At 37.5% G+C, this 136501-nt stretch overlaps 6 protein-coding genes across 15 annotated transcripts; 4 read left to right on the forward strand and 2 right to left on the reverse strand.

Moving 5' to 3' along the window:
- The first annotated feature begins 29113 nt into the window (after window positions 1-29113).
- LOC149842065 (uncharacterized) lies at window positions 29114-30337 on the forward strand. The gene is made up of 5 exons (XM_090001272.1): window positions 29114-29314; window positions 29425-29474; window positions 29568-29661; window positions 29900-29943; window positions 30055-30337. The coding sequence occupies exons 1-5, from the start codon at window positions 29257-29259 to the stop codon at window positions 30193-30195; spliced, it is 387 nt and encodes a 128-aa protein (XP_089857398.1). The 5' UTR covers window positions 29114-29256; the 3' UTR covers window positions 30196-30337.
- A 20166-nt stretch (window positions 30338-50503) lies between these two features.
- LOC149842066 (ubiquitin-like domain-containing protein CIP73) lies at window positions 50504-83507 on the forward strand. 10 transcript variants are annotated; one of them, XR_016430753.1, is made up of 15 exons: window positions 50504-50652; window positions 61953-62070; window positions 62176-62283; window positions 74256-74377; window positions 74522-74593; window positions 74773-74934; window positions 75117-75186; window positions 75279-75457; window positions 79638-79802; window positions 79894-79965; window positions 80056-80188; window positions 80258-80729; window positions 82114-82598; window positions 82814-82917; window positions 83009-83507. XR_016430753.1 is itself a non-coding variant. In XM_089998868.1 (15 exons), the coding sequence occupies exons 1-15, from the start codon at window positions 50524-50526 to the stop codon at window positions 83016-83018; spliced, it is 2391 nt and encodes a 796-aa protein (XP_089854994.1). In that variant the 5' UTR covers window positions 50504-50523; the 3' UTR covers window positions 83019-83507. The 10 variants fall into 10 exon arrangements, 8 of the variants coding, with proteins under 8 accessions (XP_089854994.1, XP_089854998.1, XP_089854999.1 ...); XR_016430752.1 differs by having other exon boundaries at window positions 82826-82917; XM_089998868.1 differs by having other exon boundaries at window positions 80258-80719.
- A 3758-nt stretch (window positions 83508-87265) lies between these two features.
- Window positions 87266-91201, reverse strand: LOC149842067 (Pentatricopeptide repeat (PPR) superfamily protein). Its single transcript, XM_089998866.1, has one exon. It carries the CDS (start codon window positions 88945-88947, stop codon window positions 87445-87447), a length of 1503 nt encoding a protein of 500 aa, XP_089854992.1. The 5' UTR covers window positions 88948-91201; the 3' UTR covers window positions 87266-87444.
- On the forward strand, window positions 91181-93376 carry LOC149842068 (RNI-like superfamily protein). Its single transcript, XM_089998865.1, has one exon. The coding sequence runs from the start codon at window positions 91783-91785 to the stop codon at window positions 93184-93186; it is 1404 nt and encodes a 467-aa protein (XP_089854991.1). The 5' UTR covers window positions 91181-91782; the 3' UTR covers window positions 93187-93376.
- A 3128-nt stretch (window positions 93377-96504) lies between these two features.
- Window positions 96505-113287, reverse strand: LOC149842069 (neurochondrin family protein). Its single transcript, XM_089998877.1, has 17 exons — window positions 112995-113287; window positions 112723-112885; window positions 110004-110140; window positions 108114-108217; window positions 107537-107632; window positions 106680-106776; window positions 105664-105784; window positions 105358-105560; window positions 101306-101397; window positions 101186-101241; window positions 99720-99809; window positions 99515-99614; window positions 98122-98229; window positions 97951-98023; window positions 96943-97109; window positions 96783-96840; window positions 96505-96692 (listed from the first exon to the last, which is right to left on the reverse strand). The coding sequence occupies exons 1-17, from the start codon at window positions 113152-113154 to the stop codon at window positions 96610-96612; spliced, it is 1908 nt and encodes a 635-aa protein (XP_089855003.1). The 5' UTR covers window positions 113155-113287; the 3' UTR covers window positions 96505-96609.
- A 16280-nt stretch (window positions 113288-129567) lies between these two features.
- LOC149842070 (uncharacterized) lies at window positions 129568-131733 on the forward strand. Its single transcript, XM_089998878.1, has 2 exons — window positions 129568-129768; window positions 130033-131733. The coding sequence occupies exon 2, from the start codon at window positions 130096-130098 to the stop codon at window positions 131413-131415; it is 1320 nt and encodes a 439-aa protein (XP_089855004.1). The 5' UTR covers window positions 129568-129768; window positions 130033-130095; the 3' UTR covers window positions 131416-131733.
- The last annotated feature ends 4768 nt before the right edge of the window (window positions 131734-136501 follow it).

A 136501-nucleotide genomic window follows, 5' to 3' on the forward strand; every position in this document is an offset into this window, starting at 1 on the left:
TTTTCTCCTCCTCCTCCTTCTCCTTCCTTTCTCTCTGCCTTTTCTCCTCCTCCTCCTTCTGCTTCCTTTCTCTTTGCCTTTTCTCCTCCTCCTTCTCCTTCCTTTCTCTCTCCCTTTTCTCCTTCTGCATCCTTTCTCTCTCCTTTTTCGCACCCTCCTCCTTCTCCTTCCTTTCTCTCTCCTTTATTTCCTCCTCCTTCTGCTTCCTTTCTCTCTCCCTTTTCTCTTCCTCCTCCTTCTCCTTCCTTTCTCTCTCCCTTTTCTCCTCCTCCTCCTTCTGCTTCCTTTCTCTCTGCCTTTTCTCCTCCTCCTTCTCCTTCCTTTCTCTCTCCCTTTTCTCCTCCTCCTCCTTCTGCTTCCTTTCTCTCTGCCTTTTCTCCTCCTTCTCCTTCCTTTCTCTCTCCCTTTTCTCCTCCTGCATCCTTTCTCTCTCCTTTTTCGCATCCTCCTCCTTCTCCTTCCTTTCTCTCTCCTTTATCTCCTCCTTCCTTTCCCTCTGCCTTTTCTCCTCCTCCTTCTGCTTCCTTTGTCTCTCCCTTTTTGCCTCTTCCTCCTGCTTCTTCATTTCCCTTTCCTTTTCTTCCTCCTCCTTCTCCTTCAGTCGCCTTTCTTTCTCCTCGATTTCTTGTTTCCTTCTTTGCAGCAGTTCTTCCACCTGCTTCTTCCTTTCCCTTTCCTTTTCTTCCTCCTTCTCCTTCCGCCGCCTTTCTTTCTCTTGCAGTTGTTGTTTCCTTCTTTCCTGCAATTCTTCCTCCTGCTTCTTCCTTTCTCTTTCCTTCTCTACCTCCTCCTTCATCTCCTTCCGTTGTCTTTCCTTCTTTTCCTCATTCTCCTTCTGCTGCCTTTGCATTTCCTTAGCTTCCTCGAACTCCAACTCCCTCCTTCGCCTTTCCTTTTCTTCCTCAAACTGAGGAATATTCTGTTCCTTCTCTTCCTCCTTATTCATTTGCCTTTGCCTCTCCTCCGCCTCCTTCTGTCGCATTGCTCTACTCTCCAAGTTTCTCCTATGAGCCTCCGCCATCATATTGCTAACATCCCTTTCCCACTTCTCCGCATTCTTCTTCCTCTTTTACCTCGCATGTGCGTCAATCCTCAGCCTTCTTCTCAAATTCTCAGCAATATTTCTTGCCTTTGCCTTCTCTTCGTCATCCTTGTTCTGCATCTTCCGTTCTTCAGAGTTCTTCCTTTGGTCCGCAGCCTCGATATCTGATGGATAATCCTTCGCAAAATACGATTCCAAGGCTTTTTCCCTGTCTTCATCGTTCTCAATCTTAAGTATATTTTGGTATCTTTCAAAAACTTTAGATAGATGGGACTGGCGGATCACTTCTCTAATAGACAACCCATAGAACGACAGGGTATCTCTAATCTGATGAAGCGCAGACATTGCTAACCTGCACAACACAATACACGATCATCATCATTAGAAATCGTCGAAATATTTGGGTTCATAATATAAATCCTTGTATAAGAACCAATCTTCAGATTGAAGAAAGAAAACTTACACGAAACTCACCGAAACGATGGGAATTTGGATATTCCAACTGTAGAGTAAGCAACAGTAACAACTAATACGCAACAGAAGGTGGCAACGATGCTGCGACTGCGCGTAAGACGGAAACAGATGCTCTGGTAAAAAGGAAAGGATGCTCCGGCAACTCGAGATGAAAGCAAAGAATCTCTGGTAGAGTGCTTAGAGCGGAAAAGGATTTTTTTGAACTATTTGTATCATACAACATAACGCTTGCTACATACGCAAACTCTGCGGAACGTTTTCCCGCGATATCGATGGAGGGAAGTTTTGTCATTTTCATGAACCGACGATTCAGTTTTCTAGAAGGAGGGCATTTATGTCCGTCCGAGGAAGAGGAACCGACGATTCAGTTTTCTAGAAGGAGGGCATTTATTTCTGTAAATTTTCAGTGATATCTATTATAATTTCATTCCCCATTTTAACTTCAACGATACATTACAACCACCTGCGGAATGTTTTCCCGCGATATCGATGGAGGGCAGTTTTATCATTTTCACGAACCGACGATTCAGTTTTCTAGAAGGAGGGCATTTATGTCCGTCCGAGGAAGAGGAACCGACGATTCAGTTTTCTAGAAGGAGGGCATTTATTTCTGTAAATTTTCAGCGATATCTATTGTAATTTCATTCTCCATTTTAACTTCAACGATACATTACAACCACCTGCGAAACGTTTTCCCGCGATATCGATGGAGGGCAGTTTTGTCATTTTCACGAACCGACGATTCAGTTTTCTAGAGGGAGGGCATTTATGTCCGTCCGAGGAAGAGGAAGCGAATGGCGGTAAAGGTTACTTGAGTCTTTGCTGCGGCACCAAATTACGATGCAATATGATGGCGACCCACATGGGGATACATGCCGGTCTGCATCTTATACGTGGCGCGGTTTGGAACCCCCGAACATGAGATCTCAGTACCGGCTCTGTAAATAATTCCGCAAATCGCTATAGCGATTTGTAGTGTCTTCCGCAAATCGCTATAGCGATTTGTAGTGTTATTCAGTAAGCAAATCGCTGTAAATTCTGACCCGAATTAGGACCAACTTGTCAGGGCCATATCTCCCTAACCGGAGGTCATATTCCAAATCCGTAAAAAATGGTGTCTTCGTTATTGAGTCTAGTTTATTTTTGTAAATTTTCAGCGATTTCTATTGTCAGTTCATTCCCCATTTTAACTTCAACGATACATTACAACCACAATCATCAAAAGAAAGATTGCCCAAGCCTTGCCGGATTCTGCACTGTTGCTTTAGAAATTGTTGGGGTCCTCTCGAGCGAGCTCTCTAAGCAATGGGAGTCCCATCATTGCCAAATCTTCCAAGGTGATCGTCATCTCTCCCCACGGAAACACAAAGGTGTTGGTCTCCCAACACCATGCTTCAAACAGAGCCCTTATCACATTGGCCTGGCACTTTATGTTCCCTAAGGATGCCTTCAAAGCCCCGTAGATCCCAACCTTGTTCCAACCTCCTCTGAACTTGGGTTCCAGTCGCCAGAACCAGTCGGACAGCCCAGGCAGTGGCCTCATTGAACCTTCTAACCTGCAATTTCCGGACCAATCTGCCATGCCGGACTTGATTTCGGCTTCGAGGGGTGGCATTTCCATCGACGTCTCAAACGCCGCAACCTCCTCTTCTTCTTCCACCTCTCCAACGATTGGCTGCAACAGTTGGGCTTCACCCTTCCAAACAGCTATGCTCATAGCAACATGTCAACGTCCCACTGATAGGCAAAACAACATTTCAAAGGTTATTTATCATAATGCCAGCTTTAGTTGAATCTGTTTTGATTGCAATGTTTGAAGCATCTCTTTCTTGCTTTGATTGTTTGTGTTTGTTGCTTGCTGCTTAAGTGCTTCTCAGTAAGCAGAATCTGGCCCTCATGCTCATCTCAATTGGATTACTGAGATTCCACCAGTAAGATCCGTAGTCCTTCTTGCTGCTAACTCTTTACATTTGCAGGTTGTTTCTTCAAATGATTATAATAATGACAAATATGCGAAGGAGTTCAGTATCAGTGTTTCTAATGCGCTTGCTACTTGTTCTGCTCGGGTTTTGCCAACTCCTCGTATGAGTTGATCATATGTAATTTATTGTTTTGTTCATTATTCTGATCAACTCACACGAGGAGTTGGCAAAACCCGAGCAGGACAAGTAGCAAGCGCATTAGAAACACTGATACTGAACTCCTTCGCATATTTGTCATTATTATAATCATTTGAAGAAACAACCTGCAAATGTAAAGAGTTAGCAGCAAGAAGGACTACGGATCTTACTGGTGGAATCTCAACCCTCTAACTCGCTCTCTCTCCCTTCTATTTATGCTTCTGTGCACATCCATCAGAAGATCCTACATTGCTCCATCAAGCACCGACTGACCTGCACATTGACTGTTGTGGGTCCTTACTGATGAGATGCCTCTAAATTTATTCGACTCTGGGTCCTTACTGCACTTGAAGTTGAGTCGTTGTATTTTTTGTTATTCGGTGGGTGGTGAGGCCCTCCTCTACTCTCTCAAGACTCTTAGCTTGGGCAATCTTTCTTTTGATGATTGTGGTTGTAATGTATCCACAATCATCAAAAGAAAGATTGCCCAAGCTAAGAGTCTTGAGAGAGTAGAGGAGGGCCTCACCACCCACCGAATAACAAAAAATACAACGACTCAACTTCAAGTGCAGTAAGGACCCAGAGTCGAATAAATTTAGAGGCAGCTCATCAGTAAGGACCCACAACAGTCAATGTGCAGGTCAGTCGGTGCTTGATGGAGCAATGTAGGATCTTCTGATGGATGTGCACAGAAGCATAAATAGAAGAGAGAGAGAGCGAGAGAGGGTTGATGAGCCCCCGGACCCCCCTCCTATAAGGGCAAAAGGCCATGAACACGCTGGGAGGAGCCCTCAAACCCCCCTTCTGTAAGTGTAAAAGCTCTGAATCAGACTCCATAACTCTTCAAGTTGAATGATGCTACCCACACTGGGAGGAGCTCTCAGCCCCCCCTTTCTGTAAGGGTAAAAACTCTAAATCAGACTCCACAACTCTTCAAGTTGAATGATGCTACCCACGCTGAGAGAAGCCCCCAGACCCTCCTCCTGTAAGGGTAAAAACTCTGAATCAGGCTCCACAACAGTAAATGTGCAGGTCAGTCGGTGCTTGATGGAGCAATGTATGATCTTCTAATGGATGTGCACAAAAGCAGAAATAGAAGGGAGAGAGAGAGAGTGAAAGTTGAATGATGCTACCCACGCTAGGATGAGCCCCCAAACCCTCCTCCTGTAAGGGTAAAAACTTTGAATCAGGCTCCACAACAGTCAATGTGCAGGTCAGTCGGTGCTTGATGGAGCAATGTATGATCTTCTAATGGATATGCACAGAAACAGAAATAGAAGGGAGAGAGAGAGAGTGAGAGGGTTGATGGCACTGGTTGGAATGTTTGTGAATCATTGCTTTCTTCCATGATGCCTAACGACAGCAGTAATGAAGAGAAGACACTGGAATATTTTGTAACACTGGAACGTTGATAATGGGAGCACTGTTACAGCAGATGGCGCAGGCGAACGTCTCCACTTTAAATGGTTAACATCAAACTTTCTGGAATTTCTGCTTTTTTGTCCTTTTCCCCACCCGTCGTTTCACAACTTTTGAATGGAGGATATTTTTGTCATTTCCTCGAACCGTCATTTCAGGGCAAGAAAAGCAAGTAAGGGTGATTAAGTCTTTGCAACATCACCAGAGTCCGATGCAAAGTTATGTCAACATACACGGGAATACGAGCCCCATGTGCTTGTATACGTGGTGCTCATTCAAAGCCCCGAACACAGACATGGGATTCAGTGAATCATCGGGGGGGGAACATATAACTTGCTTCGCTGTCCTTCATGGAAACAAAAAGTTCAAACATTTCTCTTTTTGGATCTATCAATACTTATTGACCGTGGACCTAGTCAGCGTGTGCAGTGTAAAACTCCATGAATACTTGGGTATTGTGGTTTCCCATTTGGCTTGCGTATTGTGGCAAAGGATGCGCACCCCCCAAGTATCCAACTCTTATCGAGCTCCTTCAGTTTGAAAGCCTTAAGCCGATCCACCTGCAGGTCTGCAGAGCCCTTGTGGACTATCGGATTGATAGCCTCAGGAACACGCCGGAAATTCATAGACATTAGAGGGAGAAAGGCTCTAAAACTGATGAAACTCGCGAGTAACATTCAGAATTCTAAGATTGGCGACTAGGGTGCAAATGGGTCAGATCATGTATTTAGCTGTTCCCGATCGGAACCGCTTGCATCCCTATTGGCAACACATGAGAACAACTGTAAAGATCGACTTGCGACACATTGGCAGAGTCAAGTGGACGACAAGCTACAATAAGCCAACACAAGATTGCAACTTGCATGTCTTAAGCAGGAAGGTATGTATCTACTACCAATCCAACACAGTGTCGGCCTTGATGATGAAAGGAGGAGGGGGCCTTTTTGTTTTACATAAGGGCAGCGGGGATGCAACCTTCAAAGTGGTCCATCTACTGCAAATTATCAGCTGTCACTGATTCAGTTGTTAAAAGGGTAGCCTACATTTTGACACTTGTATGATTGGATCTAATGCTTGGGTGGCTGGATCCATGCAGACAAGATAAGCGTAAGTGTACCACCGTATGGCAGAACCACAATATTGTTAAAGATCAAAGGGTGGTCGTCACCCCTAATGAGAAGATCCAAGCTTTCACGATTCTAAGGAGATTGGCTAGGAACCCAGCTGAACAAAGAAACCAGCCTAAAGTTGATGGTGATAAGGATCCTATCCACGTGAAGAAGGAAATTCCTTGCATAATAAGAAACCCTAATGTAAATAGTCTTTCTAAATTAGCTAGACTTTCCAATGTAATTAAGTGAGGACGTCTTCCTCTCCAAGCTGTAGAGAATCTGATATAAATATAAGACCTCTCTCTTGTCGAGTGTTGAGAGAGAGAGAGGGTTAACTGCATGGAGTTAGATCCATTTGGATCGAACCATGTTAAAAACGTATGAGACAATTTCTTGTTTGCTTGAGTATTGCGCACATCTGATCTTTTTCATCAGTCCAACTCCTCCTTGCTGGCACTACCTATTCCTCACAATTTTCAATATTTTCCGAGTACCAAACTTACTGTCGATAATTATTTTCTATGGGCTTCTCAATTTAAGCCTTTCTTGGCATCTTATGTTCTTGATGGGTCTAAATCCAAACCTGCTGAGTATATTGTCCAAGGTGACAAGAGGGTTCTCAACCGTGATTATTTAGTATGTATCAACATGATCGGCGGCTTTTGCTGAGTTGGATCATATCTTTGCTATCTGAATGGGTGCATGCTCAGGTCGTTGGACTTGAAACATCCATTGATGTATGGAAGGCCTTAGGCTAAACTTATAGCCCACTGAATATGATCGGCAATTTCTGAAGAAGATCATTTACATATATTGAGAGGATTGCCAGCGGAATATGGCTGTTTTAGAGTAACGATTTTTAATTGTTGTGACCACATAACCATGAGTGAGCTGTATAATCTTCTTTTGTCTCGAGGGGCTCATTTAACTAAGCGAGAAAAGAGCAAGCATGAAACAGGTCTTAAGGCCAATTTTGTTCAAAGAAACAATCAAAACCCCTCTCGAGGAAACTTCGGAGTGGGACATGGTGGCCAATATGGTTGATTCAAAGGCCACGGCCATGGTCGGTCTACTAGTAGGACTTTTTACCCGAATCATGGAGGTCATTCTTCTAGTCCTATTGATTTTTCATCTGCTGGTGTAGATACTTTTGACCGAGTCATTCACCAAAACCTAGTATCTTCGGCCCATTTTTAATATCTTTCAGCTTTAATTTTATTTTTTATCTTCAAAAATGATATTTTTAAAGTTTTTTGTCTAAAATATAAAATAAATTAGAGGATTTCAACTTTAAAATAAGACAAAATTCAGGTCAATAAGACATTATAGTAGAAAGTTATGACCAAAACAAGGTGACTTGTTCAATGAAAATCATATTTTTTAAGTAGAACTCACTTTGAGTGCATTTTTATCTTCAAAATAATTGAATTTAGTTTTTACTTAAAAAATAAATTAAAGTAGAGGATGTTAGCTTTCAAATGCACTAGATCGCGTCTCAATCTAACATCTAGATAGAAAGTTATAGCCAAAACAAGTTAACATGTCGAGTCTATTTTAGCCTATCACTAACGACAATCCTGAATTATCATTAGAAACTATTAACGATAATTAAATTACTGTTAGCAAGTCTTGAAATATCGTTAGTGGTTCTCTAATATGTTGTTAGTAGGGTTCAAAAACCATGATTTTTTGTTAGAAAATCCCAATGTGTCGTTAGTACTTTTATAGTGTCATTAACATTGTGTTGTTAGCATCATGCATCGTTAGCATCTCATTTAGTCCAGTTGGTTTGAATTCACTTGTAGAATGAACATAAACATCTAGAAACCTCTTATTTCTGCCCCAAACTCTTGAAAATTTCATACAATGAACCTGACTTATATTTTAGAATTCTAAAAACCTATCATGTTTATCTTCTAATCTCAAAAGCCTTAGCCCATAAGCTAGGTAACCCTGGCCAATAGGAATGAGTTCTACCAATGAATAATCAATAGGATTTTGCCACACCATCAATGGGTAGATCCAGATTTTTAGATCTCAAATCCATAGAATCAAGATCCATATCCAATAAAAAAACTATAAATAGAGACGCCCTCTCCCCGATTCAATATTTAAAACTAAAGTAAGGAAGCCCAATCACATTAAGAGCTTAACCCAACCTGAGTGTCCTCACTTTGTTGAACCTACTTGTCAAATTTAGTTCTAGATCACAAATCTTAAGAATCATTCTTCTAGATTCGAACATTTCTCAGCTTCTGCCCTTCGAAGGTGTTGTCAAATTCATCATTCGTGAGAGTCAATGTCTTAAGAGAGTTACCTAAGCCCATGGTGAGTTCATTTTTTTTATTCTTTTTATTTAATCATTTAAAGTGTGTTCTTCTCTAATTCTTTATATATTTGCTTTTCTTTGTACTTTTTTAGTGATGGTGGTGCCCCACACCATCTACTTCAATTTCCTTTAGAATCCATGTTTGAGGTGTCAGTCACTTGCAAACTAAGGGCCAGTCATTGAAGGTTTGTTCCTGGTGCAACTAATCAATAACTAGCAAAGAAGGAAAGGCGCACAACTTGAAAAGTGGACTATACATCTTTCACTTGTCTCAAAGTTAGATACTATTTTTGAATCTAAATCTTTTCACAATATCTTCATTTTGGTTTTCAAAATTTAGGGATCCACAACTAGATAACAAGTTATTTGTCAATTCTTGGACAAGCCTGGTTACTCTGGCAAAACGTGTTAGCTTCATTGCTAGTGAAAATCAACAAGGTTCTCCTCTTCATGCTATTCATGTTGTTACTAAAGATGATGCTTGGTACCTTGATTTGGGTGCCTGGCATCATGTCTCACCAAATCTAAATACATTGTCCATTTACTCAGACTACCAAGGCAATGATTCACTGAGTAATTAATTAGTTGGTTAATTAGAGTTAGTCGTGTAGCATTGCATTGGTTTATTTAAGTCTTATTTCATTTTTATGTATTGTAGTTAGGTCTTAAATTTATGTCATTTACATTTGCTTTAGATTAATTAGTTTAATTTAGTTAAATTGATTGATGCTTAGCATTGTTATTGTAGTAGATTAGCATAGTTATCAAAGTAGTTATTATTGTTCTTATTCATTGCATAATTAATTCATTTACTTCTTTGTTGTAGATTATATTTTAATTAAGTATTTCTCTGTTTTTAGCAGTAGTGAAGTTGTCGTAATTAATTTTTATGTTTTTAGTTAATCATATAGTCAAGCCAAGTCAAAATAGTAATTTCTGCAGAAGTCGATTTTTTAGTCAACTTTAGGTCATCATTTTATATACTTTTCCAATAAATTTTGACATGACATTTTTTCCACTATTTTCATCAACATGTCTACTGTATTCCTACCAATTTTCATGATTTTTCATGTTGGTTTGGTTAAGTATTTAAGCTGATTTTGAAAATTAGTTTTGCAGAATTTTCTGTTTGACAGCAATGCTGACTAGGGGCAGTTTTGTAACTTCAAAATTCAATTTTTGAGGATTTTGGTAGAATTTTTAAACTCTGTAACTTAGATCTGGTTTCTGAGTGTTTTGAAAATATCTCTGCAAAATTTTACGACCATCTGATTCCGTTTACTTTTTCAAAATTCTGATTTCCCAAAACTTGTCCTGAATTGTCTTGCTGGACTAGCAGTTAGGGTAGTTTAGTAATTTCCTTTAGAACTAGGTTTTAATTTTTAATTCTATTGTTTTTTTTATTCTTTTAATTAGAATAGGTTCTATTATTTTTGTCAGAAGTTAGCAAATTAGTTTAGATTAATTTAGTTAATTATTTATTTAATTACTTAATTGTTCAATTTACTTACTTTGCAGTGTAGTCAGTTAATTAGTTTAGCAATAGTTGCTTATTTTCTTTGTTCTTGTGTTCTTTTTATTGCTATCTTAGTTAGATATCTATGTGTTAACTGTTTCATTAAGTTACGTATTGTTTCGTTAATCTTGTTGTTAGTGTTTAAGTAATTTAGGTGCTAACATTATTATTTAGGTCTGCATGGAATATGCTATTTTGTAGGTTTTTTCACATGCATATAGAGGAGGGCGGGTATTAAAAATTGATTCTTTGACTTCTTCAGCTAACATTGGAGTCTCAGAGTTTAGATTAGGATTTTATTATTTGTTATTTGTGTACTTGTGAACATTGTAATTTTCTTCACTTTTGAGATATTAATAAAGTGAGCAACTCAAGTGAATTATGCATTTGCTTTTTCCTGTTTTGTGAGTTTGACTCGGTCTTACCACTAGTATAAGTTGGTTTCTTATCATTTGGTGTACGGTTTACACGAGTTTTTATTAAAAATATTATTTTAAAAATTGTTTTTATGAAAGTTACACCAGTGTCTAGAAACATCTTTCAAAAATTGAGATTTTTTTGTGGCATTGTTTAAGAGTTTTAATTTTTCTCTCTAAACCTGTCAAAAATCCATACTCAGTCTACCCAAATTAGCCCATTTGATGTTGTCTTGACCTTTCAGTATCATTTCATGATATGGTACCATATTACCACATCCTCTTCTTATTTTAGAGAATGAGGAAATTCCTCAACCCTTTCCTTTAGAGGTCATGCTCCCTATAAGAATTCTCTATTTAAATAATCAGCAAGTAAGTTATTGTCTCCTTTGATATATTCAATATCAAAGTCAAACACAAACAGTTGTTCTTCCAATCTAGCAAAAATTTACTTTGAAACTAGATTTTTGACTACTTTATTAATTATCCTTTTTGCCTGTAACATTTGCAAATTTCTCAAAAAATTTAAATATATAAAAAGAGAATTTTATTGATGATGTTGCAATTATTCTGGCATTTTGTATTATTTATAATAAAGCACCATTTTCTGGTGAATTATATTGGCAATTATTTATAGATTATATTTAATTATCAATTATTTATTATTTACTAATTATTTATTGATGACATTTAATTGGTATTTATTTAATTTAATTGTCATTTAATTATTAAATTTATTAAAGGTTGGATCTAAATTATTATCCAATTATGGGATTTGGAATTTCAAAGTTTTAAAGTAATATTTGGATTTGGATCTGGGAGAGGATAAGAACTTTAACCCACATAGTTTTGGGTTTGAATTGTCCAATTAAAACACACTGGGATCAGATCTTAAACTAATTAGGTTTGGATCTTAGAGGATATCCAAGAGAGTCGACCTACATGGTTTGAGACTGGATTCGCCCTTTCTTTGAGCTTTAGCAACATTTCTAAAGCAGCACTAAAGACCTTTAGCAATGATTCAAAAGTGTCGTTAAAGGTTACAAGTATTTTGTTTTGCATTATTCTACCTATCAGGATGTGCCACATGCATCCATCTGCATCAATGGATTGGGCGATCTCTCTCTCCCCATATATATATATATATATATATATATATATATATATATATATATATATATATATATATATATATATATATATATATATATATATATATATATATCACAATGATGGAAAGCTAAATGAGACATTCAATGCAATATGGGTCAAAATTTTGGCACTTTTTTCACAATTTTAACCTTTTAGATGTGTTCGGCAGAGTTCATTTGTCAGGAATTGACACCTGCTTCATGTTTTTCCAGTGAAAGAAAAGATCTTTAAGCTTTCAAAATTTAGAAAGACCGTTGGGCAGTAGTTTTCAAAATTTAAAAAGATTTTTGGGCGTTGACTTTTCAATCAATATAAAAGCCAACAAATGTGTTGGAATCGGACAATTCAAGAGCTGATCCCTATGAAATCAGGCAAGATCACATCTGTATGGTTAAAATTTAAAAGAAAAACATAAATGACCCAAAAACCCATCTTTCCTATTTAATTTTGTAGGTTCCCATCTCTCTCTCTCTCTCTCTCTCTCTCTCTCTCTCTATATATATATATATATATATATATATATATATATAGAAAGAGAGAGAGAGAGAGAGACAGCATGCACCAAAACCATTTTGGTTTGAGATTTTGACAATGAAAACATAAAATGTCTAAAGTGGGTGACTTTGTCACCATGCTTTTAAGGTTCATTGCATTGTCAACGAACTCTTCATAGTATTCAAGGTCAACGATATGTTGAAGCCAACAGAAAGCTATATATCTCTAATTTCCACGGGCTGTATACATGGAGTTTTACACCAGTGAAAATCAACAAGGTTCTCTTCATGCTTGTCAAACTAGAGATGATGCTTGGTAACTTGATTCAAGTGCCTCACGTCATGTCTCACCAAATCTAAATGCATTATGCCTTTACTCAAACTACTAAGGCATTGATTCAAAGAGAATTGGAATCATCAGATGTTTGAAAATATCTCATATTTATAATTCTGCTTTTACTTTTAGAAGTTTGAAGTTTTCTTTAAATGATATTTTGCATGTGCCTAACATGACTAATAAGTTGCTTTATGTGCAAAGATTCACCCAATGTTTTATGGGATGCATTGTTGTGTGAGGGATGCCAAGATTGGAAATGAGCTTAAAGGTGAAAGCTGAACTTCATTTAGTTGAGTTTTCTAATAGTGATAGTAGTAAGATAGCTTTTATCGATGAAAAAGCTAGTGTCGGTAGATGGCACGATAGACTTTGGATATGCTAGTTTAAAGATTGTTTAGAAAGTTATTGACTGTTTTGTTTTGCCTTATGAAAATATTGATTTGCATATTTGTTTCTTCTTGTTAAATTGGAAATCAACATAAGCAACCATTCCGTAAAAACCCCTTCGGCGAAGTCGCCAGAGGGGATAAACATCAAAAAAATATTTTTAAGGAAATAACGGTTTCCTCAAAGGGGAAACCGTGTTACGAGAGGGGGTGAGGATAAACCTCACCCCCCAAAATCCGCGGAGGGTGAGGCTTATCCTCACCCTGCGTGAGGGCTATAAAAGCCCTCACGTAGCCTCCCTCCACCGCATCTCAACGAGCGGCAGAGGGAGAGACTAAGAGAGAAAGGGAGCGGCAAGGAGTGGGAGGAGGAACTTACAGGATTCCGACGACGGCGATAAGGTAAACCTCCTCTGCCTTCTTCATTTTTCCTCTTCTTTGTTTCTTTTCCGTCAAAGCAAAGAGGGTCGGCAGCCATGGCTGCAAGCGAGTTTCTGGAAAAAAAATAGAGGTACACACACACACACACAGAGAGAGAGAGAGAGCGAAGGTGGCCTGTCAGTCGGCCGACGTCGATGGTCGCCCCCCTGCCACCGAGAGGATAGAGAGGACCGGCTCCGGCGGCCGACCCCTCTCTGTAAAAGAGGAAGGCTTATGGGGAAAGGGGTGATGCCCTTCCTCCCCTCTGTCAGGGTTTTATCAGGGACCGGCTCGGTCCGGGGGCGACCCAGACCGAACCGGGTCGGTCTGGGCACGACCCAAACTGAACCCGACGGTCTGGGTCGCGCCCAGACTCAGCCTTTAAAAAAAAAGAGGGGGGGGGGCGGTTCGGCCAGGGAGCGATCTGGACCGAACCGGTTGGTCCGGGTCGTACCCACACCGAACCGAGATAGAAAAAAACAAGGGGTTCTGGGTGAACCGGTTTTTAGCCGAATCGGGTTAGGTGAGTCTGTTTAGACCAAACCGGTATGAATTAAACCGGTTCGAGTTCGTTTGGATCTGGATTCTGAGTATGAATTTAGGTTGAACTGGACCTGCTCTAGATCCAGATTGACTGGTCAATATCAGTTTGGATCAGTCTCAAACCCATACCAGAATCGGGTTCGGATCTGGACAAGTAGTTCTAAATCCAGTCAGACGGTTTTGGATCCAAATAAGTAATGGATCTAGATCCAAATAGACCAGGTTGTATCCAGATCAAAAATGGATTTGGATCAGATCGTACGAAAGTCTCGTATGGTACTGAAATCCGAAATGTATCAAGATATTCATTTGGATACTCGAGATCCATTTCAGTAAAAGGGTTATAACTTTGCACCCCGAACTCAGAATCGAGTGAGGTTTGGTGCATTGGACTTGTATTGAAAAAGGGAATCCATTGGTTCATGAAATTTAGCCAAATTAGTGATGCAGAAATCGCAGCTTCTTGAGTAACATTCAGGAGGGGTATTTTGGTAATTTGGTAAGAGGTTTTGTGAATTAATTCAAATGTGTTGCTTTAATGACCAGATCATACTGTTAGAGCATCTTGAGACTGACTTTCAGTGAAAGTACAACATTCACACTTGAGGTAAGGGATATTATGAGCAATTCTTAGAAATAAATAAACATTTTTATGTTGCATGTATTTGTAATGTTATAGATATTATGTGATTAGCATGATAGTTTAGAATGAAACCATGACATGCATAAAACTTTCAGGCTTGACATTATGAGTTGATTTATATACATATTTGTGTTGATATGTATGTTAATTATAATATGTCATGCATGATAGAAAGAAATTGAATTGTGATTGCATGTTTATATGATCGTTGAATATCATGCATTGTGATGAGACTAAGTTTAGATTAGAGTCACATTTAATTCATTCATGTTATATGAATGGATATTTAGAGTTCAGCATGCATGACCCCTTAAATCCCGGAAGTGGCGACCTGTGGCAAGGGCTACCTGGTTCGCGATCAGAGTGCAACCACTTTGAAGAGTGGGCCGCCGGTGATTTAACGGTGTAGCGACACTACATCATTGCGTGCTAAGTGAGAGAGGTGTGTGTCCTAATGTCATCATGAGATTAAGAATGAGATTGTTGTGATCAGTCATGACACCACTCGTGAGAGAACGAGTGAACTATGAATTTGAGAATATTGTTCAATGTGTGAACTTAGTTATGATTTAGGATTTCACTTACACTGGTTTGAGACTCTAGAGGACCATGAATGGTTGATAACCATCATGGATAGGATGTAGCATGAACCATACCGAGATTGAGAGCTTGACCTCCCGACTAGATACCGGTAGGGTCCTCATGATGGTTCACTGCAGTGCCTGATGGTCCGGGGACTACTAGGAGTGTATGGTTTATTGTTTAGCCAACATGTAGAATTTGGGTGTTCTACGGGGTTGCTACGCCCATATATGGCTATTACCGGTATAGTCAACCTAGTGATAGATGTGTGAAAGAGAGTATTTGAGAATGATAATGGGGGTAATTAAAATATACAAACACGTGTGGTGTGTCGAGAACTAAACTAAGACTAGGGGCTTTTAGCCCACTACAGTTGTAAGTTAATTATTTATTTACTTATAATTATTTCTTATTGGGTTGTAGACTCACCCCCCATTTTTGTTTAATTACAATTATAGGTTTCAGACATTAGAACAATCAGCATGTGAGCAGTTTTTTCCTTCTTCAGCAGAGTATTGGTATATTTTACTTTCCTTGTCATTGAATAAGATGTATTTGCTTTTCTTTTGTTATGAATGATGAACATTGTAAGGAAAAAGTTGATTATGAAAATAAAATGAAATGTTTTTTTTCAGTCACATTTTCTCTGTGTAAACTTTGTACTCTTTCCCTCTGGGAAGTAATACCAACTGAGCTCGGACTTCTGAGGTCCCAGATCGGGGTGTTACAAAGTGATATCAAAGCCAGGTTTACACAGAAAAAGGGTTCATCATTCATAACAAGATTCAATGACAAAATGTAAGTCTCTGCTCGAATAAGACACGTTAGTGATTAGATTATTGTGTGATTAGGAATGACTAACGAACAATGAAACCATGAAGACCCAAGAGCTTAAGACCCTATTGAGCCTTCCATCGGAGGAAGAGAGGAGTTCATCGCTACAATGACGATGGCCACCGGAGTCATCACAAGCATGACTCAAGTGGTTAGAGATCTGACACCACAGTCTCCTCTGATCTACATCATAATCGGAGATCGACATTCTTACCATCAGAACTACCCCTACACTACCCAGGGGTGACATCCACCACCTTACGAAAAGAGGAATCACCAGTGCAATTGTCAGAGAGCGAGATCTGCACGTGGGCAGATGATGGGCAATTCGTTGGCGGCTCATGGAGGAATCAGGAGAAGAGCATCCCCGAACATAAACCTTATGCCTCAGGGAGGGCCTCATATGACTAGCGCACGGGGATGACATATGTCTCGAGCGAGCTATGCGACTGCCAAGAGTGGGGGAAACCAGATGGTTCCATCTCTATTCCAAGAGTTTTTGTCTGAAGAAACTCGGAGAGCTGCATTTCAAGCAGCCGAAGCAGCTCGACAGGCAGCGAAAGCCAACTGAAGCGACCCAGGGTTTGGGCAACGACGAGCAATTTTGGGGAGTTTGGAAGAGGAAGGCGAGGATGAAGACTCGATTAATGATCCTGACTCACCTACATACACTTCTGCCACACCTACCCACACTTATTTCTCACCAACTTACACTCATGTTTCGCCTCAATATGACCTGAACGCTCCTCCTGAGACTCATCAGCATCAGACTCAAGGGAGTGCAAGGAAAAGACCCTGCTTTGGGTGGATTGAAGAGTGATTAGGATTAGTTAGTTTGCTTAGTAGAGTCGCATTGTTCTTTCTTTTTGCTTGCTAATGATGTTTCTCGTGCGTGTATGAGACTTTTTGAATGAAATAAAATGAATGATTTTATATATATTGCGTGAGATGTGATAAAATCTCGTACGAATCCAATGAACCATGTGATGTTAAGTGATAATTTTTTTGCAGTACAAATGGTCACTCGCAGAAGAACATCTTACCTATCAAAGGACACGGTAGCAGCTAGGCGGGAAAGGAAAGTCATTGGCGGATCGTCGCGAAGGGCACCCTCATCATCCCCTACTACAAATGGGGCACAAGTTCAGAGAAGTCACGCAGCAACGCACACACCGGAAAGATATACTCCACGAGAGGGTAGAGAAAAAAGTATAGAGATTCCACCTGGATCCCCAATGAGTCAAAGTACGAGAATACCGCCAGAATATACTACCAACCGCATATTATATGAGCTCCTGCAAATGACCCGAGCCCAACAAAGTCAACCTCAAACAGTGATTTCTGGTATCACCTCATCAGCAGAGAGGTTGAAGAACATGCACTCTCTGCTCTTCGATGGCACATCTAACAGTGTCGTGGCAGAGAATTGGTTGATGCAAGTCAAGAAGGTATTGGATGCCATCCAATGTCCAGAGGACCAGCGAGTATGGATAGTTGTATCCAATCTGACCAGCGATGCAGAGCACTGGTGGAGGTCCATCAGAGACACCTTGGAGTCGGATACGTACTTGCCTTGGTCCACATTCGTGAGAAGATTTTACAGGCAATTCTTTCTAAAGTGTCAGAGGGTAGAAAAAGAAGAAGAATTCAGAAAGTTGAAGCAGGGTGACATGACGGTCGCCCAATATGCTGCTCGTTTCAACTCTCTCTCTCTCATTTTGCCAAGTCCTTGGTGGCAAACGAGAAAGAGAAGTGCAGGAGGTTCGAGAGGGGTTTGAGGCCTGAAATTTTGAGGTTGGTCGGGCCACAACAAATAAAGAAATACAGTCGGCTCGTAGACTACGCATCCAGGTACGATTTTGGGGAGATGAGAATGAATGAGAAGCCATAAACAAAGGAAAAACCCAAGACTGAAGATAAGGCCCAACACAATGGTGGCAATGTGGTAGAATCTTCTCAAAGGAAGTTTCATTCTAGAGGAAAATTCCAACAGGACAACAAGAGGCAGTACGGAGGACAAACCCCTGGTCAGAACCAGGGTAAGCAAGTTAAGAATATGGGCAATCAACAAGCCAAGCGACAGAAGATCCAGAAGCCAGCCCAGTCAGACAACACTTGTAGGACTTGTGGTGTCTCTAGAGGCACGAGGGTAAATGTGACTTGAGGAACGTGAGATGCTTCAACTGCCAGCAGATGATGGGTCATTATGCCAATGATTACCCACAACCTGATCGAAGAAACAATGCCCCACCAAAGCCAAAGTCAGCAGTACCCAATCGCACTTATGCGACTGCTCTTCAAGAAGCTCTTCCCAACCCTGAAGTAGTTGAAGGTACACTTTCTATTTCTGGTATTCTTGCTCGCGTATTATTCGATTCAGGAGCTACACATAGTTTCACTTCTTCAGCTTTTGGAAAGCGGTTGTCAGTGGCACCTTCTCGATTGAGTGTTTTTTACTTAATAGAGACACCTATAAGAGCAACCACCATTGTGGATACTGTGTATCCTAACTGTGTAGTAAAAATCAAAGATTGTGAGTTGCCTGTGAACTTGTTGCAACTCGACTTCAAAGATATAGACGTTGTTCTGGACATGGATTGGTTGTCGGACCATCATGTCACTATCGATTGTAGAACAAAGTGTGTCAGCTTTCAAATACCCCGTACTTCCACTTTCACATATCAGGGTATTAGGAAACTACCCAAGCCGGCTATCATATCTTGTCTAAAGGCCAATATACATATTAAAAAGGGATGCATGGGATTCCTAGCTTACATGAAAACCGAAGAGAGAGAAGACCTCACAATGTCAGATGTAGACATAGTTCTTGAATATGATGATGTTTTTCCGGAAGGTCTACCAGGTCTCCCTCCTGATCGTGAGATTGAATTTTAAATCGATCTAGTTTCAGGAACAACACCCATTTCGAAGGCTCCCTATCGGATGGGACCTGCAAAACTTAAGGAGCTCAAGGAGCAGCTATAAGAATTATTAGAGAAAGGTTTTATTCGTCCGTCAGTATCTCCTTAGGGTGCTCCGATCCTATTCGTTAAAAAGAAAGACGGATCATTGCACATGTGTATAGACTATCGTCAATTGAACGCAGTAACCATCAAGAATAAATACCCATTACCTATAATTGATGATTTGTTCGATCAACTGCAAGGAGCGGCATGCTTCTCATAGTTAGATTTGAGATCAGGTTATCATCAGCTGAGAATCAATAAAAAAGATGTAGCTAAGACAACATTCAGATCAAGATATGGCCATTATGAATTCTTAGTCATGCCTTTTGGTCTGACTAACGCACGAGTTGTCTTCATGGATATGATTAATACAGTCTTTAGACCCTATTTGGATAAGTTCGTGGTGGTATTTGTCGATGACATCCTCATATACTCTACCTCGAAGGAGCAACATAAAGAACATCTGAGGATAGTTTTGCAGACACTTAGAGAACATCAGCTTTATGCCAAATTCTCTAAGTGTGTTTTTTGGTTGGAACAAGTGTCCTTCCTTGGACATATTATTTCTAAAGACGGGATTATGGTAGACCCTGCAAAGATTGAAGCAGTCACCAATTGGTCTAGACCCAAGAATCTTACTGAGATATGCAGCTTCTTGGGATTAGTTGGGTACTATTGGCGATTTGTAAAAGGATTTTCTTTGTTGGTGGCTCTCATGACAAAGCTCACAAAGAAAGATGTAAAGTTTGACTGGAACGATAAATGTGAGCAGAGTTTTCAGGAGATAAAAAAGCACTTGACCACTGCCCCAGTGATCTAACCTTCTGAATCCGGAGGGTTCACTATTTTATAGCGATGCCTCCCACAAAGAATTGAGTTGTATTCTGATAAAACATGGAAAAGTGATAGCTTATGCATCTCGTCAGCTCAAAACTCATAAAGTCAACTATCCGACACATGATTTGAAGCTAGCAGCAGTGATATTCACCCTTAAGATATGGAGGCATTATCTCTATGGCGATCAATTTGAGGTATTTATCGATCATCAAAGCCTTAAGTATTTATTTTCGCAGAGATATTTGAACTTGAGGCAAAGGAGATTGTTGGAATTTCTGAAAGACTATGATTTTGAGCTGAAGTATCATCCGAGTAAAGCGAATGTAGTCGTTGATGCCCTTAGCCGAAAGACAAGAGCATTGGCCAGACTCGCAGAATGGGAGTTATTTTCCTCGATGGCTCATCAAAAGGCAGAAGCTCAATGCTTACCAAGTCGGTTATTATTCGTGCAAATCACATTGAAGTCAGAATTGTGGGATCAAATTAAGGAAAAACAACCCTTAGATCCAGAATTGGCCCAAATAAGAAAGAAAATTTTAGAAAATAAAGAGTCAGAATTCAAAGTTGATGATCAAGGACTTCTTAGATTTCATCGCAGAGTGTGCATTTCCAAGGATGATCAACTTAGAAATCAAGTATTGAAGAGGCACATCATTCTAGATATGCCATCCAACCTGGCAGCACCAAAATGTATAGAGATCTGAAAGATACTTTTTGGTGGAGTGGTATGAAGAGAGACATTGCTGAGTTTGTTAGCAAATGTCTAGTATGTCAGCAGGTGAAGATTGAGCACCAAAGACCAGGTGGTCTTTTACAACCACTTCTCATACCCGAGTGGAAATGGGCGGATATCTCAATGGACTTAGTTTCGGGGCTTCCAAAGATGAAAATGGGATGGATTCAGTATGGGTGATCGTCGATAGGCTAACTAAGCTCACTTTTTAGCCTGTAAGACAACTCAATCTTGTGACCAATTGGCTCAATTATTTATCAGAGAGATTGTTAGACTCCATGGAGTACCTAATTCAATTGTTTCAGATAGAGACTCAAAGTTCACCTCACGATTATGACAAAGTTTTCAAGAAGCAATAGGAACACAATTAAAAATGAGTACAGCTTTTCACCCTCAGTCAGACAGGCAGTCAGAGTGAACCATTCTTGCCTTAGAAGACATGCTCCGGGCATGTAATTTGGAATACAGTGACTTGTGGAATGATATTTTACCATTGATAGAGTTTGCCTACAATAACAGTTTTCAAGAAAGTATTGGCATAGCTCAGGCATAGCTCCATTTGAGGCATTATATGGTCGACGATGTCAAACTCTCTTGACTTAAGATAAGGTCGGAGAAAGAAGATTGTTAGGGATCGAGATGGTTCAACGGATGGCAGACCAAGTGAGATTCATTCGAGAGCGTCTTCTCACAGCGCAAAGTCGACAGAAGAGTTATGCAGACCAAAGACGTCGTGAGTTAGAATTTGAGCAAGGTGATCACGTATTTTTGAAGATATCACCGTTTAAGGGAGTAATGTGTTTTGGTCAAAGAGGAAAGTTGAATCCCAGTTATATTGGACCCTTTGAGATACTTGCGAGAGTTGGTCAAACAACATACCGTTTAGCCTTACCACCTTCTTTATCTCGAATTCACAATGTGTTCCATGTTTCCATGTTGCGGAAGTATGTGTCAGATCCCTCCCACATATTGAATACAGCCGAGACGGTATTGGATATACAAGATGACTTAAGTATGAGAGAAAAGTCTATAGAAATTTTGGATACGAAAGTACAAAAGCTAAATAACAAAGAGTTATCTCTAGTACTGGTTAGATGGGGTCATCACAGCAATAAGAAGGTTACTTGGGAGCGTGAATCTGATATCCGCGAGCAATTTTTACATTTTTTTTCAGGTAAGATTCGGGACGAATCTTCTTTTAAGGAGGGTAGAATTGTAAAAATACCTCTGATGAAGTCGCCGGAGGGGATAAACATCAAAAAAAAATTAAGGAAATAATGGTTTCCCCAAAGGAGAAACCGCGTTATGAGAGGGGGTGAGGATAAACCTCACTCCCCAAAATCCGCGGAGGGTGAGGCTTATCTTCACCCTGCGTGAGGGCTATAAAAGCCTTCATGCAGCCTCCCTCCACCGCATCTCAACGAGCGACAGAGGGAGAGACTAAGAGAGAAAGGGAGCGATAGGGAGTGGGAGGAGGAACTTACCGGATTCTGGCGACGGTGACAAGGTAAACCTCCTCTGCCTTCTTCATTTTCCCTCTTCTTTGTTTCTTTTCCGTCAAATCAAAGAGGGTCGGCAGCCATGGCTGCCGGCGAGTTTCTGAAGAAAAAAAACAGAGGTACACACACACACACACACACACAAAGAAGGTGGTCTGCCAGCCGGTCGACATCGATGGCCGCCCCCGTGCCATCGAGAGGATAGAGAGGGCCGGCTCCGGCAGTCGGCCCCTCTTTGTAAAAGAGGAAGGCATAGGTGGAAAGGGGTGATGCTCTTCCTCCCCTCTGTTGTGGTTTTATTGGGGACCGGCTCGGTTCGGGGGCGACCCAGACCGAACCGGGTCGGTCTGGGCATGACCCAAACTGAACCCGACGGTCTGGGTCGCGCCCAGACCGAGCCTTTAAAAAAAGGGGGGGGGGGGTCGGCCTAGGAGCGATCCGGACCGAACCGGTCGGTCCGGGTCGCACCCACACCGAACCGAGATAGAAAAAAACAAGGGGTTCTGGGTGAACCGGTTTTTAGCCGAACCGGGTTAGGTGAGTATGTTTAGACCAAACCGGTATGAATTGAACTGATTCGAGTTCGTTTGGATCTGGATTCTGAGTATGAATTTAGGTTGAACTGGACCTGCTCTAGATCCAGATTGACTGGTCAATATCAGTTTGGACCAGTCTCAAACCCATACCAGAATCGGGTCCGGATCTGGACAAGTAGTTCTAAATCCAGTCAGACGGTTTTGGATCCAAATAAGTAATGGATCTAGATCCAAATAGACTAGGTTGTATCCAGATCAAAAATGGATTTGGATCAGATCGTACGAAAGTCTCGTATGGTACCGAAATCCAAAATGTATCAAGATATTCATTTGGATACTCGAGATCCATTTCAATAAAAGGGGCATAACTTTGCACCCCGAACTCAGAATCGAGTGAGGTTTGGTGCGTTGGACTCGTATTGAAAAAGGAAATCCATTGGTTTATGAAATTTAGCCCAATTAGTGATGCAGAAATCATGGTTTCTTGAGTAACATTCAGGAGGGGTATTTTGGTAATTTGGTAAGAGGTTTTGTGAATTAATTTAAATGTGTTGCTTTAATGACCAGATCATACTGTTAGAGCATCTTGAGACTGAATTTTAGTGAAAGTACAACATTCACACTTGAGGTAAGGGATATTATGAGCAATTCTTAGAAATAAATAAACATTTTTATGTTGCATGTATTTGTAATGTTATAGATATTATGTGATTAGTATGATAGTTTAGAATGAAACCATGACATGTATAAAACTTTCATGCTTGACATTATGAGTTGATTTATATACATATTTGTGTTGATATGCATGTTAATTGTAATATGTCATGCATGATAGAAAGAAATTGAATTGTGATTGCATGTTTATATGATCGTTGAATATCATGCATTGTGATGAGACTAAGTTTAGATTAGAGTCACATTTAATTCATTCATGTTATATGAATCGATATTTAGAGTTCAGCATGCATGACCCTTTAAATCCCGGAAGTGACAACCTGTGGCAAGGGCTACCTGGTTCGTGGCCAGAGTGCAGCCACCATAGAGAGTGGGTCGTCGGTGATTTAACGATGTAGAAACACTACATCATTGCGTGCTAAGTGAGAGAGGTGTGTGTCCTAATGTCATCATGAGATTAAGAATGAGATTGTTGTGATCAGTCATGACACCACTCGTGAGAGAATGAGTGAACTATGAATTTGAGAATATTGTTCAATGTGTGAACTTAGTTATGACTTAGGATTTCACTCACACTGGTTTGGGACTCTAGAGGACCATGGATGGTTGATAACCATCATGGATAGGATGTAGCATGAACCATACCGAGATTGAGAGCTTGACGTCCCGGTTAGCTACCGGTGGGGTCCCCATGGTGGTTCACTGCAGTGCCTGGTGGTCCGGGAACTACTGGGAGTGTAGGTTTCAGGCATTAGAACAATCAGCATGTGAGCAATTTTTTCCTTCTTCAGCAGAGCATTGGTATATTTTACTTTCCTTGTCATTGAATAAGATATATTTGCTTTTCTTTTGTTATGAATGATGAACATTGTAAGGAAAAGGTTGATTATGAAAATAAAATGAATTTTTTTTTAGCTACGTTTTCTCTGTGTAAACTTTGTAATTTTTTTCTCTGGGAAGTAATACCAACCGAGCTCGGACTTCTGAGGTCCCAGATCGGGGTGTTACACTTTCGCTGGAGAGTCTTATGATTTTATCGAACCTCTTGGTATTATATTTTCTAATGTGTGGGGGTCAGCTCCTGTCTTGTGTTTTAGTGGTGCTAGGTATTGTGTGGTCTTTGTTGAGAAAATTTTAAAATATATGTAAATTTTCTTGATAGAAAATAACTTTGATGTGCTGAATATTTTTCAAAAATTCAAAGCTGCCTGGATCTCGATTTGGCAAAGTCTCTCCTCAACCGAGTCCGAATTAAGTTACACAATGTTCAATTGTCTTTTGATTCAAACCAAATCCCAAACATTTGAGGATAGCAGATCAGGTGCAATCACATTGCACGCTTTAAGTGTGCAGCTGCACTGATCCTCCCTTCATCTTTTGTTGGGCCTCACAACTGGTATGCAACTGCACTTTAAGTGTGCAACGGCATACCATGCAATTTGATTAGGGGTATCAATAGGTCGGGTTTGACCAAGACCCGACCAGTACCAAACCCTATAGGGTTAGGGTTTGGTGATAAATAAGAAGGCCCCATTAGAACCTGTACCAAACCTTGAAGAGTCTGATCAATATATGAAGCCGGGTATGGTTAATTTGTGAAATTTCATACCAAACCAAGGCCCGACCCGAGTTTCAATCAAGATCTGCAATTTTTCAATATAAAAATATAAAAATATATATATTTGACCGGGTCCTTATAGGATACGGGTATGGTCTGTCTTATGGTGGGTCCGATTAAACTTGGGTCCAGACCCAGTACCATCTTCTCAAATCAGGTTTGGTTCTAATTTCACCTGGTTCTGGTTCTGAACCAAACCCCACCCGTTGACACCCTTAAATGTGATTGCACCAGATCTGTCCTCCATTCAAACAACCTCTTCGCCCCAAAACACCTTGTAAGGCAGGTGATCATGATCAGAGCCCACACCACGATATGGTTCAGAGCTTCAACAAGGCCTCTCTTAATTTTTACGGCATGTTTTCCCTTGTTTTGCCCGATTAACCATCGCCGTCGTCGTTGTTAATGATATTTGTGTGAAACACACAGAACCAGCCAAGAACTACAATTGAGTGTTTTGGTTGAAGAGATGACAGGAACCAGTAAATGTGGAGGTTCAGTCCCAATCGCACCTCGAGGGATCGAGACGTTCACTGCCATGGACCAACCACAGCAGCAGGACCACCACCACTGCTACCGAAAAACGCTCGACGACCAAGAAAACACCAACAGCTAGCGTGCTATACGCTACGGGATTGCAGAAAGTTTTTCTTCCTCTCCCACTCACAACCATTGACTGTCGTTAAGGAGATCATAATGGCCGCTAGACCTTGGACCATTGCAGGGCACTCTCAATGTGGGGAAAGTTACATGATGGGTATGGGTCGGATTCAGGACCGCACCCAACCTATCATGATGTGAGGGCACGGGTGGTTGATCCTGGACAAATGTAGATTAGGGGTGTCAACGGATCGGGTTTGGTGCAGATTCAGGTGTAACCAAATTTTCACTTATGGTATCGGGTCCGGACTCGAGTCTAATCGGGTTCACTATAAGAAAAAATATACCTGATAAACCCATATCTTTTTATCATTTTTACATTGAAAATTTGCCGGCCTTAATTGGAACTCGGGTCGGGTCCGGGTCTGGTATAAAATTTCACAAACTATACCTGGTTCTTTGTATTAATTGGACCTTCAGGTATGGACTCGGGTCTTAATCAGGTCATCTTATTTATCACCATACCCAGACCCTATAGGGTTTGGTTGGGATTGGGTCCAGGTAAACCAGGCCGGTTGACACCCCTAATGTAGATACGCATGCAAACAATTTGGATTTTGGATCACAAAATACATTGGAGAGTTGGATCGAATCCAATCCAAGACAGCTAAAATTTGTAAAAGCCCACATCTTGAATCAGGCCAGTTTGAAACCCTACATATAGAGATTGATATTATGGTGACATTTTGCTTAAAAGAGAAAAAGGATTGGGTTTGGGTTTGGGTTTGGAAATAAATAAAAAGGTCAGATCAAGAATTCGTGTCAGATTCAGCATCTTAGTTAATGAAATTTCATACCAAACCAGATCCACACACGAGTTCTTAATAAAAAATAAAAAATTTGTGTTGCTGGGTAGATAGCAGGTCCGGTTTCAGTATAATTTTCACTATGGTTGCTCTGGTCGGACCCAGCATAGGCACAAAAGTTAAAAACTGCAAAATCTCGCCTGCCAAAAACTCATGAAAAATAAAAATGTTTTGTAAATCTTGCATTTTTTGCCAAAATCTCGGCAATAAAAATATTTTAAAATATAAACACTAAATTGTTATAAATAAATAAAAATAAAAAATATGTAAAGATAAAAAATACATGATTTTTCTAGGATAGATAGCTGATAAAAACATAAATATCATGATTAAAACACAATATTTATATTTATGATGAAAAAATCACTAGAAATTAAAAATATTGCGAGAAATTAAAAAATCATAAAAATTTAAATTTTATATATATATATATATATGAATTTGATTTGAGATATAAAAAAAATTAACAGTTTTCTTTAGACAAAACTCAGAGTACCATATTTAGAGTCAGACCCTATCTATGATATTCAAAATCTGGGATACTGATCTTATCATATATATTGATAAGAGAGCACAAGACTCTGGAAGATCCAATCCAAGGTTGCAGTGCACTGCTCATGATCCAAATCCATCCCATTCAAGCCTCTAATAAATTACAATATAAGTCAAACATGAAATGGGTGATAAACACTTTTCCATGGGGCTGAAATTGAGAATTAGGAAAGGTGTTATTTACCAATGAGGGGCTCCGCTTGTCTGGTAGGAGCATTTAGTGCACGTTCACCTTGTGTTGGGACGTTGCAAGTTCAAATCCCAATGGTATTATTGTATAACTGGTAGGGGTCCACCCAACCCCAGCTTGCCTTTTAAAAGATATGAAAAAGAAAAATTTACAAAAACACACCTAACTTTTGAAACAACACAATTACATGCCTAGTGAACAAAGCAATTCTTAAAAGTTAGGTATGTTTTTGTAATAGTCTGTAAATAAGCTAAAATTAGGTGTATTTTTAAAGTTTTTTCATCAAAAATTATAGAGTGATCAAAATTTGAAAAAGTTCTCTAATTTCCAATGCACTTATGCCTTAATAATTTTTTTTCTCCGATTTATAACATGAAGAAACCACATTTGACACAAAGACATGATCGGCTGCATAAAACTCCGAGACTAGGACCCCCCCCGGTCGCCTCCGGTGTGCCGAGTTTTAGGGTAAAACGTTTCATACACAACACTTACATATGCATTGACAAACCATTAAGGACACGACGGGTGTCATAACTTCTGTGGGCCCACCCCTTCGTGAGAAAGACCTAACCACTTTGGGGGGGGGGGGGGGATTGATGTAAAGTCTGAACATGGGAAAATGCAGTGGTATTCAAAGCAAAAGGACCAGCGAAGAATTTTGGTCCCTAGGGGATGAAACCCTAGAAAGGGTTTTATGAATGTGGGAATGGGATAAGCTGACACCGGAGGAAAGGGGGGAGAGAGGGCATTGTCCCTGTGGGGGTGATAACATCCAAGCAGATGGTCGCCCCCTCATGTTTTCTTGCCTAATAAAGGCCAAGCAACCCTCGTGAAGCGGTTCTGCTGACGTGGCCACCTTGGCCCCACATCAGACGCTGACGTGGGACCAATGTTGTCAGTATCGGAATCAGACCTGTATCATTTGGCCAATGATTCAGATGAGAATCGGTAAGTGAATCGTTTTGAATCAGTCAAAAAATAATTAAAAAATAATACATGTCAATCACACATGTTAAATCCATTAAAATAATATTAAAATTTAATTTTAAGCTATTTTTATATTCAGTAAAAAATAGCCGATTCAGGTGAGTATCATATTGATTTTCTGGCGGTAAGTATCACCCGATTCAGGCTGATAAGCACCGATACTGACAACACTGCGTGGGGGTGGTCGCGCCCTCTGGTCCTTTCAGGGGATTGGCTTTCTTTGTCTTCTTTATAAGTGGAATTTACCGAACTAACCTTCTAATGGGCACCTATGCCTGGATCGGTTCAGACTTTGGACCACGGTTCTGTTTTCGACCGAGTTGAACCATTGTGAATCAAATAGGGCTTGGACATAAAACTCGATATCCTTTGCTTGTTATAATAGGTATGAATGGTTTCTTGATTTAAGTAGCTTAGGTGCGTTTCAATGCTCTGATCTTGAATTTGGATTTGATCCCCTTCTATCGGGCTAGAGCTACATGAATCTCTAGTGAAGCATCAATTACACATTTTTAGGGAGATTTGAGATTTAGTGTTTATTTACATCTACTTTTGGCATAATCCACGTGCCAATTTCAACGCATGGATCTAAGATCTGAGGTATCCACATTGCGCACTCTACATCCATCCCAAACGAGAGATCTTAAATCCGAGGATATCTAAGATCCTCATTTTAATAACTTTTCCCAAATCCACAGATCTCTAGTTAGATGAGAGGGTCCAACTAGAGATCCTATATCTCAAAGGCAAGGATAACTGACTGGTCTGAAATCCATCGATTTTGAGATCCAAGGGAACCAAACACCCCCTTAGACTAAGTGGGCCAATGTGAAGCCAAATCAGGATTTGAGAATCGTTGGTGGACACAAAGTTTGACAACTTGAGATACGGATCCAAACCCATCGCCCTAAGCAGGCAAACCCGGATATCAAGGGTACATATGTAATTTGACAACAAAGACTAGTAGAAAGGTTTGTTCTTTCAAAATTTTGTCTTCATCTCTCTCTCTCTCTCTCTCTCTCTCTCTCTCTCATTGTTCTTTCAATTTTTGTCCCCCCCTCTCTCTAGTTCTTTCAAAATGTTGTCCCCTCGTCTCTCTCCTTGTACCACATTTGTTGGTTGGTCTCTAGAGAGGCTTTTTGACGTGTTAGGGGCCTAAGACCTCTCTCTCTCTCTGCTATATATTTAATGAACCAAGACACTGTCTCTGGCAAGCACCTAGCAGTGTCTTCCGGAAAAAAGAAAATCCCAGCTTTCCTTTTGAAGCCAAAAAACAATTCATCAGGGTTCTTCTGTCCATCTATAATTCCCAAAACAACAAAGTGGGGAAAAAGAGAAGGGAAGGAAGAAAAGCCGTCTTTAGAGATTCCTCCAGATGAAGCCTGCCAAATCAATCATCTTTCTACTGCTTCTCCTCTTCGTAACAGCCCAAGGTACACACAACTGTTCCAAGAAAGGGAAAAAAGCAAATGTGAGAGGTGACTTCTATTCACATATATGTCAAGGATCCTCCTGACATCCCTTCTGTTTCTTCTTTCTACAGGAATACGTCTGAATAATGAGTTGATAGCAGAAACCCCATTGAGAATCCATGTGGGTGCAATCCCTATAGTTCTATTATTGATTTGTTAATTCTTTCCCAATTAATTTTATGGGTTTTTGACTCAAAAGTTTTGTTGGAAACAGGTGAGGAAGGAAAGGAGTTTAATAGAGAACAGAGTTTATGAGAGTAGTAGTCATGGGAGACATGCTCTTCAATGCAGAGGCTCATCATGTTCAGGTGCCAACTCTAGGCCTCTCAAGAAGGTTCGCCAAAGGCTACCAAGCTTGGTTGCTGACTACTCTGGTCCTAAGATACATGACCCAAAGCATCACTAAGTGTGTGCACTGGGATCGATCTGATGACCAACCAATCATTTTTTGCCAGAAAGCAACAACTCACAAAGAGTAGATGTATGCATGAAATAGTAAAGCAAGCAGCAGGGAGGGAATTTAAGTTGTTTTATTTCTTGTTGCAGGAAGAAGTAGAAAACTACTTGCCAACACACCCTCTTCCACCCAGGTGGGTAAACTAATAAAGCATCATCATTTTCAAATTCTTCAGTGTCTATTGTGAGCTAGACCCATCTTTCTCTGCTTCTAATTTTCTTTTTCCTATGTTGGTATCCTGCAGCTTGTGGGTGTGAGAGTTGTGGAAGCTAGGATGAAGGAGGCAAGCCACGAAATAACGTCTTCGGATCAAACCTCTGACATTTTAGATATTGCAGGGATGGACTATTCTTCTGCAAGGAAGAGCACTCCAAATCACAACTGATTCCAAAAAGTAATTGGACACAAAGATGAGTTAGGAAGAAAACTCAAACCATTAACTAAAACGTGCAGCTGCTTTGTCGAGAGGCAAATTTGTACATTAAATTTTATTATATTAGTTTTATTCAATGCAACATAAATTACAATCTCTCTCTCTCTCTCTCTCTCTCTCTCTCTCTCTCTCTCTCTCTCTCTCTCTCTCTCTCTCTCGCTTATATATATATATATATATATATATATATATATATATATATATATATATATATATAGGAAAAACCGTAACGTCGAACGATTGTCGGATGCACCCCTGCATGTTGATTTTGCACAAAAAAAAGAGAATTAGCACGATGGCCACTAATTCTCTGGGCGGAAAATGACTTTTAGTTGCAGTCACGATTTCTGCTAAAAGTGTGTTTCAGTAAAAAAAATGTAAGCTGCTGATCCACGCATGAACAGCGGGGGACCTTTGTCCGATGACAGTGGATGATTTTCTCGTCCACTGTTATGGGCCTCTCTCTCTCTCTCTCTCTCTCTCTCTCTCTCTCTCTCTATATATATATATATATATATATATATATATATATATATATATATATATATATATATATATATATACACACTCTCGATTGTGGTTTGCCAGGTTGGACATGCGATCAAGGTACTGAGGATAGTAAGGGTGATGAGGGCAAGATGACCTACATGGTGCAGGTGCATCAGAGTTGATAATAATGTCGAGTTTGGTCGAAACAATGCCCCCTTTTGCACATTGATATTATAAGGGACATGGTCGAGTTTGGTATTTTTTTTATCCCTAGGTGGAGTAATTTATCGTAATTTTTGCTAGTTGATATTATAAGGGAAGGATGAGATATGTGTATATGTGTGTTAAAATCTAATGTGGTTGTAAACCACCATGTTATATGGTGATACATGAACTTGTTTGCGTAGATATATCCATCAAATATTTTTTTTTTATAGTCAAGCTGGGGTTAAGCAGACCCCTACCAGTTCCTTGATCAAAAGCCATCAAATATCAGACCTAACAATTTACATGTGCTTGTATATAAAACATGGTTTGTTTATTGTATTTCTAGATTTAATCAACTCGAATTGACCAATATATCGGCGTCTCACAATCCATGAAAATAAGGATGGTAAATGGCTTGAACATCCAAAATATCACATTGGAGACAACTTCAATGGATGAAAATGGCAAATCAAACATGATAAATTCAAAGGTTAGTTTTTGCATTTAGAAATTAAATCTATGCATATTAAACGTCTACCACCATAAATTATGGTGATTCAGTACCATAAGTCATAAAGGATAGTAAATTTTCTCACCTTTGGGTTCCTATCCAATGACCCTCCTAGATGTGAGGGAGAAAGAGGTTGTTTTTATTGGTTTCTTATTCTTTTTATGGTGCGATTTTTTATGAACTCCATATATAATAATAATAATAAAGTCTTCTAATGAATTATATATTGAAAACGTGTTTGAAAAAACGGCAGGCCGACTTGGATTTGGGAATGGTGCTCCCAGTAGAGGCAGAGTGGTTGCGAGAGGGAAGGGAAGGTCAGCCTTTTATTGATGTGGGCTCACATGTTCCCTGATGGGCCTACACGTGTGCTGCTGGGCTCATGCAATGGTGTGGTGCAGCGTGAAAGGTGGGGATTGCGTTGTGGGTTGGGTAGAAATTAGAATTCAAGCACATGGGTCGCACGCCGTTTCACATGAGCTCACTATGTTGAATTTCACTGTCAAGGCTGATGGGTGTTGTGTAGAGGGCATCAATTGGCCAAGTGGGTCTCTACGAGTGGCATTCAATGCATGAGACTAGGGTGTCAATGGGTCAGGTTTACCCGGACCCTACCTGTACCAAACCCTATAGGGTCCGGGTATGGTGATAAATAAGAAGATTCGATTAAGACCCAAGTCCACACTCAAAGGTCTGATTAATACATGGATCCCGGTATAGTTTATGAAATTTTATATCAGATCAGTGCCCAGCCCGAGTTCTAATTAAGACAGTAATTTTTCAATGTATAATTAATAAAGATATTATTTTACCGAGTCTGTCTCCGGTCTGGTTCATGTGGTTTTTATCGGGTCAGGGTATGGTTTCTCTTATTATGGGTCTGATTAGACCCGAGTCTGGATACCATACCCGAAAATCGGGGAGTCCTGCCACATATGCGTGTGTGATTTGAGGGTGACAAAGGTGTATGTATAGCGCGAGCAGTTGTGATTTGTAAGAAAAGAATTACATGGTCCATTTTATAAACATTGAGTTGCAAACAAGAAACAAGCTAGGATTCTCTAGTTCCTTTTCTAATTATAGAGTGTTTGGCATTAGTTGCTTTCTTTAGATTTTGTGGTCGCTATTTAGAGTGACAGATTGTGTGGGTGGGTGGGTGTATATCGTAGTCACAAATATCGTTCTCAAAAACTTTTCAGCAGGATTTTGGCAAAAAAAAATCGAGAAAATCTTGAGATAATTTTGGCAAATTTTTAATATGCATATATACTAATAACAACCAATAGAAAAATAAAATCATTATTTTTTAGAGAGATTCCCCTCCCCCACTCGGCCATCAATCATATATATATATATATAGAGAGAGAGAGAGATAGATAGAGAGAGAGAGAGAGATAGAGAGAGAGAGAGAGAGACTAGTTGCATTGGGACTATGAGTTGCAGATGGCCAACAATGGTAACCCTGCCTTAAGCCTTAGGGCGCATTTGTGTAACACGGAAAGCTAGGGCTTTTTGCTGAAATGCACGGCTTTTGATGCATTTTTGTGGGGGCCATAGTAGCAATGCAAACTTGGGATCCCTTTTTTGTGGAAAAGGAGTCCCAAATTCAACATTGGACCCCCTTTCCACGGTAAGGGTGGTTGGACTCATTTTTCGGGGAAGATAGCTCAACAGCAAAAGCTATCATGGAGCTCTATTTCGTGACACAAACACTCCCTTAATGGAAACCTCCTTCAAGCATCGGGACTTGAGAGTTGAAATTGAATGTTGTTTTCTTTTTTGAGTTTTCTTTCCTCCAAGCCTCAAAGATAAGGGCTGGGAATCTTTGTAAATGTAAAGGGTTACATTTTTACGAAACTGAGTTTATAATAAATCTATATAGAAGAAGCTTGGAGAGTGGCCCGCTCTCCATGGCTAAAAAGCAGTACCCCTTCTTCACGAGTAACGCCGCAACACCAAAGCCCTCAAAATGAAAATTTCAGGCTTTAAAATTTCAGTTTTGATTGAAGTCTCTTGAAATGCATTTCATTCAAAAACTCACGAAAAAAAAATGTGGGATTTTCAATACATGGGTTTTTTTTTTCAGTTCTCATAGGGAAAATATATTGTGGTTTTGTACCATGGTGACACCATACGGTGGTACACTCTTGTTTGCATAGTTCTAGTCCCCAAATGGCAAATCTAACTTCATATATGTGTTTAGCATGGTTTATTTAGTATATTAGAAGGTTTTATCATATTTAATGCATATAAGATTTCAGTTTTGAGATGGTAAAAATAAATGGCTCATAATTCATGAAAATAAAGATCGTTTAACAATGGTATAAAATTTTATATTTGAATCAGCTTTAACACAAAAATAATAAATATAATATGCTAAACATGATCTAACAGTTAGATTTTGCTTTTAAAGCTTTGATCTATATATAAATCAAGTGTGTACAGAACCACCTTAGAAGCGAACACTTTTAGACTTTTATTGGCACTATTTTAGCGCCAATAAAAGTCTTTTTAAGCAAAAAAGACACTGAGCGTCCATCAAGGTGAGTGACCTTCATTTGAGCACCTCAAAAATCACATTTTTGTCAAAAAACCTTGATTCAATACACTACAAGAGGGGCAGGGACATCAACCCCTGCCAAAAATAAAAAGAGGGGTAGGGGCATCGACCCCTGCAGAAAATAAAAGAGGGGCAGGGGCCGATGGCCCCTGCTGAACCAAGAAGAAAAAAAAGGGGGGGGGGGAGAGAGAGAGAGAGAAGAGGCCAAAGGCCCCTGCGACTTTTGAAAAGGAGGAAGCAGGGGCCATTGGCCCCTGCCATCCTTAAAAAGAATCGAAGCAGGGGCCAATGGCCCTTGCTGGATTCTTAAAAATGAAGTAGGGGCCAAAGCCCCCTACCGAAATCTCCAAAACAGGCGGAAATGGGAGGGGGGGGGGTCCCAACCCCTTCCGCCGGCCCACTAGGTGATAGAGGGCAGAACGAGAGAGAGAGAGAGAGATGAGGGAAAAGAAGAAGGGAAGGGAGGAGACGTACCTAGGGGAGGAGGTCACCGGCGTCAGCAGACGAGCAAGAGGAAAGGAGAGAGGAGACGAGCAAGAGGGGATGAGAGAAAGGTCGGATGATCAACGAAGTGGTGTCAGCAAAGCTGCTAAAGAGGGAGGCAGTCGTTGAAAGGGGGAGAAAGGAGGGCGAGCAATGGGGCGAGAGAAAGGGCGGGAGTGTGCGATGAATGAAACAGAAAGAGAAAAGAAAGGGGGCTCGCGTTAGGGTTTTACAAGAAATTTAGCGACGAATTAGCGATGGCAAAATTCTGTCACAAACGTTGTCGCAAATTTGCGATGGAGTAGTAACAGAAAAACGATGTCGCTCATCTGTCGCGAAGCTGCAACGAAGTGTGAGACAAAAATTTTTTGTCGCAAATTTGCGACGGTGTTTGAGATAAAATTTTCTGTCGCTAATTCTGCAACTAATTCCAAATTTAGAGACAAATAGTTTTCTCTCGCTAATCCACTGCAATTTTGCAACGGATTATTTTCATCACAAATTTTTGTCGCTAAATAATATTTTTCTTGTAGTGATAGTAGATTCTTAATAAATGGACCATGTTGAATGCATCCATAGGGTTTGAATTAAAAAAAACATAGAAATGTCTAGTTCACGTTGTAGTTCTCATGTGATATATATATATATATATATATATATATATGTGTGTGTGTGTGTGTGTGTGAGTGAGAGAGAGAGAGAGAACCATCATGTAAATCATGATTTTTATGGGTTTTTTATTATTTTCTCTTAAATCCAACCATACAGATGTGATCTACATGTTTTGTTTTATAGGCACACCAACTCTTGAATCATCAAATTATGATGCATAAGCAAGATTTTTTAAGGCTATAAAATTAACAACTTAGAATTTTTATTGAAAATACACAATCCAAAAGTCAATTTCTAGCAAATAAACAATGTACCCATGTCGATCATGTCTGTCAGATTGAAGTAGTTGGGCAGAAAGCGGGCTAGGACCGATGCCCACCCCCTACGCACAGCCCAATTGTAAATTAAGAAAATAAAATATTTTTTTGTCATTTGTTTTTGCACCAAACTACTCATGTAATGCATATGGCAAGTTGCAGCTTGCCATTATAAAAGAAGTCTGAAAACACAGAAATCATACATTGATATGTGTTACATCCTTAACTTTAAAAGAAATAACTAACAATTTGAAGAGTGACAAATCATGCATAATCCTTATCAAATGTTTACAAGTTACTACAAATTTGTGCACAAATACACTTACTTTATTGTAAAGGAGTAGTATATATATATATATATATATATATAAAGTAATGAGTAGCTTATAAACAGTCTTAAATGGTTTCAAAGGGCAAAGATTTCTGTTTTTGCTTAATAGTAACTTAAAATGTATTTTCTATAGCTTATTGGGCAGAAACCATATTTTTTTTAGAGACAGAAACCATATTAAAATGGGGGTAACTAAAAGATGTAAGCCAGGGAAATATTCATAGGTTTTCATGTTTAGATGTGTTTTTAGAGTGTCAGAAAACCAAAAGCCCATATTGCATCCAAACTTGATGAAATGGAAATCACAGTTCTTGGTAAATCAATTTGATATAAAGCATGGTTTTATGGTTTTTAATGAATAGACAATGATGAACACATTTTGTAGGTTAAGACTAAGCAAATAACATATGCAACTGTTTTCATACAAGTATATGACAAACTATTTAGTAGCTGCTCATATCTCTCTCTCTCTCTCTCTGACTTGATTGTTCATTATTCCCTTCTTGCTATGGCCACACCCTCTCCCCATCACAAAAAGAAACATAGCATCTTTTTCAAGATGTATCTCATTACATTTATTATATAACATTTGTAAGGTTAAGTCTTATTTTTACATTGAGCATAAAGGTTTCTAAGTGATTTTTTTGTATAATGCAATTATACTTCATTCCTCCAATTTCCCTTTGGCAGGAAAGCACATTATGTAGGAACACCACTTTACACACTTTCAAATTCTCTGCGAGTACTTTTATGGTGATTTTGTATTCACTATTTAGTATATGGGTCTAAATTTTACGGTCTTATTTGCCCATGACCTATGACTGAATATGCAAGCACCTGTTTTATGCTTGTGTGAGTCCAATTAATGAGACCAACATCATGCAAAGAATAGCAAGGATTGCCAGAAGCAACAAAGAATAACAATAACGAGGCAATTCATTTATTGACATTTCATGCACTCCTATCTTTTGGTATAAACACTAAGATACTCTATTAAATTTCATTAGAATTTCTCTATTTATTTGAGAATTATCTATAATTTCAAATATGTTTTATTTGCAATTGTCCTAATTGAGTTTAAATTTTCTTTTATAGGCATGGGTTGGGCTAGGAATTGAGATGAGCTGCTCATGACTCAGCTTCCATAAAGTCTATTTGAACTTATAAAATAGTTAGGCTCAGCAAGCTGAGCCTGAACAGAGTATTCCGCTTCGACTTAGCTTGTATGGATTCGTTACATAGTAATAAACATAGTTTTTTCTTTTTGAAATGCAGTAATAAACATAGTTTTAGATTAATGTTGTCAGTATCGGTGCAAATCGGCTGATTCGTATAGTATTGGCAAAAATCGATATGAAACTAACCCGAATGGCCGATTTTTTAATGAATATAAAAAATGCTTAAATTAAATTTTTAATATTATTTTAAGGGTTTTAACACGTGTCACATTCTCATTGATTCAGAATATTTTTAAATTATTTTTTAGCCGATTCAAAACAGTTCACTTGAGAATCGGTATTGGCTGATTCACCTGAATCGTTGCCCAAATGATTCGATAGCCGACACAATTTCAACAACATTAATTTTTTACAATGGGGTGTAATGTATGATAAGTGGTTAAAGCCTTTGGCTTGCAAACAATAGGTCGACCGTTTAAATGTTATTGCTTTTAATTTTAAAAGAATGTATTTATTTTGTAAATGAACCACTTTGAGCTTAGTTAAATAGCTTTAGTATTCAAAATATATTACACTCTTTTTGGTAAGCCAACCAGTTCAAGCTTGGCTTGTTAGCTCGGGCTTACCATAAGCTTGAACTCAGCTCAGCTTACCAAAAGGATGAGGCTTGAGTTCCTCAAGCTTCACTCCTTTACCAACTCAAAGCCATGGGGTCTAATGACTTCCTTATCTTAACCTTTTATCACTACAAGGATGACGGTCAATATCAGCGACTTTTTCACCGCTATTGCCCTATTTATTACCGTTGTAGGTCTATAACGATGACAAAAAATGGTCTTCAATTCTTTGCCTCAGTTGAGAAATGACAGTGAAATTTATATGTTGTTAATGTGTGACCCAACATCAGTGAATAATCTTTCCAGAACTGAAAACACTAATAACAGCGACCCACCTTATAATGGCGGCATATCTATAACGGTGATATTTATGTGTTGCCTTTATAGCATGTAATGGAAAGAATTAACTCTTTATAGTTGATAGCGGTGATAAGTAAGTCAGCGTTATAGGTTATGAAGGCGACAATTAAATCACTATTACAACCTATAACGGTGACATAGGGTTAAGGCTGATAATCACGACACAGAAATATCATTGTTATAGGCCTTAAACCTGCAACAATAAATTTTTTATATTAGTTTTAAAATTTTTATATTAATTTTAAATATTTTATATTAGTTTTAAAGTTTTATTTACATTACATTAAACAAAAATGCAAATACAATTCAAATATCCACTTCAAACATACATTAATTCAAATATAAACATACATTATAAACATCAATTCAAATATAAACATACACTGGTGTTTATACATCCTAAAACATGCATTCAAATATAAACATATATTTCTTTAACCTCCTCAAGCATTCATCCTCTCCAACCTCCCTCAACATATATCTATTCAAATATAAACATGCACTTCAAACATCAATTCATATATAAACATACACTAGTGTTTATATATCCTGATCAAATATAAACATACACTTCTCCACCCTCCTCAAACATCCAACCTCTCTAACCCGCTTAAACATCCAACTTCATTTCAAATATAAACATACACTTCTCCAACCTTCTCAAACATTCATCATCTCCAATCTCCTCAAACATTCATCATATCCAACTGTAAAACCTATAAAATTTTTGTAAATTATCTAACAAAACAAAAAAAGTTTTTACTGCAATTTTTGAATTATCAATTGTTCATAATTGAATGAGAATCTGAAATATCAATTCGAGCAAAGTTAAAAGTTTCAAGGAATTTAAAACTTGAAATTTAAGTTTTGTAATTTAAAATCCATTTGAATTTGACTTTTGGGATCTAGATCTAAGATAGATCCAAAATCCATTATTTAAGATGATTGGATCCAATATATGAATTTGAATCGTGAAAAGATCCTAAATCCAAGCATTTAGATCTGGATCTCAAGAGTATCCAAAATCCACTTTGGATTTTGGATAAGGTATGGTTTTGATTCAAATAGAATTGGATCCAATAAGAAATGTAGATTTTAGTTTTAATTAAATAATTAATATTAGATTGTATATTTACTTTAGACTTTACTTAAGATCAACTAATAACCTTAATGATTTTTCATAAAGTAGTCTAAACTATTCAATAAATAGGTGATATGGCATCACCCGAGAAAAGAGGAGGGAGGTCGGGGGTTCGGTGGTGTCTCTCAGGCCTGAGCTGGGAGGACACTTCAGGAGAGGAGGGAGGCAGTCCAACAGATTTGCATAGAGAGAGAGAGAGAGTGAAAGATTTTTTTTTTAAAAATGGCTCGTCGGGCTCTAATTATAGACTCTATAATGACAACATGAGCGTGCCATCGTTATAGATTAAACCCTATAACACCACCATTGGAATGTCACCATTATTGATGTATAACAAGTATATTGCTAACGACAATATATAAAGTTGTTGTTAGAGTAAAACCCTATAAGAATGACATTTATATATCATCGTTATTGATCTTTAACGATGAGATTATCAATCAATAAATACTTTTGTTAAAATATTTTAATGACAATATTTAACGGCCAGATAATGTCGTTGTGAAAAACATATCTTTAATGATGATATATAAAGTTGTTGTTATAGATATGTCTTTAATGACGACATGTATGCAGGGGCAAGGCATTTATAATGCTATCCATCCCGCCATTATTGATGAAGCAATAAAAGAGAGATTCATGGCCGTAGTAGAGTAATAACCATACAAAATTTATGTCATTGCTAGTACCTAGCAAGTAGCGGGAACAAAAAACATGCCATTAGCCATTGGTCAATAGCGATGACTTTTGTTGTCGTCATTAAAGAGTCGCCAAAACAAAAAAAAACTGTAATTTAACCTAAGACATGAGAAAAAGAAACAATGGAATTGTAAACATAAAAAATCTAGCCTATACTAACAAAGTTTATAACCTAAAATAGTACGGGAAATGATTATACTGTAACACTTGAATCAGCAATGCACAACTCAACATCTTCCATTTCTCATACTCTTAGCAAAGACATTCATAATGATTGGCTAAGTTGGAAACTTGAGTGGTTCTTTTCCCCTAACCCTAGAACGTTGTCCCCCCAAACCCTAGAACGTTGTCCAATAAGCTTGACCTACTTATTCGTATAACTAATAATTTCTTATTCTTTCTTTATCGAAATGGATCGACCATCATGAATCGTACATGTGATCAACATCATTGTCATTCCACTAAGAGGAAACTGCTCTACTTCCTCTGAGAATATAAATGTCATAAGATCGAAGCTGACTGTGCTACCCGGTGAGCAGGGGAACCTTAAGTGTTTTACCAATCAGAAGCTTGAAAAGGAAATAAACAAATGATCATGTCTTAAACTAAATATCAAAATATTATCATTTAAATGACGACATAACAAATTTATTATATATAATATTTATGTATATGGACTATTCTCAAGAAAAATGGCCAATTATGTATGTTTTATTTTGCTATTTTTATTATTTTTACATACCATTTGTTAATTTTAATGAATTTATTTTTTTTTGACAAATTAAACTGATAGTAAAACAAGAAAAAAATTAAATTCTTCATGAGAATTTGGCAGTCGTTATTTGTCGTTGCCCAACATGATCATATTCTTCCAAACTGTGATCTCTTGTGAGGACTTGGCAAAAATTTTCAGCCAAGCAATAACCTTTTTTTTTTTTACTTACAAAGAGTCACCCTCAAGATTAGAGACCTAACCGTGGCTTTGCCTGCCATACTTACAGTCACTATTTTGGCATGCAATGTAAAACTTAGTGGACTTACCCTTGCACCCCATGGAGTTGCCACACTTCGGCTTGCGCAAGGGGTGACGCTCATGAGATTTGAACACAGACCATCTGCCTAGCGGCCTAGGTCGCATCCCATTATGTCAAACCCCTTTGGGGCAAGCGATAACCTATATCTCTAATCTCTTTTTTTGCCATGCAATGTAGGCAGGGCCCACATTGGTGGATCAAATGCACGTATCGTTTGGCCCATGTACATTTGCAAGCTTGCCATCTGTTTGGTTTATGGCGACACTTTCCATCTATGTCACAAGGAGACGTGGTAGGGTTTCAAATGGATCAAATCTTGACCCAGTTCCGACCCGACCAAAGTTAATGTGGGTGGATTTAGACAAAAATTATGTTTCATTTAAAGAACGAATCAAATCCAAAACCAATAATCTCAGATTTAGCCGGATCTAGCTCGAAACTGAACAAAGAAAAAAATAAAACCAGGTCTGACCCGACCCAACCAAACCCATCTCCTGCACCTTAGGTGCTGTAAAATGAACTGGAAAGGTGGGCAACATCTGCTATATAATAGATATTAATAAAATCAATCGATGTAAAGTGTAAAAATTATAAGCAAATGGCGCCACTCGTAATTTTCATAAGACAACCTTTGAGCCTAGTTTATTACATGATTGGCACTAGGGATGAAAATGGATCGGATCCGGATCAGCTAAGTATATAGAACGGGTTGGAACAGTCAAAAATCATAAAAGTGGCATACTGTATCCTGTCCGTTTGCATCCCTGTATGGCACCACCAATTGTTTTTTCTAGAGGCAGTATCCTTTGGACTCCAAATCTGGTATCATAAAAGTCAGATCCAGTCCTGAATCTGGAATTCCGTTCGAGTTCTGAGTCAGATCTGAACTTGGAACCAGATTAATTACTATAAAATCAGACCTAGGACTGATTTTCCCTAGGTCCAGCACATATTTGACCCGTTTGCAACCTTAATACTTGGACATCAAGATTCAAGATTTTTTTCAAAAATGGTACAGGAGGACACAAAAAAAAATATTTTTAATAAATAAGCAACTATTTTGATATTTTAATATTTAAAATTGTTTTTTATTAAATAATAAAAATTATTTTAAAATATTAAAATAATGTCCGTATAAATCTGTGTCTAAATCAACATGCATGCCCGTTCGTGTCACCAAGGACATGCGGCCAAAATGACATGTTCCCCTTCCATGGTGACAAATGAATAAAATTGCAACTTAAGTGCCATTAAATTTTCATCAGAAATAAAAGATTTTCATATTCTCTCGTGTTTATCAAGAAAATAAAATAAAAGAGCAATGATAGGGTGCTCCTAGAATGGCAAAATCTTGGGAGTCAAAAAACTCGGGAGATTTTTGAAAATTTTCATAAATCTTGCATTTTTTCAGCAAAATATTGGCAATAAAAAATATTAATTTTTTTTATAAAAAATATAAATAAAACATATTTTAAAAAATATCACGATAAATATCTGCTAAAACCGTAAATATTGCGATATTTGTCACGGTTTGAAAATCTCATGAGAAATTATCGTTTTAAACTTTCAGGCAATTTCTCACGATATTATTGCAAGATTTTTATAAATCTCACGATATTTGTTACAGAGCTCCCAGTCCCACCTAGTAGAAATCCTTTATTTTCATAATTTTGAGTTTTTTTTTTGCTTGTCAAACCTTACAAATATGATCTACATACATTTCTTAGTACAAGACAAGCTGTAAAACATGTACATAAGTTTTTAAAGATCTTCAAAGATCAATGTTTCATAATTTAGTAAAACTTTGTCAATTGAAAAAACATATTTTTATGCCTAGAAATATGGTTCAAGATATGCCGAGAAAGGAGTGCCAGTGTACACAGTATATAGCTTCATCAAACATAATGTATTTTGTCACCGTGAGCATCATAATTTAGAGGATATACATTTTACTAAAACCCTTATTAAACATACCACATAAAATAACATACCATAGATAATACCATAAAAAAGTAGCCTAATTTAATTATAGGTTATACCGGGTATATACTTTTTTACATGGGGTCAGGTAGATTAGCAATTTTAGGTCATATATCCTGATTTAACGTGGGGTCAGGTAATTGCTGGTACAAAGTATATTAGCCTTTTGTTGTATTTAGCTGGGATAAGGCTGATTTGAAGGGACATGGGGTCATGGAGATTAGCCATTTTACGGCATATATTCTGATTTAATGTGGGGTCAGGTAATAGCTTGTATTAAGTATATTAGCCTTTTGTTGTATTTAGTTGGGATAAAGCTGTTTTGAAGGGATGTGGGGTCAGGTAGATTTGCATGGACATGGGATAGGGCAGATTTGCATGGGATAGGGTTTATTTTATGGATATTATAGCAACGAGATAGGGCTTATTTTATGGTTATTATAGCCACTTTGCGATTAATGTATTTTAAACCAAGGATGTCAAGTCTCTCAGAATACTTTGCTATAGCATTTCTTTTAAACCTATAAGTTAACGGCGGGTTTAACAACTGAATACTTTGCTATGGCATTTCAACCAATAATAAATGCCATACAAAATACTTTATAATTGCAAATTGCTATTGCTTTTAGCCTCCCAAGAGGTCATTAGTATTAGTGTAGGGCAAATTATCATGGTAATGGTCATAACTCTTGGATTATAAGCTATTTCTATAACCTCAAGCCATAAAATTTTTAATCGTATTTTCTTTATCATTTTTCATATTCCTTGTATCAATAAAAAAGATTGACAAGAAATTCACCCAAGACAATATCCTCTATCTTTAACTTTCATAGAGTTTATACCCTAATTATCCCTCTGAAGAGTATCATTCTAAAAGGGGTATTTATATACCCACCATAATATCCTTTTCCTCTCTGAAGAGTATCATTTAATGAGGGGCATTTGAGCAAACTATGTTGAACACACAGATGCAACCTACACCCATACTTTCTACTATGTGGTGCAGGTGCACTTTGTGCCCCTATCGTTGCAAATTATAAAATATGTGTAAAAAAGAATGGGAAAAGTATTTAAATAATAAATGATATTTTTATATCGAGGTGTTGATGATGAAAACATAAATACCATGATAAAATCATAAAAATGTAGAAAAATAAAAGCATCCCAATATTTTCTAAGATATCCTGATGTTATGGCTGCATAAAACAGCTGATGCATTTATAAGATTAGAAAATATGTGTAGAAAAATAATAAAATATATAAATATGTAAAAAACTAATGCTATTTTTGTCCCAAGATATTGTCCCAAAGCTATAAATATAGTCGGTACGGTCTCCAGATAAAAATAGCATTTTTTTTACATATATCAAGATAAAATCACAAAAGAAATGGAATGAGATAGATGGATGGTTAAGTCGCAGTATCATAACCGAGGGAGTCTCTGCTTCGAATCCCATGGGGCTTATTAGCTTATTCCCCCAAAGTTGCCTATTAAAAAAACAACAAAGTTGTAAAAGTTTTTGAGCAATAAAAAGATCACACTCTTTTAAAACTATCTCGATATTTTGCCCGTTCCAAACGGCTGACAAAAAAAACATCACGATATTTTCACTATATTTTTAAAAATATCGCTATATTTATCACACCGAGTATCAGATAACCCTTCCCAAAGCAAACGATAGCCAACTCTGAGTGGTCTGGGCGGGCCCCACCGAACCCGAGGTCGGCTTGGAATCTTTGGTGGTGGGTCCCTGGTTCCTGAACACGATCACGGCGGCGTAGAAAGCATTGGAAATCTCTCATACCGCCTGAAACTTCTCAGATTTTTCCTCTCAGTGCCTCTTTTTTGTTCATTTCATCGAAAGAGGCCTGGGTTTGAACTGAAACCAATTGCATCTTTTTGTTTATTTTTTTTTCTGAAGAGGCGTCTTTGGAAGTCTGAAGTTTCCCTTCGTACAATGAGATTTAAAATAATCAAGTATTTAATTATATTTATGTTATTATATCAGTATCAATTACGGAAACCTTGTGGGGGCTGGGACAGAGACAGAGAGGGGTTAAAAGAAAAAATATAAAAAAAGAACCGCTTGAAAAGGAAGAGGGGAAGGGGAGAGGTGGCTTCGTTCGGGAAGGCAGAGAGAGAGAGAGAGAGAGAGAGAGAGAGAGAGAGGAGCTTGGTCTTCACTGTTTCTTGTATTAAACAAAAAGAGGGAGAAGAGGAGAGCCTTGAGGGAGAGAGGGGGAAGACTCTCTCTCTCTCTGCGTTTGGTGCTTCCCGAGGCGCTGTGGATCATCGGAACCCTAACTCCTCTTTCTCAGGCAACTCCTCTCTCTCTCTCTATGATTAGAGAGGGATCTTGATTTCTGTTAGAAGCCCTAATGTGCTGAATTGAAATTTCTTTTCTGTTTTTTTTTTTAAGTTGGTGTATTCATGTTTGTTGTGATTGTGTTGTTTGAATGAATTTGGTTGCTTGATATTAATGAGGTGGGATGTTGCATATTTTTTAAGTTTTTGATCTCATTTGGCTCTTTGCGCGTGATTTATGGTCGAATGTGAAACGTGGATACCAAAGTTGGAGTGAGTGAAGGCGATTGTGCGTAGAGTTCGGGGATGAATGCGTTGGCTCCACATTGCGGATTTTCTTTTCGGTGGTTTTTTTTTCTGGATTTTGGATTTTCTTGAGTTTGGATGTGATTTTGGTTAGGATTGGTCATCAAGAATTTTGTGGATTTGGATTGTTTTTTATGTGTTGAGATGCACGTCGTGGGAAATTCTAGGTGGGCATGGACTTCTGCCCTCTGCCCAACATGGTGATCGGGTAGTTTGTGGAGTTGTTGAAATCAAATGGTATTTATTGGTTTTTGTGAAACTTGAAGTTTGTAGGCATAGGGAGTCAAGGACTGGTGATATTATTTCATCCAATGTTCGTGTGGTCTCTGTATCATGAGGCAATTAGGATAGCAACAAATATTTTTTGAGATGAAGATGGTAAACAACTACGGTAGTGGTTTGTCCTCATACGTGTTACATAAAGTAGAAACTGAAATTGCAAAACTAGAAACATGGATTAATAGCCTGTGGAAGTTTTCTTGATGGTAAGAGCATATGGAAATGGTACTAACAAAAGTGATTTATGAATGGAGGCAATGCGGAAGAAGTACTTGAGCAAACCAGTTCTTTTTCTATGGGAGAAATTGGATATGCCCACTTATCTACGGGAATGGGATAAGCTGGAAGATCACATGGTGCTTTATAATGTATTATCCCACCGTATGTCTTTTCTGTAGCCAAATGGATATGTTCAAGAAGCCTTCAGTGGTGAGTTGCCATGGAGAAATACCCTAAATGGCACAATCTACCCATCTGTCGACCTGCTTGAAATTTGAAATTGCTCAAAATTTCGAGAATAGTTAATATCACAATTGCTTACATAGCGTTATATGCTTCAAAAAGGGTGTGCTTTGTGACTAGTTTTGTATGGCTTGTGCCTAGGCAGAAATACCTTTTTGCATATATGTATTTTGGTAAGCAAGCAAGGTTCTTGTTCTTCTTCTTCTCCTCCATTTTTTTTCAAAGCTTGCAAGTGGGGTTATTGAATTCCATGCAAATGGTTAACTAATGGTTTTGAGTTTTTTCCTACCAAAGCATTTAATTTTGGGGATTGGGGAAAAAGTAATTTTTGTAATTGATGCAAAAACACATGTCCACATGCAATAAAAATGTGAAACTTGGTACATGTTTTTTATTTTAACTGCTTGTCCACTTATTGATGTTTTCCTGTGTTGTAAAAGATTAGTCATACAAATTTTATATGCATGTTCGGTTATATATATAAATGAATGTAGATGCATTGTGATATTTCACCTAAGCTTTTTAGTCACTTGACTCACTTCTTTCCACAGTTATATGCAATGGTGTCTGATAATTTCATGTTCTCATCTTGATTGCCATATACAAATAACTACATCTCACATCAGCATGACTGGTCTCCATATCTGCCCTTACAGTAGCTTTGGTACTCAACATAGTCAGCTCTTCTGTTTCAATTTTTTTTTCAAAGAAGATGTTGATTCCAACTTTATCCATGTTCTATTATTATTGCCACAAAAATGGGGAAATTGGTCAAAATATGCTGGATGTTATAGAATTACTGGAAAATAACAAGTACTAAAAGTGTCAAAAAATTACCTAATGGAGAGTGTTAAATTGAATAATTTCATCTTTTTCTTGTTTCCTTATTTAGCTAAAGAGTTGTATTCTCATCTTTGATATTGCAATTAGTGTCCAACTCCAACGGCCCTAGTTTTGTCTTGAAGAGTTTGACCAAAGCGGGGAAATGACTGTACCTTTTATGTTACACTTTAATATTAAACTGTCGTCCAAGCAAGGAAAGGAAATGGGAAAAAGAATTAAAAAGAAGAAGAAGAAATTCTAACATTGTATTGATATTCCCATGACATAAAGCTGATTATATCTCATCTTAAATTAAAACACCAATTTTAATAGCATTTATCTTTTTCTTGAAAGCTTTTCACAAACTTCTCAAAGTTTCTTTTTTCCCTCCCTCCTCTTGCATTTACTCTTTTATTTTTTCTATATTCAATACAAAGTCATTGAAATGAAAGTGAAATAGTGTGGTCAGACATAACACTTATTGCTCGATTCAGTATCCAGTTAGAAGGATGGACAAATGGAAAAATATATTAGTCAAAAGAGGTCGAGATAGGCCTAAGAAGACTTGGATGGAGATGATAGGAAAGGATATGAATGCTTTGAACCTCACCGAGGACATGGCATTGGATAGAAATGATTGGAGGAGAAGGATTCATGTGTAGGACCCAAAATGATTTTCTTTTTTGGTTCATATCGCCGACCCCAATTGTTTTGGGATGAAGGCGTAGTTGTTGTTGTTGTTGCTCGATGCAGTATCCAGATGTCATGATTCATCTCAATATCTCATCCTTGCTCTATCAACACCATACATTTTGAACTCAATTTGTTTCATGATGTAGAAAGCTGGTTGATTGAAAGCTTAATTGAGAATATGGTGTGAATTATTTTTAGACACATGATACCAAATTGACTGCTGCTAGGATTCTTACACACATGACATGCATAAATTCTCAATTCTCCTATGTATTCTATTATATAATTGAGTATTTTTAGTATAATCAGTCATTTATCCCTTCTTTGCATGATAGTAATCATATCTTATGTTTTGGATTTATCTTCTTTCCTCAAAATGCTCCAACAGCTTGAGGGAAACTTGAAATCATGGCACATTTCAGTTTATCATAATATTATGATGGTGTCTTCTTGTGAATGTTCCAAATGGAATTTCATTCTTTTCATCTTTTAAGATTTATTGCTTTCTATTTTAAAATTTTGGCAAGTGATTCTGATAATTTCCTAAGAATAGATGCATCTTCAAATTGTTTTTTGAGGAAAAACATTGGTATTATTATTATCATGATGCTTTGATATTGGTCCTTTTGTACATGCAGGCACACAGTATTTTTTTTTTTATATAATGGAAAACCTACTTTATAGGATGCTGGCTTGCATCAAGCAGACAACATAAAACTTTGAGTATGTAGGTCTATGCAGTTACTTCCAGTGATGTGTTCTTACAAGAACATCAAGCAGATTTGAACCACCATAAGGTGGTAAAACGCCATGTGGAAAAGCTTTTTGAAATTTTATTATTTTAACCTCCTTAATGACACATATCAAAGTATACTTTGGTCATTAGGAGAAAAAAAAACTTTAATAAAGAACAAACATATCCAAAGTACCCAGTAAGTAATGGATGAGATGCGATACATCAGCCAATAAACATCACAAGGTCTGTTGGTGATTGGAAGGGCAAAGTTTCTGAGGAGGGGTTCAAACTGACTCCACTTGCCTCTCTTTGTCTTATAGACACTAAAAAGAAAAAAGACTTTCTAAAGCTCCTCCCAATGTGGCTCTTAAGAAAGGTTTAGAAGCTACTTGTTATGCTTTTCAAACAAAGCCCCAGATTCTATATTTGCTAGTTTTGTTTTTCTGTATGAGAACAAATTCAATGTCAGACAGACTTTATGGAAAAGAATGATGTCATTTCTCTTTATGCTCTGTCTTACCACATCAAGAGGGAGGGAGTCTTTCTCTCTCTGTGTGTGTGTGTGTGTGTGTGTTGGGAAGAGGGGGGTTGCGTCAAGTGGGCTGTGAGGAACGGATGTTCTAGAAAACTAAAAGTATTGTGTTTATGTGTACTCTCTCTCATTTTTATTCTTTTCTTTTGTCTGGGTGGGGGGCTGGAACATGTTCCAAATTCAATAGAGTAATTGATGTTAATTATTGAGATTTTTTCTTTAAGCTGTTGTGTTCTTCTTGGTGAGAATCAAATACTTTGCGTAATGAAAACAACAGATTGAAATGAAACTTGAAAAGTTTGCAAACTGTGTACATCAATAATTTTGGTCCAAGTCTGCACCTGTACAGTGTGAAGGAGAGGAGTTGTAAGCATGGTTGGCAAACTTGGCGAGTCAACTCGTGACTCGCCCGAGTTGTTTCGGATCGGGACCTGAGTTAAAAAAGTAGTATAACTTGGTTAGGACCAAACTCGGGTTGACTCGGCCGAGTCTTAACTACTATGTGAATGAAATGTCATTAACTAAAAAATGTTTTGGTAAAAGCATTAAACATGTTTTTCTAAAAATTCAGAACATTAACTAAAAGCATTAAAAACTTTCAATTTTCCAAAGCTAGATTTGAAAATAGAGAGTTACAGAGAGAGAGAGAGAATTAAGTGATAATATTTAATACTAAAATAATGATAATAAATAGACATTTAACCAAAATGAGACTTTTAATGCATCTAATTAACTCATGCAATTATCTATATTTTCTGAATTTTTTATGTTTAGAATATAAATATCATGATTACAATGTGATACTTACGTTTTATCAAGTACATTATGACATTTTGCAAATAACACACTATTTTTCAATTTCAAATAGTGAAAATGGCATTTTTTAATATTTTTAAAATATATTAATATATATAAATTTTTGAAGTTTTTTTATTACTATATATAATAAATCACACCTAATATGTTATTTTTTATTTTTTATCATAAATTACATACTTATTATTTATTTTTAATAATTTAAATAAAAATTCTTGACTCGCCCAAATCACCGAGTTGTATGTGACCGATTCGATACCAAGTCCCGTGAATGCCAACCATGGTTGTAATCATTTTCCATATGTACAGTTGTCCAGCTACAAACAAACATATTGAAGTAAGCTGCCCACTTCAGGGTGCACTCCTTCATATGTTGTTATAGTTATCAAATATCTAGGTTTGTCTCGTCTCCATAACTTGCATATTTCCTCACTGACTCATATATTGACTACCACATGTCAGTTTCCCAATAGTCACTTTGATACAGTTAGTCTAAGGGGAATGTTAACATTAGATATCATCATCATGCCTGGGGTTTGCATCTTTTTTTTCTTATAATCCTTGATATGGTTTAGTTGTATTTGTTCTGTACAAAGAGATGAAAGGGATGAGAGGTGTTCATATACAGTAATCTCTGTTGGTGAGTTAAGGTTTTTATATGCTTCCACTTTTTGAACATGAGCTGAAAACTCTGAAGTGGAGACGATGCTTAAGTTGAGGCATTTGTTTGTGAACTTGGTGATTACTTCATTCTTTTTGCCCCCTGACACTGTACCCATTTACTTCAGGATTAAGTTGCTTGGTAGAAGGATGGGGTCCAACGGGACTGATGAAGTATCAATACCCAGTGGGAAGGAGGCTGATTGCTCAGAAACCACTGTGGAGATCAAGATAAAAACTCTAGATTCTCAGACATATACTTTACGAGTTAATAAATATGTAAGACCATCTTCCTTTCGTTTTTTTTTACATTGAGATTGACAAAAGTATTTTATTGTTATAACTTTTCCGACTGCTGAAACTTTTCATATTGGCAATTTTGTAACACGTAGATGGTATGATGATCAAGAAAAATCTTGGGGCATTAAATGAGTCTTTCTTTCATGTTCGATTGTACTTGCATCTCTTCTTAATGCCATAAATGTTTGTGATGCTGATGTTAATCGTAAGCCTTTGTGCATTTCTTCCAACATGGGCATACCTTAAATGCACAGCCATTTGTGCAGGCTAATATCAAGCAGTAAGCACACATGGTTTTAGGGCAGAGCCCCTCAAAGTTTCCGTTTTGTAATTTTTGCATTTGGTTTTTCTGTTATTTCCCTTAAATTCTACTACGTAATATTTAATCCACAGTCACCATTCTACCCTTCCACAGTCACCATTCTACCCTTTCGTAAATCTACATACCTTTTTGTAGCCCCTCCTCCTTCCTTAACCTCTTCTCCGTTCACCCATTGGCTGCCCGCCTTTACTCCTACCCACTGCAAAATTGAAGGAACCTGCCAGAAATTACCGGCTACATTTTCATCAGGCTCAAACGCCTGAAAGATGAGGAGGTCATTCAGCCAGTTGTTTTTGTCTATGCCTACCTCACCCCCATCTCTCCAAACCCATTCCCTTATACAACACAGTCTCCTAATACCATTTCCCATGCCATTGTTGGCATAATTGTGCTGAGCAAGTCATACTATTTGCACTCATGCTCCAAAATGCCTCTGATTCTGTCGTAGCACAATATCCACCTCATGCAGAGACACAATAAGGTGCTCTACTCTTACATGCTTCCTTAGCTCTTCATAGTTACCTTTATAGGAGGGTCCATCTTGCATGCATCTCCTTTTCTTGGTATTGAGATAAGTATGAGCAGATTCCACCACCATCTATCCCTTAACCTTTCCACTCAACTCTGATAGCTCCCACTTTCTTTATCATCCCAAATTCATAATTCTGATAGATTCTTCTGTTAGAAAGTGACTTTGAATATTTTAGGTTCGATAATGAACCTATACACATGCACATTAAGTGCGAATATACCCACTTAAGGGAACAACACAAGCAAAGTGCTAATACATAAACCCATAAAAGGGATAAATATGACTTAAAGTCATAAGTTGAATATTATTGAAGAAATAGGAAGAAGAGGGTAAAAACCCTATACAATGGAGCATAAGCTCCTCCAAGGAGTGAGGGAATTACAAGGGGGAGACCCCTATTTATAACACAAGAGAGGAGCCACATAGAGGGCTCCCAAAGGAGTCGTTGGGAGCCCCCAACGACTCTTTGGGGAGCCTCCCTAGGTGGCGCACACCACAAAAAAGAGAAAAATAAAAAGGAAAAAATAAAAGGTAAAATTACAAAACATATTTCAAATGGAATATGCGTAAAACTATGAAATGTCTAAACTACCCCTATGCCTATAAATAGAGAAATATATATTATATATATATAATTAGGATAATACATATGCATATATACCATATATGAATATGTATTATCCTTTATATATATAAAATATATATAATATTACAAAGGTTGAATGATACATTTTAACACCCCCCCTCAAACTTTGCGTGGGGGAACGAAAAGATTGAAGAAAGCAGGAAGAAGACTCTTAAGGCTTCAAGAGCCTTCCGTACGAATGCCATTGCAAATGTCTTCCTCCAACGTCTTTAACGATGAGCACCTTCCATGATCTATCCAAGGTACTTCTTTTCCTCTTATCTTCAAGATCCTGATGAACAACAACAAAGAACAAGTAAAAAATATTTTTGCACTTTACTCAAATGGAACATTCCTAACAAGGTGCAAAAATTTATGCATAATAGGATAATTACTTTAGCATGAAAAGAAAAATTTAGAAAACCAAAGTTTCAAAAATCAAATATCATGTTAAAGATTGAGCGGAAACGAATTGCAAGAATGCATAATGCATCCATAAGGTCCAATATTGGACAACCACAACCCCGTAATGGGAAATAACAAAATGGTCCACTAAGGGACACCACAATAAGCCTATGAAGAGACATAAGCTACATATGCTTTATTGAATGAGGGCCTAAAATGCCATAATGAGCATATGCATATACTATCATGAAATGAATTAACACTTAAATAAATTCATTAATGAACATGCTCCAAAGATACTTTAGTCAAAATGAACACGGATGCAAATGTTCAAAAGCATGATGAATATGAACTTCAAGGGGCTTTATAATTTTAACACGCATAGATCAACAATAGAGTTTTTCACATCTTTAGGGAGAAGATCTATGTCAAACAAAGAAGCATGATTTGACTAAATATATTAAAGCATCCACCCAAGATTCAAAAATGAATATCATTTGAGATAAAAAACTCATTTTGCATATCAAATACAAAAGATGCCGAAAAACTGTAAGCACTTCATATATAGATTAAATGCTAAAATATCAATTTGATAAAAAACATATCATGGATATGATTCACTTGTATCTAAAAACACAAGTTATGAATGAAATTTTGCAATTTTCAATAGTAGTTTATCCACTACAAGCAACTACCTCATTAGTCTTCCAAAACCCATAAATCAAGTGTATAAGCTACTAGATCAAGAATATAAATAAAATGTCATTAAAGGCCAAATGACACACACTAAGGTGTGTAAAAATACCTCTTGTCTACATGTAATAATACTTGAAATGAGTGCATCAACGACAAGAACAAGAGAATACACGCCAACATGGACAACAAACATCTCTTGTCTACGTAAAAATACACTCAAGATCAAGTATGTTCAGCTACTAGAACAAGAGTATTAAGCCAACCATGGGCTAAAAACACAATAAATCTCTTGTCTACATAAAATGACACTTGAATTGAGTGAAAGAATCCAACCATGGGCATACAACTCAGCGACTAGAACAAGGACACAAATGCCAACATGGACTAAAGATCACACATCATGGTGTGAATCAATGTGCCTTGTCTACATATGATAACACTCAAGACAAGTGTGTTTAGCTACTAGAACAAGAGAAACCAAGTCAACAAAGGGCTACCAACACACAAAAATGTAATAAAATCCTTGTCTACATATGATGACACTTAGATAAGGGTTATAAAAGGAGAAGACTATTGAGGCAATAAAACTTGTAATGACAAACATATAAATAAAACCTTGAATCAAAAGAACGATATCCTTCAAAAAGAATACCCATAACAACAATATTTTGAAATAAATGTGTGAATATACACACACTAAGAACACTTGTGCACAAAAGCACAAAACACAAATGTGCAAATGCACTCATAAGATCCATAAACAATAAAAGGTTGGGAAATAATCCCCAAAACCTTGATTTTAATATACCTTAAGACATTTTAAGGTTTCAAACATCATATATCCATCACATTTATATATAAATAAGAGCATCCATAAGATCAATGGCCAACATTAAACTAGTGACACACTCATATACCAAATCATTCTAGAGTCCCAAGGTGCCCATAACTCACCTCAACCACCATCTATAATATGGCAAGTGGACAATCTAAAATGACATAACAAAGAGTGACACACTCATAATTAGAGATCATATACCAAATCATTCTAGAGTCTCAAGGTGCCCATAACTCATCTCAACCACCATCTATAATATGGCAAGTGGACAATCTAAAATGTCATAACACAAGGTGCCCATAACTCACCTTAACAACCATCTCTAATATAACAATAAGGCCATAAAAAAAGAATTTGATGCATCATATAACATGTGATGGATAAAAGATAAAATGTCATAAAAAGGCAATGAATTCTTAGGGAAAACAGTTTCCAAATATGTGGTTTTTACAAAGAGGGCCGATTCAAAGGTCCAACATAATTAATCACAACAATATGCCATATAACAATAATGATGCATATATACGAAATTATGTTCAATCATGATCATTATACAAAAAAAACTTTAATAAACACAACATGAAATATTTAAGCTATGTCATGTGTGAGAAAGGATTTGGAATAATCCAAGAAACAAATCAAGCCTTTATAATTTGCAATTATATGTATACCAAGATGCAAAATGACAATAATCTTAAACGTGCAAATTTAGGACAACATGTACTAAGATATTACAGAAGCATTTTAAAAGAAACAATCTTACAAGTCTATTAAGGGATAAAAACAAACACAAGCCCTAAAGAAGGCAATAAGAACATCCCTTTATTGAAAAGAGAGTACTATGTGAAAATGTCTATGATACCATGTGAAATTGTCTACGAAGAGACAATACGCATACAAGCATAAATACTTAAAAAAAAAGAAGTGCACGAAGGCACTCTCACAACACTTGAACACACTACGCAAAAAGCGTATAAATAATAAACATGCAATAATGCATGTATTTCATAAAAAGGAAGCAAGTGCTTGAGACTCTCAAGCTCTAATGCAATTTAAGACAAATAAGACCATATTATGGCCAATGTAGGCATCCTTAGAGATACAATCAAGAGGTTTTTGAAACCTTATGTGAAAAATATAAACAAATACGTTTGCATCATTAGAAGAAAATAAAAAAATAAATGAAATCTTTTATACCAAAGGATGCAATAGATACACTATGCATTCTATATAGTGTGGGAAATTCTTTTAAAAGATCTTTTACAATGGTTCGAACAACCTATTTATCACAAACAATTTTTCAAAAATCCTTTAAATAAACAAAAAACATTGAAACATCTTTAGGAGTTCTCATAAATAGTTATCATTAACAAGAACTACTTATGATTCATAACAAAGATAAAGATGTGAGATTCTTATATAAGAATTATATCAAGATTTTTCAAAAAAACATGCACTAAAATCCATAAGCAAGAGAGGAACTCAAAACAAATTAGACTTTATATGAGTGAAAAGAGTTTTAAACAACGATCATTAATCAAGACATCATATATAATTTTTAAAAGGTAATTTATAGGTCAATCATGAAATACTTATGTAAACATCATAAATCCCACATAATTGAAGACAATTTTGACAACATAAATTACTATTATATGTGATGAGGAATCGATAGCCAAGAATTATATATTTGAACAATAAACAAGTTCACCAAATTTAAAAATAGATATTTTAAAATATACGAACACACGAAATGTGAACGAAAATGATTCAACTATCAAAAAACACTAAATGTGCAAGAAAAATAGTTTCATAATGCATAATATGTTAAGAAAAGAGATACATACCAAAAAACTTCTAAAAAAAGAGAAGAACAATGAATACTTCACCATTTCTTGAGCACCACGCTTTCCGTTGCGCCAAGAGACAACTCCATCGTAACCGGGCTCTGATACCATGTTAGAAAGTGACTTTGAATATTTTAGGTTCGATAATGAACCTATACACGTGCACATTAAGTGCGAATATACCCACTTAAGGGAACAACACAAGCACATCAAGTGTTAATACATAAACCCATAAAAGGGATAAATATGACTTAAAGTCATAAGTTGAATATTATTGAAGAAATAGGAAGAAGAGGGTAAAAACCCTATACAATGAAGCATAAGCTCCTCCAAGGAGCGAAGGAATTACAAGGGGGAGACCCCTATTTATAACACAAGAGAGGAGCCACATAGGGGGCTCCCAAAGGAGTCGTTGGGAACCCCCAATGGTCACATTTGTGACCGTTGGGGGCTCCCCAACGACTCTTTGGGGAGCCTCCCTAGGTGGCGCAAACCACAAAAAAAAGAAAAATAAAAAGGAAAAAATAAAAGGTAAAATTACAAAACATATTCCAAATGGAATATGCGTAAAACTGTGAAATGTCTAAACTACCCCTATGCCTATAAATAGAGAAATATATATTTTATATATATAATTAGGATAATACATATGCATATATGCCATATATGAATATGTATTATCCTTTATATATATAAAATATATATAATATTACAAAGGTTGAATGATACATTTTAACATCTTCTTCAAGTGATAAATCTTCACCGTCAGAAATAGCTTAAGACTAAAGTTACAAAAATAACAGAAGTTGGAAATAGCTGACCCCTTCGACAGTTTTCCATATGACTTCTTGAATTGGTCAAGGCAAGTGGAATACTGATAACTGGTGGGAGGAGGGTTTAGGGAAGGACATGGATTTTTAAGGGTATAATCGTTATTGCGGATTAAAAAATTTAAAAGAACTAACAAAAAAGCCCAAATAAAAAATTACAACAAGGCCACTTTGAGGGGTATGTTCTTTCTTACAAACATTTGTGCATGATATTAGAATGTGCAAATTATTGTAGATTGTAACCCTTCCCTACACACATACATGTGTTACATGGGAATATATTTGCTATAAACGTTTGTATGTATAAGCGATGTAGGATCTCATGGTGCAAGCTGTTTTGACTCAATTCGACCCTGTATATGAGTTCAGCATGGTACATTTGTTAGGGATAAACTCTTGGATTCAGGTTTTTTTGATAAAAAGGTGCTTTTTTGTCTCAACAAGTTTTGATGCATCGATTTTTGCATTGCTAGAAAATCATACTCATACTTTCGCGATCTAGACACTGATCCACACTGAAGGAACCATGTATAACACATTGTTATATTTAGGTTTTCTGAGGTTCCTGCAGAGAGAAAGAAGACAAGAGAAAGGTTTGGGCTGAACTCTCATGATTCCCGATATGGGAAAATCGGGCCTCATTGTGACTATTTATATTCACTTTACACCAAAATATATCTTTACTAAAACACCCTTATTAACACAAAATACAAGAACACTAATAAAGGGTATTTTAGGAACACTATATAATGAAATACAATAGGGAACTAGGAGATGTGAACAGTGACATGAATGATACGACTACTTTCAAACCTCACACTCTAGTACACATTTGTAGGATCAAAAATGCAAAAAAGAAAAGGATTTACAAATTCATTTGTACATACAAATGATTGCAGCATATATATAGATATATATGGACTTATCATGGAAATATATTCTTTGCAAGAGCTAAGGCACTTTTATTATCACATGTCCTGCATGACTTCATTGCAAGCACAATCATTAAGTTTCTGATCCATATCTTGTCAAATATGACCACTGCTAGTGCACTGTATCCTGCTTCAGTATTGGAGCTTGTTACACTTTTTTGTTATGCTTATGTTGGCCGTGGTCAAGACCTATTAGAAACGACAATGTTAATTTCTTTTGTGGCAGTGGTGCTGGCCTACATACAAGACAAATAATGGATCAAAAGACATAAATACCACCAGAAGCATAGAAAAGGCACTAATAGTGCACTATATTTGTCATGGATGTTTACAAAATCCACCTGTGTTTTGGCCAAGCCCAATAGCCATTCTTGATCAATCAAAGAACGACATAAAACACAAATCAAAGATTTTCCCTTTTTTATGACTAATCTTAGGCTTTTTTCATGGTGCTTTTTGATAAATAGAGTCGGTTTTTTACCATTTCCACAAACTTTTGGTATCCTAAATAGAATTTTCCCTTTTATTTATCTACATGGTATGACTAGTCAGCTATTCGCTACTCCCTGCTTATGAATTTTGTCATGGGGGTAAAGAAGTTAGTCCAAGACCATAAAATTAGGTTAGCCACTTGGAACATAGGGTCTTTAACTGGTAAGTTGGTAGAGTTAATAGATGTTATGTGTAGGAGAAAGATTGATATTTTATCTCTACAAGAGACCAAATGGGTAGGTGAGAAGGCAAAAGTGATAAAACTTTGGGGATATAAGATTTGGTATACAAGAATAAATAGAAATAGGAATAGGAATGGAGTAGGGATTGTTATGAGTCGTGAGTTTATAGATAATGTAGTTGAGGTCCGTAGAAAGGGTGATAGGATTTTACTTATTAAATTAGTATTAGGTACGGATATTATTAATATTATTAGTGTTTGTGCACCTCTAGTAGGTTTAGATGATTTCATTAAGCATCAATTTTGGGAAGATTTAGATGGAGTAGTACAAGAAATATCTTATGGTGAAAAGCTTTTCATCAGCAGTGACCTTAATGAACATGTAGGCATTAGTAGGGATGGATTTGAGAGTATCTATGGAGGCTATGGTATAGGAGAAAGAAACGAAAGTGGAGAAATGATTTTAGATTTTGGTTTGTCCTATGATATGATCTTAGCAAACACTTGGTTTAGGAAGAGGGAGTCTCACCTAGTAATATTTAAAAGTGGGGTTAATACGAGTCAGATAGATTTTTTCCTACTTAGAAAGAGAGATAGGGGTTGTTGCATCGATTGTAAGGTTGTACCGGGAGAAAGTGTAGCTACACAACAGAGTCTTAATTTTAGATCTTAGAATTAGACAATGTCGTAAAAGGGATAGACATAGGATAGATCCTAGAATTAAGTGGTGGGCACTAAAAGGAGCTAAACAAAGAATTTTTGTAGAGCAGGTAGTTAAGGAAGCCGATTGGTGTCTCGAAGAGGATTCAGAATCAATGTGGAATAAGATAGCGGGTGACATGAGAAATGTGGCTAAGGAGGTATTGGGTGAGTCTAAAGGTGGTGCACTACTAGGTAAGGATACATCATGGTGGAACAAGGATGTCAAATTAGCTATTAAGGTTAAAAGAGAGTGTTATAGAAATCTAAGTAAGAGTCGTGATAATGAGAATATGGAGAAGTATATGATAGCAAAGAAGGAAGCTAAAAAAGTAGTTCAAAACGCGAGGGATAAGGTATATAAAGAGGTTTATGACAAGTTGAATACCAAAGAGGGCGAGAAGGATATTTATAGACTTGCAAAGATGAGAGATAGGAAATCGAGGGATCTGGGTATGATTAGATGTATCAAAGATGAAACACAAAGGGTTTTAGTCAAAGATGAGGAGATTAAGGAGAGATGGAAAGATTATTTTGATAAGATATTTAATGGAAGTCATGCTCAGGATCTTGGTGACTTGTCCATTCCTTTTCATGAGATGAATCGTGACTTCATGCGCAAGATTCAAAAGAAAGAAATTGCAGAGGCTTTGAAGAAAATGAAATCAAGAAGGGCAGTTGGCCCAGATGGTATACTTATCGATATTTGAAAATGCTTGGGAGAGAAAGGTTTAGAATGGTTGACAAATATTTTTAACAAGATTTGGCGGACAAATAAGATGCCTAATGAGTGGAGGAAGAGTACTTTGGTGTCTCTATATAAGAATAAGGGTGATATACAAGATTGCACAAACTACGGTGGTATAAAACTCATGAGTCATACTATGAAACTTTGGGAGAGGGTGATTGAGTCTAGGTTGAGGAAGGTTGTCATGATATCAGAGAATCAATTTGGTTTTATGCCTGGATGATTTGGAGAAAGCATACGATAGAGTACCTAGGGACGTTCTCTGGTGGACAATGATGAAGAAAGGTGTTTCTCTCAAGTACATTAGTATAATTAAGGATATGTACGAAGGAGTAGTAACCAATGTCCGCACTTGTGGAGGGGTGACAATCAATTTTCCTATAACGGTTGGGTTACATCAAGGATCTGCTTTAAGCCCTTTCCTATTTTCTATAGTGATGGATGAGTTTACGTGATCAATTCAAGAAAATGTGTTGTGGTGTACGTTGTTTGTTGATGATATTGTTTTGATTGATGAGTCTAGAGCTGGGGTTAATGCTAAGTTAGCATTATGGAGACAGACATTGGAAGCAAGATGTTTTAAGTTGAGTAAGAGTAAGACAAAATATATGGAATGTCGGTTTATTAAGCAATAAAGTAGTGATGGGAGTGTAGTGAAGCTTGGTGAGCAAGAAATACCGGTGGATGATTGTTTCAAATATTTGGGATCTATCATTCAAAAGTATGGAGAAATTGATGGAGATGTAAATCATAGGATAAAGGTTGGGTGGATGAAATGAAAAAGTGCAACTGGAGTGTTGTGCGATCGTAGAATGCCATTGCGGTTGAAGGGAAAGTTTTATAGGACGACTATTAGACCCGCTTTACTATATGGTACGGAATGTTGGGCTGCCAAGAGACATCATATTCAAAAAATGAGTGTAGCGGAGATGCGTATGCTTAGATGAATGTATGGAAATACAATAAAAGATAAGATTTAGAACGAGGAGATACGTAAGAAGGTAGGCGTTGCACCCATTGAAAATTAGATGAGAGAGAATCGTTTACGGTGGTTTGGACATATTCGGCGAAGGCCTAATGATGCTTCAGTTAGAAGGATGGAGAAATGGGAAAATATATTAGTTAAAAGAGGTCGGGGTAGGCCTAGGAAGACTTGGATGGAGATGATAGGAAAGGATATGAGTGCTTTGAACCTCACCGAGGACATGGCATTGGATAGAAATGATTGGAGGAGAAGGATTCATGTGGAAGACCGGATTTTCTTTGTTGGTTCATATCGCCGACCCCAATTGTTTTGGGATGAAGTCGTAGTTGTTGTTGTAGAGAATTAAAACTTTTTCTTTACCTGAATTGGAAGATGCAGCTTGTGTTTAATGCAAAAATTGATGTCAAGATTTGGCAATGTGAAGGGGGCAGAACTGGCATCTATTTGGCAATAAGCATGAATGAATTGGTTGATCCTTTGCTTTTCTAATTATGGAACCAATAGAGAAAAGACAATTTGGGCAGGTTGTAAGTCAGGCCTATTTGTCTTTCTCTGCTGGTTCTTTCCTGGTTGTTTAACTGTGTTTTGGAGCAGTCATATCTCCTAGCATGCATGGTATATGTCTGTTATGCTACCGAGTTTTCTTCCTTCTGACAGGTTAGTGTTTATTTTCTGTAGTACTGTGAACTTTAGACACAATGGGAAATTCATTAAGTTTGCAATGAGGAATGTTGAAACCTTTTGTAAACTTGTTATATGTCCTTCGTCAAGCAAGAAATTTATGGGCTTCTTAGCCTGCATTTTTAATTTTAATTCTTGAAATGGCACCTTTCTTTCCGTTACATATGGGTTGTTAGTTGTTACAATCACTGAAGTTTCTAGCGTGCTTTTCATATCACTAGAGTTGAGGTCTGCAAGTCCTTTTGCTAATTTCTGTAAATATTGTCTTCTGAAAAATGTAAATGATGATATGTGGTTGAATTTCATTTTGGGTGCTTAAAAAGAAGTGTGATCTATCTGCTGATGTCAGATTTGTGTGCACTACAATAATGTGATAGACCTTGTAAATTGATTTTGAACCTTGTTCGTTTTGCTCTCTCTCTCTCTCTGGATTACTGAACTGTGTTCTCCCCTTTACATGACATAGATGCCAGTGCCTGCACTGAAAGAACAGATAGCAACCGTAACTGGTGTATTATCAGAACAGCAGCGTCTCATATGCCGTGGGAAAGTTTTGAAGGATGACCAGCTCCTCTCAGCTTATCGTATCCTTTTTTATTATCACATATGATTTAACATGAAGCCTTCTGTTTCTTGGCATTCATTATTTTTTTAGTTTTGTTTACTTTTTGTTCCATAACTCCATTTAGATGTGGAAGATGGTCATACATTGCATCTAGTTGTTCGGCAGCCTTTTCATTCTTCATCAACATCAGGCACAGGTTCAACAGGAACTGAGACATTATCCAATCAATCAGGTTTGTTGTCCTTTATTGCACATTTTTTTTGTCTTTTGTAATTAACTTTACTGTTTACAGTAACTAATTTGCTGCATGTAGCTTTGGGTGTGTGGCTGCTTGGGATGTTTATACTTTTGCATATCTCTCATTATAAGCAACACAACTGAAAATATTGATGATAGAATCTATTATCTTTACCTGTAGATGTTAGTCTTTCTAGTTCGTTTTGATAAATATCACCCTATGTCACAGGGATTTGGCCAACCAGGTGCCGCACCCGCGTCGACGCGACGCGATGCGGGTGCGGCACCCGGTGCGGTCAACCCGACCTTGGGTGCGGTCAACGCACCCAGGGTCATTTATGTCCAACTTTTGGACTTGAAAAAAAAGAGGCCCGCTGAAATGGGCATGACAGCTAGAAAACTTAGGAACTGGTTTGTCAACATGGCGAGTTTCGAGACACAACTCTTCAACTTTCTTTACTGCAACCACATGCCGTAGCCAACTACCAAGGAGTCTCTTCTCCAAATCGTTTCTTTGGGTCAAGCGCAGGCTCAACCTGCGAAGGTGCCTGGTTCAACATGAATCGATTGACAACGGTGAAGAGATCGATTCCTTCTAGCGGCGAGTGCGACTCACCAAGCTTCTTCTGTCTCTTGAGTTGCTTCGTGGTCGAAGGGAAATGATCCTCATCGAAATCTGCAGAGGGGATTGCGGTGGAGAGATACCTCCATCTCTTGGTGAGGATGCTGGTCCTCACCACAACTTTGATGGGGAGTGAATCAGGCAATGCATTGATACTACACCTGGTGGCTTTCTTCATCATTCTCACCTTTTACTGAAGATCTGGCACCTCTCGTAGTTGATGAGAGCTTAACTTTTCATGAAAATCTGGATGGTCTCAGAGAACAACCATACTGTATCCTGAAAATTGAAGAGAGCACAGATGGTTCTGTTAAAATAGAGGGTTCAGGAAGGCAAAAGGGTAATGATGCACATGTTGGCCCGTACAGATTGCAGTCTACCGTACCTTCTTGCAAATATTAAATCAGATTTTGATTTCCTTCGAGATATGCGCTGGGCTGGAGGTTACGTACTACAAAAATTAATACAAAATATCTAAAGCCAATGAGCTGCCAGATTTTGGGGGCAGGATGTAATGATCATGGACAATACAACCTTTCTTCAGGGATGACCAGCTTGGTTACCATTCAAAAGTCGCACAATTACGGAACTAAGAGAGAATAACTAAAAGAGTCGGATGGAAAACCAAGCATATATGTCCTGGCCAGGGGGAAAATGGGGTCTCGCCCCGTTTGGACCGGTGTTCGTATCTTATTTGGTTCTTTTACATGTAATCAGATATCCATCAAATCCTGATAGTTGTCTGATTCAATAGCAAAAAATTAAAACCATATATGCATCCAGCAGTGCTCGATTAAACTATTAAACTCGGCTCAGACCAGTAGAGCTTAATGAAGAAACTCGATTAAGCTTGGTTAATACAGTCTTATAATGATGAATTTTAGCATATATATAATTTTTTTTTTAAATGTACTCATGATAATTGTTTTTTATTTTATTAGTGTTACTGTTAACTGTTAAAACTTCAAAATTATATATATATATATATATATATATATATATATATATATATATTACATTTTTTCCCCTGCCGCACCCCCGCACCCGGGTTTTTTAGAAGTGCCGAATCCCCGCACCCGCACCCGCACCCGCACCCATGTGACATAGATATCACCACTTGGCACTGCACATTCCGATATGTTGCTTTTCTGGGCTGCGTTGCATTTCCAAGTCTACATCCATCATACCTCTGTTACTCTTCTGCTACCAACTCTTGAAGTGTAGACTTCATGATTAGTAAGTTATCATACTACCACAAGGCCACAGGACAGTTGGTTACATCCATCCTACTTGTTGGCTAATTTACAGTCTAAAAAATTGGGTTATTGATGACCTAATCATAACCAAAATGGTTCAAAATTTATGGGCTGTGGGCTATGTCACATGGGTGCGGGTGCGGGTGCAACACGGGTGCGGCACAATTTTAAAATTTTTGGACACGGGGACTCGGCAAAAAAAAAATATATATATATATATTTATAATTTTATTGAGCTTGTTGAAAACATTTATACGGTATTGACTTTTCCTGTTATGTGAGATTTTTGTGATTCATCTTCTCAAAATTTACTAAGTGTGTTAAATAATTTCTAGTTTAAAATATCATGGAGATGGAAGCCTTTTTATTAACTAAAACATTCTTTTCTTTAGGTATTGGATTTCTTCAATAGTCGCATGGATGCACAAAATGTATTTATTTTATTTTATTTTTAAAATGCCACAGTGTGACTGTGCACAGGCACAGTCACAGACTGTGCGACTGTGCACAGTCTGCGACTGTGCACAGTCACAGTCTGTGACTGCAGCACAGTCACAGTCTGTGCCTCTTTTTATATATTTTTTTTTTAAATAAAAAATATAAAAATTTGATTTTTTAGGGACATTTTTGGACTCGGTCAAAGTTGACCGAGTCCAAAATGTAGACGGACTCGGCCTGGACTCGTTGACCGAGCCCGACTCGGTGTTGACCGAGTCCGGGCCGAGTCCGAAGCCGCACCCGAGTCCGCACCCGTGTCGGGACGTGTCGACTCGGGTGCGGCACCTCCTTAGCCGAGTCCGTGTGACATAGGCTGCGGGACATGAGTACTTCCAGCAAGCCCACATCCATGTGTCATTACTGTGCCATTACTGTGTCAACATGGTTACTGGTACTGGGTACTTTTGTGTATGGGCCAATTGAGTTTTGGGCTTTGAACCGACCCATTTTATGATCTGCTCAGCTTCTGGTCAACATGAAAGATCAAAAGTGTCCAATTAACTTTATATTTGTTGATTATTAATTGTTAGTTATCTGTATATATTTGACATGTTTTAGATTTTTAGTTCATCATTGGTAGTCTTATTCAAGGTTGCCAGACTAGGAAGCGGAAGCGGGAAACGATACGGGAAGTGGAAGCGAGAAGCGATGCATTTTAAAATGTATAGGAAGCGGGAAGTAAGGAATAAAAAAAAACAATATAAGAATTGAATGAAAATCAAAATGGAATGCAAATAAAAACAAAAATAAAAGTGATTATTCTTAAATTTCATGATTTTTTAGCGTAAGAATTAAATTTTTAACAAAATCTAAAAATGATGACGCCAATTTAGAGAAAGCACATGGAAGTGAGTGAGAAGCATGAAGGGAAACACATAAAAAACATGAAAAGTAGAGAGAAAACATATAAGAAGAATAGATTAAGCGTGTGGAAAACATAGGAGAAGCGTGGGAGAATCGAGATTCTCATCAAGTTTCGGAAGCTTGGAGTATCGCGCTTTTGAAGCCAGTTTCCGGGAAGCGGGCTTCCCACTTATCTAAAAAGCTTCTGGCAACTCTGGTCTTAGTCATATATAGATGATTTTGTAAGATGCAAGCATGTATGTTTGTGGCCGTACCCCATACTTGCTTTTTCTAAAGATTTCATATTGTACTGTTCATACACGAGTTCTACCCCCTATCTGCACCTGTGTCTATGTAACATAGTTTATGGCTTGACTCAACCTAATTTCCCATATTCCTTCTGGAAATTTCATTCTGTACCATTCATACACGTGTTGTACCCTGTGTCTACACATGTACCTTTGTGGCATAGTTTATGGCTTGACAGCCTTGACTAGATCTAATCAAAGCAGTTAAAACTTGAACGGTTTAAGATCCAGACAAACAATACCCGGTTTAGCATTAACTCCTTGTTATGGCCAAAATGGTTATCTTGTGTTGTGAATTGCATAAATACCCTTTGCATCAATAGAATAGTCAAAGGTGAGCCTTACTATAACGTGAAGTGCTCTTTTGCCCTTGTGCCTGATACAATGGTACAATCAGCCCATTCTTAGCAGTTATAGGTTGTAAACCCAAGATTTCAAGAACCTAGTCAGTAGATGTGCCTTGTGGGATCTTCCTTTAACCAGCAACATCTCCACCTTACTGAACAAGAGGTTACTTTGGAAATTGACAGATGCCATTTTTTTCCCGTGACCTTGTTGAAGTTCATCAGGATGTTGAAGGATTGGTTCTCATTTGTACCATATAAGGTATCCCCATTACTACTGAGTGGGGAATATGACCATACCAGGTTCACCAAAATTAGGCAATTCCCATTCGAAGAATGGTGATTGCAGGTTGAAGGATTTAGGGTATTTTCAAGAAGAGCAGTGCGGTTATTTTGTCTTCTTTTGAATTATGAGGAAACTAGACCAAATTAGGAGTAATGATACTTGGAAGAAGATTGAGAGATATTAGGGCATGGAAATAAGAGCTCTTATGCTTACAAAGTGGGAGGAAGAGATATGCCCTCTAAAGTTGTTTTTGGAAGAATTGACTAGTTGGTTGCAAGCAGTGTCAAAAGTTTAAAAATGGCAATTTATTGGCCATAAATTTTTCGTGAGATTTCAAAAATTTTATTTTCCTTGGGGTTTTAATGGCAAAATCTCGGCAAAAATTGAAAGGGATATTTATAAAAACATACCCAGTTTTTTTTGATAATTCCTTTATCATACCCCAAAACATTGTGAATTCAATTACATCCTTCATTTTTTGGTGGTTAACCAAAACCATACCTGTGATTAGTTTCCAAGGTTGACAGTTCACATTCTCATTTCTAATGTCCATTTTGCCCTTAGTAGTGAAAATTGGCTTTACTCTTCCCAGTTTTCTTCTTTTTTCAATCTACTTTCATTTTTTCATTTTCACACTTCTAGAATACCATGTTTCCCCATCTTTTCCATTCATGCATGCATGAGTCAAGTTCATGGAAGATATGGAAGGCCATGGCCATAGTGGGGACTCTTCAAACCTCCATGACACTTCTTGAATTAGTTATTCTTCCTATGGTTTTGTGGTGCAGAGGGGCATCAGATCTAATTGAAAGTGGCTGAAAAAAGGAGGAAACCTCTTTTTACAGGCTGGGCAATTACCCACTTGAAAATGGTGTTTGTGTTAAAATCCACTCACGAGAACTCATCCAGAATGGTGATTTTGATCAATCAAGCAAGACTACAGATTGGTGGAAGTTTTCTAAACAAATGCAGAGCGAGAGAGAGATATGGAGATGACATTAAAATGGGACAGTAAAAATATTTAATGAGGGTAAAATTGGTATTTTTAAAATTTACCGATTACTATCTATGGTTAAAAGGAGAGTAGTTACCCTAGATATGCATTCGAATAATTAAACATAAACGTAAGTATGCATTTGAATTATAAAAATAAACTGGGTATGTTTTTGTAAATTATCCAAATTAAAAAATGAATAAAAATAAAAGCAATAGTAAAAATACTGTATTTACACAATTAAATTTTGACATGCAAAAACTTATAAAATCTTTTTCCACATAATAAGCATACATTCAACTAAGAATGTAAATGCTACGGATCAAACCAATCCAAACCCATACTTTTTTTTTTGATAAAAGACCCAAAACTAATTAGTTGGGTTTGGTATAAATTTTCAAATCCAATTAGATAATCAGGTCAGATCTGGATATAACACATAAGTGAAATGGTAGACACACGAGACAAAAAATCTCGTGCTAAAGAGTGTGGAGGTTCGAGTCCTCAAGTCATAATATTGAACGTGCTTATTGAATGAGCAATTCAATAACAGATCTCAGATCTAATCAATATTGATATACTCATCATATTTGGATTTTCATACTACTATTACTTAACATTCGATATGATTCTGTTCAGATTTAAACCTAGTGCATGAGCTCCACTGTTTCTGGTGGGACCTGCATAAGAATAGTTAAGTCAAGTTCAACCTGGTTTCTTTTTCCCAAGATACAAACTTGAAAATTGTGGTGAAATTAAAGGTAGAGGTGCCTTTCCAAAACATCGCAACACTAAAAGGGCAACCAAATCCATACTCTTTTGGAAAGAATTAAATAAAAAATAGGAAACCATGTGTAATTAAGGACAGTGCATGGGGTGCACACATTTTGAAACATGTGATGATTAAAAACTTTTAATGACTTAAACTGCCAAATTTGAAAACCTGAGAATTTGACCCGATATCTTGTAATGAGATGGATAAAATCCACTATACATGAAAGATCACAGTTTCAATCAAGTAGAATACTTGATTGAATCACCAAACCACCCACACAAGGGTCTAACAAATTTGATATTTCATAGAAGCACTCAAGAATGAGTTAAGTTTACAATGCCTAAGAAGGCATATTTATAATACAAGAGGAATCACGGGGGGGGGGCAGCCTCATATGGCTGTTGGGGCTGCACCCAACCGGTATATAGAGCTCACAAAAAGTGAAAAAAAAAACAAAAAATAAAAAGGTCAAAAGAAAAACAAAATAAAGTGCAAAAATACAATGTAAAAAATAAAATAAAGTGGGTTGACGCCTATGGAGTAAAAAGACCGAAATACCCTTGATGGGTATTTCGGTTTACAGTGAAATATATATATATATATTCTTATATGTATATGTATATATATATATACATATAAGAATATGTATATTTTAACACTCCCCCTCAAACTCATGGTACAACAACCGAGAGTTTGCCAAGTAGGAAGTGAAATCTGGGTGACAGTAGCGCTTTGGTGAAAAAATCCGCGAGTTGATACTCTGATGGAATATAAGGCAATGTGATAGTCTTCCGTAGAAATTCTTCACAAACGTAGTGGCAATCCATCTCAATGTGTTTCATCCTCATGAAATGTACGATTGCTTGCAATATATACAACGCTCTTGTTGTTACAACACAATTTTGATGGTTTTGCAGTATGAACCCCCAAGTCTTCAAGAAGTTGTCTCAACCATACTAACTCAGAAGTGGTGGTCGCCATGGCACGATACTCGACTTCAATGGCGGAGAAAGACACTTTTTGCTGCTTTTTGCATCACCATGAAATGAGAGTCACCTACAAATATAAATAAACCAGTGGTTGAGCATCTATCATTAACATCTCCTCCCCAATTAGAATAATAATACGCAATGACTTCTAGGGAGGATGATGATAAAAAACTAAGGTTAATAGACTTTTTAATATATCTAACAATTCTCATCATAACGCTCATATGCACTGTAGTGGGAGCATGCTGAAATTGACTAGCAGAATGAATAACATGAGATATATCAGGATGGGTGATAGAAAGATAAGACAAAGCCCCAATCATTTGTCTGTATAGGGCGTTGGATCTTGCAAAGGCTCTCAATCATCTATCTTCATTTTGGCATTTATGACTTTCGGAGTATCGATCAATTTTTCATCCGAGAGTCTTGATCTTTCAATGATCTCAGCTGCATATTTAGTCTGTGACAAAAAATAACCACGATGTGAGTAAGTAACTTCTATTCCAAAAAAATATCGTAAAAAAACAAGATCTGTTATATCAAAGTTAGCTTTAAGCACATCTTTGATATGCTCAACTCTCTGCTTATCATTTCTTGTGATTATCATATCATCTACGTATAGTAGTAGAATCACCATCCCTGCATCAGAAGACTTAACAAACAATACGGTATCAGTAAAACAAGATTTAAAATGAAGTCATGTCATCACCTCACTGAACCTATCATACCAAGCTTTTGGAGCTTGTTTTAAGGCACACAGGGTCTTACGTAATCGGAGAGTTTTCACATGTGTTAAAATCAGGCCAAGTGGTGGATCCATGTACACTTCATCATCCAAGTTACCATTTAAAAATGCATTTTTAATATCCATTTGAAATATAGGTCATTTTCTAATCGATGCTATAACAATGAGAGTTCTAACAGTAGTCATGTGAGCGATTGGGGCAAACGTCTCATCATAGTCTATCACATATTCTTGAGTGTATCCCTTGACCACTAACCTAGCTTTATATCTTTCTAATGTTTCATCGTGTTTGGTATTTACCTTGTACACCCATCTACATCTTATAGTTTTTCTTTCTTTAGGTAATGTTTGGATCTCCCAAGTTTTTGTTCTTTCTAATGCTTCTAACTCATAGTTCATGGCCTTGACCCATTCTTGACGATGTTTAACTTCATGATATGATTGAGGTTCATGATACGAGTGAATAGCCATTAGACAAGATCTATACATTGGTTCAAAGGAATCATATGATACAAATCTACTAGGTGCTTTTGAAATTCTTATGGATTTTCTAAGGTTGGAAGACTTCTTGACTTTGAGAGTATCTTTCTAAAGCACATAGTGGGTGATCTTCAGTACGTCGAGCATAAGTTTGTAAATTATTGTGAGATAGGTCTTCACTTTCAAGACTCCTACTCGCATTCTCATTTACCTCGTGTATGTCTTGGCTCTCATGAGAATTTTCACACTTATCATTAACTATGTCAAAGAGGAACGAATAATCACTACTCTCTTGGATATTTTCTTTGCTAAAACCATTTTCATTTTCAAGAAATGTTACATTTTGAGAAATATACAATTTGTCTCTTTCAATGTCATAACACCTATAAACCTTTTTGGTTTTCGACATAGCCCAAAAACACACAAAGAATGGCTTTAGGAGAGAGATTATCATTTTTGTTGGTAAGAACAAAGCATTTGCACCCAAAGACCCTCAACCTTTTATAATCGGAAGATGTTTTACAAAGTTTTTCAATATGAGAAATATTTTCAATATTTTTTGAAGGCATTTTATTTATCAAATAGACTGTTGTAAGGGCGGCTTTGGCCCAAAAAAACTTTTGGAATATTTCTAAACACTAGAAGTGTTCTAGTGGTCTCAATAATATGTCTATGCTTTCTTTCAGCAAGTCCATTTTGTTGAGGGGTGTATGGACATTATTTTTGATGTATAATCTCATTTAAACCAATATAATTTTCTAATTCTCCATCGGAATCAGTTCTAAAGATTTGAATATTGGTTTTGAATTGATTTTTTATATAGCTATGATTTTTTTAAAATACTCAAATACTTCGGATTTGTGTTTTAAAAAGAATATCCAAGATTATCTACTATAATTGTCTACAAACACAACATAATAGGAAACGCCTCCTTTGGATATGACCGGTGCGTCAAGATTATCTACTATAATCGTCTACAAACACAACATAATAGGAAACACCTCCTTTGGATATGATCGGTGCGAGTCTCCATACATCCGAATGCACTAATTCAAATGGATTCTTAGTTATAAGGTGTCTTTTTTCAAAAGGTAGAGACTTCATTTTGCCAAGAACGCAATCTTCACATACATAATTTTTTTCTTTACAATTTGAAAAAAATGAAAACAATTGTAATTTGGTCACACTAGGATGTCATAGTTTTTTATGCCAAATTTTTATATCTTTATTTTCCACAAAATTACAAGAAATTTGTTTTGGTAATTCGAGATTGTCCATGACATAAAGATCTCCTCTTCTATGGTCTCACCTAATTGACTTCTCAGACTGGAGATCCTGTATTAGACAATCATTAGATGAAAAAACTATTTTACAACCATAGTCCACAATTTGAGAGACCGATAAAAGATTTAAATTTAGTTTTGGTACTAATCTAATATTTGGTATATGAAAGATATGTGTTTTTGATAAATACCAAGACTTTTGATTTTTAAAGATGTGTCATTGGCGGTTGAGACACAAAAATCATTTGAATTTAAACTTGCATTAAGTTAATATGGATTCATTAGGAGTCATATGAAAAGATGCACCAGAGTCTAAGATCCAAGAAGTCTTACCATTGTTGTCGCTTGTAGATATAGCCGCTCCCGAATCAGAAGACGCTTGAGTTTTAAGTATGGGTTGCAATGCCTCCATTAGTTGAGCCAAAGAGAGGGAATCAATGCATTTAGAGTCGTCCACTTCACTTCTTTCAACCGAAGTCACTCTTTTGTCTTCTTTATAATCCCCCTTTTTTCTTTTGGGACAAAAAGATTTGATGTGTTCTGGCTCATAGCAATGATAGCAAATAATTTTTTCGCTTTTTTTAGAATCATGATCACCCCTCTTTTCATAGTTGTTGGGGGTTTCTGTCATTCTCATTTCTTACAAAATGAGGTGGTTTATAACTCTTGGTATGATCTTCAGGCTTTGACATGACAAACACGGATTCTTCATCCTTAGAAGTGGGCGACCTCTTCAATTTATTCTCTTCCATGGTTAATTCTTCAACTGTTTCAACTATGAAAGGGACTCCTCCTCTATGAAGAAGAGCGGATTTAGTCCCTTCAAATTTGGAACTAAGCTCATTTATGAATTGATAGAAATGCTCCGCTTTGATTTGATTTTCACGAAGCTCAACATCTTGTGGACAATGCCACTTTGGCTCAAGAAGAGCCAATTCGTCCAAAAGAAGAAAGTGTGCATTATAATATTCTCTTATGCTCATCTCCCCTTTAGTCATGATCCTCACTTTATTTTGGATGTTACATATATGCACAATATCCTTAAGACTATACATGTCTTTAAGGTATTTTCATGTGTCACTAGCGAAGTCAAATTTCGTCAAGTTAGAGCACTTGTGGATGTCTGCACTATTGATGAGCCATCCAATAATTTTGAAATGACTCATTCTCCATTCCTTCCATTTTTTTTCATATTCGGAAACGACCTTGGTCTTTTTTTCATATTCGGAAACGACCTTGGTCATTTCTTCTCCTTGAAGAGCAATCTCCTTTCCATTCTCAATTTTTGTAAGGATGAGTTTAGGCTCCTTTTCGGTGCCATCAACCAACCCCCAAAGCCCCTTTTCCCAAATTTTATGTTTTATTATTGATGCCCACATGTGTCATTTAGGCGTACGGGAATGGAAACTATCACTTCCCTCTCATTCTCCATTTATGACAAGAGAAAGAGGAAAAGAAAAAAGGAGAATGGAAAGGGAAAAGAATGAGAGAGAATACAATAAAAGACTTTTGGAGACGGTTCGCTTCCCGATGCACCAATCAGAATTTGAATGTATTTTGCCAAGTCCATGGTCCTCCTCTTGATCACGATCTTTTTTCTACCAAATTCCCTTTGGAACACCAAAGCTCTGATACCATGTAATGAGATGGATAAAATCCACTATACATTCTAGATCACGGTTTCTTCTACTTGATTGAATCACCAAACCACCCATACAAGGGTCTAACAAATTTGATATTTCATAGAAGCACTCAAGAATGAGTTAAGTTTACAATGCCTAAGAAGGCATATTTATAATACAAGAGGAGTCACATGGGGGCTACACCCAACAGTCACATTTGTGACCGTTGGGGCAGCTCCAAGAGCTGTCCCTATCACAAAAAGTGAAAAAAAAACAAAAAAGAAAAAGGTCAAAACAAAAACAAAATAAAGTGCAAAAATACAATGTAAAAAATAAAATAAAGTGGGCTGATGCCCATGGAGTAAAAAGACCGAAATACCCATACAGTGAAGTATATACACATATTCTTATATGTATATATATATACATATAAGAATATGTATATTTTAACATATTTTGCATTTTTTTCTTATAAAATATCATGTTTTAAGTAAAAAACAATAATATCATGATATTTTCTAAAAGGTGTGAGATTTAGGCATTTTAAACATCTAACCCTTTTTCCGAACTTTTTTTGTGGTTTAAAAAAAATGCTGATATTTTTCACACTGGTTGCAACGATCCATTATCCATGACTGGAGCTAGGTAGGAAATATTATAGATTGGCCTCACCCTTTTACATCCAGCCACTCACGTTTCAGCTGTTTGATGTCCTTTTGTGTGTGTGCGCATTGTCTTGTATAACTGTTTGTGGTCAATAAGGTGTTCAGTCAGTTTAAGGAGCTTTTCCTTGTGGTGTAGCAGTAGCACATGAAAACTTTTTGTTTTTTTTGTTAGTCTTTACTTATATCACCATTCAGTTAAATAATTAGTTCCAACTCTTGACCAGAAACTCTTGATTATTTTGTCTGATTGTCTGTAGTGGCTGATCCAACAGCAAGCTCCAACCGCAGTCGAGGCAGTGGTGTAGCAGGTAGTAGTGTAGTGCTTGGGACCTTTAACATTTCTGATCGAGGAGGTGCAGCAATGTCAGATGTCAGTCGGGTAAGTTTCAAGGCATATGATTTTCCATCTTTATTTAAAATATGGGGAAAAATATGGGCAACTAAATTTACTTTACTATTTATTGTTTGATTCTATCGTAGTGAATTCTTTATTCTTTGCATGTCTTATTCTTTATGAGTGCAGATTCTTTCAGCTGTTCTCACTTCTGTTGGAATTGTTAACAGTGGAACAAGAAATGAAGAGAACAATGTTAGGGTAATCTACTTTAAATACCTTTTGGGTTTTATGAACTTTAGATGAGTTTGTTGACTATTGACGTTCTGCAACTTCTGAATATGAAGTCATACAAACTTTTATGACTTGAACTCTTTTCTAGAGTCCAGACTGTAGTTGTTTACTTAGTGTCCTTTAATTGTGTCATTGACTCATTGCAGGTCACTGGCCCTGAAAGACATGAAAGAATGTTTGGTGCTACTGTTGTGTCAGACTCACCTCCAATCCAAGCTGACCAAACAGTTTCTATGAGTCAGTCTGATTCCCTGCATGGTGCTTTCCGATTTCCTACGTCTATTTCTTTTGGGCCTTTGCTGCCCCCGGTAAGTCGCATGATATCTATATCTCATAATTATGCTAAGCCGACATGTTGCACCATGTCTATAAGCTATATTCTGGAACTGTAAATACATCTTTCTGCCTTCCTGGTTGTTTATTGCAATATTGCATTTGTTCTTCCTGAATGAAAATTTATGTGCCTTTTTTCTTTACATGAAATTTACAGGTTATTCCTGATTCTTTAACGACCATTACTCAGTATCTGCGCAGCATGAGACAAGAGTTTAGCGTCAGTGGTCAGTGATTTTTTTTTCATGGACTTAGCAATCAGTGAAGCTATGATAATGCATCTGAAATTGAGAAGATTGAAGCATAGTCTTGTCTGCAGGCCGGGAACATGACAACAATGTGGCAGTTGGTGATGTCAACAATTCTGAATTGCACAACCCTGATAGTACATCGCATGCTGGTTTAGCACAAGGTGGTCTCCCGACACCAGCCACGTTGGCTGAAGTTGCGCTATCAACAAGACAGTTTCTCGTTCAACAAGTTGGGGATTGTTTATCCGTAAGTGATATATATTATCCTTTTTCTTTTGATTTAATTCCTTAGTTTCTAGTAATTGATCACACTCTAGTTTTTTTTCTTTTTGAGATATTTTCTTTAAATGTCAAAAAAGCGAGTTTCATCAATTAAAAAAAACTAGTGTTATGGAAAGGTGTCACCACAAATTTAAAGAGGAGTAATAAGAGCAAGTCAGTAAACGTTAGGAGAATGTCATCCCCACCTGCCAAGGACCATTTGGAAAGAGGCCTCTTCAAGGCCACATGGACGTCGCTTAAGATTGACTTCCTGCTTGAATTTGCAGATGAGTAACCATGCCACCAAGTAGCCAAAGGCCACCACGAGTCAAGTTCCACTTCTTTCTGTAATTTGTGTCCTTTTTTAGGAATAATCTCTCTACAAGAATTAATTCTTGGTGTTAAGCCTTTTTGTTTTAGGCACACCATTTGAATGATTCTTGGAGAAAAAGTAATAAGAAAAAAAAAAGGTATTACTGACTTGTTTTCTGAGCATATCAAGAAAGATGGGCTACGTTTTAGCTTGTCATTCAATGTTGTCAATTGTTAATTGTTCATGGAAAATTTCTGTTAAATCAGGGTTTTTGGAGAAAGGGTCCACTTCCTAAGTAACCTTTCTGAGAAAATATGACAATGAGGGCTTGCCGATCAAGGTTTTTCAAGATTTTGCTGTGAATTGATCATCTTGGTCCTTCTAACCTGTGATATTGCATCTGTAAGGAGCAAGAATCATATTGTCAATGCTTGAAATCATTTGCCCAAAATTTGAGTGCTTCATCTTCTGGATGACAGCAACTTGTTATCAATCAATAATTTGTGATTGAGAGGTGAGGTCATAAGTTTGTGTTTCAGCAATCAGGCACGCTATGAGAGTTGGACAAATGTCCATTACTGGTTAGTCTACAAGGCTCGTAGATCCTTCAAATATTCAGTATTTCATCCATTCCTAATGTTTAGTTTTGTGCTATCTAAGAATATATCTAGGATGACCATCCACCCTTTCCATGTCTTATATTCTTTCTTATTACTGGTAAGTTCTTTCCATTGCCAAAGTAAATCTCTATCAATATATTTTACCTTAAGAAGTGGGAGTGAAAAAGCACCACCATTCTGCAACAAATGCTCAATGAATGATTATACTGTTCTATTCCAAGAGCCTCCCTTGTTTGCGGGGTACGCTAACTATATTCCAGTTTGCAGTGTGTTTCCATTTCCGCTCTTTTCACTGAAAAGGGCACCCCCAACCCTTTCTGCCCCTTTTTTCTTTGTTGAGTCATTCGGATTGCATGTGGGGGAACAAGAAGAGTCATACAGCGTAGTTCAATTGGCTAAACAGAAGGATTTTTATCAAGATCACACCCCCTTGCTGATGAAATATGCCTGACTATCACAGGTTCGATTCTTATTTATCTTTCTTTCTACTTCCTCTCACACTTCAAAACTATAGTACCCCAGGTTACAGTTCTAAAATGATTGAATATATTAGAAAAAGAATATCATTAGATCTCATTTAAAAAGAAGGGAAATGGAATGCATTTATTGCCGTTCAGCTTAAACTGGCTGTTGGTTCAAAAGCTTAATGGCTTAGCATGTTTCCCAAGTTTGATGACACTTTCCTGCTATAAATATTAGAGCGGCTACTGCATACTCTCAATGGGCGAAGAGGGTTATGTCAGGTGTGGTCATGTGCTCAAGTTTTGAAACGTTTATTGTTTCTGGGAACTTTTGGCATTTTGAAGTCTAAAGAATATTAACTTAAAACATTTCCTTCAAACACTATTGACAATAATAAATGATAGCATCTTACTAATTGAATTGTGATAATTTAGTTAATGATTTTATATTCATATTTTTCATGATTGTGGACGTGCTATGTATTGAACATGGACATGCCAGGAGAAAGATGTCTAGTCACTTGCATATGTTTTACAGGTTTTTTTTTGGACAAAAGCAATGGAGGAATTCTGCTGATGTTCTATGTTAATTTGCCTTGTTGGAATGTGCCATATGAACCCTTAATTATAGCATTCAAACCTATCACTATTGTCTTTTCTTTTTTGGAAGAATAAAAAATGGCTTTGCTAAAGGGAAGATTGTCTTTTACATGGCTGTAATCTGGGAGTTGTTTGATGCTGCAAGCTTCAGCGTTCATGTCGGAACTATGTTGATTAACATGGTTTAGTGTATATCAGAAGGCGAACTCTAAAAGGCCAAGAAATCTCTGTAACTCTAATGAACTTCAGAAGTATACACAATCAGACACTTGCAGGGTTTAAATGTGGCTGATGCGAAATTGTAACAAAAAATAACATATTGTTTTGCACCATCTGATTAAGCATGTGATGATGATCAGAATGCTTTTCTCAATTTGCTCTTTTCTTCACAAACTTGGCTGATGAAATTTTATGCAACACAGGGAAGTCATACTCTTAATCTTCTGAAGATAAACATGGTCCAATAATGTTAATAGTTCTATTGTTACAACTCTGAAGGAGTCACCTGAGTATGAAACAAATAACAAATACAACAACAACAACTATGCCTTCATCCCAAAAAAGAAAATCATTCTGGGTCTTCCACATGAATCCTTCTCCTGCAATCATTTCTATCCAATGCCATGTCCTTGGTGAGGTTCAAAGCATTCATATCCTTTCCTATCATCTCCATCCAAGTCTTCTTAGGCCTACCCCGACCTCTTTTAACTAATATATTTTCCCATTTCTCCATCCTTCTAACTGGAGCATCATTAGGCCTTCGTCGAATATGTCCAAACCACCGTAAACGATTCTCTCTCATCTTATTTTCAATGGATGCAACGCTTACCTTCTTACGTATCTCCTCATTTTGAATCTTATCTTTTATTGTATTTCCACATATCCATCTAAGCATACGCATCTCCGCTACACTCATTTTTTGAATATGATGTCTCTTGGCAGCCCAACATTCTGTACCGTATAGTAAAGCGGGCCTAATTGTCGTCCTACAAAACTTTCCCTTCAATCGCAATAGCATTCTAAGATCGCACAACACTCCAGTTGCACTTTTCCATTTCTTCCACCCAACCTTTATCCTATGATTTACATCTCCATCAATTTCTCCATACTTTTGAATGATAGATCCCAAATATTTGAAACAGTCATCCATCGGCATTTCTTGCTCATCAAGCTTCACTACACTTCCATCACTACTTCGTTGCTTACTAAACCGACATTCTATATATTTTGTCTTACTCTTACTCAACTTAAAACCTCTTGCTTCCAATGCCTGTCTCCATAATTCTAACTTAGCATTAACCCCAGCTCTAGACTCATCAATCAAAGCAATATCATCAGCAAACAACATACACCATGGAACATTTTCTTGAATTGATCTCGTAAACGCATCCATCACTATAGCAAATAGTTAAAGGCTTAATGCAAATCCTTGATGTAACCCAACCGATATAGGAAAATTGGTTGTCACCCCTCCACAAGTGCAGACATTGGTTACTACTCCTTCGTACATATATTTAATTATACTAATGCACTTGAGAGAAACACCTTTTTTCATCATTGTCCACCAGAGAACATCCCTAGGTACTCTATCGTATGCCTTCTCCAAATCAATAAAAACCATATGCAAATCTTTGTTCCTCTCTCTATATCTCTCAATAAGTTATCTAAGAAGATGTATAGCTTCCATAGTTGATCTTCTAGGCATAAAACCAAATTGATTCTCCGATATCATGACAACCTTCCTCAACCTATACTCAATCACCCTCTCCCAAAGTTTCATAGTATGACTCATGAGTTTATACCATGATTATGAAACAAATAACAAATGTTGTTCTTAATTTGTGTTAAATTTGGTTAGAGTTGGAGGGCTGGAATAGACATTTTCCGAACTCTAGGGACACAATACACTAGATAGTACAAACAGCAACTCTGTTCTCTCCATCAGCAAGAGAGAGTCCTTTCTTGGCATCTCGGTTTCAGTTCATAGATAGGAAAATCTAGATGTGATGTTTATTCGCATCTAGTGGCCATGCATTTTGGTGTAAGAAACAAAGGTTGGTTTCCGTTTTTATATAAAAAAAAAGTACTGTAAGCACATAATGGTATGGATCCATTATGATTATGGAAGTCATGATCTACTATTTAAACATTATTATTGTTTTCTTTCCACAGCAACTTGCAAGACAGTTACAAGAGGAGGCCAGTTTGACCAATCCCATGGCACGCATGGCCCTTCAATCCAGTGCAATGCGTACAGGAGTTTTATTGCAAAATTCAGGGGCTTTATTACTTGAACTTGGACGTGCAACAATGACACTACGCATGGGACAGGCAGCAGTAGAGCCTCTTTCTTCTTCATTTGTGATTATGCTTTGTGATCAGTAGATTACCAGTGCTTCTAGCTGAGACTATTATTCTTATTTAACAGTCTGAAGCAGTAGTAAATGCGGGACCACCAGTTTTCATATCTACAACTGGTCCAAATCCTATGATGGTCCAGGTTCCTTTCATTTTGCACCTCCACATTCCCCATTTTCTCTGCCTGTGCCTGGAATTTGTATGTTGAAGTTTCACTTTGTTTATTGTGCAGAGTCTTCCTTCTGTTCCTGGAAGTGGTTTTGGAACCACCCCCATGGGAATCATGCATCCAGGTCATGCTTTGGCGAGTGGGGCACTTGGTGCTGGTTTGGTTCCTCGAAATATTGATATAAGGATACACACAGGTATTATTCTACTCTAGAAATCATGTTTGTGTGTTTTTCTTGTTTGGTCTTAACAGTTTGAACTGTCAGGATCAAGCAGCAGTGCCGACCGAGGTGAACATGCTGCTGGAAATCAACAAGTTGGGCTGGAAGATCAAGCAAGATCAACTGGTGCAGGAAATTCTGTGCATAACACCCCGTCTGTTTCAGGGCTTCCATCCTTTGCTGCAGAATCGGGTAGAGTTCGTGTGGTGCCTGTTAGAGCAGTAGTTGCTGCTGTCCCTGCTGCAGTCACTCGTCCAGTATCTGATGCATCTAATGGTGGTGCACTTGGTGTATTCTACCCACTTCTTGCAAGGGTTCAGAACTTAGATCCTAGCAATTTGAACGATGCAAGCGGGCCTATACATTCTGGTGATCATCACAGAAACACTGAAAGTGCTCAACCTTCCACACAATCACAAAACTTAGAGTCAGCCCATGATCCTTCTGTGTATGAGAATAATTCTGCCAATCTCTGTTCTAATGGTGCAGCAGCTCAACATCAGGGAGGTAATTCCTGGTATTCATATCTAACTTGGTTTTGATGATCTTCACTCTATGTACTAATGTTAGGTTGTTCATTTCTACTTCCATTCTCTGTTTGATCATTGAATATAGTGCTTGAAACCTGTATGAAGATGTCTCCATAATTCCAACGCCCTGTTCACTATTGTGCATCTGTGGGATTGTTGGTGGTTGGTGGCCTTGTAGTGCATGGACACACACATACATACCTGCAATTTAGGAAAATATTTTGTATTTTGCATCTAAGATGTATAATTAAATTGGGCAACATAGAATTGATTTGAAAAAAGAGTGCATTTAGTTGTGATGTCATGAGTTGGCTTATAAGAACACCAGTATGAAGTATCACTTAGGATTTACATACCTTAAATCATAAGTGGAAGGCTTGTTTACTCTTGTAGGGAAGTGGATGCCTAGTGAAACACTAAAACTATGTTTTTTGAGACGTCGAAGGATACCAGATTTTTATATTAGGGTCACATTTTCAGCCTTAGGTACATATTCCCTAAAATCAAGAACATGATTCATGTCTTGAGCGCGAGTGATTGGGAGCACGCTTTCCTGTAGTACACACTTTCTTTTCTGCTTTTTAGTTTTAATGGATCTGTTAATCGTACACTTATAACAAACAGATGAATGCTCTATGCTGTATGTAAATTTGTAAGACAATGATCTCAATAGTCAATATTAGACTTTATTTTAAAGCAACAGTTGTATGTTCATCTTAATCTTATTGCATATGTGCAAGTGAAATGTGTGTAGTCGAATGAGATAGCTGGATGATTAGATGGACTATCATAACGATGGGCTCTCGGGTTTGAATACCATGGGTGTTATTCGCCAGCTCGCATATTGGAAAAAAAAAAGTGAAAGGTGTGCATCCTATAAATGTATAGATTTCAGAATTAAGTATTATCAACATATATATATAGTCGATTGTAGGTACAATCTAGTTGGAATCTCACGATGCAAGTTGTTTCGACTCGATCTAAACTCGTAGGTGCGTTCAGCATGGTCAATTAAGTGGGAATCCACCTTTGGATTATTTTTTTTAATGAAAATATGGTTTTTCGAGTCAGGAAAAATTGCTGCATATACAACCATCAATTTTTTCATCACCTGAAATAACCTGTGCACATTATATATATATATTCAACAACGTCAGTACATAAATGAGTATATGGTGATTCAATGGATAATTTCTTGCTAGTACATAGATGAGGTGACCTCTATCTCAACGATCAGTGTGGCTCTTAATCATTTCTAGCACTTTTACTTCAATGTGGCTTCTGGTTGTCAGGTCTCGATATGTTTTTGTTCTGCGATTCCTCTTATTGTCATTGATTTCTCCTTTTTGCAATTGCTTATTGATCCTTCAGGTTCGGTTTCCATGTCGAATCATATCCCTCAGGAACCATTGGCAACAGGTCCTACCATGACCCCTGGTGATGCTCAAGCTCGAGCTAATGTTACCTCAGGTGACAGTCAACAGGGATACATGTCACAGGCAGGTAGCAGATTTGGTCAGTTCCTCCATACCATATTCTCCAGGGACCAAATGCATAGTGCCATCGGCATTCCGGGTTTGAGTGTTGGGCAGCAGGAAACAGGCCCAAGAAATGAGCAAACAGGTGAAGCATCAGGGATCCCTCTTGATCCGGGAACCTTTTTGTCTCAAGTATTGCATCAGGTGATTCCGTTTGTACATCAGCGCCTGGCGCAGGAGGCAAGCACCGCTCCACAAGTTTCAGGTGGTTCTCAGGAGACACCAGCAAGTGCGAGTGTTTCTGTTGATATGCAGGCCAATTCTTTATCTGAAAATGTGCAACATGAATCTTCGGGATCCGATCCATTGCTGCCACATGTAAGGAGTATTGCATTTTTCTTTGTTTATCAGTTTGTCTACAGGTGGAACTGTAACTTCCCCAGGTGGATCCAGTCCTTTGTTTATCCAGAAAGGGTTTCTGGATCCAACTGGTTCATGTCTGAACTAACCCTGCAGAATGCATTGCAGGTCGCTCAGGTTCAGGCATATTCATTTTTTTTTCATGACATGTTTTCTGATGTTCTATATTTAAGGAACTTGTACAGGGCGAAAGGAAGAGATCATGTGAAGGTGTGGTTAGTAACTCGCAGGATAGAGATGATCCTGATTCTAGCTCCCCTGATTCTAAGCGTCAAAGGTACTTAACATGACCCCTCACTTAGATTTTTTGTTTATTTGGCTTATATTATGTTGTAATGTGGAGTTCGTGCACTGTTTTTGAGAGACAGGGGTGATTAGGTTGAAGGGTATGTGGTAACAAGTTTGTGTGCGTGCTATAGATGGCTAAATGGATCATTGTATTCAATGCATGTTTGAAGATGCCACCAGCCAAGTATTCAGGCGGTCAAAATGTGTGTTAGGTGACAGGTTATTCTTTTCCTTATTGTTTGATTCATGTAAAGTGACGAGCATACTTCATTGGCCATTCTTCTGCGGACTTCCTAAAGAACGTGAGAGATAGAAACCCCTGTGATGCTGGATTCTTCAGTTATATGAAGCATCAAGAGTTAAAATATAAAGGCAATTTTTTTTCCTTTTTTCTTCATTTTTCTTTTTTAATGATTCTTTTTATTCGCTGTAAATTTTAGCAAGTTGAAGCTTACACGGGATTGATAAACTGCTTAATGCTCCTCCCGTTAGTTTTGATGCTGCTACATTTTCTGCATGATAGATGATTCTATCTTTGATTTCTAATAGACTGCAGAGAGCTACCCTGCGTTGTTTAAATTGTTAAAGTAATGAGCTTGTGCGCATGCATGTATGGAGTATCGTTTACCCTGGAATTCAAGTTTTCAATAGTATTGTTGCAGCATTTAGAGATGTCCAGGTTTTGCTATGGAAGCTACCAACCTAAAGGCCTCTTAGTTATTTTTTTAAAATTAGTTCTCGAGTTGTGATTGGACTCACTACACGCCCTTATTTTGGTTATGTGCAGTGTTTAATTTTTTATGGATATGGACACTCGAAAGGGCAGGCATATATCTTTATGACTTCCAAATATGGATCTTCATATTGATAGTTTGGATTCCCTATGAATCTGGATATGATTATTCTTACATAGGAACTAATAAAGGGTACTTTACATATAGACTGCCGCTCTGGAATTTTCATTTAGCTGCCCCCAATCTCAAGTAGCATGTGATTGATATTACAAATACACCCAAAAGAATTGTCAAAATGCCCGAACCTATTGTCAATCAACTCTGACAACTTCCAGTTATCAAAATACATTGGGGCAACTAAATGCACAAAAATGACAGGAAAGAAATGACTGATTGATGGATTTAATGTCAGAAAACACCAACAAGCGTATCTCAACTCATTAAAAACTACAATTGAATGGCATTTGCATGATAACATCATTCTGTCACAATATTGCAACATAAAATGGAGTCACACTATGACTCATAATATTAGAGTAGGGTTAAACCCTAGTCAGTCACTAGGATCAGAATGGTAACAATCACACAAAGCTATTACAACTACTGGAGCATTATCTTCAGGTCATAACAGGGCAACTGTGAGTACCACATGATGAAAAGACAAGATAGCTGAGTATGTGTAGTGCTTCAAACTTGAGAGCAGAATGCAACAAGGCAAACTGTCTAGCCACTGCTGCCACCTGAAAAATTAGTTAAATTGATCAACAAATCTGCAGGAAAAGAAAGAATTTTCCAGAGAATGGAGAATATTAAAGGAATTCATAGACATTTAATACCCAATCTCTGTCAAAAATACGTAACTCTTTAAAGCTATGTCGCATGAACATTTCAATAGCATGTGCCATACACACCTCGTGTAGATAAAACATGACACTTGGACACCCCAGGAAACTTCATGGATGCAGTCAAACCAGTTTATTTGTTGTTATACACACATACATACAAGTATGCATGCGTGTACGGCCATGTCCCCATTTCCTAGTTTTTGAGAATTGTCATGTCATACCAAGCATATTCCCATTGTGCCCCATTCCTGCATTACGTGGCATATTTTTAAAGATAAAAGTACGCAAGTTTTTTTTTATGTGGAAAATATAGGACATATCAACAACGACATCAATATTACATCTTGAACAAATCATAAATGTCCAAACCATGCATGCCAATTCTTCTGCATTTTGTGGTATAATCATGTGCAAGGGAAGCTTATTGAGTATTATCAATACAACACGCATGGATAGCTCCATTGCTGGAGTACCTGAATAGAATACTTAAACTTTTGAGCATGAAAAAGACTTGGCCAGCAAATAGCAGCCACAATCAGCTGCTAAGACATTCAAAACAAGAATTCAGAAAAATAAAATGGTTGTTTTAGTGACAGAGTGAACTACATTGAATGTGTCAAAAAATTTTGAACTACAATTTAACAAGTTTCAATCCTTACAAGTAAATCCAATTCCAAGTGGGTACCAATAAAACCAACCTAAGTGGTGCAAATTCCAATTTACTAAAAAGTTTATGTTCCAGGCCGTGACACCCAGGTTAGATACGGGTCCAGGTGCAAAGCACTGAACCATTAAATGTAACTGGAAGTATCGAAACAAATGTGAGCTACAATTGCCATATTGATGTAGATCTTCACCACGGAACAGTCTATGAGAATGATTTGAGCTTCAATATTCTCATCACAATACTGGCGGTGGTTGGGATCTTATAGGAGTTGACACAATGCACATGCTTCAGCAAAATTACTTCAAAAAATCTATGCCACCTAACAACATTTTCTTTTGTGGAGGTTGGACTTCTTCTAAGAAAGCTATTAAATGCAAAAGTAATAGATTAACCGAATGTAGAGGGCTAGAACTGCCATTAAACAGTGGCAAGGGTTGACTTTGCTGAGACTTTTTTGTCCCAATGTGTTGCATGACTTGATGGAAAACATTTTATTTCCAGAATGTGATTAATGATGAGGCATGATCTCACAAATCAATTTTGTTTGAGAAATCCATACACACAATACTTGTATTTGTCCCAACCCATACTTGTAAGCATGCATGCACACATGCACATGCACATCCTCCCTGCACGTGTGCAGGCAGGCATGCAGACATGCATTCACATACACAAGTCATTGCAATATAAAAATTGCAATGCTTTTGTGAATATGTCGGCAACTTCGTCTTTATAAGCAACTTTCTCCAAATTGGTAACTCTTTCAAACACTCTCTTTAAAGAAAGCGATGAGCAATTGAGATATGCTTGCTTCTTACATGTGACACGGGATTATTTGCCAAGTTAATAGCACTTTCATTGTCACAACATACAGGAGTTGGGTCTTGGATCTCCATGAACATATCCCAAAGAAGCCTTTTCAACTACATGTATTCTTGAGCTGACATATATTTAGCTTTCATAGATGAAAGCGCAATTTCTAAACAAACTTATCATAGCCGAATCTGTGCTAAAGCAAAATCTTGAAGTAGAGTGCCTTGTATCCAAGTTTCCTCGCCAATCCACATCTGGAAAGGCCTTGAACTCAAAATTTTCATCTTACTCATGAAGCAAACCAAAATTAACAGTAGAATTCACATATTTGAAAGTTCTTTTGGTTGCATCAAGATGGGGCTTTCTTGGAGTTGGAATGAATTGACTAACAATTTCAACTGAATAGCATAAATCCAGTATAGTAATAGTCAAATACAAAAGACTATCAACAAGCATTCAATAATAGATAACATCATCTAACTCATTCTCTTCATTTTTCAGCAATTTCAAGTTTGGTTTCATAGGAGTTGAAGCATATTTTGCATTACTCATTTCGTCGATGTGATCAATATGCTCTTTTGATTGTCTATTTTCTTTTTGTTTCGGTATTTGCTTGATTATCTTTCGGTACGGGGTTTCAATTCCACCAACAACCTCCCTCGTGTATACTTTGTAGGTATGCCTTCATGCATAGCCTTCAATATTGATAATTGGAGTTTGCAAGTTTCTTTACTTCAAACTTATCTCCACCAAAAGAGTCCATAGTAGATTAAGAATAGACCTTGATTTTTCAATATATATATATATATATATATATATATATATATATATATATATATATATATATATATATATATATATATATATATATATATATATATATATTGAAGGTCTTTCTCCACTTCTGTCGCAATTTGGCCTTTTTTTCCTTAGGCCCCAATGCAAGATAAGAAAGTTCATTTTTAATCATTCACTAAGGCATATGCACATACCAACTTTTCAAGTTCCTATCCACCTTTACATGGACCCACTTCACCAACTAAGTTAAGTATTTTAGTTATTTTACTAACCAGAATCGGGAATGGGGCATGGTAGAGTGGAGCCAAAAAAAGCATAAGTCCATCACTGCACTGGTTTTGATTTTAACTTCCATCCCCACCTCCATCCTCATTTCATGTCCTCCGTTTACCCCCAGTCCACTGCCATCCCTCGTACTAACCTTTCCCATGCCTCCGTGACATTTGTTATACATAAATGTATGCTCATACTACCGACATAAATATGTAACTGTTATCTTTACTCCTAAAATCTCTACACAAAACAAATGGACCAAAATGCTCCAAACACGACAAAAATACAAAATTGATCTTTGGCAGACCCCAACATCCTCCACCACCTCCTAACCAGATTGAAACCTCCCTGAGCATCATCTTGCTGTCGACCTGCTTCATCTGATTTCAAGCACAATCATCATCAGATTCTCCGCTGAGGAATTCGGTTCTCAACTCCTTGCGAGGCCTAGAAGAAAGGCCCCTTGCTAACATCTCCTTGTCATACCTCCTTGCCAAATCAATGTTACCTTTCTGTATCAGGGCATCAATCAGCGCATCGTAAGCGAATTGATCTGGTATGACGCCGTGCTCCTCCATCGTCTTCCAGATCTTGAACACAGGCCGGAGGTATCCCCATCCCCCAAACTTTCTGATCAGCATTACATAGGTCTCCATTATCGGGGTACAACCTCTCTCAATCATTTTATCAAGCAGTTGGAGGATCTCCTTCGGCTCAGACATGCTCGAGAAGAAACAATGGTAAGTGATGGCATTCGGCACGAATCCCTTCTTGGGCATCTGATCGAGCAATGCGAGCGCCTGCTTAACCCTCCCGGCGTTGCAGAGAAGCTTCAGGATCGTGTTATACGTCGCGACACTGGGCCGGCACCCCGATTCGAGCATATCCTGAAAGAGATGAACTGATTGATCGACGTCTCCTGCGAGGCCCAGAGCATGAATCGCAGTATTGTAAGCCACAACATCCAAAGAGATCCCTCTCTTCTTCATTTCATCAAACAACTTGACGGCCTTATACGGCTTCCCCGACTTCGCGAGAATGTCCATGTAAATGGTGTAACTGTGAACGTCTGCGTCGATCCCCATCCGCCCCCTCGCCTCCCAGAAGCTTCTGCACTTGCTCCACCAACCCATCTTCAACCAACCACGGAGAAGGATATTGAACGTCTTCGTATCAAGTGGGTGCTCGCAAGTCTCCCCGATCGACAAGTTCTCGGCCTCCAGGACGTGCTTGCGCTCGCAGAGAGCGTCGATGAGATAGGAGAAGCACGTCCGATCCTTCAAACCGAAGTCCTCGGCCCGATGGTACGCATCTACGGCTTCGGACACCATGTGAGCGCAAGAGTACCGATTGAACATCGTCCTGAACGTGGTGTGATTCGGAGGGATACCGTCTCGCTTCATCTTCTGAATCAAGCCCCAAGCGAGATCGAATTCCAGCGCCTTCCCTAGAACATCGATCATCGAGTTGTAGGCCTCTACGTTGTATTGGTAGCCGCGTCTTCTTGAGGCCCAATTGAAGAACGCGTAGGCAAGTTTCCAATCGTTGGTGTGGCTCTTGATCACTTCACAAACTATCTTGTGGTCGATGATGGCATTGTCGAGAGCAGGGATCGAACACCCAATTTCCAAATCCTTGCGGTTGACGCTCCGGAGAGTCTTGATTATCATTTCGGTCATCGGATCCCGATTTTCCGTGAAGTTTCGAGGAGTCGTATTGTGGGTGGCGATCGATTCGTGACGGTTCCTTGATTTCTGAACATGGGTAGAGGAGGGAGAAGTGTGCAAGAGAAGAGCGAGTTGGAAACAAGGAGCGGTACGTCGGAAAATGAAGAAAAGACGACGATGGGTGCTAGAAAAATGGCTGATTGAGGGAATGAACGAACGCATTTTCCGGCTTTCTTCTTTGGATTGACTGCTGGGAAGAGCAGAAAGTGAGAATTCAAACAAAAGAAAAACTCAGGAAACAGAGGAAAAAGCATGGAAACGTGATACAGGTGGAGTCCCTCTCCATGCATAAGGCCGGCAATGTGTGAGGCTGACATGGCGTGTATTTTACCTGTGGGATTGTCACTGAGATTTTTCTAATGCCTTCTTGGTCCGTCGGTGGTGAGCAAGCCCTAGGAACACACACACACACAGAGAGAAGGGAATAATGGGTAATGACGTCTTTTCTGCTCACTACAAAAAAACGACAATTTTGTTTTTGTAAAATTGCAAGTTTTTTTTTTAAATGCCTCACAATTTGTTGAAATCATCCTCGTGTTCAAAATTTTGATTCTAAATTTTTTAATGACATTTTATCATGAACCTCCTGACATTAGCACGTAAGTCTTTTAAAGTTTGCACAAATATGTTGTTAACTTTTAAATATAATTAAAATCATCTAAAAATTTTGCAACATATTTGCACGGAACTTTTAAAGTAATTTTTTTTGGTGATCTTAACCATGTTCGAAGATTTGCAATATATTTGTACAAACATTAAAAGGTTTGCAAAACATATATACGTGAACGTCAAGAGCTTTGCAAGATGTTTGTTTGATTATGAAGAGGTTATATTTGTGCAAGCGTCAAGAGGTTCACGACAAATATTTGTGCAAATATCAAGAGGTTTACACGCTATGGGAAGAGTCACAAAAGTTAAGAATGTCTTAAAAATTTTGAGAAACTGGATGTGAGAAAGATTTGAGAGGCATTTAAAAAAATACATCATCTTACAAGGACAGTACTGTTATTTAAAACAAAAATCGATTAACCCTTAAATTCTACCTTGAATAAATGGCCTTTTCGATTCTGACAACATTGCTTTGTACACAACGTCTGACGCAAGATATTTTGATGAATTTGTTCTCAAATGACCATCACATCTTTCCTTGTAGAACCTTTTGAAAAAAGATAATCTCTCAAAGAGACCTTAGCAGGTCAGGGCACCTCCAACGATAATACCCTGAGAGGTGCTTGAAAACCACAAAACTAGGGATGGAATGCAAATGGATTGAATCAGGATGGAGGTTTTTGCAAATTTTAGCTGTTTTGGATCTCACTTGTCAATGTATTTTAGCTATTTTGGATCTGAACCACTTGCATCCCTACCAAACACCACCATCTTTCTTTGTTTTTTCAGTTGTTCATTTTTGTGCTTTAGTGAAAATTTTCCAATGGTATGGCTTTTCAATTGGTGGGGTCTGCCCTAACCCCAGCTTGCGGCCTTGCCTATCAAAAAGATGATGCCGGTATGGTTATCATTATGATTGGGGAGTGATTTAATATTTTTTATCACAAAAATAAAATCCATATTCTTCTAGGATTACAGCGAATATGATGCCCAATATGATTATCAATTATAATCTATGTAAGGGGCAGTAATTATAAGTACTTTACTCTCTCTTCAAAAAAAAAACACTTCACCCATGGGTTTGACAATGAACTGGATTTTGTCCTCCGACCCAATTAGATTCTTTTTTCTTTATAGGCAAGCTGAGGTTAGGCAGACCACCAATTATACAATCATACCATTGGGTTTTGAACTTGCAACGACTCAATTAGATTCTATTTAGCTGCATTTGGTAAGCCAAAACAATATCGTATTATAAACTGATGCAAATATGATTTTGATTTTTTGCTACCAAATCCAAGAAATATCTTGTATTTGACTGTTTACATGTGAAAAATCAGATCTGGTATGATCTTGTCACCATCGGAATCCAAATCTGAGTTTAAATCCGTTTAGCTAACATCCGATCCTATTAGTCGAGTATAGTATTGGCTACATGGTCCAACCTTTTACATCCCTATTCACCAGTTCTAGAATCGAGAGGAGAATTATTCAAGAAGCACAATAGTTGGGATTAGGTTGAGTAACTTTCATAACATTTTCCAACCAATGCCACAAATATCGTTCTCAGGAAATCTCGGTGAGCAGAATCTCACGATAAATTAATTTCTTAAGAAAAAATTTCAGGAAAATATTGATATAAATAAAATATACAAAAATCTATAATGTATACAACTTTATTGGAAACGTAAAAAATACTAAAATAAGTCTTTTTTAAGAAAGGAATTCAAATGCGACACTTAAAAAATATCAGGGATTAGATTCCAACTTGCATGATGTCGGCTGATTGACACAAAAATCCCCCCCCCCCCCCCCCCCCTCACACACACACACACACACACACACACAAAGATATTTATGCATATCAAATTATTCATGCATAGTGGCCTTCTTTTTATTTTTTCCTCTCAATGCCTTGAACAACCGAAACAAAGCCTCCGTGCACTTAGACCGCGATTTGCAGCAAAAGTTTGTGGATATCCTCTGTTTTCTCCCAGGTACTTCCTTTTTCTTGTTGAGGGCCGAACTCTGCGGTTGGATGCATGTTTCTGCTGATTGCTTTAGATGATGCCCACAAGGTGGTTTCTGCTGATGGCTTTAGATGATGCCCACAAGGTGGTTTCTGCTCTTTCTTTCTCAAAACCACTAGACTCGAGAGAATTTTGCCTTTTGAACCGCTCATCCTTGAAAACTTGATTTTGAGGTCATCTCATTCCCTTCCCACTGTGTTCATCCTTCATCAATTTCCATGTTTGTTAGAACTCATCCATCTTGAGTTTCTGAATCTTCTTGGATCTGTTGCTGGGGTTCTAAAAGGAGGACCAAAACACCCACTTGGGTCGTTATCAGTTTTAGGGAAGAACAAAGGGAGAAGGAATCTAGGTATTGATGGAAGGATTGCCGGATCAATTGGTTTGGGAAATTCTGGGGAGGATTAAGAAAACCCAAGATAGGAATTTTGCTTCCCTTGCATGTAAGCGCCTCTATGAGTTGGAGAGGGAGCAGAGAGAGTTTCTTAGGGTTGGGTGTGGCTTGAACCCTGCTAACTCTGCCTTAACTGCCCTATGTACCCGTTTCAAAAACTTGGCAAGGGTTGAGATTGTCTACTCTGGTTGGATGTCTAAATTGGGGAAGCAACTTGATGATCAGGGTCTTCTGATTTTGTCCCAACTCTGTCCTTCCCTCACTGATCTGACCTTAGGCTTCTGCACCTTCATCACTGATGTGGGTCTGGGCCATTTGGCATCATGCTCAAACCTCAGGGCCTTGAAGTTGAATTTCACACCTGGGATCAGTGGCTGTGGGATCCTGTCGCTGGTTGTTGGGTGCAAGAGCCTTTCCACCCTCCATTTGATCAGGTGCCTGAATATCAGCAGTGTTGAGTGGCTCGAGTACCTCGGCCGGCTCGAGACGCTTCGCGACCTCTCGATCAAGAACTGTAGGGCAATCGGAGAATGGGATCTCGCGAAGTTGGGCGCCGGGTGGAGAAGCTTGAGAAGCTTGCAGTTTGAGGTGGATGCGAATTATCGGTACATGAAAGTTCACGATCGGTTCGCCTTCGATAGGTGGCAGAAGCTATGTGTTCCTTGTGAATCAATGGTGGAGCTCAGCTTGGTGAATTGCCTCATCAGTCCTGATAGAGGCCTTGCTTGTGTGTTGGGGAAATGCAAGGCGCTAGAGAAGCTTCATCTGGATATGTGTGTAGGCATTAGAGATAGCGACTTGATGAGCTTAGCGCAGAAATCAGTTAATCTGAGGTCCATCTCTCTTCGTGTTCCCTCTGATTTCTCGCTTCCAATCTCCATGACCGACCCATCAAGATTGACTGACGAGAGCTTGAAGGCCATTGCTAATAACTGTTCCAAGCTTGAAACTCTTAGGATCTCATTCTCTGATGGAGAATTCCCATCCTTCTCATCATTCACTTTGAGTGGAATTCTATTGGTGATTCATAGGTGCCCAATTCGTGTGCTTGCACTTGATCATGTTTATTCTTTCACCGACTACGGTATGGAAGCTCTCTGTGATGCCCACTTCTTGGAAACTCTGGAGCTGACAAAATGCCAGGAGGTGAGCGATGAAGGATTGCAGCTTATTCAACATTTCCCTCTCTTGAGCAGCCTGAAACTCTCCAAGTGTTTAGGTGCAACTGATTCAGGATTGAAGCCTCTTGTTGGTATACATAAATTAGAATCCTTAATGATTGAAGATTGCCCACAGATCAGTGAGAAAGGTGCTCATGGAATTGCAAGGAATCTGTTCTTTAGGCAAGACTTATCCTGGATGTACTGAAATTCATAACTTCGGGCGACCTGCCTAATCGGCTCCTGTAGGCCAACTAAGTAGAGTAAGAAGTTCAAAGTTGGAAGGTACTGTGTTCCAATCTCTTCTCTGTGGCTCTGTTAATCACTATGGTCTTGTTGATTGGGCTATGCTGTTAACTCTTTCTGGTCTTCATGAAGCTCCATGAGCAAGCTTGCCAATCTTCTGCTTAGTGTGTGTGTGTGTGTGTGTGTGTGTGTGTGTGTGTGTGTGTGTGTGTGTGTATTAGAAAAGCCTTACATGTTTGTACATATGCATGCATTTTGATTCCATCATTTCTTCTGTTAAAACTTCATGTCTTTGTCGGTTGTTTCTTCTTGTGTCAGGTTTGCTGTTTATAGATTGAACAATGATAGAACAAAAGTCCATTAGACTTGAATTTTCCACTGCCTTGGCAAGTTTGCTTTGGTCACAGGTGGGATGGGTAATCACAATTGAGAATCCAAAAGCCGTCACTGTTGGTCACAAGGTCAGTCCTGCGACCAACTTTTACAGGATTCAAGGAGAAGCATTCTCAAGTGAGAATCACAATCACAACTTGCACTTTCTCATGTTTCGCTAAACTTGAGAAAGTGCTGTGATTGTGATTCGCAATCACATGAAGCTGAGAAAATCCAATAATCACAGGGTATCACAAACTCATAAATCTTTGAATCAGATTCTAACTTCAGTTCTCTGACTTTCAAAAGGGAAGAAAAGAGAATGTTATTTGAAAACCAAGACCGAGCGATATGTCAATATAAGAAAGTTGATCACAAGATGTTCTCAACTACTTGAATTCAGCACACTTGCCTACTTGATTGCTCAGGCACAAGAACCCTCAACTACCAAGTGAACACCACATCATGCCCCACTAGTTCATTGTCCAATGGCTTGACTGTGGAGGCTCACTGATTGACAGCCTACATTCCTCAACAAGTATACTGAAAGTAATATTGGCCATCTTTGAGTACCCTTTAATTCAGCGTGGTGGTAAAGGTCCATGATTTTGTTATCTGAGAAATTTGAAAGCCCAAAAGATTGTTGGTTATTTGTGGCTTCAGAAGACAGTTAGGCAAACTAATTTGATTAAAAGTTGTATGACTGCAAAATAGCTGTTCCTCCCATATATGGAAGAGCCGGTCTGAATGTATAATGGCCTTTTCAAACGAGAAGTTACTAATGGCATTTGTTTAGGCCTAAACGAAGAAAAATTAAGCCTTTAAAGACTTTAGTTGGGTTTAACCCTGTCTTAACTGTGATCTCAATCGAGATTTCATGCTTTGGAACAAATCACAAACAAAAGCACCATAAGTCTGAATCGTTTAGATTGGCCCAAGTAGTTTAGGATGGTCTTGATGGGGTACGGCCGGTTCTAAGCACGGCAGTATTGTTAATCTTCTGTCACATTTATAGGATTCTTGCACAGTAAGGTTGGAGAAGGCTGCGAAGCTTGTTGTGGATCACAGACTACACTTTTCTTGTGGTTGAAGTCTCTGAAACTTTCCTCCACCTGCATCTGTAAATCCATTTAAAATTTCAGTATTCTGTGCTCTCATTGCTCCTCCAAAGAAGTGAATGTATAGTACATCAGCTGTTCACTCCAATGATCAGATCTTGGAGCTCCACTCTGACTGTGTTAGGAAGCAAGATGCTAGATTTTGTATGACACCAAAAAATGTGAGTTGGGACAGAATTCTAGTTTTGGAATTCGGTCCACCTAATCCAAACACACCTCTAACCTGTCATTTTCCCTTTCCTCTTGGTCTAATGGGAGTATTAAATATACACAACCGAGTAGACCATGTAGCAAGTTACCAAGTCCTACCTATTGCAAGCTTAGTGTGATGGAAATGAGGACAGACAAAAACTCCCATTCTTTCGAGTTTGGTTGATCTGGATTGGTTAAAACAAGGCTTGAATTGGTGAAGTGGGTGAGCACAGCATCGTATTTCAACTTTATTTTATAGTTGAATTTCGTGCAGTGGCTAGTTCCTCTTTATGGCACTAGCATTGTAGGTTGTAAGTGGGCGAAGAAATCTGATCTGCATTGATTAGACATTATCCAACCTGGTCTTCATGGATTAGTAGGTTACTTTAGCTTTAAAATTTTAATCCAAACTGTAAAATAGGCCAGGTCGAGTCTTTCATTTTAGGACCTGAAACCTATCCACTACTACCAGTTGAGTTTGTCAATCTGCTTAAAGGCTCATTAAGCCTTTTGAAGCCTCTGTTGCCTGAGCCTGTCTTTACCTCGGTTTTCTTTTCAGTCTTGAACAAATCAACTATTAACCTGCAATTGCGTAAGGACCTTGGAGAACATCTCATTGTCCCAAGTAACCCAATCGGATCAATTGTGCGTAGGTTCATCCACATCAACCAAACATATATTAAACAAACTTCAAACTTATACGTGTTGGAAGGGTCTTTTGATTAGGGATGTCAACAGGTCGGATGTAACCCAACATCTGTCCTGAACCTGAATCCGATTAGTCAGATTTGGTAGCCAAATCCAGATCCAACTGAAAATTGGATTCAATACGGTAGAGGTTTGGATTGAAACTTGACCTGATTCATACTAAAACCTGAACCCGGTTAAGTGTAAATATCAGGTTTTAAGCTAGTCAGATCTGGATTCAATTTTAACCTTTTCCATCTGACTCTGAAACCGATTAAGTTGGATTCAGTAATACCTAGATCTGGACATCAATAGAGGAAGTCATCATAGCCAAGAGGCCCAAGACCAAATCGGTTCAAACAAAATCTTAACCAACCATCGTAAGCCAAGACTGAATTGGTTCAAATTAACTCTAGGATCGGTGAGTCCTTTCCCACTTATTTTTTACTTTTAACTCGAGTCAGGCTGGTCCTAATTCCTAAGCCAAGTCCATGGACCACTCATAATCCAACCCTCTTGCTTCACTAAAAACGGCATGACTTTGCAAATGCATCTTTGTAGCGTTGCAATTTTTTTTATTTACTCTGAGAAACCACCCCAGGCACAGAGACCTAGCCGCGCTGGCTCAGCCTGCGTCTCTGTCCATGTCGGAGTTTTAAACTCTGAGAGTTTACCGCATTGCAAATTAGATTCCAAACACTCTTAAAAGTTAATACCTTCCTCCTGAAGAAGAGCGGTTTTCAAGCTCATATTATCAGGAAACTATTCGACATTTATGATTTACCTTTCTCTCTCTTAACTGGTAGAGAACCAAAGTTGTTTAGATAGAACAAAGCCAAACATGAATTTCCGTAACTGAATGCTAGATGCTCTTTGATGATGTCCCTATCTTAAACCTCTAGCACCATAGTTAACGTGCGCATAGACATTGCATTGGATTAATTAAAAACATCTGTTACAAGTCAATCCTGACAGCCTGAAGCGAAAGATAGATATCATACAGGTGGTGGCGCATATCATATTCTCAAATGTTGGAGGCAACCGGATATCTCAACCGCCAGTTTGATATGTGGGAAGCGACTGGCACAGCAAGTGTAACCTGCATGATGGGAATTGATAATTGAGACCTACATACCTCCAAGTCTTGATATAAAAAATGGAAATAATGATGCTAAAATGAGGTTTACACCTTCAGTGACTACTTTACAAAGATCAAGTTCTGATTCCAGAATGCTCCACGCCTTACCCTGGAAGGAAACAGTGGTAGTGTATGAAGTATGAACAATGTATTTGCAGCCCATAAAAGCAGCAGGGGACTGGGCAAATACTTGAGGAACAACTTAAATCACCTGTCTGCACATCTCCAAGCTCCGCACAATAAGCTGAGATATGCTATCATAGATGCATTGGTCGATGCCATGATTTCTTAACAGAGCATCCTCAGATGTTAAAACAAGAACCAAAATGCAGATGCTTGCAGCCAACATGATAATGGAACTGTCATTGTTGTTACCACCTGAAATTAATTAATCAGTACAGTTTCTAAGTCATGCTAAGCCAGCTGCTTGTGAAGCATCTAGAAGATATAAAACTAATCCTACATTAATGAATGCAATGCCATAATATCATTAGTGTCACTGCTACTATATCTCTTAACAGTAAGTTCCATCCAAGTCCCACATACAAACAGGTGCACGAGCAGAAAAAATATAATTTTGAAAGGTCGATGAAATCTCTTTCATATAGAATGTCACAATAGAAACCGCTTTAGACAAGCTTTTATTTTCAAGCAGCCAATTACAAAGTTTTTGAAATATATTATTCTTTTTTCAAGCACAGCATGAAGAGGTTACTGCTCTCTCTATCTGTTAGGCACTCAAGATTCAGTTGAATCTGTACAGAGTCTGAACGAGAAGGGAGCCTAGAGTTACCGGAAGCTTCTTAGATAGATGGGAAGTCATGTCAGTTGCCACGTCATTCTCCTGGGTCCCACCTAGGCCTGAACGGCCCTCAATGCCTGCAGGGAGAGGCGTGTGGTTCCTGGAGCTCGGATCCGCACCATCTTCTTAAATTCGGGTTGTAACACACTCTCTCTCTCTCTCTCTTTGTTTGTTTGCTTGGTGCAGGGCACTAGCACATTTCCAGTAAAAGGTAATTGTAGTAGTAGTGTTAGGGGAATGATGAATGTAGCTTTCAGGATTTAGTGAAACTGCGTGCTATCAAGGGCATGATTTTAGACATGTAGAATCTTGTGCATTCAATAATATAATATAACATTCAAGTTTAATAATTTCACATGGAATTCAATGCAAAAAGGCCATCATTCATGAGTAAGCCAAAATAAAGACACAACGAACCTGCAAGAGCAGCAAATGCTTGCAGAAGGGAAAGAAAATCCACCACATCAAGAGGAATTTGAATGTCCTCAACCTGGAGACAGATATGGCAAACAATAGAACAATTTGATGAACATTGCAGCAGCAGCCAGAGAAAAAGCTCATTAGATAACTAGAGTCAGAACAACCTACCTTCACAAGAATATTTAAGATAGTTTCACAAGCAAAGAATAAAATACCAACGTTGTCCTCAGCTAATTGATTGTTTAGTCTGATAAAGTTTGCAAGAAACTTGATAACCTGAGAGCCAAGAAAAGGGGAGAAAAAGTATATGATCGGCATTGGTAGGATGGTTTCACATACACAGACATAAAATATATAGAGGAGAAGAAAAAATGTGGCAGTTGATATTTTCATGTCATTCATCAGCAAATAGTGAGCACATATAAATTACTACATGTGCACACACTTTATGACTTTTAACCTGATAAGGAAAGCTATTTGCATGGGAATCCTGTAGATATGTTAGAGAGAGAGAGAGAGATTAGGAAAGCCACCTGTATGGGAATCCTATGTAGATGTTAGAGAGAGACTATTTTGGATGGAAGAACATATTAATTTTTAATAAAAATCAACTAAATTATAGGTAATTTTCAAGTTAAAGAGTGTGCATGTGTGTGAGCGCTTGCATGTATGTGATCCTTTAAAAAGATAAAAATACCACCACATCCTATTGTAACAAATCTCGCCAAAGCCATAAAGGATTCGCGTATACAATATCGTGTTTTCTAAAAGTCACCAAACTAAAAGAGATTAACCGGATTCGCCTAACATTAACCAACTCAGATGAATGCCTGCTCAAATTTCAGGTGCAACATGAGGACCACTTGCTAAGGAATTAAAGTACATTTTAGACTTGTTAGGTTTCCATCTATGTCACACGGACTCTTCTAACAGGGCACCGCACCCACGTCGCACCCGCACCCAAGTGGGTGCGACACTTGGACACGGCTTCCTTTGTGTTGGTGAAGTCAACCATTTCTATCCAAAAGTAGATTCAGTTAACCCTAATCAAGTCTATTTTTATCTATATTATATATATATACATAAATGCACACAAATACACAGTGTTAACTTAAAACTGTTAAAAATTATATATATATATATATATATATATATATATATCCTCCCCGCACCCAAGTTTTTTTAAAGTGCCGCATCCGCACCCGCACCTATGTGACATAGGTTTCCATGTTCAACCTACTGCGAACTAAACACTGTTTATCCTATAGAAGGCTCCACATAAGCACTTTAAATGCTTGTCAGATCCTCAAGATAGTGTCAAATAAGCTGAAGTACAAAATTGGCAGCAAGAAAATAAGAACTAGCTACAGGAAAAAGAACAAGGAGAGGCCACATTCACTTGAGAACCAACAACTTCACATCAGCCTTCTTATTGTTTCACAATCCAAATACCGATGTATTTTAAAAAACAATAGTAAAAAGTAAAAGATGATGGTCATAACCACAATTAGAATAATCACAGTAAGTATAGTCAAAGAAATTTCTGTCCAGCGTGCCTCACCAATTTGTGCCCTCCACATGAAACCAGAGTCTTGCAACGTTTACCCTCCATTGTTGTTTGGCACAGCATTGGAAGCAAAAAACAGATCGAGTAGAAGGAACTGGAAAGCAAACAAGGAAAGTTGATACATCAACATGAACCGCAATACAGTGAAGGAATACCTATCAATCACTAATTAAAAAAAACACTTTAAGTCGACAAAAACCTTTCTTCAGCTTCACCTTCAACCAAGAGAATGAAATCCAAAAGCTCTCCGACTCTCTCCTTGAATGCAAAAGGTGTTTCTGCAAGATAGCTATAGCGAATAAAATCAAAGGCTTATCCAAGAATATTACAATAGAAGAATCAATAATACTCAAGGCCATTTATGTTTTACTTTAGACCATTGTAACCCATTATAATGGACTAGCACAAGGCCATTTTAGTTTGTCTCAATTATAAAGAGGTGTCTTTTTATTTAAGTTTATTTTCAATATTTGGCCCTGTTTGGATCTGTTTTTATTTATTGTTTACATACATAAATTAAAGCACATTTTATAAAGAAGAATCTTGCCTTTATTTTAAGTGAATGCTTGGATCACAAATTATTTAAACTAGAATGAAAAAAAAGGACATCAGCATGAGTAGTGATGGTGTCAGTGATGGTGGTGGCTAAAAGGGTGGTGATGACGGAGTTGGTAATGGTGGTTGCTGGTGGTGGTGGAGAAGTGGTGATGTTAATGATGGTGTTGGCAGTGATGGTGGTGCAGTGGAAGAAAATAAGTTGTGAAAAAAAATAGGTCCTCCATTGTTTTTGAAAAAGGGGTGAATACTTATCAATTTTATAAAAGCTCATTAAAAGAAAGAAAGAGATCCAAACACCAAAACTAACTATTTAAAATAAGTATAAATGAGTAAATGACATGAAGTTATTTATAGTCATCCAAACAGGGGTTTAGTTTTGAAGGTTGTTTTATTTCTATTTATTTCCAACAACTCACAATAAATAAAAACAGGAACACACCCACTTTTTTAAAAGAGGGAAGAAGTATTTATTTCAATTTTGTTTCTATTTATTTTCTTATCATTCTTCCCCATCTCTCCCCCTTCCAACCATGTAGTTGGGATTTAATAAAACATCTTGGGAACATCTAGCAACTCTCTTATTTTTGTTTTTGTTTAGATCTAAACATTAATATAATCCAAATAAGTCCTTAGTTTCTTGTGAGTGATGATTCCTCTCTTTTGTGTGCACTTTAAATTTTCAGAAAAACAAATTGGTTATGAAAATTAAAAGAAAGTAGAAAAGCATAAAGATTCTGCATTGAAGACTAAACATAAAAACTTCCTTGATAGAAACTAATTTATTCGAGTACCCTCTCAAAGATTCTCCAATTGCATTCATAATTGAATGCAGCATGTATGAGGACAAGGATTCAATAGCTAACTTTAGAAGGTAGGGGACACCACATAAGATCCACCATTTCCTCATTTCACATAAAAGATTCAGCAAACAGTGGTTAAACACAACATTTGAATGCCACAAAATAAATATTTAAAAAATACATAACGAAAGATTAAAAATTTACTAGATTTTAATCTTCCTAATAATGATCAAAAGATCATAGCTGAACCTGTGGCATAGCTTGGACCACAAAAGAACAGGTTAATAATCAAGCATACTAGGCACACCTTCCAATGATACGTACAGAGGCCAATAGATCATCTCCTTTCATGCATCCATGTTCCTGCAAAAGTCTCCACAGATTCAGTAAACTTGCATACCTAACTACAGTGAGCCAGGAAATATACCTTTGCATCTTGGAGGAAATCAAAAACCAAATTGATGGTCTCTGTAATTCCAGACATTGCCTTGATTAAGGTTCCTTCACTAATGGCACTTCCTGCAGATACTCCAGAAAAAGAAAAAAATATGAACATCATAAGACAACCACAGAATAAGCCTAACATCAACCTGCAAAAGCGATACTGGATAAGAATGCAAAAGCATGGAAATAATGAAGGTAAAAATTCATTAAAATTTCTCAATATATAACAAAAGGTCCAAGATATTTTAGTGTGGTGTATCTTTAGTGCACAGGAACTTTTTTTTGGTGAAAAAGAGAAGCTTAAATTGTAATAAAGAAAAGCCCGACAAGGACTCACTTATACAAACAGATTACAGGCAAGAAAATGAACGTCTTAGTTTTGGGTCATAAAGAAACGATCTAAATTCTACAAACTTCTCTCAGTTCCTAACCAGGATAAGCCAGCATCAACCATTTTATTTTGGCCCAAATTGGGACCTCACTCTGTACAAATAGATGGATCAAGGTTACCAATTTGCACTACTCTTCAAATACCTGCCCATTGCGTTGAAGTCAAATTTCCCGTCATGATTGAAGAACCTACTATTTCCAAATCACATAATACTTTTTGCCCTTTTTTCTGATACCACTAGCCCAAATCAGCGTCCTTAGATCCCTTGCATGATCAAGGTGCTACCTCATATCAAGCCAAAATAGGTTTAAGAGTTGTTGAAAGAATACAGTCTGTGAACAGATGTTGGGTGGGCTCCCTGTCCTTATAGCAGAGGGAACATTGATTTGTTAATTGAAAGCCAGAGTTGTTGTGTGTAGACCGCATCCCTAAGCATCTGCCATGGAAAGAACTTCACTCTAGGGGAAGGGCCCACACTCCATATGGATTTGGTCGGCAAAGGGCAGTTTCTGCTAGGGAAAGATGCATACACCACGCTTTTGTTGAGACATCTGCAATAGCAGATCCTATCCAGGAGTTTTTCCCAACTGATCGTTTCAAGTCATTCAAAACATTCATAAAATATAAACCATACAAGAATTTCATCTTCACGTAATGGTATTCTCAAATCCACCTTCTATCCATATATTTCATCTCAATTATTCGCCATTGGCACAACCTGATGTCTAACCAAATTAAATAGAGATGAGAAATCATCCTTTAAAGAGTGGTTCCCAGCCCAACAATCACCACAAAAGAAGGTTCTCAATTCTCATACCTGAACCTGGATGCACCTTAGATCTCTCGACAAATGGCTGAACCAAGCTACTCTACCTCTTCCAAATGCCTGGTCCAACGGACCATTGATAGTTTTCCATTGCCATGCTCATCCTTCAAAACGATACTTTAGCTTGAGGAGACTGGTTCAACTACCATCATCCCTGCTGATACGCCATAGCCACTTCATCAGCAGTGCCTTGTTCATCAATTCCATGTCTTTAGTACCTAGACGACCTTTGTCCAAACTCCAAAGGCATACGAACCTAGACCGTTGAAAAGCATGTTGGGCAAAAAAATTACTAGAATACAACACAGGTACGATGAAAGCAGTCATCAATGCGACAAGACAAGAAAATTTGTGGTGTAACAATCTATGTTACATGGACACTTCACCTAGGCTGAAGTATTGGTGTCGAACACTTCCCGACACCGACACTCCTGAACACAGCACCGACACGCCGTTTTTAAAATTAGGAGTATCCAAAAATTTGGACACGTGTGTCAAGTGTCCGACACCTTAAAAGATGTCTCGACATGCTGTGTCCAGCGAATGTCATACCCGTGTGTGTCTCAACATGCCGTGTTCAGCGAGTGTCATACCCGTGTCCAGTGTTGGTATCATAGACAGGTGTCCAGCTTTGTCGACACTTAAGAGTATTTTAGAGTTGGAAGATAATTACCTGGGAAGTATCCATCACGCATCAAGCATCCGATACTCTCATTAGTCTTGATGATTTGTTTCGAGTTTTTGCACTCAAAATCTTACGTGTTCATATTACATCATTGACATTTGTGTAAATCATCAAAGATTAGAATGTAATGAGAAAAGAATGTGTATTTTATATTTTATGGTTTAGTTTGCATAATTCACTCTCTCTCATATATATAGTTAGTTAGTTAATTGTGTCCAAGTGTCTAGTTTTTAAGACCCGCCATGTCTAACACTTCTTTCCGTGTCCGACACTGACACCCGTGTCAGTGTCCAAGTAACATAGGTGAAACATAAGGGGAATTTTTCCAGGAAGCGGCAAGAGAAATGAGCAAGAAACAAAAATGAAAGCAATGTAAAAGCAAGATGGAACCATTGTGGAAAATGTCGCAATTTTTATGTCCATATGTAGTATACTAATCTTTTGACAGTTTCTTTTACCTCTTTAGACATGTATATATGGAACCCTTTAAGAGGGTCATACTTGTCCATATTTTGTAGTAACTACGGATAGCACAACCCCGAAAAACAAACTTCACCCAAAATCTATCAGTGTTCCCTCTTATTTTCTCTATATATAAAGCTCTGTCACAGATATTGGCGATATTTTCAAAATAACGTGATACTATCACTGTATTTTCAGCAAAGATATTAGAGGTAAAACATTGCGATATTTTCAAAATAACGCCAATTTGGTCATATTGTGATATTATCATGAGAATATGCAATAGTATCAATTTTTTTGCTGTTTTTATTTATTTTCTACATCTTAAATTTGTTTTTCTTCCTTCCTTTATATTTTTTACTTATTTCTTTTAGTATACATACATTTTATTCTCTAAACATCCTTACTTATTTTTGTTACTTTTATATTTTCTTAATTCTTTAAGACGCAAGATTTTCCTGAGATTCATCACCAAACCTATAATATCGTGAGAGATAGCCTTGCTAAGATATAGCCGATACTAAAATTGGTGACTATGATATAAAGAGAATACAATTAGGCCCTGTTTGGAATCTGGTAGCTGGGATGGAATCATGTGCGTTTATGCATTTGAAGAAGTGGCAGCTGCCAAATCCGTTCTTTAGTGTAAATACAAAGGAGAAAGTGTCTCACTTCCCATCCCAAATGCATAAATGCCCATCCCATCTACCAGATTCCAAACGGGACCACCAAGGTAGTTTGACCAAGATTTTACCTCGGGAACACCAAATGCATAAACGCCCATCCTAGCTACCAGATTCCAAACAGGCCTACCAGATTCCAAACAGGCCCTTAGCTTCATGCACTTAATTTTTTTTCCTTCAGCCATGGTCAACAACATATGTAGAAAAGTTGTTTCCTTTCTACTTGGATTTGCACTTTTCACATGGTTGACAGAATCAGATTACATCATGTCTGCATGCATCTTTGTGTATGGAACTTATCGATATCTCTCTATGCTAACTTATAATGAGGTCAAGGTGATCTAGTACAGTTATATTAAAACACTCATTAGTCAGTTTAGAAGAAAAAAAAAGAACAAGAAATATGATCGACCCATTGAATTAGGTAACTATCATAAGGAACAAGTACCGTCATTTCACATTTTATCTATGTCATACGGACTCAGCTCCAAGGTCGCCGCACCCGCGTCGACACGCACCGACACGGATGCGGACACGGGTGCAGCTCGGACTCAGTCAACCCGACCCTGGGTGTGGTCAACGCACCCAGGGTCATTTTGGTCCATTTTTTGAAAAAAAATTAACATTTTTCTGGGCTACAGAATTTAAGGAAAAACCCCTAAATCAGGCTTCACAACTCATCACCTGTCCCCTAATGGGCACAACTTTGATCGAGTCTTTTATATATAAATATATATATATATTTATTTATTTAAATATATATATAGCCGAGTCCCCGTGTCCAAAATTTTTTAAATTGCGCCGCACCCGCACCCATGTGACGTAGCATTTTATAGATTTGGACAAAGCAATGAGGCAGACCACTATGCAGACAGACTAGACAAAGAACATAAGCAATCAAGAAAAGAATCAAAGAAAAAATCTAAACATACAACTAATAGGAAGGCCTTCTCAGAGAAAACTGGAACAGCTAGAAAGTGGAATGCACCTTCAACTTCAAATAGGTTTGAGATCAGTTTGATTATCTTTTCCATCAAAGAATATGCCGTTGCTAGGTTTCGTTGCTTGAGAAGAAGAGCCTGAGATGAAGAGGCCCTAGAATCCTTGGATGCCTCATATTTCAAATAAGCAAGTTCATTCAAAAGAACAGCAACTTCAATTCTTGAAGTCTCCAATACAAGCAACAGGCACCTAGAAATACATTAAAACCCATAAAACAGAGTAAAGGGACAAAAACCAGGATTACATCGAAGATAAGGATGAATCATTAAGAGATAATCAATTGTAGACAAACCTATCAACTGGGGTGGGTTCAGCAGCATTGGGTAAATCCTTGGTACTAACCAGCCAACTTTCGCCAAAAATATTCATCATTGACTCCGCCAGAGCAAGAGCCTCAAGCTTCTCAGCGGTAGCTGCAATTTACAGGAAGCATCCTTACTGTCTAAGGCTTCTAACATGAAACATTAATGACACGTGTGTGCTTCTTTTATCAAAAAGTCAATATTGTATGGTGATCCAATCATATATTACTGTACAAAGCATCATTATTTCATCAAATAAAGGATAATGGTAAATGCTGGATAATACAGCACTTCCCAAGACTAGGAAGGCCCTGGCACCTGGGAGGCACCTAACGATCTTCACAAGATAGATCCTAGCACAGTGCCTATGGATCTACTGGATCCGAGCAACTTGTGACCCACAACCCAAGGCATGGTAGCCGCAGACAAGCTTTGGCCGTCATGGTTCTACTTCTACCTAATGAAGGTCCAAATGCAATCAATTAGTATTTCTATGTTAAAATGTGCTCCAAAACGATAAACTAATGAAGTTTGAAATCGGTGAAGAATATTCACACTTTGCAAAAACAAGTATTATCCTCATTCTTAAAAAAACCATAGTTCTGCGGCTGAAAGAATATGACTTCTTGAAGACTTCAACTTAAGATGACCACTTCATTCATCCATCAGCAATGTAATTAGTGCAGATAATTGAAACATTTACCTAAGTGCTCTTATATTATGTTCCAACATCAGGATAACTTGAAATGCATTTCTATAAGATTCATTCAACAGGAATGTAGATTAGGTCAGATAATTGAAATATCTAAATAAGTGCTCCTGTATTAAGTTCCTAACTAGAAATGCATCTGTATAAGTTCTAGCCCCATCCATCAGAACAAGATAGGAAGCATTTTTATCAAAATGAATAAAAGTTGGAGCACACATGCACTTGTTAAAAACTAGTCAACTTCCCCCTTATGCAATTGTAGATGATGCTAATGTTTTAAGTAGAAGTGTACCATACCAACACGGTTCTGCAAAATGGCAATGACGCCAACACCTATATAAGTTCCCCAAGTGTGATTGCTAGATCTTGATTTTAGAGACTGGTGAAGAGGTTCCTGGGGACATGTGAAAGTGGTAAGACAATTGATAAAAGGAGCACAGTAAGCTGATCATTTTCCTTTTCCCTAAAGCAACATGCACCAGAAATTAATGCACAAAAGATCTTGCATATCAAGCAAAATTAATTCTCGAACACGTTTTCATCACCCGTTCACAATGATAATGCAAAATATGAGCTACTTAGTATTAAAATCAATGTCTTCATTAAAACTACAGTACTGAACCTTATATTTGATGCATCATTTGAAATTGCATATGTTAACAAGGGCTTTGACATATTACAAACCCATGTACACCCCAGAACATGAAGCATAATGTAGAAAACAAGTAGCATGTGATTGATATTACAAATACACCAAAAAGAATTGTCAAAATGCCCAAACCTATTGTCAATCAACTCTGAAAACTTCCAATTATCAAAACACATTGGGGCAACCAAATGCACAAAAATGACAGGAAGCATATCTCAAATCATTAAAAACTACAATTGAATGACATTTGCAAGATAACATCATTCAGTCACAATATTGCAACATAAAATGGAGTCACACTATGACTTATAATATTAGAGTAGGGTTAAACCCTAGTCAGTCACTAGGATCAGAATGGTAACAATCACACAAAGCTATTACAACTACTGGCCCAAAAGAATACAGCATTCTTCAAAAGGAGATTTAGTGCCAAATATGCATCAACGATAAAACACATTGCAAGAGGAGCATTATCTTCAGGTCATAACAAGGCAAATGTGAGTACCACATGATGAAAAGACAAGATAGCTGAGAGTATGTGTAGTGCTTCAAACTTGAGAGCAGAATGCAACAAGGCAAACTGTCTAGCCACTGCTACCACCTGAAAAATTAGTTAAATTGATCAACAAATCTGCAGGAAAAGAAAGAATTTTCCAGAGAATGGAGAATATTAAAGGAATTCATAGACATTTAATACCCAATCTCTGTCAAAAATACATAACTCTTTTAAAGCTATGTCGCATGAACATTTCAATAGCATGTGCCATACACACCTCGTGTAGATACAACGTGACACTTGGATACCCCAGGACACTTCATGGATGCAGTCAAACCAGTTTATTTGTTGTTATACACACATACATACATGTATGCATGCATGTACGGCCATGTCCCCATTTCCTAGTTTTTGAGAATTGTCATGTCATACCAAGCATATTTGCATTGTGCCCCATTTCCGCATCCATATACATGTGACATAGTTTTAAAGAAAAAATACACAAGATTTTTTTAATGTGGAAAATATAGAACATATCAATAACGACATCAATATTATATCTTGAACAAATCATCAATGTACATACCATGCATGCCAATTCTTCTGAATTTTGTTGTATAATCATGTCCAAGGGCAGCTTATTGAGTATTATCAATACAATACGCATGGATAGCCCCATTGCTGGAGTACCTGCATAGAATACTTAAACCTTTGAGCATGAAAAAGACTTGGCCAGCAAATAGCAGCCACAATCAGCTGCCAAGACATTCAAGACAAGAAAGCAGAAAAATAAAATGGTTGTTTTAGAGACAGAGTGAACTACATTGAATGTGTCAAAAAATTTTGAACTACAATTTAATAAGTTTCAATCCTTACAAGTAAATCCAATTCCAAGTGGGTACCAATAAAACCAACCTAAGTGGTGTAAATTCCAATTTACTAAAAAGTATATGTTCCAGGCGGTGACACCCAGGTTAGATACAGGTCCAGGTGCAAAGCACTGAACCATTAAATATAACTGGAAGTATTGAAACAAATGTGAGCTACAATTGCCATATTGATCTAGATCTTCACCACGGAACAGTCTATGAGAATGATTTGAGCTTCAATATTCTCATCACAATATTGGTGGTGGTTGGGACCTTAGGAGTTAACACAATGCACATGCTTCAGCAAAATTAGTTCAAAAAATCTATGCCACCTAACAACATTTCTTTTGTGGAGAATGGACTTCTTCCATGAGTTAAGAAAGGTATTAAATGCAAAAGTAATAGATTAACTGAATGTAGAGGGCTAGAACTGCCATTAAACAGTGGCAAGGGTTGACTTTGCTGAGATTTTTTTGTCCCAATGTGTTGCATGAATACCATTTGGAGATAATTTATGCTGCTAATGATGGCAAAAATTAATTTCCAGAATGTAATTAATGAGGAAGCATAATCTCACAAATCAATTTTGTTTGAGAAATCCATACACACAATACTTGTATTTTTTCCAACCCATACATGTAAGCATGCATGCACACATGCACATGCACCTCCTCCCTGCACGTGTGCAGGCATGCAGACATGCATACACATACACAAAGTCAATGTGAATATAAAAATTGCAATGGAAAAATCAAAGTGTCTCAAGAAGGAATAAATACTGTCCTCCATTTTATGTGTTGTTTCCTTCAAACAGGTTCCAATTCAAACTGCTGCATTCTTTTTTAACTCAAGGAATACCTTCATTGCAGAGTATTTTAATTAAAAAAAGTATTCATATTTTATAAAGCTCATGTGTACTTGCTGGTTCTTCATTATAATTTTTCCTTTTTCTGTGTTGTTTCCTTCAAACAGGTTCCAATTCAAACTGCTGCATTCTTTTTTAACTCAAGGAATACCTTCATTGCAGAGTATTTTAATTAAAAAAAGTATTCATATTTTATAAAGCTCATGTGTACTTGCTGGTTCTTCATTATAATTTTTCCTTTTTCTTAGTGTCCTGCTCTTCATTATAATCCTTTTTTAGGTGGAATTGAAGACAATAAGTAGGGACTAGAGATCAGTTTACTATAATCCTTTTTCTTCTTGCTGTTTCCCACGGAGATATTCTCCCTGTTTGCTCATCATAGGTAGGAGCATGTTCTGATAAAATACACTTTTGATCCATTTCCAGGAAGTGGGATGCTTGGTGGGGAACAGAATCACTTAAGGTTGCATCTTTCTCCATGACCATCTAAGTTAGCTTCCAAAAGTAGTGGAAATAGGGTAATGTCAATCCTACATGAGATTCTAAAGAAATAGGAGAACACAAAAATAATGCATGTCTATTATTAGCCACAATCAGCATCACTAAGAGGCAAAAAAGAAACATAGTTAAGGAGCAAAAACAAAAATCTGATCTATCAAAAGCTGAATTCTGAAACACTAAATCAAAACAAGCATAATGAAAATCATAAAGTAACTCCTGTCATACCAAGTTAGATTAATACCATCCGGTAAATTGGACATATGTGAGGAGAGAACCTTAATGACCCCAGAGTCAAACAACAATTTTGGGCCATCTGGAGAAGTTTTTCCTATCAATAATAAGCACTCATAGCATTCTCCAACAAGGGATGCATCAGACCTGAAACAGTACATATCAAAACAATTTCATCAAAGCAGCCTTGAGGCAAGTTCTGTGACTAAATGTTGTTTATGAAACAAAGAAAGAAATTGCATAAGCTAAACACGTTCATCCACTAGGCCCAATTGGTAAATGGTTTATTACACTTTCTCTATCTAAAACAGTAGATTTTGGTTTTAATTCTCCCTGTAGGGAAGTTGAATAAGAGCAACTCCATAAAATTCATTATTTATAAAAAAAATATTACATTCCGTTGTCCCTAACCTGCCAATTAAATATAAAAGTTGGAAGCATTTCAATGTACACAGCACTCATTTTTCGCTTAGTTAAGTATGAAAACAGAAGTAGCTGATTTTAAAGAAGTGTAACACAAAGTGGAGATAAAAAGGCATCAACTTGATTAACAAAAAACAGAAATAAATAATCATCAAAGCCAGAGTAAAATGGAGACACCATTACAGTTCTTCTGAATACAAGCCTAAGCATGTAAATTCATTCCAAAACCAGAACACTCCCAATTTATGAGGCCTGGATAATTTTTTTACCTAAACAATGCAAATGTCACAGCAAGTCTACAGTAGTAAAAATAGCTTTCAAGAGAAGAAGAACTAAAAAGAAAGTGCAATCATGGGAAGTTCATAAAATATATCAATTTCTTATACTTTTCAACTTTTGAATGAAAAATGAGTTCAGTGATTGTAAAGAAATTTGCAATAAATTAGACAATATAAGGTGTTGGCTAACCTGAGACAAAAAATAAAACCATACCAAATTATTACTAAAAGTAAACTTGGTCATCAGTGCATCACATGCCAACTAGAACCCTATGCATGTTAAGTTGTTCCAAGACCAAAAGACCAAATCACAACAGTAACATTAGTCTTGCCTAGGTTTTGTTAAGCAAGCATTCAGGCATCATCATGTCCCCCAATATTTTCTTAGTCCAAACAAGCCACAAAAGACACCAACACTAAATTGATCAATATTTTCTCCATAACCAAAAATATCTGTTATTGTTAATAACATGCATATGTAATCATGGATGCAATCATGATTGGGCACCACACCATCTGAGCAAGGCCTGGGCCAGCCTTTGGGAGTCAATCTAGCCGGCAATGGGTCATGGTCCTGTTGACCAGCATGTGGCATGTCACTTGGCTGTGCAGTCCAGTAACATATGGAACTAGGCCCTGGTCTGCCCATCGAATACGTGTATACGGCTGTGCCCCTGTGTCCTAATTTTTGGGACATGCTGTGTTGTACCAAGCATATCTGTATCGTGTCCTATTCCCACATCCGTATTTATGTGACATAGCACAAAATTGTATAAACCAATATAAGTCCAAGCAAGAGAAAGTAAAATCAAAGATGCCTCTAAATACCAACAGCCATCATAAAATAACCAAATTCCAACCATAAACAAGCAAACCATGCTGTTTACAGGTGCTCCAAGAAATATATTATACATAAATCTATCACATGATACAAAATATTAACAGGATAAACATAAACTAAACTTGCATAACCATTCCAATGACACACTCTTCAACGCTATCCAACACCGACATGGTTGCAGAATAATGAGGCTTGGTACTTTCTAACCTGGATAGTGCTAATTTGCTAAACCACCAGTTTCCAGCTAATTCAAACGTGGTTAGAACCACACCCAAAATTTACATCTCCTATTTTTGTGGCATACAGTGGAAAGTGTCTTGTCATCTATAAAATGTTCTTAATGTACTAACATAATCAACACACGTTTGTAGTTTGTACCCACCCATGCAGCAACAGCAAACTAATATTCTGATCACCGTTGTCTTATTCCTAATATAGGTGCTTAAATCCAACCACTTATCCAATAGACTGGGGTAAGTGGGGAGAGTGCACTATAAAGGAAAACACAATATTCCAACTCGTCTCAGCCTTCCAAATAGTTAGATGCATCAAACATTACCCAAGTGAAAAAGCTCACCATGACCTACATTTTGTTTCCCAGATATCAGAAACCACATATCTGGTCTTACTCCATGCACAATCCACAAACCTATTGAGCATAATTATGATTTAGAAATAGTTTTCATTGCTCCGTGTATATTAATTTTTGAATGTGTTGATTTAGCACTGCCACTAAACACACTAATTGACCAAATAGCAAACAAGGATGCAGACCGAATTCAAACGAGCATAAAAATTCAACCATAGCACTTCATCAGCGGAGCTAATCCATCAGTACGAACTACTATACACAATATATCATGATTAAGCACTGAAATTTCTAGCATAACACGTTTCTCAAATACCAAATGGCAAAACGAGTACTTTCTTCGCTAGGATAAAAAGTGGAAAGAATAAGTGAGTTTTTTGCCTGCTCCGTCACGGCAAAAAACAAGATCTCACGAATCAAAATTCAATACGCGGATATCTACACTAGCATGTTCAGGTGAATTCAAACGACACCTCAAACAAACTCCAACTAACAACAATAAACATAGCAAAATCTATACGTGGAAAACTGAAGAACGGATTGATGATATGTGCAAATCCATCAAAAGAAATTGCAAAAAGGAAAAAAAAAAACTCACTTATTCGTTAAAATCTCAACGAAAAGTGGAACCGTGGAATGAACATCCTTGGACAACGCAATCTCCGGAACTCGGCAAAATGTCGCCAGCACCGTCACGGCAAGCTTCAGGTAATCGTCCCGCTCCTCGCCATCTCCTTTCCCGGCGCCGCTTTTCCCCAGCCCTAAACACCAGAACGCGACCAATTCAAAATGTTCGCAATCTCCCTACTCTTCAAAAAACTTCCGGAAGAAACCCGCGCACCAAAAAGGGTGAAGAAAAGAAGAAGTTACCAGTTCGCAAGAGGCGGTGAAGGAATCGGAAGCCGACGGCGTCGTAGATCTTGCGAACCGACGCTTCGTCGTCTCCCTGGCAAAGCTTGGTCGCCAGGAGCAGCCCGGCGAACTTCTGCTCGTCTTTCTCCCCTTTCAGAAGCTTCAGGCAATCGTCCATCACTGCGCGCGAAGAAGATTACAGAGAAAGAAGAAGAGAGCCGAATAGTGGGTTTTCGATGTCGAAGGGAAAGGAGAGGACTCTAGAGAGGGAGATTAGGGCTTCGCGCGTTCCTTCTCGAACAAGAATGGGCGGCAGGCAACACGAAAGAGTGGTGGTTTCGAAAGAGGAAGCCGAACGTTCTCTTTTATGGAAGCTCAGGGATGGGTCCGAACCACGCCGGATTCGTGTCCGAATTAGGAAACATCCAGTGGATCTGAACCCGAATCCGGACCCGATTCCTGAAGGTAGGGTTGAGTCCAGATTCGAAAATATATATGGTATCATTGGAACTTGGATCCCAAAAAATAGACTAAAACAGATTTTGTTTTTTTTTAATGTAAAAAATGCAAAGAGATCTTATTTGATACGAATTTGGAATATATTTGATGTTAAATTTGTGATCTGTATCTCAAAGTAATTCAATTAAGTGAATCCAAATATTATCTAAATTGAACATTTTGATCTTGCTTTGGAGATTAGCATTTTAAAACAATGTGTTGGATTTGGATTGGATATTCAATCAAACCTAAGCCATTTGCACCCCAGTTGAAAGGTTCGAACCCGCAATGTCGTACCGGGTTTGAGATCCGACTCCAACACTGCAATCCAAATCAGTGATGCATTTGCTATATATGCATGGTGGAAGATTTGGAAGGAAGGGAATGCATGAATCTTCAACCATCAAAATCTCACAGCTGCAGGGGTCCATGGGGTTGATTTAATGCAACTTCTTTGACATGGTCGGGCCCAGACTTGCACTGGATTGAAGATAAATGTGCTTTATATGTTTACGTCCAACTCTGTTTTGAATCCTAATTGGCTCTGGATGGCTTCTTGTCGTCCTTCTACGATGCTACTGTGCTACTTCTTTATTATTAATACACCTCTCATTTTCCTCTCAATAAAAAGAAAGAAAGCTTGGTTTGTCAATCTGTTTGGCATGCAAACTGGTAGATATACTGAATGAGAGACAAAATGGAGTATCCGTGTGACATGACCTATCTTTAGCCCTCCAGCCTTAGGGTCTGTTTGTGTCGCACCCAAAGGTCCTATTATTAATACATGGACCCGGGTATAGTTTGTGAAATTTTATACCAGACTTAGACCCAACCCGAGTTTTGATTAAGGCACGTAATTTTTTAATGTAAAAATGATAAAAAAATTGGCTTTACTGGGTATGATCAGGGTTTGGTTCATCTAGTTCTTATCGGGTCTGGGTATGGTTTTTCTTATAGTGGACATGATTAGACATAGGTCCAAACCCAATACCATACCCGAAACTTGACCCATTAACACTCCTAACGATGATGATAGGTCAAAGGTTAAATAAAAGCTGACAGTTATCTCATTTAGGCATAATAGGCTTTTGTGTGTTGTCCCTTGCACATAATGTAACTATTATTATAGATATTGCATGAAGAACATTTCGAAAAAAATTGCTACACCACTTAGTGCATATTGGTAGTGCTTCGTCAAAGCACCTATGAGACGATAATGTCATTTTCATATTTCAAAGATCCGTGAGCAAAGTAAAAAAATATACAAATATATTGTTGATAAGTTAAAATTGATATATTGGGTTATCAGTCCTGTGATTAACCTCTAATATAGCGGAATGCCCTAATTCATAGGTTCTCCCCATATGTGACAAGATATTAATCTCACTTATTGATAAGTTTCATCTAATATTGATAAAACTTTATGAAAAAAAAACTAAGAAAAAGAAAATAATGGATATTATGGTGTCTTAGATAATTACAAAAATTAAGGAGCGTCAAATAAAAACACAAAAGTTATTATACATGATAGTAGTGAATTGCCTCAACCATCGTTATGAAGACCGTGACCGAAAACATGACTAATGTATTAATCTTAAGAATATGAAATGCTCTTGTGAAGAGTGACATGTTAGCAAAATTCTTTGCGAGCATGTCATCCCATGCATTTTATATGAGGGTAATCTTTCAGATGATTACTCTGACAAGTTTTATACAGTTGAATCATATCGAATTATATATAATACGTATTCATTTCATCTGATGGCCAATAATGTTCCACAGTCGCCCCTCCGACCCTTATTCATATCTTACCATCAGTGTCAATTAGGAAAGCAAAGCGACCTAAAGTGAAAAGACAGAAAATATAATGCAAGGAGGTAGTGTCATACAAGTGCAATATATGTCATAAACTTGGCCACAATAAGCGAAAACACGATTAAGAAGTAATGTATGAGTATTTGATGCATTTTGAACAAAATCTATGACATGTTTCTTTGTAGTTTACAAAATATTTTTTCAATATTGTATTTTTTTTATTCAAGTACTCATTCAATTTAATGTTGTATTGCAAAATAAATGGCCTTTATTATGCAAGATATTTCTAAGTAATCAAACTGGTAATTACTTTTATACATATTTGTTAACTCATTTTGTACATGTTTGTTCACTTGGTATATGAATGTTACATGTATGATTGTGGAATATGTCATTTTGTATACGCAAAAAATGAGAGTTGAGCTACTTGTGGATGGAAATTGATAAAGGTGACTATTGTACTTGCATCAATAAAAGTTGATGAAGAGTTTTATCATGTATATGCATTTGTTTATAAATGAATTGTGTATATAATAGAAAATGAAGTTATTTAATTCTTATTTTTTGAGGATAATAAAATTTGTATATAATAGGAAATAAAGTTATTTGATTTTTATTTTTTGAGGAGAATGAATTGTGTAATAACAAGGAATGATGTTGTTTGAAGCTTGTTTTTCAAGGAGAATGAATTGTGCATATAACAAGGAACGAAGTTGTTTGATTCTTGTTTTTTGAGAAGAATTAATTATGTATATGACAAAAAATGAAGTTGTTTGATTCTTACTTTTTAAGTATAATGAATTATTTATATAATAGGTAATTGATTTGTTTATGTGTTGTATATGTAACAGGTAATTGATTTGTTTATGAGAATGAATTATATATAAAACAAAGAATGAATTTGTTTGATATGTGTTTTTTATATAATAGGCAATTGATATGTTTATAAGAATTAATTATACATGCGAATTTCTCAACTTGTGATTTTTTTAATTAAGGAATTTCGTAATGTACATGAGAATTTTAATTTATTTTTTTTAAATCATAAATGAATTTCGTAAGGTGCGTGTGAATTTTCATTCATTCATTTTAAATCATAAAGGAATTTCGTAAGGTATGTGCAAAATTTTATGAAAGTCTGATATTGCAAAATTTCTTATTCCCATCGCACTGGTATTGTAATTTTTTTTCTTGCAAAATACGCTTTTACATTCACAGAAGATTCGTCGAAAGAATCATTGGAGGGAGCCAAAATTTGGGGTTTGCAAAAATAAGGCATCCAGATGAAAAAAGAGAAGAAGATTAAAAATGAAGCATCATTCTTTCACAAAATGAAGTCATTCGTACATTGCATTCATTCAATTCTTTCACAAAATAAAGATTATCATATATTGCATTCATTCTATTCTTTCGCAAAGTGAAGTCACTTATACATTGTATTCATTTCATTATTTCACAAAAGGAAGTTTGCCATACATTACATTCATTTCATTATTTCATAAGAATGTTGCTTCTCACTGCTTATTTAATAGAAAAAAATAAAGTATGTGCAGAGGTACCTCTATTTTTTGTGTCTCAAGAATATTGTATATCATCACATCTTTGATGGAGAGAAAATACTACACTTTGTAAAGTTCTCTTGATTTTTTTTATCCCACCCATATCTTGTGATCGAACGCTTACTGTGAAATACGTCGACTTTGTGTTGATGGAGATAAAACATATCTATCCAGCTATCACAATTCATTAGAGTATAAGCCCCCATCATCATTCACATTCTCTATGATGAGTTGCAGATTTCATTTCCGAAATAGTTATATTTTCTCACTGATTGGAGACTGCAAAAAGCTTAGTTTGTGTGAAACCCTAGCTTTGTTTTTATATTATGCTCATACAAAATTTCGCAAAAAGAAAAGTTTTTTGCAATACTTTAAGCAATACTCATCCAAAATTTTATGATTATGGGACTTTCACAAATTTTATGGCTTTTGCATGTGATCAAGCAAAACTCGTCATGAGTTTCGCAAATTGTTTAAAATTTCACAATCTTTTTTAAAAAACTGCGTCATAAGTGCCAAAATGGAAAATCCACACCTGTGATGTGATGGGTAAAAGGGTCAAGAAAAAAAATGTGAACTTGCGATATTGTCCATTCGACGAATTTGATAAATTGCGAGGCATTTTTTGAAACACGCCAATTTTTTCATACCAATTATTTTTAGAAGAAACTATACATCCAATACTCTCCTTTTTTTATGACGAGAAACCCTCACCGACAACTGAACAACTTAACAGACCTGTCCTCGGCGAGGGAATCCCCGGGTGGGTCCACATTCACCCTACCTGAAAGCAATACTTTCATTTTATTGCTCAGCTGCATGGAGGACTCTATTAGATCAATATTTTAAGAAACTATCAACCGCTTGGTTGGTAGGAGCTGTCATTGCACGTCTCCCTATGGTGAGACTTTGCAGGTTCAAAACCTCGGTGGTGCAATTGAATAGTAACTGGTGGGGTTTGCGTAACCCCAGCTTGCCTTTAAAAAAAAAATCAGAAGCTACTAAAACCATATTTGGTTCTTAAATATAGTTTCAAGTCAATTAAAAAAAAATGATCCAATGCAAGGAACCAAAAAGTCCAACTAAGCAATTTCAATCAAATGAAATTTGGAGCAGGTCCAACTTGAATTTGGATCAATGATATACTCCAGACTTGCAGTCTGGTAGGGTGAGATTTTCAGCGACCAAGTACAATTCTCCTTTAACTTACATGTGAGAATTGCCCTTAAGGACTCTGCACACTTGGCTAGGTAGGTCAGTTTAAGGCATTCACGCTAAAGGATATCACACGTTTGATACCCAGGTCGCATGTCCCTTGCCGCCTTGCCATAAGGCCAAAGCGACCGAAAGACTTTTCCGGTAAGAATTTTGCGCCGTAGACACTAAAACAAGACCACAGTCAAGGTGGCACCAACCTCTGGGCCCTGTATCCAGGATGTCCGAACCATAATGGTAGCTTCTCTTCAAAAAGTCATAAAAAACCTACATGTGGGAATTTGTAGGAGTGTCCCTGAGCTTTCCATTCTCTGATAAGCTTTTGAGTTTTGACCTGATCGTCGGGGAAGAGGTAAAGGTGTGATGACTAAGTATGGTCCGGTTCAGGTGCAATCACATGGCATAAAATTTGTATTGCCCTTCATCAGGCGTTGGGTCATACAACTGACAGGCCCTGTCCTTAAGATGGAGGGTGATCAGGTGCTTAATGCACAAATATTTTCACCTATGTTGAAGGATACCTTAGCCTAAGATGAACTGTGATGCTTTAGTCATGATGAGATTTATTTGTTAGAGTGTATTTTATTCATTTGCAAGGGAGGAACTCATTTGGTTTGAGTTGAACAGTTGTATACACCTGCACCAAGCAAGAGTTACATGACATTGTGCCCAAAAAAGTTCAGCTGCAAAGGCAGGATTGTTGGACAGCAGCAGCATCTAATGATTCTTGTCCGTACAGATGACTTCTGCCAGGGCATTGAAATGAATGTTTAAAAATTTTCAAACTTTTTGTTGATTTGAAAAATGCCCCCTGAATTCTGCACAATTGGCAACATAAAATGATTGAAACTTGGTGTTTAGGTGCAATCTTGGTGACCATATTGCTCCTCAGTCTGGGCTACAACTTAAAAGAAAGCAAGTGATGAATATGGTTAATATTTGGTGCAGCTGAAGGCGATGGAACTATTGAGTATATAAATCAACTTTTTCATTTTTTTTTTTAGATATTTTTGGTAGTTCTGACCCTGTGGATGTGATCTACAATGTCTGTTTAGTAAGAAATGAGTTTTGAATCCTGCCATTGTAAGATATAAGCAGATTTTTTAGGGGTTTAAAAAATCAACCACCCACAATCCACTAAAATTTCATGACTTCAAAAAGAGTATTTTTAGATCAAAATGACACTGTAAGCTAGGGAAAGCAAGTCCGTACATCTGACTTCTACCAAGGCATTGAAATGAATGTTTAGAAATTTTCAAAACTTTTTTGTTGATTTGAAAAATGCTCCATGAATTATGCACAATTGGCAACATAGAATGATAGAGACTTAATGTTTAGGTGCAATCTTGGTTACCAAAGCTACAACGTAAAAGAAATCAGGTGATGAATAGGGTTAGTATTTGGGCCTACTGAAGGCCAGAAACTATTGACTATAAATCACCTTTTTTACATATTTTTAAATATTTTTGGTAGACATCATGAGATGGTAAGATACAAGTAGACTTTTTAGGGGTTTCAAAAATCAAAGTTCCACAATCCTCTAAAATTTCATGACTCAAAAGATCATATTTTTAGATCAAGGTTTGATCGTTATAAAAAAAGGCCACGCTGAACACATCTATGTAGCCAGATTAAGCCACTTGTACCTATGATTTATAATTTAATAGTTTCATACCTTTAATAGCACCAATTTTTAACCCTGATAATGAGTACGTTACAAGATAGCCACCTAAAATGCAGCGACGTTCCTTTATCTACTCTCTTAGGGGTTGTTTATTTCACCCAGTTTACACTTGAAGATGAGGGTTTATGCATGAAATGTTGGAGTCACTCACGGATCAGGACTCTCCTAGAGGTGTTCCTGTATGATAAACCTTATTACTTGGAGGGAACAATGAACTTAATTGTTTCCTAATAAAGGTTAATGATATAAAAAGGGCATTGACGAGAGACTCCAATGAAGATGCAAAAACTAATCATCGCAGTTGATTATTCTGAAATTTGGATCCTGCTCACCGTCATTGGAGGGCCTACACACATCAAGGGATACGACCGGTTGAAGAGACGAACGTCTCAAAGATGATAGATCAGGTTCACTCATCGGCCATTATCATACAAACATGATCGCTTTAGGTATTTTCCGTTTCATCTTTTTGCGAAGGTGTCAACATTGGGTTATGGGCCCACCAGACCCATAATGGTTTCAGGTTTGGGGCTGATCCGAAAATATTCAGGTCCAGTTAGGTCCGGGTCAGACCTAGATTCATTTAAGATCGGATCCGACTCAGGTTCATTTCTAACCGGGTCTGACCCAGATCCAGTTTATACCAGGTCAGACTTGGATCTCGTTCGAATCAGATCAGACTTAGATCTTGTTCGAATCAGGTCAGACCCGAATCTAGTTCATATCGGGTCATACCCAGATCCAATTCTGATAAGGTCCAATCTGGTACTAGTTTGGATCAAATCTGACCCGGGTACATTTCGAATCGGGTCAGACCTATGTTTCTGCATGGACTAGATATTGTTTACACCTGAACTGTATCAGAGACTGATACGACATTTTTCAAAACCGGTTCAGAGTCATTTTTGACCGGTTCTTTTCAATGTTTTACCGGTTCCTAGATGCTAAGACTCTGTTTTCACAAATATATGAGGATACAAGGATTTTGGCATACGGTTATAGGGTTTTATGAACTTTTGTTCATACTTGGCACCAATTCATAAGGTTTAAAATCGGTTCTGATCCTTGAATGACCGGTTCGGGGTTGTTTCAGACCGGTTCGGGGTGTTTTCAGACCGGTTTCAGCTTAAAGACCCCAGGTTTTACCCATTTGAGATTTTTTTTTCATTAATTTTATTTGTGATTATGCATGCATTATGTACGACTGGTATTAGAATCATGGATAGTTAAATAACTTAGTAAATTTATGTTACCAAAGTAACTGGGTGCATGTATGTTGTGAATTTTTTATTCTATCATACAGTTTTATCTAATATTAATGTTGTACTTAAATTCATGAAATGATAAAGCGACCCAAAGAGAGTTTCATTATGTTTGAAATTTAAGTAGGGTAAAATAAAGCAAGTGTGTTGAGATACATCACGCATGTGTTCCCAAAGGTGCCATGTGTTGATGGTCTAACTTCACATGAGCTTTAGTTTTTTTAGCTATGGTCGGTAAGCGTAGTGATTACGCATGTCGAAGTTCTTACCTAAGTAGGATTCCGATGACCCCCTACACTCGCCCAAAAATAAGCATATCAAGGACTTTTTATTTATTGTTTTTTCTATCAGGTTTGTCTCGTATATGCTTCTTTTCCATACATGTCTTTTGCCATGCAGTTTCTGGTTCTGTGATTTTAGATGACTCGAGTACTATCCCTTTTCTTAATATATCTAATTTTAGTGATTGGAAATAAATTATCATTTTCATATTAGGGTATTTGGATTTGGCCTTAAAAATGGATGAGTCTGCTACCTTGACAGATCAAAGCACTACTAAACAAAAAAGTGCTTTTGAGAAGTGAGAGCGCTTGAATAAACTTATCTTGTTGCTTTTATAATTTAAGGTGACTAAGAATATTCGCAGTGCTATCTCGCAATGCAAAATATTGAAAGAATTTCTGAGTGCCATTGAAGCACAATTTGTCAATTCGATTAAGGACAGGGCTAGTACCCTAATGTCAAAACTCATATCTATGAAGTATTCTGAAGAGGATAATATTCGTCAACATATTTTGAAATGAAGAACATAGCGTCCCAACTGAATGACATGAAGCTGACCATTTTTTACTCATTCCTAAAGCATTTAATTTTGGCATCCCTACCTATGAAATATGGTCTTTTTAAGATCACTTACAATACACATAATGATGAATGGACGTTTAATGAACTTATGTCCAAGTATGTTGAGAAAGAAGAGAGATTGAAAGAAGAGAAGGTGCAAAATGCATATATGCTTTCTTATGGATCAAAGTAGGACCAAAGAAAAATACATTTAAGAAAAATGCTAGGAAGAAGTCAGTAGGATAAAAGTCATGAAAGAAGAGTTGAACTATATGACTAAGAATCAAGTATGGGATCTTGTCGAGTTATCTAAAGAAGTAAAACTCATAGAGTGTAAATGAGTCTTAAAGACAAAAAGAGACTCAAAAGGTGACATAAAGAGACGTAAGGCAAGATTAGTTGTTAAAGGATTCACCCAGATGAAGGGCATTGACTATAATGAGACATTCTCTCATATCTCAACTAAGGAGTCAATGAAGATAATTTTGACTCTCGTAGCTCATTATGACTTAGAGCTATATCAGATGGATGCGAAAACAACGTTTCTCAATGGGGATATGAATGAAGAGGTATACATGGATCAACCTCTTGATTTCTTTGAAGATGATTGTTTGGTTTACAAGCTTAATAAATCAATATATGGACTTAAACAAACATCCGACAGTGATATATTAAAATTTTCCATATCATCGTGACTTTTGGGTTTACAGACAACATCATTGATCGATGTATATACCTTAAAGAAAGTGGGAGTAAGTTCATCATATTGATGTTGTATATAGATGATATACTACTTGCAACCAACGATATAAAGTTACTTGAAGAGACAAAAGAGTTTCTTACATCATATTTTGACATGAAAGATATGGGTGAGGCTGCTTATGTACCTAGCATAGAGATCCATCGAGATAGAATAAAAGGTTTTCTAAGTCTCTCCCAAAGATCCGACATAAATAAGATATTAAAATGATATGGGATGGAGAATTATTCTCTTGGTACATTACCCATATCAAAAGGTGATAAACTGATCCTAAAGGATTATCCACAGAACGATACTAACAAAGCACAGATGAGTGTTTATTCATATGCATCAGTTGTTGGCAGCTTGCAATACACGCAGACTTGTTCACGTCCAGATGTTTCTTTCGTAGTAGGAATGCTTGGTAGATTTCAGTCTAACCCAGACATATCTCATTGAAAAGTTGCTAAGAAAGTCATACGGTATTTGCAAGGGACAAAATATTATATATTGACGTATTATAAGGTTGATCACCTTGAGGTCATTGGCTACTCAGATGCAAACTTAGGAGGGTGCCTTGATAGTAAAAAGTCTACTACTGGGTATGTCTTCCTACTTGCTGGGGCGTGATCTCTTGGAGGAGTGAGAAACAAACGACCACTGCTGCTCACACTATGGAGGCAAAATTTATAGCAGTGTACGAAACTACTTCGCATGCCATATGGTTGAAGAACTTCATATCGCAGTTAAAGGTGGTTGATTTCATCAAGAAGCCACTGAAGGTCTATTGTGATAATGAAGTTGCAGTGTCCTTTTCGAATAACAATAAAAGTACTACATCATGTACGCATATAGAATTAAAGTACTTTGTTGTTAAAAAAGGATAGAGAATCATCTAGTGTATATTGTTAATATTGGTACCAAAGAAATGATTGTTGATCCTCTTATTAAAGGGCTAGCAGCGAGATTGTATTCTGAACATGTATTGATGATGGGCTTATTAAACTCTTTTTGACATATACATAAGAATAAAGTGATCACATACAGTTTTGATTCTCATTATGATCATTTTTTGTTCATCTCATAAAGATTAGAGATTCAACTAAGGATCTTAAAAATAGATTTTAAAGATCAATCTATTCATCAAGTCATTCCCATAAGGTATTCGGTTAAGGGTTTATCGCTAGGACAAGTGGGAGAATGTTGGAGTCACTCACCTATAAGGACTCTCCTAGAGGTGTCCATATCAGATAAACCTTACCATTTGGAGGGAACAATTATCTTACTATTTTCTAATAAAGGTTAATGCTATAAAAGGGGTATTGATGAGAGACCCCAGTGCAGATGCAAAAGCTAATCAACACAGTTGATTATTCTGGGATTTGGATCCTGCTCACCATCGTTGGAGGGCATGCGCTCATCAAGGGCTACAATCGGTTGAGGAGACAAACGTCTCAAAGATGATAGATCAGGTTCACTCATCAGCCATTATGAGACGAACATGGTCGTTTCAAGTATTTTTTGTCTCATCTTTTTGCGCAGAATCCAACATGAAACCCTTCATTTTTGTATGCAAGTCAAACAAACGTACCAACTTCATTTTCTCGTGTTTCTTATCATGGGTTTCATTTCACGTTGACCATGCATTTACTACGTAAATCCATAAACAACCCTTGAATGAATTTAAGTATGCATTTTTTCCCACGTTGGATAGGAGATGTCTTTCCCATAGAGTTTTTTCTTATTGGTAGGAATGGAACAAACATCTTCTACTAAAAATCATCAAACAATTTAGTGATTTTTTTTTAAAGGCAAGCTGGGGTTAGGCAGGCCCCAACCAGATATATATTTCAGAATGAAAACTTTACTTTGTCAATATATCATCACCCTCTTGAGAAGAGAATCAATCTGAGGGACGATCTTTCCATATTTTTTGTATCCCCACACTTAGCTAATTGAGTGAGGTACCTAACAATGGTCTGAGACTTATATTTGGTAATCTGTACACTAATCTTATTGAAACTGTACAAAAGATCCTTCAACGTTTGAGGTATGAAATTACTTCTTTGTCACCCTTCCAAAAATCGCTTAATAGCGAAACAAAGATCAGCTCTGACAGATTCAAGTATGACATTCATCTTAGGATCTACCAATTGCAGGACACCTGCCCATGCTATCCACTCCTTGTCACTTAAATTCTCTCTTGTGGTAAAGCAGCCTGCGTGATGGAAAGCTCCCGAATAGAAACACATCATGAAGCCCATTCTCCAGTTCTTCTAAAACACACCCTGGATCAAGTGGGTACCAGTGAGAGATAAATCTCCACCTTTGAGTGACTGGGGGTCACACATTCTGTAGAATTCGTAGAAGCGGTTCTCTGATCAAGCTGATTCCTGCCTTGATTAATTGCGCCTGATCTTTCCTTTCCAAGGCAAAAATCTATTGGTTTTGACTCTTCCACAGCACCCACATGACCAGTTGGAACAGAACATTCCAACTCCTCTTCACAACCTTTTCTTTATACTTATGGCCACACCACCTTTGAAGCTTATCACATAGGTTTCCAGACGGGACCCATTTGATAAAAAAAAGAACAATTTAGTGATTTTCATTATTTGATAATCACTGAATTACTTAGTAATTTTTAGAAAAAATGATCTTCTGTAGTATAATATGAAAGGGCTGAAACTGAAAATAGATGCATACCTCCTGCCATGAGCGCATCAGAATGAAGATGATGTTGATGAAGAATGTCAAACACGTGAGGGAAAGGCCTTCCAAGCTCTCTTAGATATGCACGGGAGATGGGCACCCACATGCCTGTGCACTTTTGATCTAGTGAGTTTTGGGGACCTGTCTCTTAAAACTATATATTCATATTCCTCAACCCATCATAGAGGAGTCCAAAATGGATGGGTAACTGCATAACTGAATGGGATGTGATAGAAATTATCTAGATTCAAAATGTAACCCATTCTTAATGTGATGAATACGGGTCATAACCCAACATTCTCCCACTTTGCCCAATTCATCACAATTCTACAATCCTAATCAAAGTCTTAAACAAGAACTCTTAATGGCATGAATCATGATGGTAAATACTCTCAATTGAATATATCCTTCCATGTATCACATTACCACTAGTTTATCCTTGAATAAGTTCTTGAGGGAGACAATGATACTTAAATTAACAAGCTATTTAAAAGCTCACTTAAGGTTCAAACAATAACAATAATGAAACAGAATTGCTTTTTATTCATCATAATGACATGCCTAAAATGAAAACATTAACAAATGAGATCAACATAAACGATGACATGAGTCAAGTGTCATATATCACATATCCAAAGGTATACAAAGTCTCATACGGGTTACATGTTTATTAAACACTTTTGGTGCCAATCCCTTCGTCAAAGGGTCTGCAATCATGAACTCTGTACCAATATGTCCAATAAACACTATCTGATCTCGAACCTTCTCCTTCAAAGTTAGATATTTAATATCAATACGCATGCCAACTCACGTAAACTTATTATTTTTGAAGAAGAAAACTATAGAAGAATTATCACAAAGTAACTTAAGAGGCTTCGAGATGGTGTCAACAACTCGAAGACCAGAAATAAAATTTCTCAACTAAATAGCCTGTGGTAGTGCATCATGACAAGCTATGAATTTTACCTCCATAGTGAAAGAAGCAATAGTGCCTTGCTTTCCACTCCTCCATGAAACAACACCCCTAGAAAGTAGAAAGATAGATCCTGAAGTAGATTTCCTATCATCCGGACATTTAGCATAATCTGCATCTGAATAACAAATCACCTCTAAATGATCAGTCTGTCTGTATGTGATCATGTAATCTTTCGTGCCCTGTAAATATCGCATAACCTTCTTTGTAGCTTTTCAATGATTCAATCCAGGATTGCTCTGAAATCTTCTCCGCATATTCACTATATAGCAAATGTCAGGCCTCGTACAAGTCTGAGCGTACATCAGGCTACCAACTGCTGATGCATAAGGTATGCCTGCCATTTTCTTTTTCACTAATTCATTCTTCGAACACTATGCCAAACAAAATTTATCTCCTTTAACGACAGGTGCAACTGTAGGTGAGTAGTTTTGCATACCGAATATTTCAAGAACCCTATTAATATAGGCTTTCTGAGACAGACCAAGTATTCCTTGAGTTCTATCTCTGTAAATTTCAATGCCCAAAACATAAGAGACATTTTCCATACAGATGCATGATTCACTTAGCATCAAACTCTTTCGGCTTAGAAAACCCTGCAAGAAGTTGGCAATATGGATTATAGTACCAGAATCAATCCACCAAGTATTATGAGACACATCAATTAAATTAGATTCAAAACACACACACATATAGAGATTACCTTTCTCCTTCATTCATTCCTTAAACTTGGGGCATTCTTTCTTTACATATCCAGTCTTCTTGCAGAATAAGCATTTGCCATTCGGCTTCTTAATGTCCTTCTTCTTAAAATGTTGGACTTTCTTCCCCTTTCTTGCATGTCCCTTTTCCTTATGAGTGACTAGATGGAAACTATCTAGTCTTTCCTGCTTAAGCCTCCCTTCTTCTTGAACACACATGACTAATAAGTCATTCACAGACCATTTAGCCTGTTGTGTATTATAAGAAATCTTAAATGGCCCATATGTTGAAGGCAATGAATTAAGAATAAAATGGACAAGAAATGATTCTGACATCTCAATTTCAAGTGTCTTAAGTTGGTCTGCGATATTGTTCATCTCCTTGATGTGTTCACACAGTCCACTGGAATCATTGTACTTCATGGAATAAAGTTTAGTCATTAAGGTGCTAGCAAGGGCTTTATCAGAACTTTCAAACTATTTTTCAACAACCCTCAAGAAGTTTTGAGCAGTCCTACATTCATGGATAGAACCCTTGATGTTGTCTGCTATATGAGATTGCATAAGCATTAAGCTCAAGCGGTTAGACCACTCCCACTTATCATATGCATCTTATTGTACTTGCATACTCTTTTATGTAGGTTTGGATGGTTCATCCTCACAGAATGCAAGATCTAAATCCATGCACCCTAAAGCAAACTTGATCCTCTCTGATACCAATTGAAAGGGCTGAAACTGAAAATAGATGCATACCTTTTGCCATGAGCGCATCAGAATGAAGATGATGTTGATGAAGAACGTTAAACACGTGAGAGAAAGGCCTTTACAAGCTCTCCTAGATACGCACGGGAGATGAACACCCACAAGCATGTGCACTTTTGATCTAATAAATTCTTGAGACCTGTCTCTTAAAACTATATATTCATATATCATAGAAGAATCTAAAATGAATGGGTAACTGAATAACTGAATGGGATGTGAAAGGGATTATCCAGATTCAAAATGTAACCCATTTTTAATGTGATTCATTTATGGGTCATAACCCAACATAATAATCATTTTTTATTTAACGATTTTATTAAAACAAACACTCACGCCTCAACTAATATTTGTGTTTGAGAAAATCATGCAAACTGGTTGAACTGTTCATTAATTTTTAGTAAAACATACTTGGTCCCAGCACTGGATCTCCTCTGGATAAATTGCCAGATCTTTAAACTCTTGAGCATCAGTGTTTTGTTTTACTTTTTTGTCATTTTGTCCTCTTATTTTTATCTGGAAGTATTCTCTTGTGCCAATAGTACAATTGCCTTACCAAGTTTCCTTCACAAAAACAAAAACTTTTATATCAATTCTTATTAATATCAAGTCCGCAGCTGGTCTACAGTCGGTTACCCATGGATGACAACTGCTGCCACAAAGTCTAATGGAGACCCATCCTTAATCCCAACGCCTTTATTCCCTTTTGAATTCTCTCATATTCCATCACTAAATTTATTCATAGGCTTATTTTATCACTTCACCTAATACAAATATATCTCTGTGATGTACGTGGGAGTCCCCACTTGGATTTTTACCATCCCACGGTTCATGCTTTAACCAAACAAACAGTTAGAAATATCTCACTCACATAAATATTTCTATTTTGAATGAAACTGTGATAACATAATCAGTGGTTGAAAAGTAAACCGAATGCTTATTCTCCTTTTGTCATAGAGCACAGTCAAATAATTCATGCCAAAAATTCCCAAATCCACTTTGTGGTGTTAGTCACAAGGTGTCAAAAAAGTTGAGAGAGTTTTTTTTGAAAGGCAAGCTGGGGTTAATCAGACCCAGTGGCAGATCCAGGATTTTGCTTAAAGGGTAAAAAAAAAAAATTATAATAAAATAAAATAAATTTTTTTATAATAAAATAATAAAAAATTCCAAAACTTTAAGAACAGCTAGAGCATCTCCAGGTCCCCGTGGATCCGCCCTTGGGCAGGCCCTTAACAGTTATACAACTATACCATTGGGTTTTGAACCTGCAATGTCCCAACACAAGGTGACGTGCACTAGCTGCTCCTACCAGACGAACGAAGCCTCCTTTGGAGAGAGTGAGAGTTACCAAGTCACTAGGAAGGCCTGCCAAAAGTTTCCAACCCCACTTTGTGGTGTTACTCACAAGGTGTCAAAAAAGTTGTAGAGAGAGAGAGAGATGTACCAAGTCACTCGCCAACCCCAAGGTGTAAAAAAAGGCGGGGACACAAAAATGTCAAGCTTTTTCTTTGGGTCAAAGTCCCCCCACTAGGATGAATGAGCAGTGACGCCAACACAAGACCCACATTCACTACCCAACACCGATTTTGTTTGGTAAGATAACCCTTAGTATCATCATCACTACCTTATCAATTAGGCCGCGTATCAGAAAAGAAAAAACACTAGCGACCCCCCACTTTATATGTATAAAACTATTAACACTCGTTTGGTCTGAAACTAACTGGGCCAATTTGGCAACACCACAATCGTGTCACCCCCATCTTTTTTTGTGGCTTTGGGTTGCCTTGGATGCTTAGAACTAGAAGTAACCTCTCTCTCTCTCTCATTTTCCAAGAGAGTTGTCGGTTTGTTTGTCTCAAGCCTCAACTTGAAGTTGGTCACTTGCCCTTTCCCTCTTTTCCCCTTTTCTTGCTGCTGTTAGTTTCGATCTACTTTCTCCACTCGTCCCTCTTCTACAACTTGTAAGCGTGGGAAGAGGGATCAGAGTGTTACTTTCTTTTGTGCAGGCTGACGACTGGCTCTCACCTCCAAGGTATGTTGTAAAAAAAATCTTGATTTTCTTTTCGTTAATATTGTGGGTCTTTTAGTGGCGGGTTTAACGCTTTAGATCTGGAGTTTGTCCAGTTTTTTCTTTCGTATTTTTTAACATATTTGTGCCCAATCTGGGCAGATCTGTATGATTTTCGATGGTTTTTGAGTATTATTTTTGTGGGTGTTGGTTTTTGGAAGATGGGTTTTGTTTATTTTGCAATATATTGTGTTTTTGATGTGTTGAAGTTTTGTGTTTTTTTGGTAGTTCTACAGAGTTGGTGGAAGGTAGGGTTTGGTGTTGCAGTTGGGGTTTTGGGTTTCTTGAACCATGTTTAGGCAGTCGTCTAGCAGGAATCAGAGGACCAAAGGGTTTAAGATCAAACATGGGTTGCAGATTGTTTTGTTGATTGGTGTGTGTGTGTGGTTGTTGTATCAAGTTAAGCATTCACATGATAAAAGGCAGGCTTTGGATGAGAGCAATGCAAGGATCTCAGAGAAAGTGGAAGAGACTAGGCATGAAGTTCTTAGTCTTGGGAGGAAGGATCTCAACAATCGGATTGAGATGGTGACTGATAAACCAAAAGAAGATAGGGAAGAAGAGGAGGAAGATGAAGGAAGGCGTGAAGTTAGGGAAGAAGAGGAAGGAAGGCGCGAAGAAAACGAGGACGAAGAGAGAGGCGGCGGAGACGACGAGATAGACGAGCGCGATCAAGAGAAAACAGATGACGATGCTGAGCAGGAGGAGGAGTTTATGGATGGTGAAGAGGAGAAGGAAAGAGAAGGTGACAAGGATGGTCAGTTTGATGACACAGGCTCATTGGAAACCCATGAACATGACAATGGTGATGCAGGATCGCATGATGGAGAGAGCACCTCGCATGGGCTGATTCATGATACGCAAATCATAAGATCTGATATCGCTAATTCGGAACAAGAGAAGGCTTCTGATGAACAAGGGGAAGGTTCCAATGAGCCTGATCCTGATAAAGAGAAGGATACCATAAATGCTACTTCATTGCAAACGAGAACAGAGGAGGCTGCTATCAAGGAAGTGGAACCCAGCAGAAATATCAGCGAATTGGCTGTTGTTTTAAGAGAGGCTGAAACAGTTGATGGTCCTTCGCGAAACGGGACGGGTAGTGAAGAAGTTAGTGCTGTGAAATTATCAGAGATACATGATGAATCCCATCTGAATTTGACAGTTTCAGACTTGGACAAGCAAACAAAATCACCTGATAACTCCACATCAGAAAATGCAGAAACCCTTGTTTCAGTTCTACAAGATGGTGGCACTGTATCAGAAGATGGTTCTGTTGAATCTCAAGATGAAAACATAACTCTGCCAGAGTCTCAAGATCAAAACACAACTCTGTCTGAGTTTCAAGACCATAACACAACTCTATCAGAGCTTCAAGATCAAAACACAACTCTGTCCGAGGAGCAAACAGAGAAGACTGATACCATATCTGGAGGCGGGGAGACGGATGAACATTTGGAGTCGCTAGCTGTAGATGAAGCAGGCCAGACGGAAGGCGACAGTTCTTCGAACTCCTTGGCTACCGAGGAAGAAAGAGATGCCCTTACAGATCTGTCAACCTTGCCACAACATGAAGATGAGATGAACACTGAGGCTGTATCAGCAGAGTAACAATTTTGAAGAATTGCTGGGGAGCCTTGTATGCTTTCCCAACTCAAGTCACCAGGGTTGGTGTGTAACCAAGTACTTTTTCTACCTATGCTGGAAAGATGAAGATGCAGTTATGAATATCTTACTGCTTGCTTATGTTCTAGTTTTCCTCTTTTAATGTTTAGTTTTCATGGAATGGAAACCCTTTGGATCTTGTACAAACGTTGGAACCGATTAGTATGCTATGAGGTTTTTAAATTGATATAACTTCACCTGCTACAATCTGTTCAATCCATAAATATAAATAAACCTATAAGAAAAGTTATAGTTGAGGCGAAACTGTTAGACTTTGTGACAATCTTGTGTTTAAAGATCACCCTTGTTCTTTTTTATTGTTTATTATTTTCATTCATTGCAGTGTTCTATGCTGATAGATTGGCCAACTGCTGCTTATTTGATAGAAACTATCAATGCAAATTGAGAATAATAACTTCGGCCCAGTTTATCCGATATGTGATTAACTTTATACTCAAATGTAGATTATCCAAGAATAAACTTGGGATCCAGGGATCTTTTAAGTGATCCCTTATCTGCCATAGCCAATCACATGACTGCATTTTGAGTGGGGCCAGCACTCTGTTTCTAAGGTGCCATGGGATGCTAAGGGATCACTTAAGAGATCCCTGGATCTCCTCTTAAAAACGGTTGCACAAGCATTAAGATTGGGATTTTCACCTAGAATCGGCTGATGACTTGCACAAAGGATGCATCCAACATGTTTCCTTCTAGTCAATAAGCCTTTTAGGCTCTGTTTTGGGAGCTGGGCCTTGGATCTGCACTTGCAGAACTTAAGCTCTGTTTGGGGGCTACATCTCACATTGATGTGGTTGGCCAACTCCACTCTCATCAACCATTTTCATGTTTGGAAAGTGCAACCCCCGTTTGGCCATCCAACCTTAACCCATGAACTGCCTTTTTATTTCTGTTAAAGAGAGTAGCTTAAAAACCTTGGTATGTTGGAAGTGTGGAGTTTGTTTCTTACCTGAATATAAATTCCTAATTTTCAGATATCCAACTTTGCATAAGTTGGCGGCAGGTCCGCTCTCAGCTCGAAAGGTGGAGGTTTGGGGTAATTTTTTTAAAGGTAGTTTTGTAATTTTACCTTATATCTGGTTCTATGAAAAATTAGTAGACTCGTATTTAGAGAGGCATATTGTTTATCTCAATCAACGAAGAAGAATGTTGAGTGGACGTCGTAAAATCCTTGTTTCAGTGGGTGACTGTTGTTTCTCTTTTTTATTTTTTGTGCTTGTTTCTTCGATCTATTGGTAGGTCAAAGCATCGTTCCTGGAGTGCCATCAGGGTGAGATGCATGGTATTTGCTAATTAGAGTACCACCTCACAACTGTCGATGAGAATATAAAGAATTGGAATTGGCTGCTTTTAAATCACTTTTAGAAAAGTGATTTGACATCCTCACCGTCCACTAGGGGTGGTTATCTCGGTCCAGCCCGACCTGGCCTAATCTTAAAATGTATAAATGCTTGACTGAAATTATGAGTTAAAGGAGAGACCACTATGCAACTAATTTCTAATTAATGCAATTAATTAGGTAAATAATAATAATTAACAAATAGCAAGATCTCATGCAACTAATTAGATAAATAATAATAATAATAATAGTTATCTAAGTTATCATGTAATAGTTATTTTTTTTTAAAAATTATATTATTAAAAAAATTAATAAATAACAGGTCTGATAGTTAATGGGCTTGGGCTTAAAATCATGGCCTCAATCCCACCCATATAGCAAGCCAAATCACAAGTTGCATCGATGGAAACCACAAGGTCTTCCGTGGATGAACATCCTTAATTAAATATGGTATCATCCATGAACTGTCACTCTGTCACAAGTGTCGCCAGTATCTTAAATGCACACTAATAAAGTCATGATAAATTCAGTTTCACTTTAAATTTTCTTTGATTAAGTTTGCAATTTTTAACATTATTTTTATTATTGGTTATTTTCTTAATTCACCGATCTTTTGACCATGACACTAAATTTTGGTTTACATGCATGATGCGTTTGTACGACTTTGAATAGTTTTGTCATTCTTTGCTTATTCAATGATGACCAACACTGTGTTCGGCTACTTATTGAATTTGGCAGATTTAGGACGCAGTTCATAGTTCAAACTAGGGATGGCAGACAGAGGGAATTTTCGCATTTTTTGGGCAAAATCTCGGCAATAAAAAAATAAATTTTAAAATATAAAATTTATTTTTTATAAGAAAATATTAATAAAAAACATTTTTAAAAAAATACATGATTTTTTTCGTGATAAATAGCCGTTTAAAACGTAAAATATCGCATTTAAATCACGATATTTATGTTTTTTTTTATAAATCTCGCTATATTTTGAAAATCTCGCAAGAAATTGCCGTTTTAAACTTTCAGGCAATTTCTAGCGATATTATCGCGAGACAATATTTGTCACTATGGTTCAGACTACGTAGTCCCAAAAGCATTTGATGTAAGTTTCAAATTATCAAAAAAATCGGCCTCTTCTTTTTGCCAAGATTTTTTATTTTTCTTAAACGAGGCAGGATCAGGCCTTGGATGCCGTGCATCCACGTGATGAGCGATGAACGGCAACCCAAACATCATGGATATTTTACATCTCAGATGGGTCCTACAAGATTTTCAGATATATTAATCTTGTAGATAAACGGCATCTAATCTCTTTAAAAATGATAGATTCGGCAACAGCACGTTCCAATCGCATGGCTGATGGCAAGTTGGTGTATAACAAGGGTGTAACTGGGTCAGGCTTTGTCGGACCCGTTCTTATAATTAGACCCAGGGTTGACCCATTTGCTTCAGATTTGGATCTTATTCTATGTACGATGAAAATTGCAGAATTGTGTGGGTATTAGCTTGGCTATAACTTGTCTCGGGCATAAACAGATTGGGTTTTAAAAAAGGCTCGATTTTCAATTGGGATAAAAGTTGGATCTAGAATTGATCCAATTTGATTCAGGCTCAGGTTTGGGTCTGCATATGAGTGAAATTGTAGACTTGCATGGATTAATGGGTTTGGCATAATTCAGGTCCGGTATAACAAGTTTTAAATTGACCCATTTCTTAATCAGGTCGTATCATCCTTTAATTAGGGGTGAAAATGGATTGGATATAATCAGATATTTGATCCAAACCCAGCATATTATTTTCAGTTTTGGATCCCTAAAACAATATCCGGATATGCATTTGGGTCAGATGCAGATATGCTTACGTTATTTTCAAAATCGGATTTGGGTTGGTTTGAGTGGTGGGTCAGTTCAGGTTTGGATTGTGAAACAAGCTCGAGTCAAAATCAGGTTTGAATACAAATTGAGTAAATTCGGTTGGGTTGAGCATAAAAACCAATTGGACGTAAACAGACTCGGGTCTATATTTTTCTTGCCCAAAAATGAAGCTGTCTCTGAGATGGGTATAGATTTCAGACCAGACACAAACCCACAGGTATCGGATTTGTTTTGGAATATCAGTTTGCATCTGATATACCTAGTTACACCCAAGGATATAAACTGATGTAAATCAGTTTCAATGCCCGATGAAGAAAACCTGCACCAACTCCTAATGAAATATGCATTGACATGTAAATAGCTCTGATCTTTTCGGATTTGAATTCAAATTCCAACTCAGTTTCTGCAACTCATGTAAAAATACTAAAGCTGAATTGAGATTCTTTTTCAATCAGATTTGATTCCCTTTAACAGATTTGACTAAAAGAATCAGATTCGCACAGACATCCAACTGAAAAAAAAAAACCGAAACATTGACATCCCCAATAGCTGGTACCTTTTGCTTACTGGGCAATTTAGGACCGACCATCTAAAGATCATGCTCCAGATAAGTTGCTAAGCCAAAGATCCAACATTGTATCAAGTATCTTCAACAAAGGGGTAGCAGATAATTAGTCCAAACGCTTCCTCGAACCCTCAAGTGTTTTTTTTTAATAGATAATTCAAGTGAAAAACCCTTCAATCACCGACAGCAATTTTTTTTTTTCGACAGAGAAAGCTGGGGTTAGGCGGACCCTACCAGTCATACAACCATACCATTGAACTTGCAACGTCCCAACACAAGGTGAAGTGAACTAACTGCTCCTGCCAAACAAGCGGGGAACCCATTGGTCACCGACTGCAAATTGACTAGCCACTAATTGGCAAAATCTTTGAAGTCCAACCCTGCATACTAGAGAGTATACTCAACTTCGACCTTGTGGCAAAGAGAGTAGATAAAGGAAGCGTAACATTCCTTAGGGTTTGTTTGATGGCTTGTCCAGGATTGGACGAAATGAACCAAAAAAATGGACAGAACACTGGTTCGTTTCGTTCCGTAACAATTGTACCAAGTCCAATATTTGTTTTGACCATACTCAGATGTTGTGTTTCAAATGTCCGTTGTTTGATGACAATGTGCGGACAACTTGGACTTGGATCGGATTTCATCATTTTGGATCTTATGAATCAATTCACCCACCATTTTACATGTTTTGTTTCTTCAATTTCTATAATATCTTCTTGGAAACGTTTCTTTTCCTAATTTTTATTAATTTGAAAATGACTTTTTGCTTTTTATTTCCAGTGAAAACCTGATTATCGAAGAAAAGAAAAAGAAAATTATTCTTATCTTTTGATATCTAGTGATTTTTCTAAAATCTAGAGAAAAAAGAATAAGATTATTTTAGAATCTGTAGTCGAAAAAAGAGAAAGGCAAAAAAAAAAAAACACTTAATTTTCTCTCCCGGACTCAAGAGGCGTGAAGCAGAAACTCTATCTCAGGCATGAAAAATAAGATTTTTATAGCCTATATGATAAGGTCAGGGAAGAAAGCTCGGAACGCAAGAATCGCCAAAACGTTCAACACAAGAAACATTCGGGTGATGAAAGCGACGATCTGAATTTCTGAACGTGAAATTGCAAGCAGAGAACTTCATAAAATGTAGAAACGTAAGGCGAGAAACTGATGGATTTTAGAAAGAACGATCAGTTGCCCTTTTAAGAACTCATTAAAATGCGCCCCCCCCCTTGAAAACCTAGA

This window comes from Nuphar pumila, chromosome 3 (genome assembly GCF_984573655.1).
Source record: "Nuphar pumila chromosome 3, dmNupPumi1.hap1.1, whole genome shotgun sequence".
Taxonomy (NCBI): domain Eukaryota; kingdom Viridiplantae; phylum Streptophyta; class Magnoliopsida; order Nymphaeales; family Nymphaeaceae; genus Nuphar; species Nuphar pumila.

Bases quoted from the DNA above. Each gene is read 5' to 3' on its own strand.
- LOC149842065 (XM_090001272.1), top strand. From the start codon at position 29,257: ATGAAGCCTGCCAAATCAATCATCTTTCTACTGCTTCTCCTCTTCGTA. The intron at 29,315-29,424 runs GTACACACAACT...TTCTTTCTACAG, and splicing joins CCTCTTCGTAACAGCCCAAG to GAATACGTCTGAATAATGAG. The intron at 29,475-29,567 runs GTGGGTGCAATC...TGTTGGAAACAG, and splicing joins AAACCCCATTGAGAATCCAT to GTGAGGAAGGAAAGGAGTTT.
- LOC149842066 (XM_089998868.1), top strand. From the start codon at position 50,524: ATGGGGTCCAACGGGACTGATGAAGTATCAATACCCAGTGGGAAGGAG. The intron at 74,935-75,116 runs GTAAGTCGCATG...TGAAATTTACAG, and splicing joins TTGGGCCTTTGCTGCCCCCG to GTTATTCCTGATTCTTTAAC. The intron at 80,720-82,113 runs GTAATTCCTGGT...TTGATCCTTCAG, and splicing joins AGCAGCTCAACATCAGGGAG to GTTCGGTTTCCATGTCGAAT.
- LOC149842067 (XM_089998866.1), bottom strand. From the start codon at position 88,947: ATGCGTTCGTTCATTCCCTCAATCAGCCATTTTTCTAGCACCCATCGT.
- LOC149842068 (XM_089998865.1), top strand. From the start codon at position 91,783: ATGGAAGGATTGCCGGATCAATTGGTTTGGGAAATTCTGGGGAGGATT.
- LOC149842069 (XM_089998877.1), bottom strand. From the start codon at position 113,154: ATGGACGATTGCCTGAAGCTTCTGAAAGGGGAGAAAGACGAGCAGAAG. The intron at 112,886-112,994 runs GTAACTTCTTCT...TCTGGTGTTTAG, and splicing joins TCACCGCCTCTTGCGAACTG to GGCTGGGGAAAAGCGGCGCC. The intron at 98,024-98,121 runs GTAGGTTGTTCT...ATCTGTCTCCAG, and splicing joins TCTTAAATATTCTTGTGAAG to GTTGAGGACATTCAAATTCC.
- LOC149842070 (XM_089998878.1), top strand. From the start codon at position 130,096: ATGTTTAGGCAGTCGTCTAGCAGGAATCAGAGGACCAAAGGGTTTAAG.